General features: G+C 39.6%; 7 protein-coding genes across 13 annotated transcripts; 1 reads left to right on the top strand and 6 right to left on the bottom strand.

Moving 5' to 3' along the window:
* Positions 1-8,629: 8,629 nt before the first annotated feature.
* Positions 8,630-10,619, bottom strand: RB195_000504 (uncharacterized protein; the record flags this gene model as incomplete). The annotated part of the gene is made up of 5 exons (XM_013440658.2): positions 8,630-9,031; positions 9,098-9,199; positions 9,640-9,850; positions 9,928-10,144; positions 10,442-10,619. 5 exons carry the CDS (start codon positions 10,617-10,619, stop codon positions 8,630-8,632), a joined length of 1,110 nt encoding a protein of 369 aa, XP_013296112.2.
* A 21,910-nt stretch (positions 10,620-32,529) lies between these two features.
* Positions 32,530-37,909, bottom strand: RB195_000503 (uncharacterized protein; the record flags this gene model as incomplete). The annotated part of the gene is made up of 6 exons (XM_064196891.1): positions 32,530-32,599; positions 34,521-34,654; positions 34,723-34,797; positions 36,006-36,150; positions 36,230-36,325; positions 37,845-37,909. The coding sequence occupies 6 exons, from the start codon at positions 37,907-37,909 to the stop codon at positions 32,530-32,532; spliced, it is 585 nt and encodes a 194-aa protein (XP_064052772.1).
* Positions 37,910-44,397: 6,488 nt separating this feature from the next.
* Positions 44,398-45,117, bottom strand: RB195_000502 (uncharacterized protein; the record flags this gene model as incomplete). 2 transcript variants are annotated; one of them, XM_064196889.1, is made up of 3 exons in its annotated part: positions 44,398-44,475; positions 44,766-44,896; positions 44,973-45,117. In XM_064196889.1, 3 exons carry the CDS (start codon positions 45,115-45,117, stop codon positions 44,398-44,400), a joined length of 354 nt encoding a protein of 117 aa, XP_064052770.1. The 2 variants fall into 2 exon arrangements, with proteins under 2 accessions (XP_064052770.1, XP_064052771.1); XM_064196890.1 differs by having other exon boundaries at positions 44,973-45,075.
* A 4,483-nt stretch (positions 45,118-49,600) lies between these two features.
* Positions 49,601-55,648, bottom strand: RB195_000501 (uncharacterized protein; the record flags this gene model as incomplete). 2 transcript variants are annotated; one of them, XM_064196888.1, is made up of 15 exons in its annotated part: positions 49,601-49,687; positions 49,749-49,760; positions 49,831-49,883; positions 50,389-50,410; positions 50,864-50,930; positions 51,007-51,164; positions 51,244-51,340; positions 51,396-51,517; positions 51,578-51,718; positions 52,895-52,972; positions 53,027-53,095; positions 53,153-53,267; positions 53,362-53,434; positions 55,359-55,521; positions 55,610-55,648. In XM_064196888.1, the coding sequence occupies 15 exons, from the start codon at positions 55,646-55,648 to the stop codon at positions 49,601-49,603; spliced, it is 1,296 nt and encodes a 431-aa protein (XP_064052768.1). The 2 variants fall into 2 exon arrangements, with proteins under 2 accessions (XP_064052768.1, XP_064052769.1); XM_064196887.1 differs by lacking the exons at positions 49,601-49,687; positions 49,749-49,760; positions 49,831-49,883; positions 50,389-50,410 and having other exon boundaries at positions 50,810-50,930.
* A 551-nt stretch (positions 55,649-56,199) lies between these two features.
* On the top strand, positions 56,200-69,592 carry RB195_000500 (uncharacterized protein; the record flags this gene model as incomplete). 3 transcript variants are annotated; one of them, XM_064196886.1, is made up of 27 exons in its annotated part: positions 56,200-56,367; positions 56,429-56,566; positions 57,850-57,931; positions 58,359-58,469; positions 58,531-58,639; positions 58,850-58,985; positions 59,080-59,256; positions 59,371-59,481; positions 59,543-59,641; positions 59,714-59,800; positions 59,855-59,956; positions 60,157-60,315; positions 61,854-61,973; positions 62,113-62,245; positions 62,358-62,485; positions 63,993-64,024; positions 64,573-64,672; positions 65,729-65,853; positions 65,923-66,074; positions 66,133-66,280; positions 66,992-67,133; positions 67,197-67,378; positions 67,437-67,536; positions 67,594-67,692; positions 67,748-67,827; positions 69,259-69,391; positions 69,452-69,592. In XM_064196886.1, the coding sequence occupies 27 exons, from the start codon at positions 56,200-56,202 to the stop codon at positions 69,590-69,592; spliced, it is 3,294 nt and encodes a 1,097-aa protein (XP_064052765.1). The 3 variants fall into 3 exon arrangements, with proteins under 3 accessions (XP_064052765.1, XP_064052767.1, XP_064052766.1); XM_064196885.1 differs by lacking the exons at positions 64,573-64,672; positions 65,729-65,853; positions 65,923-66,074; ... (6 more) ...; positions 69,259-69,391; positions 69,452-69,592 and having other exon boundaries at positions 63,993-64,028; XM_064196884.1 differs by lacking the exons at positions 56,200-56,367; positions 56,429-56,566; positions 57,850-57,931; ... (11 more) ...; positions 62,358-62,485; positions 63,993-64,024 and having other exon boundaries at positions 64,577-64,672.
* Positions 69,593-71,547: 1,955 nt separating this feature from the next.
* On the bottom strand, positions 71,548-87,734 carry RB195_000499 (uncharacterized protein; the record flags this gene model as incomplete). 2 transcript variants are annotated; one of them, XM_064196882.1, is made up of 14 exons in its annotated part: positions 71,548-71,709; positions 72,359-72,458; positions 73,532-73,687; positions 74,168-74,285; positions 74,340-74,431; positions 75,805-75,930; positions 77,482-77,615; positions 77,700-77,848; positions 78,204-78,297; positions 78,830-78,955; positions 82,488-82,607; positions 84,671-84,768; positions 85,647-85,770; positions 87,600-87,734. In XM_064196882.1, the coding sequence occupies 14 exons, from the start codon at positions 87,732-87,734 to the stop codon at positions 71,548-71,550; spliced, it is 1,734 nt and encodes a 577-aa protein (XP_064052763.1). The 2 variants fall into 2 exon arrangements, with proteins under 2 accessions (XP_064052763.1, XP_064052764.1); XM_064196883.1 differs by lacking the exons at positions 85,647-85,770; positions 87,600-87,734 and adding exons at positions 76,049-76,132; positions 80,156-80,188 and having other exon boundaries at positions 84,671-84,748.
* A 4,433-nt stretch (positions 87,735-92,167) lies between these two features.
* Positions 92,168-106,178, bottom strand: RB195_000498 (uncharacterized protein; the record flags this gene model as incomplete). 2 transcript variants are annotated; one of them, XM_064196881.1, is made up of 18 exons in its annotated part: positions 92,168-92,326; positions 92,461-92,560; positions 92,653-92,808; positions 95,898-96,021; positions 96,081-96,169; positions 96,262-96,393; positions 96,743-96,826; positions 97,340-97,479; positions 97,560-97,708; positions 99,467-99,560; positions 99,722-99,847; positions 103,208-103,246; positions 103,314-103,433; positions 103,489-103,552; positions 104,630-104,743; positions 105,818-105,896; positions 105,959-106,082; positions 106,155-106,178. In XM_064196881.1, the coding sequence occupies 18 exons, from the start codon at positions 106,176-106,178 to the stop codon at positions 92,168-92,170; spliced, it is 1,917 nt and encodes a 638-aa protein (XP_064052761.1). The 2 variants fall into 2 exon arrangements, with proteins under 2 accessions (XP_064052761.1, XP_064052762.1); XM_064196880.1 differs by having other exon boundaries at positions 96,262-96,387.
* Between the last annotated feature and the right edge of the window lie 12,186 nt (positions 106,179-118,364).

Here is a 118,364-nt window from a genome sequence, read left to right as displayed (position 1 = left end):
AGATTTGATTTCAAAAAATATGAAGAGGCGAAGAAAGTGAGCGTATAGGAACAGAATTATGTTTTGTTTAATTCACTGACTTCACCAGCAATAGGCTGTTGGATCTTTGCTCATCTTTTTTCCTCACTTTTGATTTTAAATTCTTATCCTATTTTGTTTCGAGAAAATTCTGGAATGGTTGCAGTGTGTTGAAGAACGTTCTCGACGTTTTTCACGTATGAAACGTTTCCGTAGAAACTCATTTCAACACTCGTGAAATGTTGTTTAAAAGTTTTATGGAATTTAATATTAATGAATTTTTAAATTAGAGCGTAACGTCCTTTTTGATTTCTTCCAATTCTCACCGGTATCGTATTTGAAGCAGCCGTATTTGTGTTTATTATCTGTCTCTCAAAAAGCTTTCTTAGGACCATTTAACTCAAAGTCCCCTCAAAGACATTTCCGCTTATCCAACTTCGACTCTACTGAACTGTTACTTTAATTACCTCCGAGTCAGTGTGTTGTTTACCAATTATTATATTGAAGAATTATAATATGGTATTACAATATGAGATTATAACCTACTCCAGTACACCAATACCATCGTCAGATTTTTCAAACTTTCTCCTTACACCTCGTTTTACTACACGCTGCTCCAATTACAGGAGATGATTTAAGATTTTACGCGAAGATTGTGAGACAGCCATACCGAATCGTATATAACTCTAAGTTAGAAGCAGCGTATCACGAGACTGACGTTTTATGGAAACCCCGAGGAGGACGCAGTTTTCGTCCCACGTGCATTCCTGCGCGCTGCAGATTACGGAAGCGAGCCTTGCTCCACTCATTTTCCTCGAATCGTCGAAGAAACCGAGCGGAAGATGGCGTCTTTCTCTATAAAATCAGCTGCAACGCGCCATTCTTCTTCTTCTTCACGCGTCGCGTCCACAAGCGAGCGGTAGAAAATCAGTGAGGTCTCCTAACCAGCCTATTCAAATAAATCCAATGAATAGGCTACTGAGAAAACCGGAACGTGTACTGTGTGACGCGTTCTAACGCATCTCGTTGGAAATAAAGCGGTTCCCACGCCGTTTTGAGGACAATTATGATTGTCTCTATTGTGCTTTGAATGCATCTACAATAAACATGTCCGCGCTTAGAGATCATCGTTCACCTTTGCCTTCATTCTGAAATTAGATCAGTAGCCACTCCAAGGTAATACACACTCAGTCACCACCATCGAGCAACTAAAAGCCGTATTATTTCGTGCGCATACGCCTACGCGATGTTGCACCATAAATTGGAACATATTGATCTGACTAAGAAAAACAAAGTTCAAAGAGAACATTACAAAAATCGGTTCGCTTCGCAAGAAGAACAGCAAAATAAAATTTTTGTTAGGTTTTTTTCATAGTTATTGATAATTCCCTTTTTTTTGTCCTCAGAAAAAAAACTGTGTAATTTTCAAATCGGATATTAGATGTTTATTATTCTTCTGAAAAAACGAATGAACCCCCAAAAAAATTGTAAATGTTCGTGATGATACATAAAATGTAAGAGTTTACTGTACTGATATCCGATTTTTTCTGAGTTCAAGACGTCTTTTTCAATTTTTTTTCTAGGAGCTTGATGTGTAGAAAATAAAAGCATAATAAAATTGTTTCCTAGATCTGTTAATTTTAATTACAACGTCTAAATATCGTTTCCCAATAACAATTTTTTGGAATTTAATCTGCCTCAGTCAATTTTTTTTCTACGAGTTTAGTGTGTGGAAAATAAGAGCATAATAAAAATTTTTCCAAATTTGTTGATTTTAATTACAGCATGTAAATATCGTTTGACAACAATAAAGATTTAAGCGCAATTGCTGATGGGATAAACATGCCACAAATTTTACTCACATAACTCGACAATTCTGTTTTTTTTTCAAAGTATGCCAGTGCGATGCCACCGTCACTTCGTTTTCGTTGTTTTGTATTCGCCGTGGAATACTTTACCACCTCCTGAAAAACACAGTAAATAGAACAGTACCCTAACTAACAAATCACTACTTGGAGCAAAAAAAACCACAACTCGGCCGCTCATCCTGTTTTTCGTAGCACTGCCGTATCACGAGAGCGCGCGATGCAAGGTATGGCGGTCCTCAGAAGAACACGAACAAAAATCTGTTACGTGCAGAAGGTTATGCCATACTCAAAAATCTTACTCTGTCACATTTATTTTATTTTATTTTTTTTTATTTTCTGAACATGTACATATGTGCACATATTACATAGGAAATATTTTAATGACAAAATATTCAACTTTCCAATTTCTAGAAATTTCATATTACTCATAATTTTTTTATTTTCATTTCATTTTTCGCAATTTCCCTTATTCTTTTAGATTCTATATTTATCATTCATTGATTTCTCTTGCTATTATTTATATTTACTTCATATTTTATCTTCATTTTCTGGTTTGAACAGTCCTGAGAGTAACTTAAACAAGACACATAAAAAAACAAACACAAACAAAATATAAAATAAATATAAAATAGACATGAATAGAGTATTATAGGCGCTGCCATGCGCTACACGAAACATCACAATATGCAGTTTTCAATGTGCTTCATTTTCCGTGAAATTCCCCTGAAATCCTTAAATCCACAGTATCCATTTCATACAAATCTCAACAGTCCGGGTGTCAACGTGATTAACAACGGAGAAAAAAATCTGAGACAAAGATGAATCTTCGAACAAATGACACGTTCTCGGGATAACCTGTCACTCATTTAACATTGCTCAGTAATTCTCGAGTAAAAGGAACGAAAACAAACAAAAACTGTGGTATTTATTTACAACATTTATTACGTATTTAGAAAGTGATGTCTATGAAACATCTGTAACCAACACATCCATTGCCTTCTTGATGAAAAAATTAGGATCGTTACCAGTAATTTTAAGGTGTTTGTGCAAAACATTTTTCCAGTTAAATTATCACAATTTAAATAAAAATGTCGTAAGAATTAGTGATTCTGCATGAAAAATCCCTATATTTTCTAATTTGACTTAAAATTCCAAATTTACATTAATCATTCCGCACCCGATTTTCTTGTCCATCGTTGCGTCCAGTAGGGTTAGATTTAAGAAAAATATGAGCGAGTGTTAAATATCTCTAGGTGGAAAAAACACATAAAAAATAGATAAAAGCAAATAAAAAATAAAAAGCAGTCGGTGAAATAATTTAGTCAATAATAGGTAAAATAATGAAATAATAAATAAATAAATAAATAATTTAGTCAATGATAGCTAATGCAATAAATAAATAAATAATAATTTATTCCGCGATAAAAATAAGTAAATAATAATAAAACACTAAGTAAATAATAGATAAGACAAAAGATCGCTATAGTGCAGCGTATGTTGCGCAGTCGGTAAGCGGTCCCGCTGCGACAACACGATCGATCGATAGTTCGAAACCTCCCTAGGCCCTAAGAAGCTTTTCATTCCTCCGTTGTCGCTAAATTGCTACCAGACATGTCTAGGAGGATAAAAAACACTGACTTGTCACATCAGTTAGCCCCCGCAAGGGATTCTGTAGCCGAGACGCGTGTTCCTAAAACCTCAAACGATTCTGAATTGAAGTGGGATGCGCGTAGGCGCGTAGGCCCAAACGGATTAATTAACGACAGACATTTTTTTTCATATATTTTATATTGACAACGTCATAAGACAAAAATGTTGAAATTTGATGTGTTGCACGTCCTTCTTCATCCGTCCTCACGTTTACATGACAGCTTTTAGCCGAATTGAAAAAACTTGTCCTTGCATTAGCCCTTGAAATATGTACTGGAAACATCTGTACAATGTAGCGACATCTCTCTTTCTGCTGCCTTTTCACATCCATTCAACTCTTCCTTCGTACCTGTTGTTTGCGTACAATTCACAGTCAAACACAAAAACTGTCACCTATCAACATTTTGCGCAGAAAACGACCGTCGCGAACGCGAAACGATCTCTGATCGCCTTCGTTGACATCTGCTAATGTGCAAATAGAGTCGATCGAGAGGCTAATAGGCTACCAATTGACACACCACGGCGACATTTCGCACTCATTGAGGAGGAATCAGCAGCAACTCTCAGTCGCGGCAGAGAGAACTCACATAGTTCTCACCGGTGCTAGTGCTTAATAATTAAAGTATGTCATAAAATCAGAGGCGGGTGTAGCGCAGTCGGTAAGAAGGTCCCGCTGTCTGCACGATCGATCGGAAGTTCGAATCCGCCCTAATGCTCACGATTCCTCCAGAGCCGATAAATTGGTACCAGACTTGTCTGGGAGGATAAAAACACTGACTTGACCCATCGGGTGGCCCCTGCAAGTCATTGTATAGGCCAGTTACACGTTCGTGAACCTCAAACGATTCTGAATTGAAGTGAACGTGGTGGCGGATCCTAAGCGGATTGATTAATCCAGACACTTTAATTGATTAATATTGATTATAAATTATATATTATAGCGGATTGATTAATATCCTTTATATCATAGGAACAAAGATAGAATCGAATGTTGAAAAGGTGGATCGTTTCGAATCTTCCTAGACGATCCACTTTTAGATTAGCCTACTTTGAGGTTCCCTAAGAGGGAGCTCCTCTATGAGTTCACTAATCCGCTCCGTGCTTCATGACTCACATGAGATCTCGTTACAAGATCAGAACCATCATGTACTTTGTGGAGGTTTTGCCAGAAAACATCTGGATACGATTACGCCTGCAAACTGCTGAACAACGAATTGTGTGAGGAAGATGTTGCTGTCTATGTCATGGTAAAAGCTACTGATCCAGATGAAAATTCTAGAAGACGAGTTCTTTGACCAGTCAATGGTGTTAATGCCAATTTTGCCGTGAAGCTTTCCGCTAATCACTTTTCTTTTGTTTGAGCTTAATTTGTTCAGTTTTTCAAGGGACTTGTTAAAATTTCCCTCTCAGGAAAGATCTGTGAAATGAGAAATAGCCAGAAACGGTGGCAGCCAGAAACGGTCTTAAAGGCATCACCCTACAAATCTGAGGTAGTACTGATTTCAGATGGGGTATTCGTTTACGGGATCGCAAATTATGGAGAGAGAGATGATTCCGTCAGTTTGTTCCTAATTGCCGTAAAAAACGGACCGGAAGATACGGCTTCGAGCGTTCCGGTGCGCTATTTTCTACAACGAGTTCGATTGGAGCGCTCCAGCCGCGCCGCATCTTTCGGGCTGTTCTTTACGGCAATTAGGAAGAAATGAACGGAATCACCCCCTCCCCCCTCTCCTTAATCTACGATCCCGTATACGAATACTCCACATGAAATCCGTACCACCTCAGATTCGTGGGGTGATGCCTTTAACTCAGAGATTCCAAAATCAGTGGAAGGTGTATCTATCCCTTAGATACATCTGCCCAAAAAATCTCGTACATTCCGAGATTTAACGCTTATGATAAAATCTTTAGTGTACAGAGTTCCTTCATGAATATAAAACACCGCTGTGTCTGTCCTGTGTCTCAAAATCCATTGCGTCAGAAACCGTCAGAATCTCTCTGCGCGGGCAGAGTAAATCCTCGAAAATATCAATTGAAAGCGAATGAATTGTTAGTTTCCGATATGGTTCTGGATTTCAGAATCGGATTTTTTTTTCGAATATTCAGCATGGAGACGGGAATGTTCGAGCAACCTCTGCTAATTACTTCCACAGCTCCGCTAATTTCCCTCGTATATAACGGGTTGGTACGAAAAGGCACTCTAATTGTCCACGTTTCCCAAAATTCTTAACGTGCCCATAAATCTGAGGCTTGATACGAGCATTAGGATATCCCATTCATCTGTGAATCCGTGTTTTTTTTTACAATTTTCTAGAAACTAACGCCCAATGGAAGTTAACGGAAAAGCATACTTTCTTAGGTGGAGAAAACTTACTTAAGAAACTTCTCAAAAGAAGAATAAGAATCCCTTGTTCTTCATAACAGTTAATTTCACCAGTTTCTAGTTTCAAAGAATTTTTGTTCCACATTTTTTTAAATATATTTTCTCACTTATTATTTTTTATTATTATTTTTATATATCTTTTTAATTTTTGAGGCACTTTCAAAGTATTTTAAAGAATACTTTTTTTCAAGGCTTAACGGACAGCTACTCCAATATTTATTCCAATTTTTAAGCGAGCTGTCAACAACCAACAACAACGACTAATGTTTGAGTCTTCAGACTCGACGCTTTCTTAGAATTCTCCTTCCCTTACAATTCACAGTTCCGGCGTTTACGACGACAATGCATGACAGCCGCCGGTGTTGGTTCTCAGGTGACCGCATTGGAGAAAACTTCAATAGAGATCGATTTCGGCAACTTCCACGGATTTTTACGATTTCTTTCAAAATAATCCGAGCGATATCCCGGATTGAAAAATGACCAGTGTTGTCCAATAGAATTAATCGCTTCATCAAGTACTAAATATATCCTGTTGATGCGATTGGATATATATGCATACACATCTGCAGCATTAGAAATTTGTGAAAAAAAAATCTTCAATTTTAGATACCTTTATCAGAGTAGAAAGTTAGCATTTTTAAAAACAAAATACGAGCGGGATTCTGGAAAGGATTTTCCCTTTATTTTTATCGAGATAGAAACCCTACCTTACACCTTCTCTTGGAGTTCAACACTAACATTTTCGTTCTGGTCCACAAGTTGTCCTGTTTCTCCGTCAGCTCTGCTGTAATTCCGTTGCTGGCGACATAAGTGGACGTAACTAACGTAACCAGAAGACGTGAAAACTGCTCTGTTGTACCGAAACTGTCTAAACGTCTTGTTGGCAGGAAGCGAAGCCGCGCGCAGCACCATTCATAGTCGGCGCCGATTGCGGTCAAACGGTTAACGACGGTGAGTTTCCGAGTGGGGCAACGAAGAGAAAAGGATGTATGTCGCAAAGAAAGAAATGTACACACATCTCGGATGTGGCAAACTCGGTTAAAGGCAGCATGTCACGAAATGTTGGAGTCTTTTTGGGCAAATGTAGATTAGCAGCCCTGAAAAACACCGTGGGAACCGTGCGTTTATTCCTTCCAGACACGTGAGGACGCGCCGCACCCGCAATCGAGCGGTCGGAAATCTATGAATTCGCCTCAGCAGTCTGTTCAAGTGAATAGTCTGCTGAGGAAACAGGAGCGTATACAGTGTGGCGCGGTTTAACGTGCCTCGTCGGAATTAAAGCGGTTCCCAAGCCGTTTTTGAGGACAGTTAGGAGGAAATGTGCGGGGCCAAGCTTATTTTCGTAATCTACACTCTGAACACCATATTTGTCCATAGAGACATTAACATCGTCATTTTCGTGATTCCCATAATTTTCCCGTAATTCCCATAAATTCCCATAATTAATGTTGTCAACGCGTATTTTGCGTGCGGCACATATCTTTGGCATAACAGGTGTACCGTCAACCTTTCTTTATTAACCTCCATTTTTCCACTTAAGTTGTCTGTATCTCACTACTGGAACAGCGCAGTCTTAAAGCATTCCGCTAGGACCGCACGATCGATCGATGGTTCGGAACCCTTCTAGTGCTCGCCAAGCCTTTCGTCCCTCCGAGGTCGATAAATTGGCATCAGACTTGTCAGGGTGGATAAAAACACTGAATTGATACATCGGCTAGCCTCCGCAAGTCATTCTATAGGCCAACACGTATTCCAGAAACCTCAACGATTACGAATTGCTGTGAACGTTAAACGATAAAAACACTGTTGGCGCATCCTGAGCGGATTTATGCTACAGTTTTTAAAGGCATCACTCCACGAATCTGAGGTGGTACGGATTTCAGGTGGAGTATTCGTATAAGGGATAGGAGACTATGAAGAGGGGGGGGGAGGGGGTGATTCCGTTCATTTCTTCCTAATTGCCGTAAAAAACGGCCCGGATAATACGGCTTCAGGCGTTTTGGCGCACTATTTTCTACAAGGATTTCGACTGGAGCGCACCAAGTTTGTGCGGCGCCGCATCTTCCGAGCCGTTTTTTACGGCAATTAGGAAGAAATGGACCGAATCACCCCCCTCTCCATATTCTCCCATCCCGTTCACGAATACTCCACCTGAAATCTGCACCACCTCAGATTCGTGGGGTGATGCCTTTAAGTCTGTAGGCAGACATTTCCTTGCGGTGGAAAAGCGGCTTACCATTTTAATATACTGAACAGTTTTATTAATTTAATTATTTTTAATTATCTCGGACTCATCCTTGCTAATCTGCAGTCGCAGATTATTGTTTTCAAAAGCTGTTTTAGTGGTAAATTTTAAAAAAAATTCGAGCTATATCGATCGCGCTCACGAATCGATCGATGTCCGAGCAGAGAGTGGTAGTATAATCCGTTTAATTTTTCTTTTAAAAAGCATACAAACATTTGTGAGCATCAACAATAACATGCAATCACATACATACAGTAATCAAGTGAGCAGTAAGAAAAAAAAGGCATATTCAATGATTGTGAAAGAAATCAAGGTGTGGTACTATGCGCAAACCCTTCTTCTTAATCAACGCCCGAAATTGGGCCTGTACAAGAAAAAATAAAATCCTCGAAAGACAACTAACTACCTACACATATACATATGAACCCGCAATAAAATATTGAGAATTCCTCCAACCACGAAACGCTAAACGATCTCGACGTATTCGTCGATATTAAAATGTACGAGACGAGGTGAACCTCCGTTTTTCATCGAACTCGATCTATTCGGATCTTCATGGTTGGGACTGGGAATTGGTTTAGGTGTGGATGGCCGAATAGCACCAACCACAGTAGCGGAATTCAACAGCAAATCATCCACCGATTTTCCCAACGTATCAACTTCTGGCTCATTTTGTTTCGTGTCGACTGAGACGACTACTGCTTGACTGTCAGGAGACGTCGTAACATCCGGCTCGTCGACAACAGTCGATTTCCTCGACGGTGAACGTTCCGCAGTTCTCCTTGATCGAAAACTTGAGCGGAACGATCCAGATGAGCGTCGTTTTACATAAAACTGATCGATCACATAGTTCTCCAGAAGTGAGACCTAAATGGAGGATACAGTATCCAAGTGGAGGAATGATCTACTTGGAATTCCATGTAAAAAACTCACTTTATCCACTGATTTTGCGAATTCCACCTCGTCCAGCACCTTATGGTCAAAATTATCTGCATCAGCGAGGACTTCACGGAACAATTGACTTGTTGAGTCATTCTGAAAAAGCAAACTCGGCCAAATATGAATTTTCGGATCAAAAAAGTGAAACTGGGAATTTTCTCTTGGCGAAGGTATGTATTTTTAGAAATTTTCAAATATTACGATGTTTGATGATGATTATGTTCGAATATTATGATCCTAGCAATGACCGTGGGTCTTGATTCGCTTTTTTTGGAGATAAATTATATTTTAGTGGAAAAATACAATAAAATATACAAGATAAATATTATTATTGTTGTTCATATTTATATCATATTATTATCTGCATTGTATTCCAAGTATTTTCGGCAAACCACCTTCCAAACCCAGGAAATTGAACTATTTTCACGAAATTTTGAAAGTTTTTTCTCTGAAATTTCAAGGACCAATGTAAAAGTGCGAGAAATCGTGTGCTGGAAAAAAAAAGAAAAAAGTTTCAAGATGGCGTCAGTTCCTACCTCAACATTCCCGAAACGAACACATAACATCGCCATATCATACAAAACTCGTAGTCGACTCGGATGACTAGGACGACGCCAAATTCGCCTTCCCATAAGAAAAATTTGCGCGTATTCCCTTTTCACTTCCCTCCAAATCCTTCTTTTCTCTTCCGCTTCTACGATAATTGGGGCTAGTCGATAATAACAGGCATATATGGCGGCCTCGTACCTCAAAATCATGGCTAATAAAACGGGGCCCGTATGGCTGAATGAAATCCGTTAGGTAGCCAGAAAAAATTCGCTTACCACGCCAGATAGCAGTACTTCTTTGCGATCCCCTTAAGACGTTCCAGCCAAGCATAACATAGTTCGCGACGTTCCTCAGTGGTACCCTCTTCAGGATCGCTGTATTGAAATCGGAATAGGTCGTTCGCAGTCCAATTATCGCCTTTTCTTCGTAGCCTCTCGATCTCACTGGTTGGTTTTCGTACGAGTTTCGATGCGACACGACGGATTGGTCTATCTGAAGTAGAAATTTGCGTGTGTGTGTGTGTGTGTGGAGTATGTCGAAAGGGTTTAGATGGAATTAGTCGCAACGGCCGCCGCCGCCGACACAATGGCACGAACGTAGCGCTATTTTCGCTGCTGCTGACGTCAACGTCGGGTTACGTCGGGTCGTTGGGGCGAGTTGTAAAACAAACTCATTGCATTCACGTCGTTGAGTTGCTTTCGCCGGATTTCATTTTGCACGTGGCGAAGCACTTCGACCAGCAATTATAGCACATTCATTCACAAGGAAGAAAAAGGAACCTCCTCCTACCTGGAACAGGATGCAGCCTCGCATGACTCTTATTTCGTTGCGTTTCCGACAAATTGTTGTACTTCAGACATTTCTTCAGATTCGACACACATTTCCTATATTTTAGAAGTAGTGCGGATAGAAGATCCGTTTTCACTTTCCGCCAACGCTTGTGAAAAATTGACGTTCTCAACATCATCTCCTTAACATGATTCAGTTATGATTTTTTATACGATTCCTAGAAGCTCCACAAAATATTCAAGCGAAAGCAACATGAACTTATATTAAAGAGAATGAGAGGAATTTCCATTATCCTAATATGTGCTTCTCGGATAATGACATTATGCAAGTTAAATTTCAATTAAATGAAAATGTCATATAAAAGAGAATGGAAAAAACAGAAAATTTTCAAGTTGTAGGAAATTGAAATCTAAAAAATCTATTTTTGGAGTTTTATTTAAGAACGCTTCCAACAGCTGCTGAAAGTTGCTATGAGTGCTATCGCGTTGAACAGACTGTTTATAGATCCCGAAGGATAAATTACCGAAAACAAATCCTAAACCTCAAGTGTAGCAGAAAAGACCGACGTCCTAAGAAAGGAGTGCAATATTTGAACCAAGAAACGTAGAAAGAATTGAACTTTCGTGTGAAAAAATCTCAAAAAAAAAAGATACAATTGATACACGATTTTTTCTTAATAATTCCATTAATTGCAGAGAATATAAAATCACGAGAAACCAGATAAGGAAAGAAAATCTGTAATTTTCGTAGGAAAAAAAGAAATGGGCCATATATCTGAGATATGGAGGTCTTCTAAGGGAAAAATCGTTGGTAGCCAGCTGAAAATAAAATCAAATTAAATTTCAATTTCGATCGGCGCGTCGTATGTCAACAGAAGGTAGTATTTAATAAGGAGGAGACAATCCGAGCTGTAGATCAACGGTGGAAGGATAAAACGGTGACTTTTTCCTTTCCTCCCTTGAAGAGAACATTCATTCTAAGAAGAAAATATGAAAATGAATAAAAATAATGTAAAAAATGCATAATATACGCTATATGTGAAAAATAAAATAAAGATAATAGATAAAATAAAGATAATAAAATAAAATAAAATAAAGGATACGAAAAATAAACAAAAAATAAAATGAATATTAGTAAGCAAGAAAACAAGTAATAAAGGTAAGGCTTCGTTCGTTACAATTCGAACAATTACGAACACATCCAGAAAAATGTTGTTCAAGAAGGCCCCAGCGAAGTTTTGAGAAATAAAAGCACTAAAAATTAATTGAAATAATAAATTGGAGGAATTAAAACAGTGTACGTTACTATGGAATATTCCGGAAAAATGTTCAAGTGTTTAGTTTCAGATTTTCTTTGAGAAGAGGATACAGAGAGTTCAAATTAGGTAGTAGTATTAATTTATAGTAACAGTAAGTTAGTTTAAAAAAGTAATATATAAAAGAAAGTTGTACATAGCAATTTATAGTAGTATTATTTATGCAGTATTAATTAAGTCTACAATGACACAATGCAATGAGTTTTGCCGGAGTTAAACTGAACTGAACAAGAGATTTTTGTTGATATTTGTTGTTATTGTTTGTTTGTTATTGTTGTGGTTTTGTTTTTGTTTTTGTTTTTGGACGGAGACAAGGTAGGATTTGATGTGTATGTGAACCACAAAATATAAAGTAACATAAAATTTCTGAAAGAAGGGGTACCGTATACACGTATGCTACAAATTCATCAATCCCGGAGGATGAAGGGTGTGGTGAACACTAGGGCGGGTTCGAACCTCCGATCGATCGTGCAGGAAGCGGAACTTCTAACCGCTACACCACACCCACTCCATTATACCTACATAAAAAGACAAATACCACAAATAATACAGGTTAGTACTGTAACTCAGAAAATAACCAGGGTGGATTGGTAAAAACATTTTTGTGGATGGACCGACATGAAACAGGAGCGTATGCGAACGAAGAAGAACATCCTGGCAGCACAGGAGAGCATAGCGGATCATAGTCAGCGCCGCGCATGTGATGATTACATCCACGGGAGTTCTCTGCTTGCTGATTTGTGTTAGTGATGGTTGTGATGTGATGTGATGTGTGATATGTGAGAGGAGAGAAGAGAAAAGGGAAGCTGGATGGACGGATGGATGGATGGATGGACGGGCGGACGAGCGGACGAACAACTGCTGCTGTTGGATGGCTGGCCGGCCGGCCGGCTGGTTGAGGTTCGAAGGAGGTGTTTCAGTGGTGGCGAGGGCGGACCGCCTGCTGCTGCTGCTGCTGCTGCTGCTTTTCCTTGCTCCTACATACACACCTCAACAAAACCACTTTTCATTCACACGGCAGCGCACCTCATTCCAATACAAAATGCTACCCTATGGCATATTTATACGTGCTTCAATGCCATTTACCACACCATACTTAAGGATTACTAAAGTATTCCCGAAAAAACGAGCGCTTAAGTGTTTCCAGAAGCTCGAAACTCGGGTTTTATAACAATAACAACAACAACAACAACAACAACAACAATTTGCCCGATGTTGATCTAGAGATCCTCGGAAGAATTGATTTATGGTTATTTCAGTGTGTATGTTTTCAGGAAATCCTCCATGCTATTTATTAATGGATGCCCCCTCTTCTCTTCGCTCACAGTTTATTTATCTTCTTACAGCTGACAATTCACATGTGCAATTGCTTGATTTATGCAAAGCGAAGTAATTACATTGTGTAAGAAATAGGTTTGGAATTTTCCAGAAGCGGTTTAACAATAACTAAGGGAATCCGGAAAGCAAGCGGAAAAGTAAGAGATGCTGAAATGTTCGAACATCCAATCTGTCCACTTTTTTTTCAAATATAATATCGAATCACAAAAGATGTGACTGCTATGGGAGGAAGCGTGACAAATTGCTGTGACCAGTAAAATAGATTAAGCTGTAGATCTGACGACGGAACCAGGAAAAAAGTTGATAATGTTAGATCCAGGCAGCTCATTTCTAGTCAAATCAATTCCTTCTTTTTACTCCTAGTCCTTTTTTTTCTACTCCTTCTTTTTAAATTTTTTCTCTCGGCTTTTTTTCTCCGAAGGAGCCAATCCTTTAGAATGAAATGAAGAAGAACTGAGATAGATACCTCGGTTGCAAAATCCGTTGAATCACCGCATACGAAGAGGAAAATCCTAGGTTTTTTTTAGCGAATTGTGCTAGAACAATAAGAAATGCAACCGTATACAGTTCCCTTCACCGATTAGTGAGCTCAGCTGACTTTATATTGTCATCTGAGTTCAATCATCGGTTAATTAGTTATTACACAGTTAGATACTCCTAAACTAATCCAAATTTCTAATATAAATTTCAAAATCAAATCAAAATTTCTAATCAAATTTCCAAATCCAAATTCTTCCACATAAGAAAGATCGACCTTGCCCTCTACGGCTTCTTTTGAAATTTCAATCAAATAAAAAATTGAAATAAAAAACAACAACAAAATATAAAAATTAAAATTAATTAATTAATTTCAATTATTTAGTTGGTGCATGAGTAAAGGTTTTTTTTTTAGGATTTAAACCTGCTCAGCTAAAGAAAAAGAGTTAAGCATTATGCAACGGGTTGTTTGAAAGGGCATTTCTTTACAAGATAGCGCTTTTGGTTTTTCTTAAATGCTGATTCGAATTTTGTTAATTTTTTGGGTCAATATCCATGGAAACAAGGAGAACTGCTGAGACATAGATTAATGAAGTGGTTGGTGGCGAAACTTCTAGATCTCAGGCTAACGATGTCGTGCTAACTTGTTATTATTCCAGAAACCCTTCGCTCCTTTTTTTTCGCTTCTCTTTTTTTTGTGATCGCCTAGCGTGTTAAACGGGCAGTTATTGTGGCATAAAATTCTTGTTAGACTCGATCGCGCTGAAGTTTTTGGTCTTGTGAGCGTGTGGAGTTGGATTAGGAATCGTGGATCCAAGAAATCTGTCCAAAATCACGGCTAAAGCGTCAATGAATCGAGAAGTGTTTCCTTCTATTGCGTGAGATAAAGGAATTCAATGTGGGAAGTTAGGGGAAGCGAAATTGGGTCACTTGGAATGACGGAAGAGCTCCTCTTCAACCTCTTCAGAACAATGCACTTCAGCCGAAACGCATGAATCGATCAGGAAATTTATGGAGCAAATATGGATATGTATGTAGCACGGAAAAAACTGCTTATAAACTGAACATACATGCCACTGGTGTGAAAATGAACTACGAAATCCTATATATAATTTTGTATTATGAGAAAACATAAATATTTGAATTCTTAGACTGATCCTGAGACCAGGTTGTTATAATCTTTTATTCCTGCCTAAAATTACGGCGAATAAAAGACTATAGCAACCCCGAACTTTTCCAGAAAAGATACCTGAAAGAATAAAATCAATGAACGTGATTTATTCGATCAAACCGCTCTATGCGTCCAGTAGAGGAAATCCTTAGTTTAGTGCTGGATCGCATAGCTACAATTGCAAGTTTAGATCGTATCCTAGGATCGCATTTCTAAAGCGGCTCGATACCTGTGGTGAGGTGACTAGAGCAATCAAATAGCGAAAATAAATAGGGGACGAGTTCTCGCGTAATATAAAGGAATTCTTCTGAGCGATTACACAATATTATAACTACATAAGGATAAAAAGAAAAAGTTTCTGGCATTGATCAATCCGCTTGGGATGCGCCCGCACGTTCACTTCAATTCGGAATCGTTTGAGGTTTACGAACGTGTAATTGGCCTATACAATGACTTGCGGGGGCCAGCCGTTGGGTCAAGTCAGTGTTTTTATCCTCCCAGACAGTCTGGTACCAATTTATCGACCCCGGAGGGATGAAAGGCTTGGTGAGCACTGGGGCAGATTCGAACCTCCAATCGATCGTGCAGGAAGCGGAACCTCTAACCGCTACACCACACCACAAATGGATACAGCACTATATAAAATGTTAGAGAGACATGTTACCATACATATATGTGGATTCCAAGACAGTACTGTAAATCAGAGCACAACCAGCAGGATAGAGGATTGCTGAGGGATGCGAATGATCGCATGCGTACGTGTGCATCGGCGCGCCCTGCTCATCAGGGTAACTGCCCTGTCGCCGCCGCACCGCCATCACCGTAGTAAAGTTCCAAACAATCGCTGACAGCTGATGTTGTTTCCCCCGGTGGATCATCTCGCCCCAACGAGTTCAGGACATATGCTAGCACTTCAGGATGGATGTCATAAGTTCTTGACGATGGGAACGAATACTTTGGACGACCGAATGTTAGAATTCAAAGACGGAATGCAATTTTTTTAAAAATAAATTTGAAAATGTAACATACCAGTAAATTAAATAGTATAATAATATAAATAACATAGTACTGTACAATATATAATACATAGCAAACATAATATAATAGTACATGATGTAATATAACATAATAAAAGTAAAATAATAATATAAATGAAAATGGTGTAATAAGTAATATAAGTGGCAGTAATAATAGTAATGATAATGATAGAAATATAATATTAATGATAGTAAGTCGCGGGCGGATGCGGCGCAGTCGGCTAGAGGTCCGTTGTAGCCACACTGTCGATGGTTCGAAAAGTAATAATAATAGTAGCAATGTGATATAAATAATAATAATAATAATAATAATAATAATAATAATAATAATAATAATAATAATAATAATAATAATAAACAATAATATAAGTGATAATTATAAAATATCAAATGAAGATAGTTTCATTCATATGGTTTTGTGGAGTAAAATATTTTTTCACTCAAATAAAATTCATTTATTAGCAAAAAAAATATTTTACCTCACAAAAATCGACCATACTACATAAGTTTTTGAAGTCAGAAAATTTTTTTCCTGCAGATTTCTTGCGGCTCCATTGGCTCCTCCTGCTACTACTTGTAGATTTTGAAATGAGATCCATAGCGTTAAAGGCATCACCCCACGAATCTGAGGTCGCACGGATTTCAGGTGGAGAGTTCCTATACGGGATCGTAGATTATGGAGAAGAAGGTGATTCCGTTCATTTCTTCCTCATCCTCGTGAAAAACGGCCCAGAAGATGCGACTTCAAGCGTTCTGGGGCGCTTTTATCTACAACGAGCTCGATTAGAGCGCGCCAGCCTTGTGCACACGCCGCATCTTCCGCATCTTCGTTTTTTACGCCGATTAGCAAGAAATGGACGGAATCATCATCCCCCCCCCTCTCCTTGATCTCCCGTATACGAATCCTCCACCTGAAATCCGTACCACCTCAGATTCGTGGGGTGATGCCTTTAAGTCTTCTCGATGCAAAGTCTCACCTCCTCATCCTATGTGGGGCCTCGTGGTCCCGGTGAGTGTCCGCCCAAGTCGTGGCAGCACTTGGTAGCCGTTACGCGAGGAGCCTTACGGAAGCAAAGTGTGAGGAATATGAATGTCCGTATGAATGATCCAACCTTACATTTCAGGTAATTAACGGTACTTTCCACTTCCGGTCTTGCAGCTATTCCAAATCAGTTAGTCTTCTCAAAAAAATCTGGTGCCAGTTCATCAAGTGTGAAGAAATTAAAGGATTGATTAATATTCAAAGTCAAATAGTTCAAATATTCATTAGTCAAATCATTGACCGCGCAGATGCATTGAAGGACCGTCAATCACGCCACAGCTGTTACTTTGTTAACCAGAAAAGAAAAAAAATATTGTTAATTCTCAATTTGCAAAAATTTTTCCTTATCATCGCGTTTGAAACTAAATTGTGATTTTTTTAGGACAATTGCACAGTTAATTTTAGGCAGTACTCGGACAATGAGGAGGAAGCGACGTAAAACGTGTGGGAGACTCCACAACAGTCATGATTTGTGCGGAAAAGATAACGAAAAAATATATAAAATATATATTTAGGTCATTCGTTGGTCCGCATCAATAATAATATCAATAATCAACAATAGGAAACAAAACTTCTGACTCTCTTTAAAAAAGTGCAAACTCTGAAGTGTGAAAACTCAGTAAAGATACATAGAGTTACAGAATTCTGGAATTTACTTCCTTTGTTCAATCAAATTGTTGGATTTGTTTAAATTAATAAATTCGATTTGATTGTTAGTTTTGTAAAAGTTAATTCCATTGTTACTTAGAAAATATTCCTGTCGAGTATATCTTTTTCTACGGGGATATCTTTTTACCGCAGTTGAAATACGTAAATTTGCGTCGGATCCTGAATCCTGGATTTATGTTAGCTCACAACCAATGATCTTCAAGAATCAATGAATCAATTCTTTTGAAAGTCCAGAAATTGGAAAATGAAACTTTGGGAGTTTCCGAAAACATCAGGATATCGGGAAAAAGTCGGAAGTTTCGAGCAGAGCCTTTGTTTTTCTAAAAGAAAAATAATGTGGTGCACTTGTTGCAGTGAATAATGTGCCAGCACCGCTGTGTATGAGATTTTCATTGAATGAACAAGACGTAGGCGCGCGGAACAAAAACGAAAATAAATAGCATAGCAAAATCGAAGAGAAAGATTTAGATTTTTCAGGAAATCATGTTCCTTTAAATCACTGTCTTTGTGAAAAATATGTTCTACAAATAAATAAATAAATACAAATATTTTACGGTAATAATGGTATTTACGGTAAATATTTTATGGTAAATCATTACTTGTTTAAAAAAGAATAAGTAATGAGCAAGTAAGAAAAAAGAGAAAAAGTATGTTAAAAGTATGTTATTTTAAAAGTAGTAAGTATGCTTAAAAAGTATGTTCTACAATTAATATTAATACCTTACGTCAATAACAATGAATGCTAAATATCTACTGGCCGGTCAGATTCGGATTCACTATGACTAATTCCTATAGCTGACCTGGATTTTTTACCAAACGCCCTTCTATGAAGAACTGATTTTCGACGTCGAAACGGTGCCGCAAAACACTCGTGGAAAACAGTTCGATGCGACAACTTTGAAGAAAACGATCAAAAGAAGAGTTTACTCCTTTACTCCCTCCAAATCCAATGAAAAAAATTACTTTGTTTAGTTTATTTTTATTTATTATTTGTTTATTTTTTTAGAGCTCAGATCGAACTTACTTTTTACGATATCTATAATAACGATAATCTTTAATGAAATAATTTTGAATGAGAAAAACTTGCTGGAAAATTCAAATAACGACCGTATCGTTAAAAAAAATGGGAGTATTACAAGTATTTAACTATCCTACATCTCATAATGAGCATCGTTTTTCGTTAACAAAATATTTGTGAGCCCTGAGGGTTGACCACTTTTAATCCAATGGGAAAGTAAGAAGTCTATTTTGCGTTAGAAATTACGTGTACAAGTAATGTGTGGGAGCAAATTTGTTTGGAAATTGAGTCATTAGTGTGTCACTGTGGAGTGAAAGCGTTTTTGGGAGGTGTTTTCATACATCATCGACAAAATGTATTTTCTCTATTTATTTACCAAGATGTGTTTAATTTATTTATATTCTCTTCTATCCTATTTTTTCTTCTATTCTATCCTATTCTATCTCTTACTTTTTCTTTCTATTTATTTTGCGCATTCGCATTGGTTGTATTTCAAAAGAAGTCTTTTGTTTGTCTACATCATGTCCATATTTGATATATTTATAGGATATCATATAAATCTCCTAAAGAACTTCAAGAATTCCGTTGAAATGTAGTTGGGGGAGAGGAGTGAGCACTCAGTGGCGCCCTTATTCCTCTATTTCTTTATTTATTTTATTTTTATTTCTATTTTTGTTTTTATTAAATAATTAAATCGGTGTCCTAGAGCCTAAACATTAGTCTTAGAGGACCTAAGCTAATGTTACGAAGAGAAAAAAGTGAGAAAAAAATGTTGAGGAATAAGGGCGTCATTAAATCCCTCACTCCTTCCTTCCAACCACATTTTCCCCAAAAATTCTCCCATAGTCTGATTTTTCCAGCGGATTTCTTTGAAAGTAGGAAAGAAAACCCAAGAGAAGAGAAATTGTAAGAAGGAGTTCTGGAAGAGAATTCCGTTTACCACATTTCGTGTTCTCGCGATCAAATCTATGTGTATTTGTACTTTAGCAGTTGCCTGCTCACAGCCGGACGTCGATTCATTTTATTGTGGAAGATAACTCTTCACTTTATCATGCATATAATTCATTCTCAAGTCGATGGAAGCAATTTACTTGACTATGTCATAAATTGTATTTTTTTTTCGTTACAATTACATTTTAAGGACATCTGCTCAGAAAAAATGGATGCGCCGAAAATATTCCTTTCTGAAAAAAAAACCGTCTCGAGTTGCGTCGAGGCGTGCGACGGCTAACGTGTAAAACTTCTGTTGGGTCGCCGCTTAGAACATACACTACTTCTAAAAATGTAGAGTAACTAAATAAAATGTAATAATTAATTCAAATGAAAATAACTGAATAAAAAATACATCAATAATAAATAAAAAAACATGAATAAGTAGCTGAATATGCAGCTCGGCAAGAAATGTGATAATATGACACCTTTCGCACGGATTTGATAATGAAAAGTCTTTTTTTTAGGAGAAAATTAAAAATTTCGAGTTGTATTAACGAGAACTAACGATTACACTGTTTCTTTTCGATAAAAAAAGACGCTAGGTACTAATGCATTCCCAACAGACGTGTACAGTTTTTATGTTTGGTTTGTCAGAGAAAAAGTGACAAGTTTCCAGGATTTCTGGATGGGCCACATGTCTAGATTTCTATGCGAAACAAAACTGGCTGAGAAGAGATTTTCACAATTTCGAAGCATGGGGAACTTGCGTTTTTTTTTTTAATTTGAAGGACCTTATGGTGTGAAAAGAAGCATGAACCCAAGAAACTATACATAATCCCAATCTGAATTCTCGGATACAGGTACAGGATGTAAACGTTCATGGAAAAGAACGAACTCGAGAAGATCGGGAATGCACTGAGCACAATTATTATTAGTTAATTTTATTATTTATTATATTATTCAATTTATTATAATTTATTATTTATTATACTTTATAATCCAATAAAGAAAGAAAAGAAAAAGTTCTTCTTATATTGTCATTATTTATTGGAGCTGCTGCTGGTTTTCTGCTGAATCCTTTTGGACTGAAATAACAATGAAATAACAAGCCTATGGGCGGTCAATCGTAATTTCTACTTTTTTTCTTCACAATTTAAAATAGAATGTCGACGGAAACATGACGATAACATCAGGTGCCTCACATCACATAACGCTCGACAAAAATTTCCATGAAATTAGGATCGGCTCTTCGTCAATAATTTTCTTTTTTTACAGCGTGACACAAACGAACGACAAGCTGTAATATGAAGCGAACAATCGAAGAACAACAATAGCAGATGAAGAAAAAAACAACATGGGATCTCTTCAAAAACAAGAAATAATAAACTGAATGCTAGTTGCATACGTTTTTGGAGAGGAAAGGAAGAGCAAAACAGAAAGTGTTCAGAAATTATACGACCAAAAAAAATCTTCAGAAAATATTAGAAATGCAATATAAGGGGGTCTCTGGAAGAAGAAAGGCCACTAAGAGTCAAATACGTTGCTAAAAAAAAAGGAAATTGAAAATCAACTACAATTTTTGCACATTTCCACCCTTAATGACAAATGAGGCAAGTACAAATGGTACTGAAATGCAAATTGACGTATATAGTCGGGGCGCTGAGAGGGGGAAACGGTAAAGAGGGTCCTTACGGATTCTTCGCGAACGCCCCCGAGACATTACGTGTCCAATGGATATCCCGGGGTGTACGCGGACACATCCTGACGAATCCACGCTCCAGTCATTCATGGAGAAGCAGACCTCCCCTCCCCCTTCCCCCCCGTTGTAGATGCTCTTCTGACCGTGGAGACCCAAACAGCTACACACTTTGTAAGGATATATGTAAAGAAGAATGGTGTGAGTTATCGAAATTATCGCATAAATAAAATAATATAAATAAATAATGTCGAAATAAATTAAAGAATAGTGTAGTAAAAAATATCATTTTGTTTGGTGCTCTAATAAAAGAACAAGAACCACTTTTGCCTAGATATTACTTCCAGAAATTATCGGATAAATAAATAAAATAATTTAAATAAAAAAATAAATAATATAAATAAATAAATAAATAATATAAATAAATAAATAAAATAATATAAATAAATGATGTCTAGAAATTCTATCATATGGACTATTTTTCTTCCAAGAGGTCAGAGGTGCATGCTCGAATATCCGCCAAGACCCTACTAACACGCACCTGCTGAACGTGTTCAACCACTCCAACGCGACGCATCTGCCTCAACTCACCCTCTTTGTCTGCCAGACATATTTTCTGCTTCCTTCAACCTTCCCCAATCGAAGATTTACGCTTCTCCTTGTAAATTTCATTTCTTTTCGAATTCGTTGTCAATTCTTTTGTTCATTCCTCCATTTCTTTTCCCAATTGAAGGGGAAAAACTCACGTTAGGAGTAGTTTCAGCAAATTTGATTACTACAAAGAAAAAATAGAATTGAAGTCAATGGTTAGAGTAGAAGTATTTATTCCATTCCTTGAAAATTTGATCATTCAAGGGCTATGTAATGTAAACAATTTTTTTCTACTTTATTTTAATCGGTGGGCTGGTATTATTATCTGAATCGCTATCTGACGTTTGACATACACAGCGCTGACTTAAAAAAAAGGAACGAGAAAAAAGAAAAAGCGAATCGTCCAAGAAGACGTGAAATTATCCACTTTTTCAGCTTTATCCGCTATCTTTGTTCAAATAGTGGACCTTACCATTTCTGTAACTAACAATACATTTGAACGAGGCGAAAAAATAAGAATACCAGGAAAACGGAAGAAAAAAACCTATCTGAAAAAAATAACCAGCACTGTACTGTGATGAACTACCGAAAGGTCAACAAGGAGGCAGGAGGGTCTGGACCCTCCATGGTGCTTTCAACACCATATCTATCCACATGACTCTCTTGGGTGCAATACGTGTCAACATCTCCATAAAAAAAATCAAAATTAAAAAATTATAGTAAAAATTTTAAATAATAACAAACTAAAGTAATGAATTTAAAAAACTGAAAATAATTAAATAATAATAATAAATAATAAATAATAGTTATTAATAATCAAAAATTGATAATCGAACAATAATAAATGAATGAATAAACAATAGTAATGAAAATTGTGGATTAAAAACTATTTATTATGTCTATTACTTAGAATTACTAGTTAAATTATTTATTGCTTACTACTTAGAATTACAAGTTAAATACACGTTGAATGCCACCGCAAAGATTCACTGAAGTGGTTAAGTGAAATATTTGTAGGTTAACCAGCAGACTAATTAGAAAGTTGGGGTCAAATGTAGGTGGGAAGAGGGGTCAGTGGCGCCCTTATTTGTGGAAGTAAATAAGTAAATAAATCAAGGCCTCTGAGCATTAGTGTTAGAGCACCAAAGACATGTAAGCTGAAGCTACTTATAAAAAAAAGTAAGAAAGATCCGGAAATAAAGTGAGTGCTCCTCCCCAACTACATTTTCCTACGTTTTCCCCGAATTCTAGGCAAGAAGCACAAAACTGAGAAAATGTAGAGTCAGATCAAATTAATTAAAGAAAATAATTTATAAAATAATAATAATTTATTAATATTAATAATTTGACTATAGCGATATTGAATGACGGTGCTTCCGGTGCGCGTACAGGTGAGTGTGAACGTACTACTGGAGCACAGCTAGTGACTGGGTCCCAGCCATTGTTGAGTGAATATACTTCTCCTTTATTGTTCCAACGCTATATTTGCTTTCCGTTGCGTTTGTCGTCACTTTTGGGGACGTGAACATGCCTCTTCAATCAACAATCACAGAAGTGCAAATGCTTTCGTTCATTTCTCGCCTGCTACAGTCACGTTAAAACGTCGCATTGATTTATAGTGCAATATCGCGTAAGCGGTTACGTGCCCGGCCACACAGTCTTCACAATCGCTCAACGATGACAGCAGGGATATGACTGTAAGGCAGCTGGTGGATGGCTTGTAACTTGACGTCGGTGACAAGCTGAGGTACTGTACGTATGTTGAAAAGGCGAAAAGGAGTTAGAAAGGCGGTGCTCAAGATTGCTCCAATCGAACTGCATTTAGAGCGCAAAAGTAGTACTTAGAGCGCGGAAATCGTTCCTCGCCATCAAAAGCAAATTGCGGATATGTCATCTCGAGCCATTTTCTTTTTTTTTCGTTAAAAAAGGTGCATAGTCGGGTCAAAAACGTATGAACCACGATATAGTTGCGGAAGCGGTCGCGCTGGAGCAACGCGGTTTTCGATCGCACTCGCGGACGGCACGTGAGCGTTTTGCTTGGCAATTTGCCAACTTTTGTCAGACGACGGTTTGCGAACTATGACCCTTTCCACATTGGAATTTTGGATACATTGGAAAAAATTAGACCGTCATGGACTAATTTTTGCGCTATAAGTGCAGTTCGATTAGAGGGGTCTCAAGTGCCCTCCTCCTCCCGTAATTCTCTTTTCCCCGGGCCCTGTGGAGTGTTGTGAAACCGGCACAAAATCTATAATTTTTATACATTATCTGAAGTATTAGTCAGACATCCAGACATCTCCAGTTCTTTTTCAAATCGGGTTTATAATTGACATACGGTAAAATGCAAACATCGCTAGCGTGGTGATAAAAACAAGGCTCTTATATTAATCATGTAAATAACTTGCTACTAGTTAATCAACAGCGTACATGCTTTTGTTTCACTTCTGAGAACAGGGTATGACTTACGCCGATCGGGCGAAGATACAGAGGAATGGACATGTGCACTCTCTCCTTCCTTCGAACCTCCTCCAGTCGAAAAATCATGCTATTCGACATAAATTGTGCTGATTTAATTTTTCGTAACCAGCAATGCCCTTTGGAGCGAAGCGCAAAGATTCGAGCAGGAGGAGGGGGGGCATTGAAGAGAAAATTTATGCAAAAAAAAACTAAAATAATTAGTAACTAATAATAGAATAATGGTAATAATAATAACTGACTAAAATAAATAATAACTATGATAACTAATAAGTGAAATATTGCCACCAGGTAGAGACAGATCAAGATCTGACAGGAACTATGGCAGCTCTCCATGGTGTCTTCTTACCTTCACGCTCTCATTATTACTATATAGGTTCTAAAAAATTCTATAAATTCAGTCCGGACCTCTGTAAGACAATTTTTATTCACTTTTTATTTTTTTATTGTTGATTTTTATTTATTATCATTTTTATTATTATTTAATATCTTTATTCTTCTTTTTATTGGACAATTTCTTCTTACTTCCTCGTTTTTTTTATTTCTTCACCAACCGTTTTTTTTTCGATTCTTAATGCTCATTTGCTCTTTGACAATTTTGTTCGGAATTATTGCATGACACCAGTCCACCAATAATCCTACCGGTCTGAATTTTCTAGCGCAGGCGCACCAATCCGACGCCACGGGACATTTCCAAGGCGTCTGATTCTATGTCAGTGCAGACGGACTCCAGGACAGATGTACCCCGAAGGAGACGTAATCCCAAAAAAATCGTAAATAATAAAAAAATCGTAAATTTATATTTAAATATGAGCTAACCAGGTTTTTTTTTCAAGTAACGTAGACGTCCTACTAACTTCATTTGAAAAGAGCAGCAACATTGGCATACCCGGGTCAGAACGACATAAAGCTCGGCGCGTAAACGGCTGCGCTCGAAACGTTGCGGTGAAACTAGCAGCATGGATCGAAGTGGGACCATCGCGAACCGCTCCGCTGATTGGCGATAGCAAGGGTCCCCCCTCGATGCTTATCGTCACGCTCCATCGCAGCGCTGCCGTTCATGCACCGAGCTTCATTTCGTCGTTTTGAGCCGAGTATAACAGTGGTAAGTGATTGCTTGACTTTAAATCTTAAATCTAATCTAGTTCAACAAAACGAATCATTTTTACAGAATTGGCACAAATGAATATTGCATATGGATTTGCATACACTTCCCGGTGATCACGTAAGTATCGCCTTTTTGCATTGCGCTGTAAATTTATTGATCTTTCCTTGAATAAGGGCGGTGTGGCGGAATCGGTAAGAGGTTTCGCTGCATAGTGATCGATAGGAGGTTCGACTCTGTCCTAGTGCAAACTAGGAATTTCATTTTTCATTCTGGATACTTAACAAGGTAAAGGGGGGTAAAAAAGGGAAGAGGTTCCACCCCATCATCGAGGATACGAAAAAACTCCTTAGAACTAGTAATTTCATCCCTCCGGGGTCGATAAATTGGTACCAGACTTGTCTGTGAGGGTAAAAACACTGACGTGACTCATCGGCTAGCCCCGGGCAGTCACAATATAGACTAGTTACACGTTCGTAAACCTCAAACGATTCTAAATTGAAGTGAACCTGGGGGCGCATCCTAAGCGGACTGATAAACGCCAGATACTTTTCCTTTATCTTTTATTCTTCCTTTGAACAGCCAGACCCATGGTTACTGGAGGACGCTAGTGCATCTTTTCTGTATTCCCGGAGCAATGTAATACTCATGTAAAGATAAAACAGATGTATAAAAGTTATGTAAAAATTAGTTCATGACGAAGCAAAAGAGACAAATTAACATTTTAGGCAGAGACTTATTTTGATGTGACATTTAATCACCTAGAAGCAACGATAGTTAAAAAAAAATCCAGAAAATTCATAATAAGAATACCAAATAGCATAAATGTCACACTGCACTGAGGGAGAGGAAGCAGGGGCATCTTGAAACCTCATTACGAGGTGCATTTGTAGACATCGACTCAAATAAGGCTCCTTTTAGTGCTTTTTCTGGTGCAATTCCTGTGTTCGACGAAGTGAAAAAAGAAAAGCAGAAAAAAGGGAAGGAGGATCGTGAGCTAGGCAGGAGAGTTTCGAGCGAAAAAAAAAACCACACTGAAAAAGAACCATCTAAGTGCTGGAGGAATAGGATGATGAAACGCTCAAAACTGAGCACGTGCTGTCATGTGCTGAAGTCGAGCAGCTGATGCAGTTTAAACTCGTCACGTTCCTCCTGATCTGTTGTCTTTCTTGTTATTGCATAATTTTCGCATGATAGATCGTTTTCCTTCTATTACAACTTCACACTTAGGTCATCAAAAGAAAAATGAAGAAAAAAATAGAATTTAAAAGAGAATGGATGGGATTTATTTTTCCCAGTAAACGAGTCTCTGGGAAAAATTAGCATCTAAGAATTAATTCTGAAAGGGAGGATGTAGGTTTTCTAAAGTGGTTTTGCAAATCATTTTTACAAACTCGGTAGAAATAAACTGCATGTAGATACATATATTGCATACGTATGCCATGGATTAGATGTAACTAACAGTTTCTGTTCTATTACTAATTCTGGACAAACCTAATAAATATCTGAAGAAAATAACCTAAGAGGACCTTATGTGAGGAAAATCTATTTGGCAAGGTTTTACTGGTCATCACAAAACTATTAATTCAAAAAAAAAATTAAAATCTTCTCTTGCAAGTACAAAATTATGTAGAACTCTCATTAGTCCAAAGAATAATTCAAAGAGGATACTGTAGGACTATGATCTTAATCCGAGATCTTGATCTGAGTCGAGTACACATGAAATATTTTCTGAAAAAAGTTCCATATTCACTTCATATGTACGTGCCTCAAGTTCTCCTCTTCGAGAAAATGAAGAACAGGAATGAGGAACGGGAAGGAGAAACAGAGGGAGTAGTGGGTGTGGTCAGCAAATACGGCTATTTTCAAGTTCGGAACATTTGAACTTGAGGCCCTTTTATATCAAAATCCTCAATCATTCCAAAATGACCCTACAGTGTCAGGTACTCGAAGCTCAATGTCAGTTTCATCCTATTTTCACGACCAACACTTTATGCATATATTTTCCTCATGTTTTTCTAGGAATATTTATTTATTTACGAAAACAATGCAAGTGATCTAATAGTTTGTTACAACTGAGGTCGTTTCTCGTAGAACAGCAAAAGAGAAACAACAACGAATATCATGTGCTCACATCAACACCGAAATAAATGTCTTGCGCTGCAGTTGTAAACAACAGCTTTGCATCACGAGCGCAACAAAAACACACACGGTTTTGATCAAAGTATACTCGAGTCAAAACGACTTGAAGATTGGTGCAAGACACGTAAGCGGCGCGGTAAATTTAGCGTATGGGGATCCACGTGGGACCATTGCGAAATGCAGCGATGAGTGTTGCTAGCAAGCGTTTCCCCGCGATCCTAGCCGCTACGCTTCCCCGCACCGCTTTAAACGCAACCGCTTACGCAACTGCACCGAGCATATCGTTTCGAGCAGTATACGTATACGGGATCATGGATTATGGAGAGGGGGTGATTCCGTCCATTTCTTCCTAATTGCCGTAAAAAACGGCCCGGACGATACGTCTTCGAGTGATTCGGCGCGCTGCTTTCTACAACGAGTTCGATTGGAGCGCGCCAGCCTTACGCACGCGCCGCATCTTCCGGACCGTTTTTTGCAGCAATTAGGATGAAGTGGGCGGAATCACCCTCTCCATAATCTAATACTATCCCGTATAAGAATACTCCACCTGAAACCCGTACCACCTCAGATTCGTGGGGTGATGCCTTTAACTGTAGACATATGACAAATTTGCACGATCAATAGTATTTTTTTCGCATTTGGTGAATATCGTCGTTAAAAGTGATTTCTTCTCTGTTATAACTCGCTGACATTGACACAGTACTGGTGTTAGGTGCTGAGATAATGATGGACAAACTACAAGTGTTCTGTAGAAGCTTGCGGGGACCTAGACCTAAATTTATATGGTCCGACTTTATTGCTTGTGCGGCCCTCAACATCGTTTCCATCAGCACCTTCCGCTTGCAATCGAAACGTTTTCCTTAACCTTGTGGCTCAGTCGTATTTGGCTCAGAGAAGACAGCGATCAGAACCATTGCAAGGGAATTCTATTACAGAAATAACCTTCAGTTGGTGAACACGTGGGCTTTTCTCGTGTCTAGCAACGATGATTTTTCTTCATGAGAAAAAAAAAACATTTTTTAAAAGAGGAACGTGACAGATTTTACTAGGCGAGACGATTGACGTTTCCGTTCCGGTCCCCTGAACCAAACCTTTCAATCCTGTACTTCTCTTCAGTAGCTCTTCCTAATTTAGCGATGAAATCCCTGAAAATTTCGTAAAAGGACTTCTCCTAGCGGTTCACTTTTTCCAACTCCTCATGAAATGCGTGCAATTTGATTCAACTGCTGATACTGGTAGCAACTAGTGATGTGTACGAATTTTTAGCGCACACAGCGACGGAGGAGGATGATAAGACGAGGTGGCAGCATCTTATGAGAGACGAGGTGGACGAAAAATGGATCCAAAACAAATCCAACATCCATATCTCCTGACCGAGTGGTGAGTAAACCGTCATGTAAAATGTCGCACTTCTCCCTTTTTTATCTTGATAAATTCTTACTTATGCGAAGCGAGAACTATTTGGTGTGGAGAGCAAGTGCTTGAGGTAGAAACAGATGGATTTTTTTTTATTTGCTGCAGAAAAGCCAAACTCTGCATCTTCGAGAAAAAAATGTAGGTTGGCTTTTAAGAATACTGCTCTCATGTTGTAAGTACAAAGTCTGAGACCGCCAAAACACATGACGAGTTGTTCTCATGTCGAATTAGTCAGGAATCGAAGCTGTCCTATGTAACATGGGATTATATAGCCTCCCACCGGTCTACATTTCGTCCTACGTCTAAGACGACAGGACCTAATGTGCGAGGTGTATAAGCAGAATGCGTGGTAGACAAGTAAATAGGTTTTCTTTCCGTACTAAAAAAACTCGAAAAGAAGGGTTTATTAAGGTGAAGAGTAACCAAAGAGACCCATCATTACCGGGTGGGGTACACAAGAAGAATTTACAGAGAAGATAATTCAATCTGAACAGAAAACAGATGAGTGGACATCGCCTGGAACTACTAAATTGTCGCTGAATCTGCTGTGCCTGCGCATTCAATGAAGGTTCAAAACCGCTCTGCAAAACCAATTCATTCATCCTTTCCGTTCAAATTGAAGAAATCCGAGGAGAACTCCTGAAAAATGTTGCACTTCTAACACTACAGCAGTGATTGCCTGTAAATGCAATAGGCCTGCCATGGATGCGGTGCGGAAATAGTCTGGTCTCAGGGAAGACATGCTTTGAAGAACTCAATTTTTCGTACATTAACTACTATAGTGCTGAAATGGTTGCATAAAATTTAGCCAGAACATTCTTTCTCTCTTTCTTGCAGAAAATAGTGAAAAGACGATGCTATGAGAGAGTAAGAAAATCAAAGAGCAAGAAAAGCAAAAATAAAGAAGAGAAAAAGATTAAATAAACTGTTTTATGAGGTTGTCTTAAACAATTCGTTGACGTTTTGATGAAATATGAGTGTTTGAATCCTTGAATATTTCCTCAACTATAACCTCAGGCTATGTTGGATTGCAATTACTGCCCTTTGGTGAGCAGTTGGAGTCATTTTAGTTTTTTCTCTACGACTCGAAAGTTCTAGATCTCAAAGAGTAGAATTTAATGAAATATAATTGTTCTGAAATTTCCATTTGCTAACAGCATAGGAGCGACCGAGGGTGGTTGTCACTCATCGTCAATTCTGCAATATTCATGCATAGTACATATTGTACTTTGTTTGCTTAAAGGCATCACCCCACGAATCTGAGGTGGCACGGATTTCAGGTGAAGTATTCGTATACGGGATCGTAGACTAAGGAGAGGTGGGTGATTCCATCCATTCCTTCCTAATTGCCGTAAAAAAACGGCCCGGAAGATACGGCTTCGCGCGTTCCGGAGCGCTATTTTCCACAACGAGTTCGGTTGGAGCGCGCCAGCCGCGTGCACACAACGCATCTTCCGGGCCATTTTTTACGCCAATTAGCAAGAAATGGATAGAAACGTAATCACCCTTCTCTCCACAATCTACGATCCCGTATACGAATGCTCCACCTGAAATCCGTACCACCTCAGATTCGTGGGGTGATGCGGATACCTTTAACTATCAATCATTTGAAATGTTTTGCATTTGCTGAACACAAGGAATCAGGACCAACTTATGAAACATTACGGTACACAAGCTCAAACGGGATCAGTGTAACATATTTGGAGTTTTAAGCTTTAAAGATGGTGAGGCAAAAAGGCAGTAAAAACTTGGAACTTAGGCATAAAACAGAGGGGATATCATTAAAAATAAGTTGTTTTACTCAATTTGGCTCAGTATTATGCAGAAATTTTCATATAAGAGATTAATTCGAATTGCTTAGGACGAGCTTCCCTTTAAGGATTGTGAAACATTGAATGACCTTAGAGATGTATTGAAATAAATACGTTTTTTTTTAGATTTTTGAGTTCTCACAATAAGAAACCTGAGGTTCACCCTAAAACAACTAAAGAAGTAGTTCCAACTGCGTGTAGAGACAACAGAAACTAAAAAAAAATATGAAAACACGAAGAAATTGACTACATAGTTTGACTACGACCGTGAAAGGTAAAATTGTGATTTTAGTTTTTCTTCCACCTATTGGTAGGATACAAGAAACTTACTTAATGTCTGGAATGCTAACTAATTAGGATAATGATGCGTTCATGGGTTTATAGGTGTTGATAAAAAAGGATAAAGTCACTGGCGTATCAATCCACTCAGGATGCGCCAATGCGTTCTACTGGAATTCGTAATCGTTGAGGTTTTGGAACACGTGTTGGCCTATACAATGACTTGCAGGGCCAACCGATAATCAAGTCAGTGTTTTTATCCTCCCAGACAAGCCTGGTGCCAATTTATCGACCCCGGAGGGATGAAAGGCTTGGTGAGCACAAGGGCGGATTCGAACCCTCGATTGTGTGGCTACAACGGACCTCTAACCGACTGCGCCACACTCGCCCTTACAGGTGTTGGTATAATGATAATATGGTGACAGTGCTGAATACTGCTAAATAATTTCTTCTTGGTTGTTTTGTCTGTGCGCGTCACAAAATTACAGAAAGTGAGAGAGGTTTCGGATTGACAGGAGTCGAGTAGGTGCGTGCGTGAGCGCCAGAAAGTGAAGAAACGGGTGGGACAGGTCCCAAGGCGTAGTATTGGCTTCTGTAAGTGGACTCCACTTATGGGATCGGTGCGGTGAGGCCAGAAATTATTCCTTACCAGCATGGCGCAATAATTCCAAACGGTTTTGTTTAAAAAAAAAGTAAATGAGACTTGGTGGACCGTTTTATGAAAGTGCCAACTGCATGCTTTCTATGTATGCCTCCGTATGTCAACACGCTTGCATTTATCCTTACCATGATGGCGTTCACGTCATTTCATGCTTGTAGATCATTCACATTTTCATCTGCATATCAGAAATACGAGGATTTTGTCTAATACTTCGAAATATCTTTTAAAAGTGCTGGAGTATCGAAAGGAATCACCTGTGCTCCCGTTGTTCATCGATTTGTTCAAGCGGGCACCAGTAATACTTCCATTTGTCGCGATCGCGGGCAAGTGTTGCCCAGTGGGATCTCTTCTCGCGAGGGACCCTTCTTCTTCTTCGAAAAATATTACAGATATGAAATCAAGTTTGAATATTCTTCAATTGTAAAAAATTCAGACACAAAAATATATTAAAACCATTCGGAACCTCCGGGCAGAGTCGGACTTCCCTGCTTTCTCTGCTGCTCGCTTCATTCGCCTTTGGCACCAGTTTAACGACTACGGAGCGATGAAAGGCTTGGTTGGCACAAGGGCGGCCTCGAACCATACATCATGCAGTCACAGCCACACCTTTTGCCGACTGCGCTACGCACTCCCTATTTGAAATTTAAGTAATTAGGTATTGCACATCTTGCACGCCTCTCCACAAATGTTTAGTTCCAAATTTCATGTTTCGTGTTTCACTGAAAGTCGAGGTCAAAAAGCTTTTATTTTGCTTGTCCTTAATTAAATTGCATACACTAGAAATACAAACAAATAAGTCATTTAACATAAACAATTTGAAGAGAATCTGTAATTGGTACTCGCAAATCTAAAGATGTAACAACGTTATCATTCTTCTAAAACAAAATATGCAATATTATGCAGGGAGCATAATCAAGGAGTCTCATCCAGTAGTCGTTCGATGTCCGCAGTCATTCCCAGAGGAGAGGTTGTTGGAGCAAATCTGAACAATAACCATAAGCAATACGACGTTCAGTGTAGATGTGTACGAATAAATAGTTCACATAATCATTCAGAACGCGTTGTTTTCGACCACAGCGTAGACTCCCCAAAGAAATTTCGAGAAGGGATCAAAAACCGGTGAGTGGGATAAAAAAACAGGATAGAATTCTTATTTTTTTTAATTGTTCTTAATACCGCTGGTATACCTCTTCTTAATACTTCCGTGCTCACGTCTTCAACACCACCATACTTCCTGCTTCGACCTATGCTTCGGAAATCTGGGCATTTCGCAAGCAGCAAGAAAACGCGGTGAGCGTCATTGAACGCGCAATTGAGAGAGTGATGCTAGGAGTATCCCCTTTCACGCAAGTGAGGAACGGGATTCGAAGTTCTCTCCTACGTCAACGATCGAAGATTAGAGACGCCGCCGCGTTTGCCAAGGAGAGTAAAATAAGGTGGGCCGGACACGTGTTGCGCTTTAATGACAACCGCTAGAGCGGATCAGAGCCGTGAGCGGCTGGGTTCTCCGCGATATTAAGCGCGCTACAGGAAGACCGCCGACCCGATGGTCAGATTTCTTCACGAAGACCTTCAAAGAAAATTATGATGCTCTTCATGTCCCATGCGAAAGTATGAACCACTGATCTACTCTGGCACGCGATCGGGACAAATGGAAGAATTACTGGCGCCCGCTCGACCAGTTCGAAGATCAACGGGAGCCAAGGTGATCAAGGTGAATACCGCTGGTATGAGTACTGTTTCGTCAAGACCTTACCGTTAAGGAATCGTACAGATGAGCATTGATGTGAGACATCAGTGGGATTTATATTTACAATATCTGCAAGTTATGGAAAAATCGCAAAGTAGCCGCTCAACGTGGGTAACATTAGCAGCCTACAATATACTGCTGGAACCATGCTCAGAAATAGAGCGCACACGATTAATAAGATTACGAGTATTATACAATTATTATAATAACAATGTTCGATTAGCCGTCGATAATGGAGGGATCCTTACTCAAAGGTGATCTTCCCAATCAAGTCTTTTTCAATGATCACGGACGACATCTATCGATGATATCTATTACTTCATTTTTACCTTCGTCAGCCATACGTTCTTCCATAAAGGCATAGCGCTGATTTTCTAAAGTAAGTCATATTTTTTAAAAGATTTCTTGGTAATATTCCGCTAACACCGATCGCCTCTTAACGCTTTCTTCATTAACGCAACATTGCCAGGAAACCTTTTTTTTCCAAAATTAAATTGAATCAACTATTTATTTCTATTTCTTAAATTACGTATACATTTTTAGGTTATGCTCTTTTTAGGTTATAGGGTATGCTCTTTTTCCGTAGTTATTGTCTACATTCTCCTTTCCTAAGTTAACGAAAGATAGCTCATCCAAGGTTTTTTTTTTTTTTAAAATGGCAGATTGTTTGACATCTTGATAAAAAGGCGGTTCTTCCGTAATGTAATTCTGCAAGTATGGTTATAGAATTTCTCAAAATTCCTCTCTTCTTCCAATAGTCTCGATTCTACCGCCTAATCTTCTGTATCCTTTCTCAAGGTGACCCGAACTATTCCAAGTCACAGAGTTGTTGTGATATTTGTGTAAAATTCTCTAGCTCAGTGGAAGTTATGATCCAGCTCAAGATGGCGGAAATTTTCGTGTGTATGGTCATTTTCGACAGATAATTTCACCAATTTGTTGAGCACTTATAACTCTCTGACTTCCTGTTCCTTCCAGGATCAAAAAATACAGAGTTGGGACTGATGAAAAGTAGTACTTCTTCATTCAACAAAACGCGATCCACTTCTATATTTTACATATATTTCAAATCTTCTAAATGACTCACTGTTCTAAATAAAGAGGACACAAGCAGTTTTCTTCTGGAAATCGACGATATGGACAAGTCGCTCACCTTTTCACCACATATCCCTTTCGGTTAATGAGGAATTTCGTGAAATTCCACTTTATAGCGTCTATCAACGTTCCACCTTGTTCAGACTTCAAAAATTGCCAGAATGGATCAGCGTTGTCTCCATTTACATCAATCTGGCTAACAGCAAAATCAGTTACGGTACGTTATTACGGTCAAAATCATTGATGCTATCCATCATTACCTTTGAATACATATCTGGTTCGTAACGAAATGTTTCCTTGACAAATCTCTTGATGTCGGCTTCAGGCGAAGGTTCCTAAATACTGCTCGAATGTTTCACGGAAAATGTCGAGTAAAATGGAATGGAAACTCGAAGCTAGCTCGGATGAATAGCCGCATGGTCTCTCGCAAGTCTAGTGAATGGAAGGCTCATGACTCAATTTTTTAAAGAAGAATTTGAAGAAATAGCGCACTTCGAAAAAAGTGAGCTGTGACCCATCTAAATTGGGATTCAGCTTGACCCTCGGAAATATTTGTCGCACCTTAATTATGTAGACTTTATCCCTCAAATCTTCCTCAGTGCTTTCGGTACGGTGCTCTTGCTCACATCCAGGCTGATAGTTTTCAGCTTCCAGTTTTCAGGCCGATTTTTTATGGAGCTATAGAAGTAAAATCTAAGGCTTGCTGCCAAATCCTTGACACCATTTCTTGAATAGGCTGGCGAGAACACCTCATTAGTCGTCAACTGGTCGGTCATGATGCAGCCCGAGCACAGCGGTGGTGGAACTGATTTCGTAGGAAAGAATACCATCTTCCACGCCGTTTTTTTTACAACGATTTGGAAGAACCGAGCTGAACCAATCCGGATCCCGCAATCTAAAACCCCTTCTCTAGGTTTTCTCATCACGTCAGGTTCTTAGTATGCATGTAAGCTTGTTGAAATAGCGCGGTGGGACCCATACCCATTTCTGCAGTTTGATTGAAGCTAGTGACGGTCCCGTTTCAACCACTTAGGCAAATGTACGCAAATGTAGTGTGTCTATGGAAGTTCAATGCATCAATTCAATTTTTTCACAAGTGTTCATGGCATAAATCTTCTAAAATAAATTGTTAATGCATCAATTCAATTTCTTCGCAAATCTCGATTCCCGGTACAATCCCTTTGTGTTTAGTAGGAGATGTTCATGGCATAAATCTTTTAAAATAAATTGTCCTTAATTTAATATTGTCCCTTCCACTTCGGTGAAAAAGTGAAATCTTTCTTTAAATGATTGTTGTACTGATTGATAGTTGCAGTGGGACAGGGAACCGGCACCCTTCCCCGCGGACGTGTGCCCTCAGGTCCCTTGAACAAGCCGAGGACCACTATAGCGCTCTTGCCGACATTCCGAAAGGTGAAAAATTAAAAAAGGGAAAAAGGCGAAATCATATGAAAAGACAACAATGGAGAATTAGGATTTGATAAACAAACACGTGGGAATTGAACGCAAACGCGAACGCAACTGGAGAAACACTCATACTTACTTGCGATCCAAACTGATTGCAGGGGAATGCAGCGATTCGAAGGCCTTGATCGTAGTACTTCTCTTGCAACTGCTTAAGTTCAGTATAGTGGTTGTTCGTATAACCACAGTACGATGCAACATTTACAACGATGACCACCTGACCCCTGAACAGCGAATTATTTGACTAGAATTCTTCATTCATTCTTCAAATGACAGCATCAAATTCAGGATGCTAAAACTCACTTATATTTGCTCATCGACACTTCTTTGCCATTAATATCCTTCACCGTGAAGTCATAAATCGTCTTATGTGCCGACAGAGGATCGTCATCGTCATCGCTGGAATAAGCATCATTTATTGCTAATGAAGGACACACTTTAAGGTGATTACAAAGGTATCGTCGGATCAAAGCGACATAGGGCTCGGAGCAGCTACGTAAGCGTCTGCGTTGGAAGTAGCGCGATGGAGCGTGATAGTTAGTATCGAGGTGGGACCATCACGAACTGCATACATAAATGGTGCTGTCAAATGTCCCACTAGTCTTATCTCGATCCTTCCGGACCCATGTCACATTCATAAACCATATTTTCATAAGTACAACTTTTGCAAATGCCCGATAAACAGTTCTGATGATTTATCGTTACATCGCATATATTTACAGAAGGATAATTAAAAATAAGGTCTTTTTTTTGCGTCTTTTGTCCTATTCACAAATATATTTACCTAGAAAGGATGCGATGTACAGTTCTATTTCTATTTGCATAATAAAAACATAAGAATAAATATGTAGTCGTAGTGGAAAATTCACGCTTCGTTTGATGCAGATGTCTAAATATCCATCTCCTTTTGTGACCTTAATTTTTTACTTCGCCCCGTGAATTTATCCAAGTAGGAGCGGGAGCCTTTTTAATTGCTGAGGAATGGCTCCAACTCTTAGCTTGATATATACCGCTACTGTATGAAAATTGCAAAGTAGGGTCGTACCAAAACGAATTGAAGCTCAGTGCAGCAGCGTAAGCGGGTGGCCACGAAGCGGTGCAGTACAGCTAGCTGTTGTGTGGCCAAGATCCTCCATCGATCCTAACCGCTACACTCCACTGCGCCGCTTCGAGCGCAGCCGCTTATGCAACTGCACCGTGCTTCATATCGTTTTGACCCAACTATTCCAAAATATTGACCCTTCTCGCTGCCATCTAAAATTATGCTCATTTGAACAAAACAAAAAACAATTATGCTCACTTGAACAAATCTTTTGCTATTCACAGTTTCGACAATATCTTTTTCTTTCCGGAAGAGACCTCACCGCTCTCAAAGAGAACTGTTTCACGTTTCCAAGACTAACCCAACAAAATACAAGTGATATTCTTCGCGAATTATTTCTCCCAAAAACGGTTGTCATTTACCTCACGCCTAGAGAATTTTGCCAATTTTTGGTCAAACAACAGATTACCACTTTTACAAAAAAATTTAAATTCAAAGAACATCTGAGAGATTTTCGGATCATCTTCGTGATCCAGTACCAATATAGCATCACCAGTGTAGTAGTAGTGCAGCGTAAAATCTTTGGTATTGATCGGCGTAGAAAAAAAAAGAATGTCAGCGGCAGCGATGAACGCAGTCGTAGGAAAAATATGGAGTTTCAGGACGAACTTCAACAAACACAGAGCTAGATTAGCAACTTAGAGTTCAAGCGTAGCGTCGAAACACAGTAAGAACGAGGAGATCAGATCAATTCAAAATCAAATCAATAGTTAATTAGTAAGAAAAACACTTCATCGTTAGCTTTGAAAAAGTCAGAAGAAAATTTTTTAACAAAAGCAAGAAATAAGGATTAAATGCTTCGAAAAAGTCACTAACCTAGCATTTATACCAGAAATAAGAACGATAGCTGTAAATACGTAGACGGCGAGCTGCAAAAGCATCCTTATCTGCGAGAATCTCTTGGATTGGCCGCTATCGATCGATTACAACGACTACGTTCTCGTTGCGAACCCGTTGTGTGCTTTTTCCAGGTGACATACGCGAAGTTTTCTGTTCTAGTTTGAGTTGAGTTTTTGAGTTTTCACCATAACCTCGTGAATAGTGTAATACTACACAATGCTACTATTTTTAAGTGATTAAAGTTCCTCTATCACAAAAATTGAATGTAGCGGAATGTGGCGAGCAAAATTAAAGGCTACTTGTGGTTCCAAAATCACTTTTAGCTATTGAATGTTGCCGAACACTGCCCTCATCAAAAGAATTTAGGGGCTCCATAATCATACTTCTAAATTCAATTCCATGACTCGTTTCCCCTAAACGTGTGAAATTTCGGAAGAAGCAGGTTAAGCATCAACCTACAATTCTATCAAGAAGTCAAATAATGTGATACACGAATAGAACAACAAAGGAAACAAGAAAGAGGTTAACAATGTCCAGGACCTACACCGGTTCTGCTCAGGATCAGCGGCACAAAGTGGGGTTTTGGATTGCGTTGGGCGCGTGCGGATGGCTGCGTCCGCGTGCGACTGAGGGGCGGGGCCGGAATAATCGTCATTCCGACTATTTCGACAGCTCAAATAGGTTGCGCAATCGAGGATGTCCGAAGACAGAGAAGAATTCGTCCCCAATACTACAGAAGAAATAGTGGAAATTTCACGTCAAGAACTAGGAGAACTGTCTAATCAAACAGGCGCAAGGCTCAACTGTCACAACTGCGGCTGCTTCGGGCATTTCTTGAGCGACTGCAAGGGACCCCTAAAACGGTGAAGGTGAGTTCATAGGTGGTTGTACACACGAGAAATGTCCATTTTGGATGTCCTTACATCACTCTTCTTTCATTCGCGAAGTTCCCTCGAATGGTTATTACTCTGGATTTATTCAAGCTCCCATACTGATACATCTAAGAGAAAATTTCTCTTCAACATATGAGAACGACAAGTTTGTAGATGATGAAATTGAAAGACTGCTGGCATCGGGTGCAATCGTTGAGATAAACGACAACTCAAATATTCTATAAGAGTGAATCCTCTTTCAGTAGCTAAAGGAAAAACGTTACGTTTGATTCTAGATCTCTTATCAGTAATAGAAGCCTGGAAAAGAATAAACTCAAACTCGAGGATATAGCAAAGATTCTTCCTTTGCTACCCAAGGGATGTTTTATGGCCAATTTCGATCTCAAATCAGGTTACCACCACGTAAAAATCCACCCCGAATGGACTAAGTTTCTAGGTTTTAAATAGAGAGGGAGATACTTCACCTTTCTTGCATTGCTTTTCGGTCTATCGACTGCGCCAGTGTTGTTTACAAAACTAATGAGGCCTTAATTAGCTAAATGGCGGTCTCAAGGGATCAGTATTGCCGTCTACCTTGACGATGGCCTGATATGGGTAGATTCAGCGTACGGTGCAAAGAGTACGTTTCGGATCATTAGAGAAGACCTCAATGATGCCGGCTTCCTGGTGACCAAAGAAAAATGTGCCTGGATCCCGCTCCACAAATTGAATTGGTTAAGGTATGTAATAGATTTGAAATCCTTTTCTTATGACCTTTCACAGGAAAGAAGACTTAAATAGCCTCTGGGTTTCTGTCCAAACCGTCAATGTTAGACCGTCAATGTTAGACCGAATGGAATAACAAGAAACATTGGCTTCTATGCATTTTGTTATTCTTTTAGAGAAAAGAAGAGTGTGGAAAGCAGTGGTCACGTATACAAAAAAAGAACAACTAGGAACAGCTTCAGCATATAAATGGGCACTAGACCGTGCAGAAAGAGCTGGAATCCTAGGCTGGTTAAGATTTAATAGAGAATTGCAAAGTATTTCATTAACATCATTGAAACCTACTAGGTTCGATTAAGAGATTCTCCGACGTTTCTGAATCAAGCGTATATTCAGCTTTGCATCTAGACAACTGACAAAATCTCCTCCTCTATTGACCTCCCAGAATAACCAGTAATAACTACTCTTCCAGTACGGCTAGGGAATTTTTTTACCATCTTACCATTGCTAGAAGCGTTTTCTGATTACTTGTTCAGTGAAGAAGTTGTCTGACGCTGTGTCAACCAGGCAGCCATCGCTATGCTAAAGAGATTGAAGTTGATGATAAGAAACGAGACTTTTGAAGAACTGCAAAGAGTATAGGGGAAATGCATAGTAGACATGTTCGCTAGTACAGCTAGTAGAAAATGGGAAAGATTCGTTTCCAGAGTCGAAAATCGCGCAGCCGTGGCTCATGATCCAGGCCAAAATGGAAAATTGTTGGAGAGACTGCAGAGGTTGCGGCTGATGCGGGGATGGACGAATTTGGAAGGATAATTAGTGGTTGCCTCGATAATGAAATACAACCAGGAACTCTCCAGATTTAAAAGAGAGTACGGCGGGACTTAATGATGTTTGCGGAGAAATTCCTGGTTCCCATCAACGTCATCCACAAGTTACGGAACCTGTTTCTTGTCCACCTAATCAATAAAGGGAGGACCAGAACATGAGCCCTGAACAAGTCATCTGCCATAACTGTCAAGGGAGATTTTACTGGCATTCTTAGCGATTCTGAGAGTCAGCAAAGTGATTCAGCTACGTTTTGCTGACCTTAGTCGCAAAGGCAGAGATATATGGTGGATAACAATTAGGAAATCAACGATCACCTTATTTGCCAGAAGAGTTACTTTTCGGCAATAGTTGCGGCAAGCTATGATCAAAGGACTACGCCCCACGACTCATCCAGAAAACCACTTTGGACGCAGGACTTGGAGTGCCGCTCTCTACACTGCACTCCTTCCGAGGAGGTGCTGCGACAAACGCAGTCCGAAAAGGAATCAACCTCGCAAACATCATGCAGGTCGGCCGGCGGAAATCCGTTAAGTCCTTTGAAATCTACACTGGACGTACCCACATTTAGCTCACATTTGTCTGCATCTTTGTTGAATACTGCCTTGAATGCACATAGCGTTAATGTAATTATCACTTATCTCGAACTTCCTCGTTGCTCAATCTTGTCCCAGACTATACCGCTCATATCTATTCATGCTTTTATTCAGGATAGCTTGCCTTGCTATGCTATATTTGCATGTACACAAGTATATATTCGTGATGACGTTTACGTTTACCTTCCAGCATGTCACTCTCCAGTTTTCATAGATGTATTTATGATTAGACGAAGGTATTCCTTGTTTGTTCATTTTCATATATACACGTTATTAGGCTCCGAAAATGAAATACGTCAAACAATTATTGTTGGTTGTTAGACAGTTTTGACATTTATGCTGAGGCTGATTTTTGCTGAGTATTAACGTGGAGTATTGATATTCACTGTTGTACAGACATAATGTTCGTTGTTCTCCATTAGATAATCATTTCAGTTCACTTATGGATCATATAGTTATCTACTTAACAAAATAGGAATTGTAAGCTGTCGAATAAAGCCTTCTTCAATCGCTTGTACTGTGACATTCAAAACGTAGGTTTTGTGAAGGCAAAACCGCTTTCGTGATACGTGATCTCGTTATGTTCGAGAACCTCTTGTAGACCCTATGGTCAGGTCCTACGAGGATTTTCGAGTATCTCCCGGAACACCTGCTCCTCTGCTTACAACAGCAATATTCTTTTCATAAGCCAACACTCCACAAAAGCTGACCGACTACAAGTTGTGAGAAGCAGTTTCCGCTGCAGTAAAAGAGCGTATGGTTTCTGGAAACCAGGAGGAAAGGAACGATGTTATGGTTTCATGACTCATATTTAAGTGGGCACTTTCATGTGGCACACCATTTTTGAGATATAGTAAGGTCAAAATGATATTAAGTTCGGTGCAATTGCAATCATTGCGTACGCGGCTGCTCTCGAAGTGGTGTGGCGAAGTGTAGGAGTTAGGATCGATTGAGGTCCCTTGATAGCACCATTCTTCGCTGCTGTTCGCGACGGTCCCACCTCGATTCCAACCGCTTTCTCCATCGCGCCGCTTTGAATTTGACTGCTTACGTCACTACATTGTGCTTCATTTCGTTTTGACCCGCAATTTTTGTAGTTTGGAAGTTCTTTTTTGCGACTCTCGTATTATATTCAGATTCAACAGAAAGCGAGAAATGTTGCGTAAATTTGAAAAAGGTGGTTCGCAAATGGCACTATTCATCGCACTTTGGTTTACAAAAATAGTGGCGTTGGAATGGAACGACTGAAAAAGAAGGAGCATGTATATTGTCGGTATCAAAATGGACATTAAAGGCAGCGTATCACGAGACTGACGTAATTGGGAAACATGTGGAAAAATACAGAGCGTGGGTATAGATTGCAAATATGGGCGCGGCTCCTCTCATTTTCCGTAATCTTCATGAAAAACGGCTTGAGAAACTGTGATTGTCCCCACAAGATACGTGAAAACGTTCCACCTTTGTGCACGTGTCGCGTCCACGAGCGAGCATTCGAAGACTGCGTGAATGAAGTCTCCTCACAAACGTATTCAAGAAAAATTTCAATAAATAAATTGCTGAGGGGACCGGGGCGTGGACCAGGGGACGCGTTCTAACGTGCGTCGTAGGAAAGCGGTTCTCACGGGTTTTTTCAGGACGGCCAAGGGCAATTGAGTGGGATAGCGCTTATACTCGTAAGCTACACCACAAGTTCCATATTTTCCCACAGGTTTCCCAACTATGTCAGTTTCCTAATACACGTTGACTTTAAGAATTGAGAACAGTTGGCGGAAGTGCTTTGCTTTAAGCATTTACGTTTTCAAACCTTAAGAGATGCAGAAAAATGTGGTGCCAAAAACTACTAGAAGTGGATCTAATATTTAAAAAAAAATCAAACAGCACTAATCAAACACAAACTGTGCTGGAAGATTACAAAAAAAAAGTTTTTGTAACCAGATCTATCCCTGAATGCTGTTTTCCCTTCATGTTTTCTCATTAGGACCGTCTAAATCGACAGCTGTACGTCGCAACCACGCAAAGTGTTCATTACACATTTTCTCAATCATTATTGTCAACAAGGAGCGTTAATAAGGAGTAGCTCAGCTGAATTCCGTGAAGTTTCATTCCCATGATTCCATAAAATGTTCAGAAATAAACACCACTACTGTTTCATATTCATGGCTACGGTAAGATAACAAACCCCTGGAACCAAACCTAAAACAAATTCTTGGGATTCGAAAGCAATTGTGTAAATTCCATGCAAGTTATGAAAATTATCAAAATATTTATCAATATTTGTTACACATTCACTGGGTTATGTGGCATTATGAACAAACATATCATGTTCTCATTGCTTCAAAGGAACAGAGAGATCACATTAAGTACAGGAAATTTACCCAGACGGATAACTACCAATGACAGCTCAACACGGCTTCGTTTCATCGAAAGTGGAATTAAGGTTGATGTGTTGCGTCTCATAAGTGCCTCCAACATAATCACTAGGAATATTTAGTCGAGAACGGACACATGTCTGAAAACACGACGATTTAACGACGAGAGAAGTAACATTCTCACCTTCAAGACATGATTCTTTCCCATTACCGTAGCAAAAAAGGGAACCGCATAATAACACAGTAGTTCTTTTTAGCTTAGATTAGTCGCGAGCGAGAAATATTGGAAATTATTGCAATAATAATTAAAATCGATTGCCTACACCCTCAACCATGAGCATTTAAAAGCAGCATACCAGGAATCTGTGGTGGTACGGATTCCAGGTGGAGTATTCGTATACGGCATAGTAGATTATGGAGAGGGGGAGAGGGGGGGGGTGATTCCGTCCATTTCTTCCTAATTGCCGTAGAAAACGGCCCGGAAGATGTGGAGCGTGCACATGCGCTCCAATCGAACTCCTTGTAGAAGATAGCACACCGGAACGCCTGAAGCCGTATTTTCCGTACAGTTTTTTTACTGCAATTTAGAAGAAGTGGACGGGATCACCCTTCTCTGCATAATCTGCGATACCGTATACGAATACTCCATCTGAAATCCCTACCACCTCAGATTTGTGGGGTAATGCCTTTAATCATTATATTACCTGGGTGGGGCGGGTATAGTAAGAGGTTCTGCTGTCTCTGCACTATCAATCGGACGTTCGAATCCGCTCTTGTGTCAACCTACCTTTTCGTCCCTCAGTGATCAAAGAATTGAGACCAGCTTTGTCCGGAGGAAAAAAAAACACTGAATTGACAACACATCGGCTAGCCTCCGCAAATCATTGTATAGGACAGAAACGCGTTCAAAAAACTCAAACGATTCTGAATTGAAGTGAACGTGGTAGCGCACTCCAAGCGATCAACGCCAGACAATTCATCCTTTATTCTTTATCCTGAGCAGAACCGCCGTGAATTGCGGACAGCGGGAGCTTCTTCCCTTAACTGCCTCTTATCTGGATCCGAAATGAAAGAAGCAAAGATTTCATACATCAGTTTGAGCCCAATATTCACAACTATTACTCAACAATTATAACTATTATTCTATTTCAACTGTCGTCTTCTCTATACGTTGAGCATCGTCTTTTGTGACGGGGATGTTTAGCAACACTGCTTCCTGAATAAGGGATCTACTTTATTGGCAGTGTATATACTGAGGCTACCGATGGCTACTGATGCTCTGCGAGCGTTTGAGCGTTGTTCCGACTATTTTTTTCGTGTGTTATGTCGGTTGTACATGACAAAACTACCGTAGCAAGAACACTAGATAAAATTAATCATATTATTAATTAATATTACTTAATATTTCGAGAAAATCAGAGCTTAACAAGAGCTTAAAGAGCGGCGTTAAAGGGGAATATACATTCCCAATTCTTTCAATTCTCAATTTCAAAGTTCGAGACTCACTCCATTGCATGAATGCTGTAGAATGAGATACGGTGACATTGTGAGCATCTCATCTTCGGTGGCAAATATGGAGATGTTTCGAGGTGGATGTGTTACGTTGAAGTACATCTCTCCAAGCATATCGTCGTTTACTGGAATCAAGGAATCATAATGAGAAAAAGGTGCAGGTGAAGGTGGGATCTATGTAGCTCAGTGGTTCCAACTCACGTATATCCTTATCCCATACTTGGATTTTTAGATCGTCCAGGTAGTCGTCATCCGCACATGTGATCACACCAATCACAATTGTGACATTCTGTAGCTTAGCCATAACGGCCGAAATGATGGCAAAAAATGCGAGTAGCCTGCTCATTTATCGATCGCTAAATCCTGAAGCACTTGTTCTACATTTGGTGAAAAAAAAATTTATTTCGATACGTTTCTCTGGAAATGAACTGCGAAAGAGGAACTGTTCGCATGAGTGATGTCCTTGAACTATTTTTGCCCACAAGACCTCAATAATCATAGTGTATGTAGCTGTAGGAGACCAATTGTGATACGAATAAGAGAAAATGAGTGAAGGAATTGTGATTGCAAATTAGAGTCCCCGTTCCCACAGCAACTCAAACTCAAATCAGCGTTGCCTCGGTGAATTTGAAACAAACAAACAACAGAGAAGTTATTATATATATATTTTTTTTTATTTTTTTTTTTTTTTTTTTTTTTTTTTTTTTTTTTTTTTTAATATATTTTTTTTTTTATTTATATATATAATATATATTTTTTTTATATATATATATTATATAATTAAAAATATATATATATATATATATATATATATATATATATATATATATATATATGTTTTTTCGAGCAAAATTAGAAATTTTTTTACGAGTAAAATTGAACGCCACTAGGACGTTCTTCTGAAAATCTTCTTAGACTTTCTATAGTTCGCTTCAAGTAAGAACTGAAGCGAACTCGGCAAACCATCTGAGGTTTGCCTGTTAGCTGCGTTGAGAGGTTTTTTGCACTGATTTGATACAACTCTTTGGTAATATGTGTTTTTTCACCTGAAGTGCTTAAAATCAGCGGAATTTGGGATCTTTGCGCATTTAGATTACGGTAAATGTAGTGCACACGAGTGGGAGAGAGACCGTGCTCAATTTTCTCTGCAAAGATTGAAGGTGTAATTCCACTTTCTATTCATTTCATTGGATTATGTCTTCAACAAAATGTTTTCTCCATATTGATTGCTTTCGAGGAACTTCCAGTTCGGATATGGAAGCATTAGGGGTGGTGCGATAATTCGAAGGACGTTTGGGGCATAGTTTTCCAAAATTTAAATTTATAGCTTGTAACTTCACTCCTTCCCCTACAAATCCAGAAAAATGTGTGCATTGTAGCCTTGCGTGTTTTCAACAATCTCATCAACAACTCGTTATTACGTTCATAGAGCAGTTATTACGTTCAACGTCGGGAACTGTCCATCCTCACTTAATAGAACTCAAATAAACAGCAGAAGCTGCTCCACTCACGCAGTCGCGAATTCGGTGCAGATTCTCCGATTCTCGTCTTTCATCCGTAACATGATGCTTCGTAGCGAGAAAAGACATCAATTTAAGGAGATATAGTGAATCATCGACATACCGAAGTTTGTCGGCGTATTTGTTCGACGTACATCGAGAAAAGAACCCATAAAAGTACGTAACCAGCGATTTTCTGGATTTTTCCTCGGGAGGATCGAACGTGATTTGTCTCATACTCATTCAGAGACCACAACACCGAAGATCTCATCCGATACGCTGGTTCTAACGTCGGCTCAAAAACCAACCAGACCAAATAACATTGAGGGTTTTATGCTAATATAACATGCCCTGAATGGGGCTTCAAAACGAAAGGATCTTGAATTTTAGATAGTCACTTATACAGGTCGTTGCTGCCATTATATATTAGGTTGATTTGCAAAAAGTGGCTATTTTTCAATTCGAATTTGCGCTAAGAAAAAAAAAGAGTTTAACCCTATGTAACACGTTGTTTGAAAAAACACTACCTTTTCTACAAGATAGTATTCCGTTTTTTTCTGTGCAGCTTTAATTTTCGTCAATTTTTATACATTATATATATATCTTATATTTTATTATTTTTCATACTTCATATTTTATTCTTTTATATTTAATAGCTCTGTAAAAATGCCATGAATACCACATTTAATTATGCAGCTGATTTCACGATTGGACTATCTTATTCGAGGAAGAAGCTGACAACATGACAACATGGAAGAAAAAACCTTTACAAAAAAAAATGAAAGTTATTTAGATGTTCACTGTAAATGTATTGTAAATTACCTCCACGTCAGGACTTGGACTTTTCTTTCAATCACAAATGAACTTCCTGATTTTTAGCGCTCTTTATATCCATGTAATATTTTTTTCTGTGAGGGTTAATGTACGGAGAGTGTTTGGAAGGAATTTGAATGCCCTCTTCTAGTTACCTGTTGTTATTGTTTACGCATACAATGATTTTCCCAAACAAGGGATTTTTATTATCGCTACGCAGATAGAACTTCGGTTATTTTTTTTTGTTCAGTTTGAAAATGGGGAATTAAAAAATACACTAATGCCACGTGATGCTTTGGGAATTTAGACCAGCTAATAGTGGTGCGGCCATGGCTCAAAAAATATCCAGTATGTTTGGTGAAAGAGTGTAAACTGATCGGGCGGTTAGAGATTCGTTTCTCAAATTCCGTTCTGGAGGTGTGAACTTGTAAGACGAAAGAAATGGAAGAAATAAACTATGAAATGAAATCAAAAGTAGAAAAACGACTGTGTCAGTAATAACTATGCGGGGATACTTCTTGAGTAACTTTGGAAAATATGACAATCAACAAGGAACAATGATGTCGCTATGACCACCGAGAGCAGGAAGTTTTTCAGCGTTTTTCTTGCCACAGCGATTACACACGAGACGTGACCATATCATAACCTCTTCCATATCCTTATTTGTTTCATTTACTATTTACCTCATCGAGCCTCATAACTTTGTCGATCACATACTTTCTTGATGTCCCCATTGTTTGTTAATTATTGGTGTACGACAGTGAACTCGTAATTCCTGACTTTCCCTTTCCATATTTACTTGCTAATCTTCATACGCGACCAACTTTCAGCTGAAATATTATTCAAAATGGTTCCGATGAATTGTTACCAGACCTGTCTGGGAGGATTAAAACACCGACTTGATGATCCGCTGGCCCCAAGTCACTGTATAGGGCAACACGTGTCTAAGATCAAAACGATTACGAATTGCAGTGAAACGCGTTCCCGCATCCCAAGTGGATTGATACGCCAGTGAGTTTATTCCTTTTTTTGTTTTCTTAGTGTTAATGGGGCTAGGACACCTGCACTCTGTTCCAACTAAGTTCATACATCTGTCTAACGTGTTATGAGGTGGAATTATGTTACTATTTCACGGTGTTATTCATCAATGCGGACATCCACTAGATTTGGCGTCTAGGGCCTTTCCTAGTAATGTTCGTGCATTCGTTCGTTCGTGAATTTTTGTGGTTTTTTCCAATTTTTTTTGTGGAGATTTGACGTGTTCATTTTTCCTTTGTCCAAGTTTCTGCTCAAAGATGCTGAAAGCTGGACATGAAAACGCTCGCAGTAGTTAGTGAAACGAATATTCCTTAAATGTTAAGGGTCCTTGTCCAAATGTTTTGTTGTCAGCGACTGGAAGCTCAGGCCTCGTAGCATCACAAGTAAACTTCCACTCCACTTCTTTCTTTTTTAGATATTGCATAATTGTAGGCTAAAAAAAATGAAACGTAGACAAAGAGCAAAGGAAGCTCTCCCATGTTCGTTTGAACAACTCAGACCCATTTCCATCGTAATCTCGACAAGTTTTTTTTCTCCATATTTTTCCTTTCAGCGTACTATATCACATGCATAAATAAAGCGAAAAATGGAGAGCAATATTCAAGGGATGTGTCCCCGCTGCAATTACATTACGAACTAAGTAGGTTCGGTCACATATTATCTTCGATATTGGTTTGAAACATCAACACACTCCAACACTCTGGGAATCGATCGATAAACCTTGATATTTCAGCAACTTTAATGCCATTCTATGGATTTAACGGTGGATACGATTGGTTCGAAACGGCCTGAAGCTAACTGCTGTTGCGTAGACGGCTGCGCTCAAAGCGGCGCGATGAAGGTAGCGGTCCCAATCGAGTTGGGACCCTTGCACTCTGTCTGCAGAGATGAGCGATCTCAGCGATAGTCCCAATCCAATCCGAACCGCTAACCTTATCGCGCCGCTTCGAGCGGCCGCCTACGCAATAGCACCAACCATCAGTTTATTTAGTCCTACTGGCAAGTCAATTTAGTTTCGACCCGACTATATGGAGTCAGAAATAATTTGACTTGCACATCCTCTCTCCTCGAACCCTCATCAATCAAATCTCCTCTTTAACATTTCGCGTATAATGTTGCTGGACATAGTCGGAGCAAAACGACCTGGAGCCTGCTGCAGTTGCGTAAGCGGCTGCGCTCGAAACAGAGCGCAGTGGTTAGAATCCAGAGGACCCTTACGCCTTCGGAACTGCAACTGCTTCATGTCGTTTAGACCATACTATGGTAAAGGCAGAACAGCCTTCATAACGTGGAAGACCTATGAATAAATGTTATACTTCTCCTACAACTTCTAGAGTAATATCTTCATCAAAAAAAAAAATCCTCAACATTACCATGAGTCTTTTTCAGTTTTTAAAAAATTCATTTCACAAACCAACTGATGTGCGATTAGCGCCAAAACAACAACAACCATAACTCGCAGTTAAAACCACAAATGATTCACAGCACAAAAACAACAAGATGGATCTCTCCATATAAGCACGGTACAAATAAGAACAAATTACAAAGACCGTAAACACTTGTTTGCTAAAAGTGAAAGGAAACTACAAAATAACATTCACGCTTTTTTTTCTCGAGAAAACCTAACCTGCTGAGGCAGCTTGATGGGGCTGCGTTCATACCCCCTATTCCCGTACACAGCATCGAAATCCAGCGCGACTAAAACCTACCTGGTGCCCTTTCAACGCTTCTGTGAGGGCTACGGCGATCACACAACCCAAAACTGAAATTATGACCCATTCCTGATACGCAGAGACATATGTTTACTGGGCGTGCTAAACAGCCTCAGAAATAGAAGTTCCTAAGACACTACAACGACTACTGGGAACAAAAAAGGCTAACAAAGAGGGAGCAGAGAGGCTGAAGGGGGGAAAATAATGTGGGGTTCTAATTGAAAATTCAGATAATCAATGAATCCCCGATGTAATTTCACCCCTCTGCATCCAAATCTCTATGCTTTACGAACTCCATCTTGAAGCCTAAAAAGATGCATCCGAGAACCCGCTCCGGTTCGCCGTTGACAGAAGCAAATGCTAACAAAGTCGAGTCAAAACGACATGAAACCTGGCAGGTAACCCTTATTCATCTCCGTTAGTAACCATTTGTGGATCACACACATTTCAACGGAAAGAATAGATTAAGAAAAGGAGGAACTTCTCCGAAAAAAAAAAACCTGCAAAATGCTAGGGAAGCTGCCACAAACTAACTAAGGACCCTACTTCACTCACTCTCTACTCCGGATTTTCTGATCTATATTTTTCGAAGACTCCCTTTTGAGTATTTCATATGTTCAGCAGTTCTTCATAGAGCACTTTCAATCTCGAAGTTTTTCGGTCAGTGCTCACCCTGGAAATTTTGGAAATTCGCGACTATTACCACATCTACGCTGAACACTAAAGAGCAGAATTCAGAGTACAAGATATTTAGTATTAAAGAGCATAAAGGCAAAAAGGTCCCCCCTACCATAACTATCAAACACAACAACACTTCTAAACCGTTGGAATTATCAGCAGCTGATGAAAATTCCCAAAGTAGAAATAAGCCGGTCAATATCTTAAAAAAAGACGTATAACAGAGATCAACAAGGAAGGTGATAAAAACACTATATAAAAGTTCTCCTACGCAATATTTTCACAGAACTTCCCAGATTTAATAGGGCTCTCCACTCTTCCGCTCCTTCTTCTTTTCTTTTTTCTCTTTTACTTTCACAGAGTTGTTCTTCCCATCGTCTTTCTTATCTTTCGTTTTCTCTGGTTTTCCACCTTCAGGTCTGAAAAGCATCTTATGTGCTACTGTCACCTATTCATGCAAATGAGTCACGTAAATGAATAATTCGAGAAGCTCACCTCAAATCAACGTTTTTTACAACGATTTTGCCGTCTTCTCCTCCCGTAACCAAAAGACGGTTGTTGTAGGCAGCACTGCGCACAATATCAGTGTGACCTTTCCATTCCATGACTACCTCCGTGTTCTTCCCATCCTTGGAAACTGTTCGAACATATAGCTAAAAAAAAACAGTTGTGCAGGAAGTACAACTCCTCGAAAAGGGGTAGAAAGTATGATTAAGAAGTAGGGACACTAACAGTTCCTTCAGCGTCACATTCAAGAAGCGCTACTGGACGCTCATCAACACCTCCTTTTAGAGCATCCACCAGAAAGCGACCTTCAATTCCGTCTCGCCTAAGCATCTCACATTTAATGATGAACTTCAAAGACAAATACAAAAAGAACCGACTTGAATAGATAATCAATATCATCGGGCGCATTTGGGACGAAGACTGAACACCTATTGTCGTCAGTACAAGCGTATATAAGTCGTTTCGACAAGCAACCAGCGCGATTAATTGAAGACCCAACCTAAACACAAAATTCTATGAAATACACCATTGAATCTGCTTAAGGAGAGAACATGCTCACTGAACAAGTGCTTTGTAGTGCTTGATCTTCCTTCGCATACGAAGCATTGAAAATATTAAGCAATCCGTCCGAACCACCCGAAATCAAATGTTGACCATCTCTCATAAAAGCAAGTGTATTGATGGAGTCTGAGTGCGATTCCTAAGTAAATAATTCTTTGAAATGAGGTTCACGTAGAAATAGCCAACTAAGCTTCTGATTCCTCCAGGTTGGGAAATTGGAACCAGACATGTCTGGGAGACTAAAAACACAAAGTTAACATATCGACTCATCTCGCAAGTCATTCGCATCCACATATGGACAGATCAACACGATGCATTTCGCTTTTTACTTTATGTTCACCGCATTAAAGAAAACGAAACTTTATTTATGATGGAAAGTGTTTCCCTTTTCTCAAAATTACTGAAAATATGCAAAGCTGAAGTAATTATACAATCCGCGCAACCTATCTCTATAAATCTAAGAACTGCTTATGAATGTCTGCTCATGAGAACCTTTTTCTACCTAAATGTTTGTGCTTGGTACTACATATGCGAACCGTTGAAAAATAATTCGCTCATTTTGAATTCAAAAATGTGCAAACAAATAAGAACATCGTTATAGTATTTTATGCTATCTGAAAAAATCTCTTCCTTTAAAATCAAATGCATCATGCCTTTCTAGAATAGTTGATTTTTGCGTTCTACTTTTTCTACTTTAAGTGGAATATCTATTGAATATCTGCTCATGAGAACCTTTTTCTATCTAAATGTTTGTGCTTGGTACTACATATGCGAACCGTTGAAAAAAATATAGTGGACACAACAGAAAAATCCCAATATTATTTCTTTTTTGCATTTAATCTAGAGGTCGAGACCATCGAAACTGATAGTAAGATATGCGCTGTGCGGAGAGGGCATTAACTACAATAAGTATGAAAAAGCTACTGAACAATGGAAGGAATTCGCAAACAACAACGAAGTGGATACTATTTATTATATTGAATGTTTTTATGTTCAAATGAAAGGAAAGAATACTCTTGTATTATTATGCTTCAATCCGTATGTACCATTTTACTAAAAATGGTTTTTTTTTTTGGAAAAAAGATTTCACAGTGAGAAAAACTGTTTGTGCGGGTGATCCCTGCTCATGGTTAGTTTCGCTATTAATGTACTCTCTATGGAATAAGTGCTACAGTTTCAATTTAGTGTACAGAGCACGACATAGACATTAATCGGCACTCATATGAATGAGAGTTTGACGTTTCTTCGAAAACACAAATGAACCGGATAAATGCATAGAATACAGCATGCTCCCGAAAATGCTCTAGATTCATACCTTAATGGTCAAAACAGGATCAGTGCATTTCCTGAGGTCAAACACAGAAATAGCATGATGAATTTGACTCGAATCAACCTGCAACAATCAAAAAAAGTGAATTGAAAAGGAGATTGCATTCAGGCGACATACTTCTGTATCGACTTCCATCTCCTCATCATCATCATCGTCATCTTCATCATCACCACTTGCCTCATTATTCTACAACAGATGAAAACTATGAAAATAGCCCGCTATCACTAAGCTGAAGAAAAGCACCTTGGATTTTTTCTTATCTTCACTATCTAGGAGAAAACTAGAACTTCCCAACGCAATATAATGATCAGAACAGGCCGAACAAACAACCTGATGATTTTCCATTATCGGGTTAACCCTAAATAAACGATTTGAGAGCATTGCCAACCCAGAACCTTAGTAAACAACACTTGAATACGTTTAAAACTGTTATGGTAGAAAAACTTGAAGACCTGGATTTCTTTTTCGATCCTGCTCTGATATCGAACAGATGGATGCCAAAAGAGTCGTCGACAGCACGTAAAACTGGAACATATGCATTTTGCATTGTCAAGATTCAGCAAAGTGGTTTATAATTTAGGCACCCATCTATTCACTCATTCAGTTGGTTTCCTTACATTATCTAATTACTTAAACCATTCGATTCAGCGCGGCTGCACTCAAATGGGTGCGGTATAGCCAGCGATCGAGGTGACATCACCGCTAGCTCTGCAGTACGAGTGAAGTTAGCAATGAACAAACATCGACTACAACCGCTGGCTCCACCGCGTCGATTCGAGTGCAGCCGCTAACGCAGCTGGATTGGGTCTCAGACAAGTCTTTCTAATCCGACTGTAATCGGTAACACTAGGCATGAACAGGTAAAGTGGAGATGTGCAAGTTTGTACTGTACTAAAGTGCTAATGTCTAGAGTGATTCAAATACATCAAAGAATAGGAGTCTTCCTTGCAGAGATGTGTTAGTTCGAATTTGAAAACGAAAGAAACACAGTAAAACTGTCCCCTGCCATGCTCCAATCAATTTCATATCTGTTTTCACTACATCTAACACCTCGCCTATGGTTCAACACCTCTCAACATCAACCAAAGGTGTCATCTTTTCCGAATCAATAAATTTGTAATCTGAGAGAATAACACAGACTTATTACAGCGGTTGACCTATCCAAGTCACTGTATAAGCCGCATACACAACCATAGACCTCTACGATTCTGAATTCAAATTCAGGGCGTCGTTGAATGCAATTTGATATCGAATGTCGAAAAAGAGGAGCACTGTATGACAGCCAGTCATTCACAGAAATCAGCAGCAGCGCCACAGATGTGGTACTCCACAAGGATCATAGGTTAGATTTATAAGTTTTTGGGAAAGCTATGGTGTACTATGCTGGGTATGCAGAAACTTGAGATACTAATTGGGTAAGTGTCGTAGCTTGACGAGCAGTGGGAACATCCTAAACTCATAAAACCATCTTTTCAAATATTTATGTCACGTTAGAATGAAATGACGTGTGACGCAGTTGCGTAAGCGGTTGCGCTCGAAGTGTTGCGGTCGGTAGGTGGCTGCGACCGCAAGAAATGAATGTCTCGCCTCAATCGCAACCACCAGCGCAACCGCTTACGCAACTACACCAGGCTTCAGGTGATTTTGATCCGAGTATACCACGACCTCCGTTCGGACTTCTCAACGACGGGAAAACAAACTCCTATGATACATCCACATCATTCGAAGAACAAACTCGAAAAAGTGGATGAGTCTCAGGATAAAATATTTCAATGCATTTGAATTGGATCGGATACTAAAGAATGGAGTGCAGTCAAAAAAAATGTTACCACTATACTCCGAAAAAGAACACAGAAAAGAGAGTATTGCGGTAAAAATTCTATCCTAGAGTAGACGAACGTTCAACCGCACAAACCATAAAATGGGGAAAGTGAGGACTATAATGGGTTTTTCGGAGACGGTTCGAAAAGTTTCCAAAGAGGTCTCTGGAAACTCTTCTCGAAGATGGACCTTGCAGTAGAAAGGTTAGATGGATAGTAGGAAGGATTAACTACGAGAACCTACATGGAGCAGATATACCGTAATCAGGATAAAGGATAAGGTGCAGGCTCATCAGTCTATATGATGATTCGCTCACGCGTTCGACTTCAATCCAGAATAGTCTGAGTATACGTTTTCTCATGTAACGAAATGTGCAGTTGAAGTGAGATATACGAACGCGTTTGCAGCCTCACGATGACTTGCAGGGGCATGGGTCGGTGTGCCAAGTAGGTTTCCTTTTTTTCGAGACAAATCTGGTACCAATTTATCGACCTCGAAAAGGTGAAAAGCTTGGCTGGGGTTATGGAGGTCTTGAACCATGCAGTTGCCGCGGAACCTCTTACCGGTATCGAGCGCTACATCCGCCCGCCATGGACAGTAATGATAAGGACTACCTACATAAACCCACCAGCGCTTCCGGTAAGATCGAAATGTATTCCAACAACTCTCTTCGCAACATCCAAAGTTTGCTTTGATTTTTTCGCTTCTATGTCTACAAGGTGAATGAAGTCATTGCTGAGCGTTGCTGCTACTGCATCTCTTCCTCCAAATGATAACTGATTCACATATACCTACAACACATTTATGTACAGTTTGTGTTTTGTTAGTTTGTTTTTATGTATTGAATGATTTACTAGTCCGACTTGAAATAAATAATACCTCTGGACGACTTAGTTGGATAACCACTGGCTCGTCCATAGGAAAACCTATCTAACCTGAAGAATAAATAGATTATTCGTGGTGTGAGATCTATGCTTACGGTGGAATTATAGGTTATAAAAGCCAGAAGGAAGTGCAAAAACATAAAATCTGAGTAGATGTGAGCAAGTACCTCACAATCCCTATAGAAAGAGTGCCGCTGTTTCCGGCAGCTCTTCTCTTAAAGGAGTCTGTCTCGTAAAAAGTAAAAAATACGGCAAGTTCACAAGAAATATTGGAAATGGCAGTAAATAGAGGTTCGCTGAAATCTTGGACGCTAAGACCAGCTGAGTGAAGAAATAAGTGAATGAGGATGAGCTACACCATGTATATAGGAATGGAAAGCGGCTGAGTTACTTCCTTCAAATTCCTACCAATATTTCAAACGCGAACTCACCTCCGCTCCGACCAACTATCCAAAACCACATGTTCTCCCGGGCCGAAATTTTTGACGTGGACTTTGTTGCAGTATCCGTAATTGCGAAAAGCGAATTCTACCTTTCATCACACATTTCCAATAGTCTACCCGTTGTTTTTCACTGCCTCTGCTTATGTCAGCGAGCGGAGGCTTATCTAAGGAGGAATTTCTGATATTGCAAGAGCAGCTAATAGCCCTACGAAATAGGAATTATGAGCTGCAAGAAAATCTGCACAAGAAGGACCAAGAGATTGCACAACTTTCCTCTCCGAAGTCGGAAGCATTACAATTTGCAAGCAAGGTGTGTTCGTCTGCCTTTTTCTCGTCTTCCAGTGGTTTATTCATAATTGAGTTACGTTTAGTTAATGAATCGACGTGACAAAGAAAAAGAACTTACTCAAAAGTATGAAGCGGAATTGGATTCTCTTCGCGTGAAGCTTACGACGCAAGAGGAAGAGTTCCATCTACAGCAGGAAACACTAATATCTGAGCTAAATAAGGTTATTGTCTTTTTTCTTAGTTTACTCTTTTGGCTATGAAGGCGCTGGTGCTACATTTATGTTTTTTATCATTATTTGCTTCCACAACCTAAGGGATTTGCATAGGATTTGACACAACTATGTTCTTTGATTAAAAAAAAAAACACTTTTCTTTTAAGACAGTGTTTTGTGGTTTTAATGTAGCTTGAGGGTTTTGCGCAGTTTATGTCCACTCAACGTAAGGGCTGTCTGTCTTGATTAACTATCTAATTTTGTGCACCAGTTTTATTACTAGATAAGCGCCGATTCAGTTTTATGACACTATATAGCGGTATATGGCATAGAAGGCAAGTCTTGTGCAAGCTTGCAAAATCGAAGGACATTTTTCTACAGTTTGGATGATGCCGCCTACATTCTTTTTTTCCAGACTCGGACTCAAAGAATAAATACAGCACTTATAATAATAGTTCTTGGTATTTTGTGAACATTATACATTTTTCTCAAAGCAAAATAGATCAAAGATGCAAGAAGACTATTCTTGCTGCTGACTAATTCACTTTCAAAGTTTGTCCATTTTTACTCTCCATATTCGCATTTCCGCTCATCGGTTGTGAGCGTTTGTTTGCTAGTATCTAAATTTTGGGACCATTAACTCCCACTTTCCTATTTAATTCGTCACAGCTATATTTGCTTTCTTCTCCTTTTTAGTCAACTTCCTGTACTGATCATAGTTACGTTTTTGAAAGCTGCTGTTCATTTACGGCACCCTAAAAGGGATATTCTATCAATCACTAATTGTAAAGAACCACTTTTCCGGTTATTTCTTCCGATGGAAGTTCCACATATTTCGTCATTCTAGAAGTTGTTTGAAGAAAGACTTTGGTTTATTATGAAAAACTTAATTGAAAAAATAAAATAAAATGAAATAAATGAAAATCAAGCTAATCTTGAATACTGCAACAGTTAGGAGATAGTCGTTATTGATTTGGACCCTTCAGAACCTGGCAATCTCGTCCGCCAAATCTAATTTCTTGGTCTTCCAGTTTTAGGTCTCAATTTCCTTAGTAATATTTGAAACCGCAGAGTACTATTGAAGTTTTTTTGTTATTGTAAATGTGTGTGATGTGTTATTATGTGTATGTGTTATTCCAGTATCGTTCTTAGCAGTCGTAGATTTCACGCTAAAACCATGCAAGACAATTAAAAAGAACTTTTCTAAAAGATGGGGGCTTCCGTGAAATGTGTAGGAGGCTATTTGTTCATTTCTTTACAGAAAAACCCACTCTAGGCCTTATTTGATTTAGGTGGTTTCGCAAAATCAGTCTATGCAGAAGGAGTTAGACCAGTTCAGATCATGCGGATCTCTCTACGCTTCTCCTCAAGCAGGTATGGATGTGTATGGCATAGCAGAACAGTTTTCCTAATTAAATATTTCGTTTGTAGAATAAGTTAATGATAGAATGTAGAGTTCATGCTATGTTTAGAGTTGAGGGTAATTCTCTAGAGCTGAAACCCACATTTCGATTATTTTCTCATTAGTGCTGGGAGATGAGTTCGCTATAACAGTTTCAACATTATCACTTTAAATGGCACGTAATAAGATGAATTTCGCGGAATTGCTATAAGCACCGATTTATGAGAGCATTTGAAAAGAAGCAAGCAATTAGTAGATGGTAGTTTCCACATTTGTAAGCTGCTTTTCTCTTTGCACTCTTAATTATTAACCGTATTTTTATTTCCGATGCGACTGAGTTGTGTATTTTTGAGCGGTGCTTTTCTTGTTCGTGTTTCCTTCATCAGAAATTTGTTTCAGGAACTCCTTGTGAACCGCAACCCTTCGTTCCGGTAGACTATATACAACAGAATGTTAACTTGGAAACCACTCCTGTGTCTGCCGACAGTCTTATAGCGAACTGCGAATCTGGTTACATTTCGTTTCCATCTAGCTTCCTCTGAAAATGTTCTTATTCCAATGTTATTTTCAGCACTTCTTTCTGAGAACGAAAATCGACTTAAAGGAATGGAAACGTCTCTTGTTGAAAAGGAGGCCATGGTTTCAGCTTTGGAGGGCAAACTTTTGGAGTACAAAGAAAGGTTGGGTTTGCTGTATTCGTCTCTCCTACGCAAATAATCTGTTTCGTAATGATTTTTTTGTCTAAGGCATTAATGCGAATTACTACCGTTGCATATGCGATATGACAGTTCCAGGGATATAAATTTGTTAACATTTGTACTTACTCATATTGCTGCTTTATTCAACAGTTTTTTTTTTTTGAAATGAATTCTAGCAAGTAAACATTTCAGTTTAACTAAATTAGAAGACACTGTTGCACTGCTCTCGGAAGAAAAAGCTTCTCATAACAAGATAATCGCAGAGAAGGAAGCAAAGATGTGCTCGCTTTTGGAGGAACTTTACTCGTTAAAGAAGACCATCGCCGAGGTATACCTCTCATTATATTTTAAGAAGTGTCACGGATCCTCTCTTAATTGCAGAGGGCTGAGGAAAGAAATCATGACGGATGTGCTTTTTTCAGAAAGAGGAATTCAATTCCTATTTGATATCATCTATGTCATCAATATGGAAGGGTATGAAAGGTGATGAAGTACAGTTTGCCGATGCGGATAGAAACTCCGTTGAACAAGATATATCTGCGCTACTCCATTCAATTTCTTTGAATAAAGAAAAGAACCTACAAACTCAGGCCGAGAAGGTAACGTTTGAGCTGTCATCATTGCTAACTCTGCTTAGTTCACCTGTTTCTCCTTGCTGATTTGTTTCCTATCTGGATTCCTTGCTTGCGACGTATGACAGTCAGAATTTTAAGGACTCTTTACTAAAGGAAGCGTTACTTCTTCGTAACGAAATAGAAGCGGTGAAATCAAAGCTTATCCAAGTAGAAGAGTGTCGAAAAGAAGAGAAGAATGCAGCAGAAAATGCACGTAGTTGTTGTTACTCATAATACCCAGTATGAATATGAATAAAATTGTTTGTTACAGAAAATAAGTTCGTTATCTCATGAAATCTTTTCGGAAAGAGAGAAGCACATGCAAGAATTGAATTCGCGTTTGGCTCTGTCGAACAGTATGTCTGAGGATGTATGTCTGAAGTGTTTTACTACTTTTGTTACCTAGTTACACCTACTTTTGTTTATTTTGTTATATTTTTAGTTAAAGAACAAACTAGCAGCGTTAGAGGAGACATGTGAAAAACAAGTCGAAGACAGAGTTCTCCTACTCGAGACGCGGTATCAGCTTGTGAGTTATAGCTCGATACTACTCCATTGTTGGTGGAAGATGAGCATCTTCCAGGAATTATCCGATCGTGAAAAGAGTTTCGAGAAGGAGAGAGAAGAGTGGAGCAGGAAACTGCACTCAGCTGAAGCTTCTCTCGCAGCCAAAGATGAGGAGAAGGTGTGGTTGTTAATTCTGATACTTCGAAATGGTTCCTTATTAATAATTGATCTGGTTAAAGAAAAGGATATGATTTATAATTATTATTACTATTTAGTTTTCACAATGCCGGAGCATCTCAGCAGTACTCAAAGTTTTTATTCATCGACAGAATTCCTGAACAATTTGTGATTAGTCATCAAAGTTTTGTCTGTGTTCAGGCAATGTCGCTCAAGAAACAGGCGGCACTGGTGAAAGAACTGCAACGAGCACTTCGAGAAGAAAAGAAAAGGGCTGAGTCCATGGAAAGGCAGGGAATTTGTTGTTCGGAAGAACGAGGATGGCACCTGGTGGCCGACTCAGATGCAAAAAGTGGACAGGTATTTTTTTTTCAAGTATCGGTTTTTGACGACACGACCTTGAAATTACTCGTGCCTTTTTTCTAGTCCTAATCACGTACATATTTGTACTCTTAACCAAAATCGATCCAACTTTTGAATGTTTCTTTATTCCGAAAAAAGACCTTCTTCACTCTCTACCAAGCAAATTTAATAGTTCTTGGTGCATAAATGGGGATGTTGTTTTGAAAGATTGAATTTTCTACTGAACAAACTCGTATAATATCCATTACCAAAATTTGAGCACGCCTAGAGTTCATCATCATTCCATCATGAATTTATAAGAATCACTCTAAGCTATGTATTGTACACTCATCTGGCGTGTCCGCTCAACCACTTTGTAGACCCGATTTTCTGCTTTTTCATCATTCATTATTTTCATCATTACTATCGCTCTTTCTTCTTTTTTCATCATTATGCCTATTAATACCGTAGTGGGCTGGTACCTCTCACATTTATGGACATTTAGCCAGCAAGTCGTTTCGCACAGAAATATTAGTTTTTTTTTTTTACTTTTACTACATAGTGTTTGAAGCGAGTTGAAAGGGTTAACTGCATTGATTCCTCATCACTAACTTGCAACGTATCCCCGCAGGGCAAACATTTTGTCGAGACCACTCGTACCCTACACATAATTAACGTATAAGGCAGCCCCAGTGGGTGGCGCATCATCGAGGCTAGAGAGATATGAAAAGGAATAAAGAGTAAACATACATAGATCCACAATAAGATAGAGATAATGTCAGTATTTCTGCCTAAGTAGGCGCGGGTTACTTAAACCAGCTGATTTCGACGAGCTTTTGGAGAAAGTGCATAGAAGTCCTTAGATCTACTAAAATAACAAATAGCTAAATCAGTTATTTTCATGCGGAAAACATCGTAAAATTTGCGATCTGATTCATGTTGTCTGTGTACAAAATTTATCCAAATCGTTCTATCTGCTGAGATTTAAGTCTGGAACGTAACATTGTATTATACGCACCTGCATATGTTCAATTTTATATGTAGGTTTAATGATGTAGAGTCGCTTTTAGTGTTAGAACTGTTTTGATTAGGGGAAAAAAGATGGGGAATATTAGCTTGCTAAAACATTTGGAATGTAGCGAAGCATCAATTTGAATAATTGCTATTTGTTAATTATCTGGGACTTCACTAGGATCCAATTTTTTTAGTTCGAATTAAGAGGTTGTTATCTTTTTCAAGGTGCTCTGATTATTTGCAATGCAGTTTCGTTCGCATCCTTAAAACAGTACAACCAAGTAGGGTAAGAACAAATCTCTGATCAACTTGGATGGTGCTGGCAAGGCTCCCCACGAACCTAACCGCGACGCTCCACCGGACCGCTTTGAGGTTATGCAACAGCACCGCGCTTCATTTCTCTTTGACCCTATTATATATCTCGGAGGACATGCGACAGCATCAATGGCAGATTTCAAATATAACAGCTCCAACTATTTCAACAATACTGTTTTTTTTTCTGTTTTTGAACCATAGCTTCGTTTAGCTGTGTCAGTATTTAGACTTTGGATGGTGCAGACAGTCACAGTATTTCGTCAGCAAGTGCTCTGGAATCGGATAACGCTGAACTTATCCACAGACTAACGTCATTGCAAAGGACACATGCAGATGCTTTGGACAGAGTGGGTTTACTCGTGTTTCGTTGCTTATGGTCGTGTGATTCTTGTTGACAGTTCGTCACTATTATTCGACACATCGAAACCAATCTCGAGCCCTCAATTGATGTTGGTCCTGTTTTTGCATATGCAGGAAGTATTTCAGATCAGTGCACTCGAAAGCGAAAACTTACGTTTAAATAATGAGGTTGAGGAGAAACGAGAGCTGATTGAGCACTGGATAAGAAAGCGCCCTCTTATGCAAGGTTCAGGAACGATGACACCTAGTAAACCAGAAGGTGACTTTGCAAAACTTGTTTTCTAATAATAATTTGTAATAAAAGGGAAAATTGTAGTTCGATCTCGCGTATTCCTATTTTGAAGCGACACTGACTATCCATACATTTCTAGGAAGTCTGCGTAGGTTTCTTACAACAACCTTGACCGGCGACGACGCTATAAATGACGTGAGGGACATGAACAGAAAGTTGCAACGCATGTTGGAGGAAACTTTATCGAAGAATATCATTCTTCAAAGGGTATATTTTCTTTGTTGATCAATTCATTCTTTTTCTTACTCCAAGAACATGTGTTAAAATAGGTGATAATAACAATTTATATGTGCTTATTATAGTCGGGTGACAGCGACCTGAAGCACTATACAGTTGCGCTCGAAGCGACACGGTTAAAGGCAGCATACCACGAATCTGAGGTGGTGCAGATTTAAGGTGGAGTATCCGCATACTGGGTCGTAGTTCCGCTCATCTCTCCTTGCATCAATGCAAACAGCCGCCTCCAGAATGCTGTTTTGTACGATGCCATCTATTGCAACGCTCCACCCCTTGCGCCCCCTTCGCCTTGCTATTGGTCGAAAATCAATTCGGACTGCTCCTATACGCAGTAAGGGAAGCTACGCGTGCAGAGGTGGCGCGGCAATAGAAGGCATAGTAAAAAACAGCATTCAGGGGCCGGCTGCTTGCAGTGATTCAGGGAGAGATGAGCGGAACCACCCCGGTCTCCATAATCTACGACCCTGTATATGGATACTCCACCTGAAATCCGTACCACCCCAGATTCGTCGTATGCCACTATGCAAGCGGTTGGGGTCGAGAAAGAATCTTTTCCAACATTACTCATTGTTGTAGTCCGAGTGAAACTAGCAGCAGCACCGCCTCAATTCCAACTGCTAGCACAACCGCACCACTTTAAGCTTATCCGCTCATGCAACTGGATCGAATTTGAGATCGTTTTGACCCCAATGTGTCAACCTTAATGAAGGGCCTGTGTAGTTACATTATAGTACAGCCGGGTCGGCCACACATTGTGATATGGGAGCTCGGTAGTACCGGTTTCCCCACTTGCAGAAGCGGCGCGTGTACAAAGATACTGTGTTCGACGGGAATTCGATTTCGAAAGCTGTCTCCCACGCCATTTTTCAGGAATATTAAGAGGAATGTTGTGTACAATGTGAGATGCATATTACGAGTGTGAGCAGGATCATGCTATCGCGATCAAACAACTATTCATACCTTTTCGTGGTGAGATTTCAACAGCCTCAGTTCTATGGTGTGCTGCCTTCAACGATGATCGACTTTATGACGTCATATTGCTCTGCAAGTGTAGGGTCAGCTGCGCCAATAATTAATGCGAATTCTTCATGATCGCATTTCGCGATGATTCAACGGACTCATACAGAGAGCGGACGTGCACATAATATTCAACTCTTCTTGATGTTTACGTTTGTGTAGGTACAATCGTCGCTGCGTTAACTTTGGAAGAAACCAAAACAAACAAACAAACCATCCTTTCATCGATGAGTTGGTATTAGATTTTCCTGGTAGGATCAAGACATTGATCCGGACATACTGCTTCCAGGCCTCCAAAGTCCTTGTGCAGGTTGCGCCCATTAACCTCTACGATTTTGAATCGAATTCGAGTAGTGTCGATGGCGCATCTCGAAGGGATTGATTAACACCAACTACTTCATCTTTTATTCTTTTCACTTCTACATGTTTCAAGTGGTTTCCAATCTTCGCACTATTTTAGGATCTTCAAACCCTCTTGGAACGAACAGAAATGTGAGCCGAATGACAATTATTTTTGTTCAGTTCGCAATTCACCAGCCTTGTTTTATTGGATGCTTCACTTGTACAGCTTCGATGAAGTGATCTTTTAAATTTTATTTCATTTTCATCGTGTGTTATCATAGATGTTATTGTACCGATGCTGCTTAGCAACACATTTTATTGATTTGCTCTTTTTCTAGCATTTAACCATTTTCACGAGGTATTTGTAGATTGAGTCGTAATTTGCATTATCCTGATGACATTTCCATGTGCAGACAGCTCTTTCCCCGCAATAGTGTTCATAATATGTAATTAGTGACCCTTAAATACTGATTAGCTTCCATGTAATCATGTAATGAACGTGATGCAAGTGTGAGTAGTGATATTTTTGCTAGTCTCATTTTAGTTCTGTGATGAAACTTCACTTCTTCAAGTACTCTTCAAGTGTTGAGAATGTGAATTCATACACTTTATATTTTTTTAAAATTGATTAGACCAGTGTCAAAGGTTTATGTTTACGTGGTACGAATCTTGCGTTGCCAAAAGTCTGCTAATGTCAGAGAAATGCTGGACACGGATGACACACCAGGAGGTGGTGGCTCTTTAGATTCATCACTTCTTGACCAGAGCCTCAACACTTCCAACGTTCCTGTCAATCAGGTGAGCATACCAAAGAGGAAACAATTTGTGCTATGTTCCATTTACGTCTCTCTATAATAGAAGTGCATTGTTTTTCCGTAATTTTACGTTTAGTTTGGTACCGGAAAAAGTGCAGCATTCACGCCTTAGCCCGTTACGCGTGACTTTTCAGGATTTTTCTTCTTGAAAGGACATTTTATGTAATTACATGACTCGTGCATTGTGTTTTATTTTTTCTCATCTTGTTATCTATACGAAAATCTTTTTTACGAGGTGAAGTGGTAGTGACTATTTTTGGTTCTACGAATTCTTTACACATAGGCGATTATGTGTTATGTTGTTATAGTGAAAATAAAATTCCTTTCGGTTCACTTCGCGCTCCAAAAAAAAATTGAGATCGGTTTTTTAAGCCACTCTTGAACGCTGCAGTCCCGAACTACTCTTGGACTTTTTTTTCTCATGTAACGAAATGTGCAGTTGAAGTGAAACGTGTTGCGTTGTGACGACTCTTGGCGTCCCAGTAACGGCGGAAACGAACGCGACTTGCTCGTCGGATCTATTCTATTTTTGTTTTTCACTCTTTCATAGTTTTCGAATAGAAATACGTATTCTTAGCGATGTTTTTCCTGTTAGTTTCGTCGTTTCTTTTGCAGTTAGAAATCTCCAACACATTGCTTTCTAGGGACTTGGTTTTTTCAGCGTTCCCTCATGTAACTGGCATGATTAGCGTTCTTTTTTCTGTAGTAGTAATAATTGTACTGAAATTGCAAGACTCATCTTAGAATAACGGCAGCTATGCGTATTTACACGGAAAGTGAGTCAGTAATCCAATTCTTACAAACTTTTAAGGTTAAGGAGATTCCCTGGGATCTGAAGAAATTATTAAACATGTTTTGTTGTTGTGTTTTCACGCTATGTCGAACAATTCCTCATTTGGCTGAGCATTCAAGCTGGCCGGTTTTATTTAGATTTGCACTGTGTCACACATGGACAGTGAATATAGACATAGACACATAGTGCATATATGTTAGAGATCTTCTAAAAAGAGATCTATTTCCTTTAAGTGTGAGATTACAGATTGAACTGAGAGAGGACGAGAACTATGAAGTAAGAACAAGTGCGGAATCAGTGTTGGATCGCTTGTCGAAGTTCCCCTATCAAGTGTTTGTGCTATCTGAGTACGGGAGACCCATCTTTGTTTCGTGAGTTCTGTGGTTACCACATAGTAGTTTTTTTTTCATTCAAAGAGGTTGTTTTCAATTTCTAATTAGATGTGGTCACGAAGACCAGCTTTGTTCCCTTTTTGCCCTCATTGGAGTTTTCGTTTCGAGAGTTAAAGTTTGGGGAGATCGTTTGCTGCAATTTTCATCGGGTGACGTTCATGTACACTTCTGCCAACGATCGTCGCTCATTCTTTGTATCGGTAGGTAAAGTGCGGCTTTCTCCAATTTCTCTAATTCCTTTAATTTGGACGATTTTAGTGTCGCGAACATTTGAACAACTGGATGAACAGTTGAATGTTTTATTTGACCAAATCGTTTCCACTCTATCCAGATCGCAACTAGATGTCGTCTACACCAAGAAGGGCGATAATTATGATCTACGGCGTCTGTTAAGGGGTACGGACAAGTAGGTTATTAAGGAATTTATAAAGCTAATCGAGAATACATGAATCTACAATCGGGTCAAAATGGCCGCCAGTTGTACGGTCGAAAAAACTAAGGGCCCTACAAGTAGTCCAACTACGTAGAACGATTAGTCGATCGTTTTGAACCGACTCTTTTGTTTGATGGTATAAAAACCGATAATCCTGCCCCACAACGCAGCGAGTGTGTAAGTTAAGCACTCATAGTCAGAACGTCACTAATGTTTTTGAGTGGTTTCTGTTTATAGAATCTAGCTCTAATGAATAATGAATAAGAGTGAGTCTCTGTAAGACAACCGATGCCTTCACCACGCTGTTTGTCATCGGTGCCTATTTTTGACGTTATCCAAAGCAAGTATAGTAGAGTCAAAACGACACGGAATTCAGTGCAATTGCCTCAGCGGATGCGCTCGAAGCGGTGTGGTATAGTGTAGCGGTTAGGATCGCGGGGGATCCTTGCTAACACCACTCATCGCTGCAGTTCGCGATGGTCCCACCTCGATCCCAACTGCTAGCTCCACCGCACCGCTTCGATCGCAACCGCTTACGCAGTTGCACCGTGCTTCATGTCGTTTTGACTCAAGAATATCTCTTTATTATGAACTGCTGGTGATGTAGATCTAAACCAGCTTTTCACAGGCCTTTTGTGAGAAATTTGCCATTTCATCTTACAAAGTGCAATAAATTAAATTCAGGTATATGGACAGCAGTGTATTAGCATGGCGCACCGATATTTCTCTTCTTCAGTCGGCTATACGTATAATTCCGATGCCGCCATCAGACAGAGATTATTTGTCTTCTACAATGGCCTCATGCTTAACAGCCTCGAAACTTGATGTGTGTGGTAATATATCGGCTAGAGAAACTTATTCTTCACAAGTTCTTTACTTTATCATTTAGGGTGTCCTTTTTGGTTTAATGATCGCCAATCGACATGTGGCTGCTATTGTCCGCTTGAGGCGTTACGCTTTACACCCACGGGATACTCATATTCTTCTTAATTTGATCTCTGGGAATAATTCACTTCGTATGTCGGAGGCTCAGACATGGACACCTATATGTCTCCCTAACTTCAATGACAAGTACTTCCTTTTTGATGTAGTTTTCTTTTTGGGACACAAAATCTCGCATATTATTTAGAGGATTTGTGTACGCTTTCATTTCATTTCCATGGGAAGGAAGTGGTGCGTGTCTGATCCTCCTCTCTATTAAAAAAGATCACTTCGATCCGTTGAATGAGGTTCAGTTTAGCTCATGATGTTTCTTCTCTTATTCCAAGATATTGAAGTACTTTTAGGTTAAAAAGCGCATTGTTGAAAAACTGGAAAACAACGCCAAATTTTTCTCCAGTTTTCAGTCCTGTGTCAACAATCCAGTTGCTTTTAATAGCTCTCAGGTCCCCTTTCATTTTCTATTCTTTTTTGTACAAAAATACATCAAGTCTTTTTTAGATTGGTTCTGGCAGTGATCTTTTGTGGTCCTTCGTCTATAAGAATCGGAATTCTCGACAAGTGTGTATTTCTGGAGCGAAGTTAGTGTTCCTACTACTCCGAGTTCTTTATTAGATATCTTTTGAACTTCCCCTACAAAAATTCAGAGATCTCAAAAGAGAGGAGGATGGAAAAAGTTATCAATAGTCTTGTAATTCAGTTCGTTTGCAGTCTTTTGTCACAAAAATGTTCCGTTATTTCGCCTCCTATGCGTTTTTTTTCACAACTATCTCAGCAAATAAGGCATGCAATGCAAGACGCGGCGCTGGATGTCTGATCACCCCTTATTCACTTTACTGGTCATACTTATTTTATGCAGAATACGTTATGTAGAAAAGATAGGAGTGAAGCGATAAAACAAAGTAGAAAGGATCATTATGTGAGGTTCCAAAAAATTCAGCTACAAACAACCATTTGAATATTTTACATTTACTCCGCATAAACTAACTTTTAGTGGGCGGGTGTGGTGTAGCGGTTAGAGGTTCCGCTTCCTGCACGATCGATCGGAGGTTCGAATCCGCCCTAGTGCTCACCAAGCCTTTCATCCATCCGGGGTCGATAAATTGGTACCAGACTTGTCTGGGAGGATAAAAAGCACTGACTTGACACATCGGCTAGCCACAGCAAGTCATTGTATAGGCCTTCGTAAACCTCAAACGATTCTTAATTGAAGTGAACGTGAGGGCGCATCCCAAGCGGATTGATTAACGCCAGAAACTTTATCCTTTATCCTAAACTAACTTTAATTCATTTATATAACTATTGAGAAAACCATCCATGTTAGTGTTTGCACCCCAGGATGTTTTTGCCCTTATACTTAAATCCTAATAATTTTAAGATATAACAGTAAAGTTTCTAAAGTGAGGACAACGTCACCATAACGCCCTTATCACCTTTTGATGTGAGTTTGGTAGAATAAAAGGTACAGATGAGTAAACCTACGCGGAAGTACACTGGGGCGAAAAATCACACCACAGCCATGAGACAATTTTCTTATATTTTGTAGTTTCAGACAAATTCGTCTGGAACTGTTGCGCATATTGCACACCACTAACTCCACTGCTCCCGCGAGCCAATCCAACATCTCTAAGTGTTTCTGCACTGTGGGGTCTATCTAACAGTTCAAATATACTTAGCCGAAATAAACCCCGCTTTACTGTACAAAGCATTTTCGTGATACATACACTAGCTACATATAGTTGAGTCAAAGCGACATGAAACACGGACAGTTGCGTAAGCGGCTGCACTCGAAGCGGCGCGGTGGAGCGTAGCGGTTGGGGCCGTGCAAGTATTCTTGCTACCGCCACCCATCTCTGCATTTCGCCATGGTCCCACCTTTCGATTTCAACCGCTGTCTCCACCGCACCGCTTTGATCGCAGCCGCTTGCGCACCCTTCCTGTCCGTGCTTCATGTCGTTTTGACCCGACCATAACTAACCCCGTTATTATATAGCATAATATATAACATCTAGGGTCCCTCTGATCTCTCGTGGTGAAAGGAGTGGAACTCGATGTCTATTTGAAAGAATCACACATATCATTCGGGAGGAGCCACACATGCGATGCTTGTTTCTAAGACGCAGTCATGACAATGTTTTAGTATGGGTGAGTCGTTTGATACTAATTGATATTAACTCTTTGTTTTTCTTAATATTAATTTTTCAGGTAACCGATAAGTTCGAACTTCAGTGTGTATTTAGCCCGCTAGTTTCAGCTATAATGGCTACGACATTAGTGGATCGCCTATTAAAATCATTAAAATATCACGAACAACGATACTTTATACTACACATTCCATCTTTTTGAATATGAACAGAGCTCTCACAATAAATTTAATTACTGTATATGTATGACAGCACTGCTTCTTCAATACAATGCATGAACATTGAAAACAAACGGTGAGTATCGATGCGGCACCGTCGGCCACCGTCGCTTACTCTTAACTTGTCATAAAATGGAAATTTCAGAACAGCTTCATATAATTAGATTCCTCTCCTTGAGATCTATTTAAAAACCGGCTTATCATTGAGAAAAGAACAAAAATATCTCAAATACGCGCAAAAAAGCAATATGTGGAACCTAACATAGCCTGAGGTTGTACTTAAATGTTCAGAGAGTCAAGCTTTCACATTTGGTCAGCAAAGTAAGAGATTGTTGGAGGTAAGTACGTGGAATTGTTGATTTATAATTATTTTAAACTCATGTGTGCAATTTTGGGATTGATGATTGAAATGTGTTTTGCCTTTATTTTGAACGTTTGTTGTAAGGAAAAAAAGTTATCAAAACACCCAATAAAATCTCGATTAAGCACATCCACACCTAAATTCTGTGAGATTTGTATTGGACAGTGGACAGACGAGCTTGGTATCATGCGCTAGAGCATCGCAAAGTTTGAAAATCCCACTTTTCGTCCTTTCCTTTTTATTTCATCTCTACTTTGCACTTCCGTTAATCTCCAGAACTGAGTTCAAATTGAAAGAACCTATGCTGAACTCTCAAAATCCATAATGTACGTTAGTTTATAAAGCTTGTTTTTTTTCTGAATAGATTTTCTCATTTTCTTATAACACCGTCTTTTCATAACTTTCCATAGAAAGGAAAAATATGAAACTTTCGGTTAGATTTTATGCAACTATTTCAATACTATACTGCTTAATTTATAGAAAAACTGAGTTCGCCACAGCATTTCGATTTGAATGGTATGGTTTTCAAAGAGATTCGAGATCCTTTACTTTCTATGAGACTAAGCGGTCTGGATATTTTGGCATCTCAGCCTGGTCTGGCTTACTGCACAATCACTGCAGTCACTGCTGCAGCGTTGCAAGGAAACATTATGTGGATGTCTCATCAACATTCTGTTCCCAGAAATTCAGGTATGTGTATGAAATGGAGAAGGAATTGAACACTTCACTATCAGTAAAATGATATAAATTGACTTCACTAGCAATATATCAAAATTCATCCTTCAATATTGGATTTATTACTTACAGCTCTTTTTTTGCGTAAAGTATTCGTAGTTAGGGTCAATTTTGAATAAGAAGAACAATGAATGATAAAAAAAAGAGGTGGTGGTCCCTGTTGGAATTGCATATATTACTCAAAGTACAAAATAGCTTAAAGGCATCACCACCACGAATCTGAAGTGGTACGGATTTCAGGTGTAGTATTCGTATACGAGATGGGAGACTATGGAGAGGAGGGTGACTTCCTAATTGCCGTAAAAAACGGCCCGGAAGATACGACTTCGGGCGTTCTGGCGCACTATTTTCTACAAGGAGTTCGACTGGAGCGCGCCAGCCTTGTGCGGCACCGCATCTTCCGGGCCGTTGTTCTACGGCAATTAGGAAGAAATGGACGGAATCACCCTCCTCTCCATAATCTACTATCCCGTATACGAATGCTCCATCTGATATCCGCGTACCACCTCAGATTCGTGGGGTGATGCCTTCAAATCTCATCGTCTTACCTGACAGCTAAAGTTGGAGGGAGAAATTGAACAATGGTCCCAATATCGTTGGGTTTTTCTCGACGAGGTTTTCTAGGGACACTTTCTTTTTCGACTTTCTTGGGACTTACGATGACTTTATGTTGTCTGTATAATATTGCCGTTCAGCCAATTCAAGAACCACTTATTTTTCTTCTTTTTCGTGAAACGTGTAAGTATTTCCAGTATGCTTAACCGGATTTCCTCAGAGAATTGTATCGGCTCATGTATGATCTCACTGCTTTTTGTTCACATGGTGTTTGTTTTAAGGATATTACTAATCCTCTGTTAATAATTTGTTATCATAGCACATATGGCAGAATTGATCCAGGCTTCTTGAACCACACCTCTGGTTCACCCATATGACCATCGGTGATCCGACAGGTTGTGTACCAAAGCGTTCTGTGTGTCGGAAGCGCATAAGTACATGTAGTCGGATCTGCAATCTACTCTTTAGAATAAACTAAACTTAGAATATGCAAAATAAATTGATGTATGTATAGTAGAGTCAAAACAATATAAAGCTCGGAGCAGTTGCGTAAGCGGTTGCGCTTGAAGCGGTGCGGTGGAGCGTAGCGCTTGAAATCCATAATAGGGTCAAAACGACATGAAGCGCGTACGCAATTGCGTACGCGGCTTTCCTCGAGCGGTTCGGTGGAGCGTAGCGGCTAGAAGCGTGGTGAAACGGCACCACTCATCGCTGCAGTTTGCGATGGTCCCAACTCGGTTCCAACTGCCGCCGTTTCGAGCGCGTACGTAAATCCTCCCACCAACTACACTCGTGATTCATGTCGTTTTAACCCGACTATAGGTGGAATCCTTGCTGCAGTTCCCGATGGTCCCAACTCGGTTCCAACCGCTGTCTCCACCGAACCGCTTCGACTGCATACGCTTACGCACCGTGTTTCATGTCATTTTGACCCGACTATGCTTGCATTTGAATTTTTTTTTCTGCATAAGCTGCTTACATATTCAAAAGTGCACTTTATCGAAATTTGTCCCTCGACTATCCTTGCCTTCTATTGGTGTGAGACCCAAGCTAAATTACCGCGGCATAAAGTGCAAGACTAAGTAGCGTACCAACTCACTTGTTTGACATCCTGCTCCCTCTGGAATGTTTTCACGCCAACTATAATGTCGAAGTACCTCATGCCTATGTCATAAGAAGAGTTTCGGACATGAGTCCAGCTGAAAGAGACAGTGTATGACACAGATTTCTTAAAATATGCTACTGCAATCATGTGTCAGATTTATATTGTTTGCAAAGCAAGCGGATAGTACCTGATCACAGTGTATCATGAAACTGACGTAGTTTGGAAACCTGCGGGAAAATATAGAGTTAGGATTAGTTAGATTAGGAGTTTGAGCATAGCCCCGGTCATTTCCTTCTAGTCGTTCTGAGAAACGGCGAGAAAAAATGCGCGTGTCCCTACGGGGAGCGTCGGAAAACACGCCGCTCCTATGCACGCGCCGCATCCACGAAATAGTGGTCGATCATCGTTGAGGCTTTCTCAGCAGCCTATTCAAGTAAATCCAATGGATAGGCTGCTGGGGGAAGCGAAGCGTGTGTAAGAAGGGGCGTTGTAACGTACTTCGTAGGGACATACGTTCGTTCCCACGCTATTTTTTCTAGGGCGATTAAGAGGATTTGACCGAGCATCAGCTCATATTCGTAATCTACACCTCGAATTCTATATTTTTTTCCACCAGATTTCCACACTACGTCCATTCCGTGATAAGCTGCCTTTAAGTCGAACTGTTCGCGCTAATTCTTTTATGGAAACTTCAACAAGATCGTCTCCGATCACAAGCCGTTAACCTTATTCCTCTATCAGAGCAAGACAAACGCAACAACCTGACTCGATAGGCGATTTAAATCTTTTTTTATGATCCTACAATGGTGACCCTCAAGAAGTTTCTGGAAAATGTGTAAATGTTTTGTATTTTCTAACAGCTCACATTTTTAATGCGATTGTGAGATTACTTGACTAAATTTTGCAAAGAAAAAGTTAATAGGAGAGGTCATTGAGCAACTGCCACACGTAATCGGAGACAACATGAAGTACCACATGAGAAAATTGAAAACTGTAATTATAGCTCGTTTTTTTTTCTAAAGTAGTTCTTTCGGTGTTTAAAATCGTTTCGAACGCATTTGAAATTTGAGAGGAATAGGAGAAACATCCCCATTTTTTCACCTAATTCGAACCCGATTTTAGGATATTTATTAAAGATTTTTATTAAAGATTTTAAGCACTACTAACTCATCTTCGTTCCGGACTCCTTCTTCTACCATCCGATTCAAGGAGAACACGCTGAGTGTATCAAATCTTTGTGTTACGAACGCCTCCTCCATACATTTGTGTTTGAGCGCTTCTTTTTCGACGTAATGAAACAAGTTGTTGAACTCCACTGAATTTCTGAATCCTCAAATTAAGCAGAATTTTTAAATTTGAACGCAAAGTATATACAAGCTACAACTTATGTCTTATTGATTAATAACTCGGGTTTTACCTCTAATTACATATAGTAGGGTCAAAACGACATGAAGCATGGCGCAATTGCGTAAGCGGCTGCGCTCAAAGCGGTGCGGCGGAGCGTAGCGGTTGGGATCGAGTGGGGACCCTTGCCAGCATCACTTTGTGGTTAGGACAAAGGAAGGACTCTTGTTGACACCATTCCTCGCTTTAATACGCAACGGTCCCACCTGGACCCCAACCGTTAAACCACACCGCGCCGCTTCGAGTGCAACCGCGTACGCAACTACACCGTGCTTCATGTCGTTTTGACCCTACTTTATTCTCTAATAATTCACAAGTAAACGCCACAAAAGTAAATAAAAAGCTAACAATGGAAAATAAACAAAAAATAAACATTAAACTTTATAGTTCTTCACAAACCTATCATATTTTTGTGATTCGATATCTTTGTGATCCATACAAATGCAGAGGTGCTGAGGAATGTTCGCCTGCTCACAAGATCGGTACTGATCAATTGTGTGACGAAGTAGTGACATCCCTGCAAAGGTATACAACATGAAAACACACTAGACTGTCCATTTTATGTGCAAACCTCCTCCGCTGTAACCTCGAATATCGATTGAAAAGTTGCTCATCGCTGCTATATCCATCAGAGTACTGCCAATATCTTTTGTGTTTACAAGACTGAAAATGTACAAGAGTCACAGGGAATCGCTGCACGATTTTTCACGATACCATTACGGGAGTATTCAGTCGGATAGCACTTTGTACTTTTTAAAGTATCAAAGATAAACAGAGCTGAATTAAGAAAATTTTGTAAAGAATGGTTGTTAACTGTACAGATATGCACATGAATTGCGAAAGAAAGTGCAGAGCTGCTAATGAAATATCCTTACGTCCTTTTCCTTATGCTGAAGGGAGAATACCACGAAACTGACGTGACATGGATTTCGAATGGAAAGCTTCTACATGGGACCGTAGATTGCGAAAAACCACGTGGTCCCGCTCACTTCTCCGTCGCCGTCGCAAAAAAAAACGGCTTTTACGACGGGTTGCATTGGAACGCGCCGCAGCAAAGAGTGGGCCCACGAGGATTAATAAGGTCTCCTCACCGGCCTATTCAGGTTAAAGGCATCACCCCAGGTTAAAGGAATCAGAAGTGATACGGATTCCAGGTGGAGTATTCGTATACGGGATCGTAGATTATGGAGAGGTGGATGATTCCGTTCATTTCTTCCTAACTGCCGTAAAAAACGGCCCGAAAGATGCGGCGCATGCACAAGGCTGGCGCGCTCCAATCGAACTCCTTGTAGAAAATACTGCGCCGGAACGGTCGAACCCTTATCTTCCGGGCCGTTTTCTACGGCAATTGAGAAGAAATGAACAGAATCACCTTTCTCTCAATGATCTACGATCCCGTATACGAATACTCCACCGGAAACCCGTACCACTCCAGATTCGTGGGGTGATGTCTTTAAACTAATGAACGTACTGCTGACGGGAACTGAATGTGTACATAGAGGCGCGTTCTAACGCAAATCGTAGGAACTAAGGTGATTCCCATACCGTTTCTTACGACGATCGCGGAAAGATGAGCGGAACCACGTGGTTTTCGGCAATCCATGAACCCGTGCAGAAGCCTTCCATGAGAAATCCATGCCACGTCACATTCATGTCATGCTGCCTTGAATCGGTATTCCTAAGACATTATAAAGCGCAGTCGATAAGAGGTTCCGCTGTGGCTGCACTATGACCGGTCGGAGGTTCGATTCCGTGCCAGCGCCAACCATGTTGTTAAACCTCAAACGACTCTGAACTGAAGTGAACTCGGGGGGTACATCCTAACCGGGCTGATTAACGAAAGACACTGTAGCCACATTATATCTTCACATGATGGATAGACGTAACAGCGAAAGCATCACTCTACCTTCAAGTAGATAAGGTAGAAAATTCTAGAAAGTAAATCTAGTAGTAGAAAGTTTGACCTCTTTCGTTTCACTTACACAAACTTTTCTAAGAATAGGATAAAGTTATTTGTTAGATGATTTTACTCTTACCGATCGATATTATAGTCTATGTTATAGTACTCCATAAAGTACTTCTTCCGAAACTTTTCAGGAAACTTTATGGAGAAAAGTGGAGACCGCTCCTCGACTTTAGCTGTGTATAGATTGGTGCTTGGTCTGGAATATACTGCATTTTGCGATTGCTCCAGAAAATTTTGACCACAGTGAACGAGAAAAAAAAACAGAGTGTGGAACAAAACAGAGACGCAAACTCTAGGATTTTGAGATATCTCACACTCGCGGATTTCCGCCACCGCTAAGCAGGACGAAGACAGCTTTATCGAAAAATCCGTTTCCTTTCAATATATCTAATGAGCTTCTGAAAAAAAAATTGGTGCAGTGGAGAATATTTGGAAATATGGGGATGTTGGGTTCTCTCCAGCAGTGAATAAAGTTCTTGACGTAGTTTAGAAGTAGTATCTCAAAAATCCAAAATTTCTACCTAAACCGAAATCGAATGAATTATGATCACCGACACTGAGTAGTTTACCCACTCCTTGGTTATAATTACAATTCATCTTTAGAAGCACCTCTTCGCACTCAGAAGAGGGTATGAAATGAAAGTGTATCAAAAGAATTAAAGGCAGCATACTACGAATCTGGGGTGGCATTGATTTCAGGTGAAGTATCCGTATACAGGGTCGTAGATTATGGAGACCGGGGTGGTTCCGCTCATCTCTCCCTGAATCACTGCAAGCAGTCGGCCCCTGAATGCTGTTTTGTACGATGCCTTCAATTGCAGCGCGCCACCCTTGCACGCGTAGCGTCGCTTACTGCCTATCGTGGCAGTCCGAATTGATTTTTGACAAATTCCAGGGCGGAGGCGGCGCAAGGGGTGGAGCGTTGCAATAGATGGCGTCGTACAAAACAGCATTCTGGAGGCGGCTGTTTTCAGTGATGTAGGGAGAGATGAGCGAAACCACCCCCATCTCCATAATCTACGACCCCGGATACTCCACCTGAAATCCACACCACCTCAGATTCGTGGTATGCTTCCTTTAACAATAAAATGAGCTCGTGTAGCATAATCGGTGAGAAGTTCGGTTGTTACTGCACGATCGATGAATAGAAGTCGTCTTAAGGCGAACCATGCCCGACACATCAGTTCCTGGCATTCTGCAAATGCTTATGAGTTCATAAACCTCAAACCAATTTACGGTGAAATCGAACGTGTAGGTGCATCCCTTTAGGGATTCAACGTCGTAAACTTTATCTTTTACCATTCAGTAACGGACCATAACAAAATAACAAAATTCAATAGATTGCTTCAATAACCGACATAGCCGGTGTCCCTAACCGTACCTGAGATGATATCCAATTTATGGGCACCAGTTCATCATTCACACGAGTTTAAGGAATTTCTTTGAGAGTTAAAGTGTAAAGAGAGATGCTAAACTGATTCCACCTCATGAGTTTGTATAGAAGAAAATTCTATATGCCCTAAGGGCACTGCGTTTATATAATATACAGGAAGCCTATCTTCGGAGAAAATGTGGTATGATCGAGAAAAAAATATAAAGTAAAAGAATTTTACGTTTTACCCCGCTTTTCTTCGCCGCTAATTTTTAAAACTGCGCCAAATCAACTTTATCGACTGCTGGAGTGAACCTAATACCTAATGTTTAAGCGTAGACGTACATAGATATACGCGTAGATATACACACATACCGTAGAACGTTATCAACTACAGTCAGATAATCGCTATTCGTGACCGTTCGAACTACATGCATTGAAAATTGACATACATCCTTCATATTCAAGAGAATTTTCCACCAATTTTCCAGATATTCCAAGGAAGCCACCTTAATTATACAAAAGTAAAATGATGACCGTCTTGTGGGCGACTGTAATTTCTACGTATAGCGTTAGTCTGTCCATGTACTTACTCTGCCATCCTGTGTGCAAAATCCTTTTGTTCGTGAGTGGCTGAATTCATGAAATGGTCGTAGATCATGATCGACATTGATGCTGATGTTGGAAAGGATTGAGGAAGAGCCGCCTAGCTCTTCACTCACAAAAGTTGTGCATCCTCTGTCTAAATCAATGAAGAATGGAAGTGAAAAAAAATAAATATCTAACATTTCAGATAGGATAATTGAAATTAACTGAGTGGATCCCACAGAATAACCATATTAGAACGCTTCGTAGGACCTTTCTGTATACCCGAATATTCAAATTTCCAATTTCTTTCTATCTATTAGAACCAGTTCTAGCCCCTTTTAGTATCCTAAGCCACTTCTCACATTTAGTACCCAGACATTCTCCAAATGTATTTCTAAAATCACCAAAATATATCATTTCCAGACCGTTATAGTCGATCCTTATGTCCACGAGGATAGTCTTATCCTCGTGGCCTAGGGTTTGCACAAGTAGAAATTATCCATCACTACCTTTCATTACATCCCAGAGAAAAATTTGATTATCCGAATTTGATGCACCTCCTCTGAGTATGGAAAGCACATTTGCGTCCGAATCATCCGATTCCTGCAAAAAGTAGCTAGTGCAATATGTGGAAAAAAAAAACAAAGAATAGCCAGTTAATCTGTGGTGAAACGAAAGAAAAAAGATCGTGGTCCAAAAAGGAGAAAAAAATATGTTACATAATTTAATTGTGTTGCGTTAATTATAAATAGTGTATTAAACAGCTGTGTAGTTGGGCCCAAACTTCCCAGGACTAATGCCCACTTCCCCTCCCGAAAAGCTTGGGCATTCTCAGTCAGGCTCTGCGCATAACCGCGATCGCATATGTACATCCGCAATAAGTTCAGAGTCGAAGCTGAAGCTTATGTTTGCGTGTTTTTACGTCAATAAACCAAAATCCCTATTTGATGGAGTTCTTCTGTAGGAGGATCTTTCAACAGATGCAAAAATCTAAATGTGCAAAGCTAGATACGAATGAAACTCATAGATACACTTACCGTACCTGTATTTATAATTTTTCTTCAGTTTTTGATCGCTTTAAGAGACGAAAAGTTGCACATATAATGATAAAAAATACAAAATAGTCGAATGAAACCTGGCCGTATAAATTGAACGTAAGGAAGCCATTGTCAGCTAAAAATTGCGTTGTTTTCGGAAGACTGCGTTTGAAGTGGTTCAGTGACACAGAGTCGAATATGAGCATTGCTAAAGATGGGAAATCCTGAAAAATATCTTGCATTCGAGGCCGATTTTTTTTTTCAAAACCTAGTTCGAAACCGTTTGAGACTTTCACTAATGTAGACGCTTCGGAATATTCAGGAATCTATCGTATTTGCACGACCAGTAACTATTAGTCACTCACTGTGCTATGCTACAAAAATGAGCAATACAGTAACTGTCCCGAAGAAGTATCACATTGTACGACCTCGATGAAAAATGACGAAAGTTGTTGTAATTGGATTTAAGATATTCTTCAAAAATTGTCATTTTTGAAAAATATCTTATTACGAATTAAAAGTGGCAGAAAGTGTGGCCCTTTTCGAACTTAATTAATTAATTGATTTCACTTTCAACTGATTCCAATTGATTTTTGGCTCTACGATTGTGTGGTAATTAGTTCAAGGTCTCTAGAAAATAATTGTAATCTTAACGTGCGCCACATTCTGGACCAGTAAGTGAGGTTGATGGCGACGACATCTTAGCCCCGAAAGTGATCAGTATAGAACGAATCGAAAGAGCGGAGAAGTTCTTGGAATTCGTAGCAAATAAAGTTTTCTTCTAGCATTTGTCGCGAAAACGAGGCGATGATTTGTTTCAACCCAATAAATGCAGGACACACGGTTCTTCCTGGATTTTCTCAAGGAAATTCTTCTTGCTAATTTCAGTGATATTGCTGCGAATTTCTACATCGGAAGTTTTGCTGAAATTAGGGTTTTCTTAGCCCAACAAAAGGTGAAATATGAATTTAGTGCGAACTACTTATGTAAAGTAATCTAATAAGAATATAATGTGATCAAGAGCACGGAAGTTGGCATTCTGGGTATCAGGATGGCTGAGGAGCAATTATGGTGTTCTGGACGACACATTACCTGGATGAGAGATCTTCTTTGTTCTTGCTAAATACTTTCTTTTAGAGATAGTAGTGGAGTTCAAACTCACTCCCATGAAGGAGACTGGAAAACGTAGATGAAAAACGAAAAACTTTGTCAAAATTTTGAGATAAAGTACTGCACGACGTTTTTAGGAAATTGCCGTAATCCTTGAGATCCCAACCGTGATCGTGCAAAAATTTTTCTAGTGAAGATCAGAGAAATGACAACTTCTTGTTTCTCTACATATTTTCCTATTCTGACGCAAAGCATCGAATGTTGATATTGAACAAACAAACAAACAAACAAGGAGAGAACAATTTTGAACTTACTGGGTCACTCCTGACAAATCTCGTTGTTGAGGCCTGAAATGTGTACATACAAGAAATCATTATTTTATCTTTTCTTCCTGAAATTCTGTTATAACATACATTTTCCCTAGAGCAAAAGAAATTTTCGGATAGGTCACATCACTGAGATGCTCCCTAATAACATGGTAATGGTATCGGGAAGGGAAATTTACAGATTCATGAATGGGAAAAGAATCTCCCGTGAGAATTTCTCTTTGATCCATTCTGTAGTAGCAGGAGAATGATCTATCGATCCATCACACAGTTTGCTAAAAAGAGCTTACTTTGCTGTACAAAACTTAGGTGAAGTTCTAGTGAGCTCTGATCTTTCTTGTTTTTGTTTTATTGCATATTCATGGGTGTCTTGGAATAAATAGATAAATAAGTAAATAAATAAATAAAGCAAAAGAAAAGTTTCTGGCGTTAATCAATCCGCTTGGGATGCGCCCTCACGTTCACTTCAATTCAGAATCGTTTGAGGTTTACGAAGGCCTATACAATGACTTGCGGTGGCTAGCCGATGTGTCAAGTCAGTATTTTTATCCTCCCAGACACATCTGGTACTAATTTTTCGACCCCGAAGGGATGAAAGGCTTGGTGAGCACTAAGGCAGATTCGAACCTCCGATCGATCGCGCAGGAAGCGGAACCTCTAACCGCTACCCTACACCCGTCCCCATAAATAAATAAACAAATAAATAAATAAATCTCGGTCCCTCATCACTAATTTCAATCTGTTTTACACAGTCACAAAACGTCTATGTCTCAGACATTCCTAGTCCCTTGAATAAATTCAAGAATTGAGCTACACATGTGGTCCGGTGAGGTGATGTTTGGCTATACTCACTGCCCCTCTGTTGATTGGGACTCCGCAGAGCGTGGGTGACTCTCAAGCACACTGGTCAGCCTACATTTAGAGATTGGAAATCTTCTAGTGCTTTTTTCTTTCTTGTCAACAATTTCATTTCTCGCTTTTTTTCCATTTCAATACGTGTGTTGATTCATTTAGGATTTTGGGGTAGTTTCCGGTTCACGTAATTCAATTAAGAGGTTAGAGCAGTTTTTCTACCCATCAGACACGGTCGTTGCTAATTTTTTCCCGATTCCGAAATGCAAGTTCTAGTCGCGTAAACCGAACTGGAACGGTGTGGAGACGACAGGAATTAAAATCCATGTTTTTACATCTGCATGGGCACGGAACATCCTATCTTTTGAGGATTTTTCAGGGATGTTTTGAACAATGAAACCGGCAATAGGAAAAGTGCATTGGCACTGCTACAGATAGCCAGTCTCCGAAAAAAGGCTCGATCCATGAGCTCTAGCTCTAGTTCTCTTTCTATAACCTCACTAGTTATCGGACACGCCACATGTATAAGATAAATTCGACCCCTTTTTCTCCACCCGAGAGTACTTAAGAATCTCATCTTCTTCTCTTTTTTTTTTGCTGCCCTGAAAATTTCACAGCGTCGTCACATCGTAAAAAAAAGACGTTTGGAAAAGTGCACACAAATTTTCGCTATTATACGAATTGAGGTCACCGCAAGGAAAAGAGGATTGTACTGCTGACTATTTTTTGTGTTACGCATTCCATCACACATCGATGCCTAAAACATGTCATCTCCACAGGTAAAGTTAGCTGAATTAGGGTCCAGAAAAATGCTAGAGAGCTGATGGACCGTAATTAAAATTGGCTAATCTCAATTGCAATATCGAACTCCTTTTATGTAGATGGAGATGGATTAAAGTGGAGCAGTGTTGTATTTAAAAGATCTAACGAGAAAATAAGTATTTTATTCAAGTTTTTTGCACGGATGTACAGGAACGACAAAATCCAGAAAGATTTCATCGTAATGGTTCATGGTGGTAAGCACCTAAAAATTCCCATATTGTTTTTTTTTCCCAATTTCTATGACCGAAATTGATTTAATCACGCACTATTTGATTAACGAGATTGATTTTATCTTTTTATTTGATTGATGTGAGCTTGAGAAAACCAGCAGACAGCTAATTCTTCCACCACAGAGAACGCATGAATAAATAATGAATTTAGTGATTTTTGGTTTCATGAAATGGAAGTAAGACATCTAAGATCCTGAGAAAATAAGGTTTTATAACATCTCTCAATTTTATACTCTCTCAATTGAATGAATTTAATGAATAAATAAACAAATTATAAATTGTAAATTAAATTAAAGGTAAATTTGCCACTTCTCTTCGAATTAGTTAGTTTAATAGTTAATAGTATTTAGTTATTTAATTAATAGTTATTTAAGTTTAATTAGTTAGTGGTTAGTTTAACAATGAACAACGCTTACCGAACTGATGGGGACGTTAACTAACGCTTTGCTGTAGAATATTTCCGGTTGAGGGGAATTTCTTTCACATTTCACTGCGATTTGATCATAGATGATTGCTGTTGGTTGATTGAACTCTATCTGTAAAAGAAAACTACTGAAGATCAATGTAAGGATATGAGATATCGTATCAAAACGCTTATTGTAATATTCTTTTAGCCTATCATCTCAATCTTAACCATTGGTGAAGCCGATTCGAAAAGTGTGAACATTCAAAAGTGGACCTAAAAAAGGTAAACACTCAAGATAAAGACAACTGAGAAGAAATTCTTATATCTTAAGGCATTTTGAAGACGTTTCCAAGTCATTCCAAATTTTTATCACATCTTATCTTCAGATATTGTCTTTATCTTTTTTTTCCTCAAATCAACTTGCATTTGACTTACAAAATTATCCTCCATCTTCGCCTATTTATTTATTTTATAAAAAGATATTTCTAAATTTAGAAAAAAAAAGTTTTTTTATTACGTCTTTGAATCTGTGGTTAACAAAAACTAACAGCAAACTGCTTAGACTCACTTTTTTTTTCTAAAAAATCACTATTTCGAAATTGAGCTGAGTTGTGTATTTACTTATGTGTCTGTTTTTTTTTTGCAAAGTAGCAGTACTTAGATCTGAAGACGTACAGTATTGCAGTAGACGGTCTTCTTTCTATGCCGATCTTCGGAAAAACGCAACTTACCGTGAGTTACGGACGGAGATACACTTTTGCTCCTAACCTCTACACGTCATTTATTCAGTGGTTCATCTTTTTTTCATTTTTCTTTTGTTTCGTATTGCTGCTATACAGCAGAAATTTTAATATAACAAAGCTTGAACACTATAGAAGCAACATGAAAAAAAGATTGTGCTCAAACAAATTTGCGACATCGCTTTTGTATTAGCAAATACACTCGAAATACCATCCCTGTTCTACTAGTACCGTACACGTACCCTATTCGTCCACCTGAACGAGCTGCCGACTTCACCGGCCTCTCGCACTGGTGACACTCTCTTTCGAAAATATGTATTAATGAAAGCCTGGCTTAGATAGGACATCAGACTTCTTGTGGTTCTCCCTCCGTTCGCCTTCTTTGATCAATAGAAATTAGTGAGAATAGTGACATTTTCTGTAAAACCAAATTTGTGTTTTTTCTTCTAACGACATCTTCGTTTTTTTAAGCATTGATGATGGTTGAAATTGAAAAAAAAATTGAATTTATTGGAATGAAACCATGGTTCTATAGTCTTCTTCTTGAATGCGTCAGTACTACATTTGGAAAGTACTTAGAGAACTTGATTTTACATCTATACTCCTTCGATGTGGCCACTATTTGGAAAATTAACACGGAACATGAAATCACATCAAGTGAACCTCATCGCACCGAAAAGGCTAAGGTATTACCTCGGATCACGTAAATTGTTAGCTACTATTCAAGCAGTCGTTCGCATGCGTGTTTCCAATTTTTGAAGAAAGCATTTTACCCATCTGATAAGAAAAACTTGCAGAGGAATAGACATATGGGAAGTGTATAGAGGTGAAACGCAACACAGCAGCTTTCATAGCCATAAAATGTTCGTTCGTTTACTTCTTGACAAATTCACTTGCAGTCATTTCACCCTACTACTGCACTACAGCACCCATCTTAACCATTATAACGATTACTGGCGTCTCCGCACCATTTCGACACCTCGGGACACGTCCCACTCCGTTTTCTGGCGCTTTCTGGAGTGCATGGCATCATTTCGATGCCATGGGACCGGTCGCATCCCGTAATAACGGTTATTGGCGTCGATGAACCATTTCGCTGGGAATTGGTGAAATGGTGGTGGGACCACCACACCCCTATTTTAACAACTTCTGGCACCGGCGCTACAATCTGGCTCCATTGGATTTGTGTTATTGCTTTCTTGAATTTTGTTACAACATAAACACACGAGGCAGAATAAGTCCGTTTTTGTATTCGCATGGTGGCTACACCCTCAATCAAACTCAAAGCTTTACAGTTTTCATTCTTGTTATTCTTAGTAGACACACAACTCCATGGGTTCGAGAAAATCTGCAGAACAGCAAATAAATATAATAAATTTTGGTCGTTTTATTTTTCGGCGTGTTTTACTAAGTGTTGCCTTAATGGCTAGGAATTTTCCTTTCTAAAACATACCGGAAAGATGTTTCCCAGTTCAAAACCGTTGCTGTTCTTCAACAGTGGCTGATAGAAGCATCTGAAAGATGGGCACATACTGTAAACGCTGTTCATTCCTAGTAAAAGAAATGATTTTCATCATATTGTAGGTTTTTTGTCATTATTAGATGTAACTCTCTTTATTATTCCACTTTCGACGTGTAAGTCCTCTCCTATGGTCGGGTATGAAAGCTCCAGAAATCCCTGCTCATCCAAGAGAGCGACGATATTCGCACGTTGCTCGCATTTAATGACCCTAGAATGCACATAATCAGTTTTTTTCTCCAATAAAACTAGAATTCCAATGGATAGTTCATTTCTGAACATTCATTAATGCTCCAGAAATCCTTGCTCATTTATTTTCTATCACATTTATTTATTTATTTATTTATTTTGCAAAATTTCTTGCATTTTCCTCACTTTATTAATTTTTAAAAGAAAAATTTTGAGAATAGAGTTTAAAAAAATTAATTAGACTCAAAAATTAAAAAAAAAACAGAGGGCGAAATGAGACTAATCAAGAAACAACTCCAACGATGAGTATTTTCATAAAACTCCACATGTAGTTCAGAAAAGTTCATAAATAATAAGAAAAAGTGTCTACTTTCAAGTTTCCAAAACGGGTTTTTATTTTGAAACTTGAGTGTGGTAGTTACTTGTGAGCACTTTTGAAGACAAATAAATAAAATAACTTCACGTTTGCTTCGAATAAAACTTTGCACGTTGTTTCCCAGAGTAATTACTTATAAATAATACGCAATCAGTAGCCATGTCATATTTTTTTTCTTTTTCAAAATGAAAACTGAAACCTTATCCTTTTTGAACTGTTCGGAGAAGAATCGCTTGCAGGAAGCAAAGGCCAAGCGCATTCATTTTCCAATACGTTCGTTACAGCTGTGGAGAAAATTTGGAGATCCGAAAACGAAAGAATATTTTGTTGCGCCATTCAACTTACCATTCGGCTGAGTATAGGTGTAGAATTTGTCGAAATTGTCAGCCGTAGTCACGTAGGTTAGAGATTCATGTTTTCTTGTAAGATAAAACGATACTATCAGAATCAGACTGACGATGAGTAATGACTGCAAAAATCATAGAATTTGATAATAAGTAAATGAGGAATTTAAAAAGAAGTAAGTGAGAGGATATGACTTGACCTACCCCTATCTGAGTACTTGCGGACATAATGGTTAGAATGATCGCCACATGTCAAAATACTCCGTGAAGGTTGTTGTTGAGGTCCATCAGAGCTGCGTCCGTGTTAATATGTCAAGAGGTGGAAAGAAGACAACGTACCTCGAGAGAGGAAAAAAAAAACTAGTCCTGTCATTCCACTGCACTTGCTTAGTCCCTAGATGTTTTTCGTGTTAGGGACGTGAATTCTTGTTTCTTCATAGCATACGTGGCAATGTGAAATTCCCATCAATTTTCTTCTTGTTTTGCATTCCAAACGGTTCACGTTCAGATTAATAAAGGATAAAGGATAAAGTTTCTGGCGTTAATCAATCCGCTTGGGATGCGTCTCCACGTCCACTTCAACTCAGAATCGTTTGAGGTTTACGAACGTGTAACTGGTCTATACAATGACTTGCGGTGGCTAGCCGATGTGTCAAGTCGGTGCTTTTATCCTCCCAGATGAGTCTGGTACCATTTTATCGACCCCGGAGGGATGAAAGGCTTGGTGAGCACTAGGGTGGGCTCGAACCTCCGATCGATCGTGCAGGAAGCGGAACCTCTAACCGCTATACCTCACCCTCCCCTTTTGTTCAGATTAATAAATAAACAAATAAACAAGATGAGTAATGGCAAATAAACCGGATAAACAACGCCTCTATTACCTACGCCTCTATTACGTCAGAATAAAAAGGAATAAAGTCACTGGCGCATCAGTCCACTTGGGATGCGCCAACGCATTTTTTCGGAATTCGTAATCGTTGATGTTTTGGAACCCGTCCTGGCCTATACAATGAGGCCTATACAATTCCTTGTTCCTGCGGGGGCCGGCCAAGAATCAAGTCAGTCTTTTTATCCTTCCAGACAAGTCTGGTACTAATTTGTCGACACCGAGAGATGAAGGGCTTGGTGAGCACTAGGTCGGTTTTGAACCATTGACCGTGCGGCTACAGCGCACCTCTAACCGACTGCGCCACACCCCTCAATGTCGGCATGGTCCTATCGTTCATGGAAGTGCAGACAGCTATCTTAGATGTTCTCCATCCTGGCTATAGAGGCAAAGAGAATTACACAGGAACAAGGAAATATTATTAGAAAAATGCATAAATAATTTGAAAATATGGCTATAGAGACAAAGTGAGAGTTGTCGGAGTCATTGAGTCAAATAGACCATCACGGAAGATGCGTAGAAATTACGAGCCTTCGTACAGTAGGTCACCAATTTGAATAAAAAATAAACTCGTATACAAAGTTTAAAAAACGATGAACTCAATAGTAAAAATTTATGCGGTCTTGTGTGGCAGTCCATTGAGAGGGTTACTTGCGAATTTCGTCCAGGTTGTAACATCAAGCTACCAATCAATAAATGATCAGGCAAAATTACAGTACATTCCATCAACATAATGTTATACTTTAGATATTAGCACATTACATTTTTATTCGGATTTTTATTTACAGAAATCCGCGTGCAGTATAAAGGGCACGACGACGTGCGCTCGGGGCTCCTGCTGGCAATACTTGTATTCAAGCCCCCGTTGGCAATGCTATCACTCAAGGCTCTCGTTGGCAATACGTTCAGGCTATGCAATTGCGGTAACTCGCTTGAATCATAGTATTGAATAGTAAGCGTACAATATCTATTCTATCTGTATATATTTTTGAGCGAATGTGGTGTAGCGGTTAGAGGTTCCGCTTCCTGCACGATCGATCGGAGGTTCAACTCCGCTCTAATGCTCACCAAGCCTTTCATTCCTCCGGAGTCGATAAATTGGTGCCAGACTTCTCTGGGAGGGTAAAAACACTGACTTGACACATCGGCCAGCCACCGCAAGTCCATGTATAGGCCAGTTACACGTTCGTAAACCCAAACCATTCTGAATGGAAATGAACGTAGGGGCTCATCCCAAGAGGTTTGATTAACGCCAGAAAATTCATCAAACTTCAACTTCATAAATCATTTATAAAATCATACTCGACCACATATGAAAAATGAAGCAGTGGAAGTGCAGCCTTGATGAAGAGATCATTCCCACGGAAAAATAAAAAAATGTCTACGTCGTTCAAGATTATTTTTTAAAAAAAAAAAAAAAGATTTTTTTCGGTGGGAATGATCTCTTCGACAAGGCTGCACTTCCACTGCTTCATTTTTCAACTTCATATTTTATTTGTTGTCATAATAAAGTATTATTTTAACTATGTATTTGCAGAAAAACAACAATCACCCGCTTGGCCGGTATACAAACCATAGGCGAGCTTTGAACCACCGATACTACACAGGTATTATCCTCATGAAGTTTAGAAGTCTTATCAAATGGACTCTTTTTCTTCAAAGAAGAAGAATTAAGAAGTACAGAATTTCCCTCTCTTAAGCACCTATTTTCCATCCATACGACCAGTTTTTTTATCCCCTTCTTCCATTCCTATTCTTTCATCTGTTTCACAAGTACCAACACCAATCGAAAGTTTCACATAGAAAAACCGTAGGCCGCAAAAAGCTTGGATTAACATGACTTCGATAATCCTTACCTTCATTACTTTTGAAGGCTGCAATGGTCCGTTTTTAACGAAAATTTTCATATACGTAATTTCTTCTTGTTGTCTTTAATTTCTTTTTATTGTAGCGAAATATTCTGGATAAGGTTAGCATTTAGGACTCACATTCAAATATTCTTCTTCCACAATTTATCATGTAGATCTAGGTAGGGAACAGTAATACTTATAACCATAAAATGCCGGAATTAACTAGTTTAACTCGAGATACTTCAATAATATTTCAACAGAAGAAATTCTCATCCACCAATTCCCTTAGCTGTGAGTGCATGTTGGCCTGTGACGAAATGAATCGGCCATGAAACGAATTAAAACGGTGAAGGCAACAGGTCGAGACGATCTGGCGGCAGAACAGTGGGGCACTGTTTTGATCCTGTAGACTAGCTAAAACAGATCCTGAACCGAATCGTGGGAATCAGAAATACCCTCGTGGCAACGATGCACGACAATACCCGTTTGGAACAAGAAGGGATGAATCTGGAGGGGTGCTCGAATTACAGGCTGTTTCGACTGCTGTTTCCAGAATGAAGACCTTCTAAGGAACCATCGACCGCAGAATTTGAGAAATTGCCATCTGCCTTTAGGAAGTGCAGTTTTTTCACTAACTGCAGTATCACCGATACCATACGACACGATACGATACTATACGACATCTGTTCGAGAAATTGAGACTTTTTAGACTTCTTCACATGTTGTGACCATTTGATCAGGAGCAGCATGGTTATATTTTACACCTTACGACAACATGCTGTTTCAGCGGGGAGGAGAATACTCCATCATTGACTTCCGCACTCGGCTGCCATTCGTGTAGATTACGGATGTGAGCTAAATTTCCCCTATTCGTCCTGCGTTTGTTCCTACGATGTATGTGAAAACGCTCCGCACTCGTGCACGCGCCGCGCCTGCGAGCGGGCGAAGATCAGTGAAGTCTCCTCTCCAGCTTATTCAACTGAAACCAATGAATAGACTGCTGAGGGGACCGGAGAGTGTAGAAGGGGGCTGTACTAACTCACCAATAAACTGCGTTTTTTTAGAATAATGAAGGAAATTTGAGCGGCGCCACGCTCATATTCGTCTGATCTGAACCCAAATACCTTGCATTTCTTTTTGTGTGGCTTCCACACTGCTACGTTTCATGATACGCTGCCTTAATGTTCCCGGACAGATCCGTCCAGGGTTCTCAGCATTCTCTCCTTGCCTTGGGCTAACTTGGTTGCCCAACAACTTGTGGATAGATCGACTAACATGAGCGTTCCGTAGTAAGGGGAACAGATCTAAGGAGAGGATTTTTCACTCCCTTAGAAGGGAAATTACTTGTTTATAGGCCAAGAAAAGGACGACGCCAGTCTTCCCTCATTTTCAATGCCAAAAAATAGGTGCACTATCTTGTGTTTTTCGCTTTCATTTTCGGCACAATCATCATAGTTTCGTCGTTTTGCCACAATATAGAGACTCTAGGCCTCTATTTTTTCGTAACTCTATTCATAGTTGTAACGATGGCTCATTTCTGTATCTGGGGCTCTGTAGTGGCTGATCAGTAGCTTTGAACTTTCAACATGTACTTATCAAATGCTTCATCGAAGTTAGCTTTGCCTCTTTTGTTCCGCATAAATAACTGTCCACCATCTTTTACTGCTGTTTTCGTTTTATTCCGATCTTAGTATTCCGTCCTTGTTATCGGTATTCCCGCTGGTAGTGTATTCTCTTTATTATTGTTTTTTTTTTATTATTAATTATTAGGTTGGTGCAAAAGAAATGCAGTTTCTCGTTGGCAAAAGTGCGTTAATTGTAATGGAGATTACTTTAATCAAATAAATTTTGTTAAATCTGAGTTATATTAATTTAGATTTTAGGTAGAAAAACCTGCATTTCTTTTGTACCAACCTAATATATCAACAAACCATGTTTAATTACCCAAAATTGAGATGCACAGGCAAAAAACCCGCGCATGGCTTCGACGAGCGCTGAAGCTCCTTTACGCACGATCAATGATACCAGACATTTTCGTTCTCAAGTTTTTCTCAAGTTTTTTCTCAGGTTCTCTGTTTCTGTATGAACATCCTACCATCTATTTTAGCAGTTTCTAACTGGTAATTTTCATCCGTTAAATAAATGATTAAATAAGTAGATAAATACAGGAACTGTCCTCATTCTGTGCTCTCTCCATGCCACCCTCATTTTAGTTCTGTGTATAAAACATTTTTTTTTGTTCTTTAGTAGCATGAATGGCTCAAGATGGAGTGAAAGTCATGCAAATTTAACAAAACCTTAGTTATGGGGTTAATCAGAGCGCCACGGGCAGCAAATATTGATCTTTTCCTGCAGTTTCTGGACTTTTCTTGAATGGAACAGTCCGCTTTTCTATATTATCGGGTGCATAATTACTTCTCTTAACATCACCAAATTGTTTTTCAAGAAATGGTAGCGTTTTTGGTCAGAGCGATTGCGCTCTATGCTCCTTTTAACATCTTCAAAGTCTTACACGCGCTTTTTAAACATCTTCATAATCTATCTTTCAGTTCAGAATTTGGGACGTAATTTTGACTGCAAGAATTGACCTTTTCCTCTTTTATAACCCTTTCTAGAACCCTTTTATAACTCTGTTCATTTCGATTCATTTTTCTAAACATGTTTGGTAGCTACCAAGGAAAGAAAACATTCTCATGAAGGCACTGACGGACGAATTTGATTTTCAACGCGTTTTTTTTTTTGGATACATGCGACGAAATGACTAAAATTTTATTTTCATTGTTACACAAAAGGGGATTTGTGAGTAGGCGTGAATGAGCGAATGGAGCGACATTCGATTGTTTAAGCGGACTTTGAACATATGCATTAGATTTTACATCACAGGACTTGCAGCTTAAGTTCGACGGGAAAAACGACTTTTATTTGATCTGGTACCTCCTTCATTCCGGTTCATTTCATTGTTTAATTTTTGTATTTCATTTTTTTTTGTTTTGTTCTTCTTTCCGATCATGTGAAGAGGTTATGATGTGACTATTTATTTCTATTTGTATTGTTTTTTTTTCATTGAAATGAAAAAAAAATAGAAGGAAATCCCCAAGGAAGATCTGACTGTTTGCGTAGCAGCCATTTTTTTTTACGAAGTAGCAAGTCGACGAGGAACTTAGATCTGAAGACGTGCAGTGTTGTAGACAGTCTTCCGTATATGGTTTTTTTAAAAATAAAATCTGCAATTTCCTCCGTTTGTTCTTTCTTTTTCAGACCTAGAGTGGTTTATGTTGAGTAAGTAGAGAGGAAAAAATTATTTTGAGAAAAAGTGACGGCTGCTTGTGTAGCTTCTTCTTTTGTTACAAAGTAACAAGTCGACGGCACTTAGATCCTTACTCCTTAGGACACTTAGAACTGAAGATGTACAGTCTTGCAGAATGTGTTCCCTGTACAGTTCTTTGAGTAAAATTTGCTATTTGCGCTGCTTCTTCTTTCTTTTTGAAGACGCAGAGTCATGAATCCTGAGAATAAAAACAACAATAAATAAATAACCTGAACATGTTTCCATGTCTATGGGAGGCGTAGAGTGATGCAACGAAGAGCTGTTGTGATAATATATGATAGAATTTATGACTATGTACAACATTGCAGATAATGCACTTTCGTCAAGCTTAGAGCCATAAATATACACCGTAACCAACTGAGAAAGTACGGTAAGCCTCTGAATTGAGCATGGCAGAGTAAGACATTCGCAGTGAAACCTTAGAACTTCTATACGTCACGACGAACGTCGCAGATTTACTACTCTGTCATGAGTCGATTGTAATAGCACATTTCACAGAATTGTTCGATTCGTTTCGCATAACATTGAATGTTCGCCCATGTTATCACGGGAGTTCCAACTGGTTCGAAACCTGTCATCTGGGTATGTCGGAAACGCATCAGGGCGTTGAGTTTTATCTGCAAGGAACGTGGTGAAATAACAAAAAAAGAACACACGGGCAAACTATTTATCCTCACGGTACAGAACATTTCTGGAAGAATTCCTATACTGTAAGGATACGCCTCAATTGCTTGGTTCAACGTGTACTCACCATTTTTAAGTCAGTACTCCTGTGCACCGCATGAATTTCAACCGTAATCTCCACGTAATTCATTCCCATGTCATGATGAAGCTTCCTCAATTCCCTCCAGCTATAATTACGAATATCCTTCTATTCAATGTCAACATTTTCATTGATGAAGATATTTTGTGTACTTTTCGAAAACCTGCACAAGAAACTCACTCAGCCTCTTTCCGAACGCCGTGCTGAACCATTGGATTCAACGACAATACAGTTAATTGTGGTTGATTTGGGAGCACGACCACTTCTTGCAAACAATCATTCTTGAGCGCTTCGGTCTTCACATACTCGAAAAGTTGATTGAATTCCTTGGAACTACTAAAATATTAAGCATATTCAGGAAGCATAGAAATCTCTAAAATACTGTGTAAAAATCGTGTCCTTCATTTCTAAAACCTTCATTTCTTCGGTGGTTAACTGTGTATAATAAAAGGATAAAGTCACTGGCGTATCAATCCACTTGGGATCCGCCAACGCGTTTTACTGGTATTCGTAATCGTTGAGGTTTTTGGAACGCGTGTTGGCCTATACAATGACTTGCGGGATCCAGCCGATGATCAAGTCAGTGTTTTTATCCTCCCAGACAAGTCTGGTACCAATTTATCGACCCCGGAGGATCAAAAGCTTGGTGAGCACTAGGGCGGATTCGAACCCTCGACCGTGTGGCTACAACGGACCTCTAACCGACTGCGCCGCACCCGCCCACGGCGTATAATAAGCAATCAAAATTCTAAAAATCAAACAAAATCAAAATCAAACATGGCAAATCACATTGCTCAGTCTGATGGGTACCCATCAAAAGTTTCACATTCAGAACGGAGTCATGTAATACAGCGCCGGCATCAGAAAGCAGAAGAGGCGGCAGAGATCCTTTTCTACCTACCTTTTATTTCGGATGCAGTGCGAAAGAGCTTACGACAGTTGAGTCTACAAGACTCGCTCAGAGTATTGGACATACCATCAGCGAATATGAAGAAGCAGCTAGTCTGCAATCGTCCCTAAGGCAGACTGCGAGACACCAAACTGCGTCGTTTGTCCGAATCGAAGGCAAGGCGACTGCGTGGTACTGGGAGTTATCTATCTGATCACCTGACAACTATGTGGGGCTGAGTACATTGGCGAAACAGGAGGAGCACTATGTACTCGGGTCAAAGAGCACCCAGATGAGCTTGTAAAATCAAAATCTTAGGCCCCTTTAGGGTTAGTGTTCATCGCAGACAGTGTCATAAAAACACCCATTTCAACATAGCTGTCATAACTAACGAACGCGACGTTCTGGCGCGGAAAACAATAGAAGCGTTCTACGTAACAGCCAAAAGTCCAACTATGGCTTATAAGGAAGAATGCATCGTTGCGACCATAGAGCAGGCGCAGTATCAAGACCTATGCGGGTTTTGAAACACGGGGTCAGATACAAGAAGGGTCGTTATTAGTTAGTATTAGCGGCGCAACTTAAACAACCAGTGTTCTGTTAACATCGCGGCTTAAAACGGCTATCAAGGTGAGCGCTATTGGTGCCTGCTTCTCTGACCTTGTCTTTCGGCAATCTCTTTGCCCAAAGACACATTTTGTGATGTGGCGAAGCGCTTGAGGGGTAGATTACATGTGTCTTTGATTTTCCAGGCTCTGAAGAAGGCGATAACGGCGAAACGTTAGCCGCAATAAAGGTGAATAATAATTTTGGTTCTGCTCAAACAAAGTAGTGCACAGTCCAACTCTACAATGCCAAGATTCAAAGAAGGCTGAAGTTAGGACTTAATCAAAATTTTATTCTTTTATTAATCTATTTTCTAAAATTTACAAGAACAATCAAAATTCTATATGTTTTGAATAAATAGCAACCAATCTAAGTGTGATCACGGACTAAAACTAGTTCTGTTTAGTAGAGTTGACGTTAGTGTACTCCTTACAAAGATAACTTTCTTTTTTAATCAGATTCTAGAAAAATGAAAATTGCTCACAAGCAGCGACGGATGCACAAATTCTGTGCCACATCTAGCGAAAGATAGAAGAAGACGGGCTCAAATATGTTTAAGGACGACTCATCTAGGCGAAGATGCGGGTAAGCCGTATTAGGCCATAACATCCGCCCGCCGTTCAAATCAAAGTCAAGTCAACCTCATGGAACTTGACCGCTCAGGGTTCAGGAGGCAAAAGGTTGCAAAGATGCGGATGATCACATCAAGCAGTAACATCAACTCAGGAATTGAATGAAAGTAGGGCGATGAAGTGAATGAACTACCTGTATCAGGTTGTTATGGTACGAATTAGGCCCAACTAAAGGGTAAAGGATAAAGCCAATTGGGATGCGTATCAATCCAATTGGGATGCGCCAACGCCTTTTACTGGAATTCGTAATCGATGAGGTTTTGGAACGCGTGCTGGCCTATACAATGACTTGCGGGGGCCAGCCGATGGTCAAGTCAGTGTTTTTATTCTCCCAGACAAGTCTGGTACCAATTTATCGACCTCGGAGAGATGATGGTTTGCACTAGGGCGGTTTCGAACCCTTGACCGTGTGGCTACAAGGGATCTCTAAGCAACTGCGCCACACTCGCCCATTAGGCTCAACTACTATTGTAAATACATGAGCGTGGATGTTCCTGAGCGAATATTTGCTAGCATTTCCCATTTTCATGTGTTTGTTATGGTACAAAAAAAAAATCCTTGATAATATAGCAAATGCAGGACTAGATGAGTGAGAGATGGATATTAGAAGTTTTTTTGAAAGAGCCTGCTGCACACTCTGTTCAGAAAGCACATGAAGCTTTCTGGATATCATCTCCTTCTACAACCTAACATACTCGCGTTGGAGTTAAGGGTAGCGTAGCACGAAAGTGACGTAGTTGGAAAATCCATGGGAAAATATAGAGTTCGGGGCGCAGATTACGAGATTCTTTGGATTAGACTAGAGATTAGGCGCAGATCACGATTTTAGAGCGTGACCACGCTCAATTCCTCCTAATCTTGTGCGTTTGTTCCTACGAGGTGCGTAGAATCGCTCCAGTCGTGTGCATTCGCCGTATCCACGTGCGAGCAGTTCGAGAGTCAATAAGACCTCCTCACCAGCCTATTCAAATGAAACCAGTTAAGACGCTGCTGTGGGTAGCAGAGCGTATGCAAAAGAGTGCGTTCGAACGTAATTCGTATGAACAAACTTCGTTCCCACGTCGATTTTCGTGGCGATTAGGTGAAATTGAGCTGGGTCACGCTCATGCTCGTAATCTACACCCAAAACTCTACATTTTCCATTCATTTCCATTCTTATTTGTTATTTGCACACCAAGTGCTACGTTTCGTGATACGCTGCCTTTGAAATGGAATTGAGGCGGTGGGTCGCTCCACAGTGTCATGTCTTTATCTCTCAAAAAATGTTGAGAACTCAGCGAATATGAGAGACAACAAACCTCGGGTACTCTTTTGATTGAAGGACCTTCTCATCCATGCAAAGACATAAACGTGGAGGAATCCCAGCATCATCGCAAGACCAATGGTATCTGTGGTAATTCCGTAGCAGAGAGATTCCTTTGTCTGAAACAAATTGTCGTGAACTCAAGAAAATCTTTTTTCGTTTTTCCTGTAAAACGTACCGCGTTTAAAGGTATACTCGGATGGGTATATCGAATTTATAGTTGCTATATCCATAAGCGTTAGGCCAACATCTATAGTATTTGTTAGTCTGTAAAGGTAATATAGCGCGACAAGAACGATTTCATTTTCTAGGATCAAATCGCAAAGAGAAAACAAGTAACGGTTCGAATGTTTACGTACCTGTTTGCGTTTGTAGCTATGTTGGACCGCATTGTGTAGTGTTTTTTCAAGAATTTCTCTGGCAGTTTAATCGAGAAAAACGGTGATCGTTCTTCCACTCGAGCCGTGAACAAGCGATCGTTCACTCTTGAACTATATCAAGATTAAAAAAGCCACAAAAAAGTGAATAAAACGGCTTATTTCAAAAACACCGAAATTCTGAGAGTTTTGACATATCTGTTCCATGGATTAATTCTATTTTAACTATTATCTTATTTGTCTAGATAAAATAGATTTTATTTAGATGTTTTGGACAATTTATCTTCCTTAGCATTCTCGTTCAAAAATTTATTTTTTTTTGCGGAACCACTGAATAGTCTTCTCATTAACTTATGTACCATGGAGGATAATGCTTTCCTTCTCATTACCTGTGATAAAGTAAAGAGATTTTTTTCGTTAAAAAAACTCAGAAAATGCCACTTCCGAATTGATTGAGACTTACCCCAGTGAGTTACCGGTGCCGCTTACAAGCACAAAGACAGTGTCTTCAAACAATCCGTTCGCTTTCAACGCTTCCAATGAGCTTCTGAATCAGTAACTTGTGTCACATCTAATATATTCCAGAATAAAGGATTTTTTTTTGGATACATCAAACCTCCCTCTAGCACCCTACATGCCCCCTACAGTACCTCTCGAATCATCAAACACTACGTAGCTAAATGCTTCGTTCAAGGAGATTTTCGCGGCTGCGAAATTTCCACCAATGGGTGGGGCTTGGGACGTTCTGTTTTACATGCACTACGATAGAAATGCTTAGCTCCCTCTACAAAACAAATCACTTGAGATGTCAAGAACGTTAAGAGCCCTCATCAATCAAACGCTCAAAATGAGGACGTGCAAATCATTTTGTGGGCAGTTTTTCCTTTCACGGGTGTCCAGGACTGTTTCGGCTATTTCTACGCTATGATCTTTATCCACTGTCGAAAGACTGCAATCCTGAAAATTTTCGCGAGCAGTGAATCTAAGTCGTACTATTTGCAATGCTGGGCTGAATTCTCCTAGTTAGTGGAACCACGTGAAAAAAAGAGTGATCAATAACCGGAGTTCTCCATCCAACAGCGATAGATGATCTGGATCATCTCTCGTTAAGGTCCTCATATAGTGCACTGAGAAATGGCAGTACTTCTTTGAATTCAGCAGCGCTTTCTTCCAATTTTCCAAATACTCGTATGAGGCAACCTTCAAATAAAAACCACAAAACATCTTAAAAACAATCCCTAACATTAAAAACTACAAAACGTGATACTAGTCATACTTACACGACCATCCTTTGTACAGTGCCCCTCTGTTGTCTCTCGTGAGATCTCATAAAATGGCCGTAAGTCGTGTTCAACATCGAGACTAATATTGCTCAGTATCGAGGTGAAATTTCCAACCTCTTCACTCAGATATGTCATACACTGGCGTTCTGAAATCCATTAGATATTTCGCTAACTTTTACATAATACATATTTTTCCAGCATTTTCCTCATCTCCTCCTCTTCTTATCATCTTAGTTTCAAATCTCAAGTTCAAAAAGATTTCACACTTCCCTAGCGTTAGTCTCTAACGGTGAAGTGATCATGTTTATTAAATACGGGGAATAAAAACACTTTTTTTCAATGTATTCCCGCATTCCCGCAGTTCGCATTTTTCCCAGTCATTCAAATGACCTGAACTTCGGTGCATATGCATCTTAGGTGGCTATTTTCGAAGCTCTGCGGTGAGGCACAGCAACTGGGATCGACGTTTAACTCTCGGCAGCGCCACTCATCGCTACAATCCAAATACATAATGAAACGACGGTCCCATCTCGATTCCAACCAGTTAGCGCCGCATTGAGCGCAGCCGCTTACGCGATCGCGCCGATCTACAGGTCGTGTTCATCCGACTATAACATGACGAAGTGTGAAGACGTGGACATTATATAAAAAGTGAGACAGAAATCAAAATCCTACAAAAAAGATCTTAGAGATAGATAGAGAAATGCGTTATACTGGCACACGAAACAGAAATATCGGCAAGGAAGACGTTGGAGGCGTTTTTGGATTCTTAAAAGAAACCCTTCAATGAATAACAGGAATGAATGCTTGTCGATAACGAATGAGTTCTTGCCACTTGTACTGCTCTGTGATCTATAATCGCTTGATATTCTGTGTGTAGATCTAATCATCTATATCGTAGCTGGTGATCTACACGCAGCAATACTCATTCGCTGGTACACTGAGTGACAAGTGCGTGCTACCAGTGGCGCCACATCCGGTGGAGCAACACGTATGACCATTTTCAATGCAGATGGGTTTCTGTTTTCACTACCCTGAACGATTATCGAAATGCTGACCCAGGGTGGTACTTGACGGGATAAACGTAGGTTTGTTCCAGTCATCCTCTATTTAGGTCTCTGAAGACGGCGGAAAAGCCGAAACGTCAGGCAAATAAAGGTTCCATCTAAAAACCTCGCAGGCACACTAGAACAAAACACAGATCTTAGAGATGTTATAGTCGATCAAAAAAGAGGATAAAAGTGGTTAAAAAGACATGACTAGGACTATGCGGCTCTATTCGTGCACTAATTTGCAGGAAAATTATGAAAAACCCCAAAAAAGCATAAAGAAAAGAATTCCGCAGTTTTCCGCATACTGTAGAGGAACCTCTGCGCACGCCTTCATATCATCGTGTTACAACACGTCTTACGACTACTGTAGACACATTTATTGTAGACAACTGGTAAATGAAATCGTTATTTCGCATCTGTATAATCCGTGAACGTATATTTGGAACTATCTTTTTATCAGTTGTTCCAGTTTTTTGGTATTCTCCTTAGGTCTTTCCTTATATGATTGCACATAAGTTTAGAAAAAAGAACCTCTGATTACTCGGATATATTCGAAATCTAGATCCAGAAGCATTCTCCGAAATTCATTACTACTTAAGCGAGCTCTGAAGAGTCGAGCACGATAAACGTCTTCAGAATGAAAACGACCTATCAGCCAAAATTTGAAAATAACGGTTTTAATTCCAAGCAAAAGCGTGGATCATTTCTAAGAAATGCTTTGGGAAAGATACAATAGTTCATTTCGTTCCCAGAGAAGCAGATAAAGAAAAGCTCTAAAAATCACAATATTTCTTTTTTGTCTGAAATGAACAAAATTATGTCAGTCTTGTCCAACACAATGAACATCCTCGCCTTTCATAGCTTCCCATAAGAAAGTCTGATTTTCCGAAGATTCTTCGCCTCCTCTCAAGATGGTCAGGATATTGTCGTTGGAGTTATCCGTCAACTGAAAGTTGATTCCTTAGTTCCGAGCAAGAGATAAAATTTTATGGACATGGTTTTCAAGTGTTTTTCCAAACGTCACATCTGCAGTTAACACCTTAACCTTTCCAAACAATAACTTTGGTTCACAAAATGTTCATGACCGCTACTTTGGTAGAAAGCTACCTCGTTGTACATGTTCATCGTGATGAAGTCGTTCTCCACAAGGAACTTAGCCGTTCGTGGCAAGCTTCGCTTGAAATGGTTCGAAGAGACCGAGTCAAAAACGAGCAGAGCTAATGACGGATATTCCTGCAAAACGTGAACCATTCAGAATGATTTCTACAACTCAATGACGGAGCGGTGCCCATATATCCTTTGAAGAAGAACCTAACCAGCGTAACTGAAATGCAGATCACTGAAACGCCAGAAGTGGCGCGAATCTGGTTGTAATAATTCTTAACTTGTGCAGTCTAATGTCGCTCTTGACGTACTGTAACTCTGACAAAGGTCTGCCCAATTGTCTGTTGACAGTGATTTGCATTCCAGTTACATTGGTAAGGGAACGACGTTTTGTTCGATTTGACTGGAATGAATCTGATGCGACTCACGGTCTTTGATTTGACCGCATAAAATTGCTCAATGAGCTAGCATTTTTCTACAGAGGCCAACGACATCACCCTTTGGTGCTGCTTTTGTTTTACCCAGTGCAGCAAAATGTTTATGCTGAAACTTTTGGGATCTTAGCTCAAATCGATAACAAGTTATAGATTCAGTTGTAGATTCATTCTCGCAGAAAAGCCGAACACATGCTAACAGCAAAGGCGATGTTATGTTATCAAGGTGAGTTACAGCAGAAGCACTACGCCCATACACTGCCTGGTTGGAGGTGGAACCACGATAAGCGACCATCATCGCTAATCATCCCTTCTTATTGTAAATGCGAATCTTTACACTGTATTCCGGTGTACTTACCCCCAAACCCTAGTTTACCAGCTCGATTAGTGTAATACGCAATCATCTGGCCAGATTTTTAGTCCTTTGCACTCCAGTATAGTCACGCACATAAAAGAAGAAAACCGCAGCAACGACAGAATGTTATTTTTTGACTGAAAGTACTGGAACAAACTAAACAAGCTTATCCGCTACGCGACAGTGGATTTAAAGCACATATTTTCAATGTGGCACGTACGGTGACAACGTCTCTATTCACCATTTCCCTCTACAGTAAGTTATTTCGCTCTGTCCATATCACAGTTCTTCGCTCGCCGATGTGGGGTGGCACTGTGTTAGTGTGGACTTGCACATTTCAGTCGTAAGTTGAATTGCATGAGAACGAATTGTAAAGCAACCTTTTATCTCATGATGGTATGGCGTGCGTGCGTCTCATAGGAAATTATGGAACGCAGTACGTTACTGCGCAGAATCCATTGTCGCTGGGAGCTGTATTCGATTTCACAACCCATGTCGTGCTCGGCACGACTTTCTCAGGTGATACACGGGAAACATTGCCATCGGCAATGCATTACGGTAGCGTTTCCGGGCCACCCGCAGTATATAAGGAGTGGATCTGACCACTTGGAGTCCAGTTTCCCTTTCGCTTCCTTTGTGGTGCCCGTTCTCTTCTCGCGTTCTCCCCAAATCTAACCGCTTTTGACCAAGATCCACCGTCTGCTACCATCATCAACCATTCGCAACCACCTCCAACCACTGTCAACGGCTGCCTGTCGTGAGCTCCGAACCGCATCCATCATCCACTTAGTAGTCGAGAACCGCAACCACGAAGCCACTTGACAGACCCGTATTGATCCACCTTTTTGCTGCCGTGTATTTTGTTATTGCCATGTAATGTCGTCATTTGGATAAACTACACCAGCGGGAGCTCCTCGGGATCCGAGCAGTAGAGGGGTTCGCTCGGGTGGCAACTTACCTTGTAGAAACGAATGCTGTTTCCAACGCCATATTCCAGCACGATTAGATAAAATTGTGCGAGGACTCGCTCATATTCGTAATTTATACTCTGCACTCTATGTTTTATTGAGGGTACAAATAAGTTTTGACGGATGGCGCAACTAGCATTAGATCGTATGGGACCATATTGTAACTATATCTATGCTAAGACGACATCATATCCCTCTAAAAATCAGTATATGTCATTTTGCTGAAATGTAAACAACATAGTTTGTTTGTACTCTAACTATGTCAACCTTTGTTCCAACAAAACACAATTTGCGGAAAGCGATGCTTTTTTGTTTTAATGTGAAGAAAAGTGCTGTTGGTGGACATAGATTGTGGTGTGAAGAATATAGGGTGTTATAATAATATCTGTCAGCAGAGATGTGAGTAGTGATTCCTGGTTTTAAAAGTGGCAACTACACACACTAGCGGCTAGGCACTATTGGATCAAAATTCTTACAAAACTCAAAAGGAGCTCGCTAGGACCCTGGAAGTGACTCAACAAACGATTTCAAGCTGTCTCAAGGCCGTGTATATGGTGCAGAAACATGGAAGTTGGGTTCCGTATGAACTCAAGCCAGGAGACATCGAACACCCTTTTTTCATGTACACCACAGCTGCTCCAAAGGCAAAATCATAAGGGCTTTTTTAGATTGAATCGTGATGAAGTACAAAAAATTGATCCGACCCAAAGCGCAGAAAATCGCGTAGTAAGCTTGGCCATGCTTCACCTTCAATGCCTAAGCTAATGCTGTGGATCAAGTGTGATTGGGTCGCAGTGACCCACTATAGGCTACTCCAACCTAATTCACTGGGGAGCGCTGACAACAAAAATTGATGCAATTGAACATTAAAGCTCAAACGCCACCAATGTGCCAAATTACATGACAGAGTTATCTTTCAGCACGACAACGCTCGCTACATGTAAAAAATCGTCAAGGGAACTTTGGAGGCGCTTCTCTAGCACATCGCACCCCACCAGCTGTATTCATTAAAGGCATCACCCCACGAATCTGAGGTGTTGCAGATTTCAGGTGGAGTATTCGTATACGGGATGGGAGACTACGGAGAGGGGGGTGATTCCGTCCATTTCTTCCTAATTGCCGTAAAAAACGGCCCGGAAGATACGGCTTCAGGCGTTTTGGCGCACTATTTTCTACAAACGGTTCGATTGGAGCGTGTCAGCCTTGTGCGGCGCCGCATCTTCCGGGCCGTTTTTTACGGCAATTAGGAAGAAATGGACGGAATCACCCTCCTCTCCGTAGTCTCCCATCCCGTAAACGAATTGGATCGCCTCAAAAGACGAAGAATTTTTTTCAGCGCTGAATCTGTACGCTGCTGGAAAGATGGACAAAAATCATAGCTAAAGGTGCACACTACTTTGAATAGAATAGATTTTATCATTTTCTCAAAGTTTGATGCTTACAAAAAACGCATCTCAAAACTTATTTGTACCCCCAATAAAAGCAGGTTTTCGTAGTTCGTCAATTTCTTGATTTGCTGCCTTTAAATTCACATTTGTGAGTGCTATATTATAGAAATGGGCGCTCCTGCCATACCAGGATGTATTCCAACACTGAAATGTCAGAATCAGGATGTTATAGAGGAATAAAGTAGAACTGAGACTAATCCGGAATGAAGCACATGAAAAATCAGCAAAGCTAAAGGAGAATCAAGACGGATTCATTGAAATTTTCAACAGTAGGTATAGCCTACCCAACTGCTCTCAGTAAATTTTGTTTCTGCCACTGGGCCCTGAAAAAACGATGATTTTTGTTAACCATCGCCAAAAATGGGAGCGAACAGCTCAAAATGAACCCACCGCAGCTATCGGTACATTGACAAATGCCTTTTTGTAGACCAATTTTTTAGGTTCTGAGTTTTGTCGACACTGCACCACAAACTGATCGTGATGAATCGCAGTGGGACGATTGAATTCAATCTGTTTAGTAGTAAAATATTTTTCAACAGCGCTAATCGTTTAGCAATTCGAGTACCTCAGTTGATGATGCAGGGATAATGTCACCAGTGCTGTTGTTCTGCAGAGCTTGGTATGAACATCTAAAAGGAACGAACCTTTTCTGGTTTGCTTAAAAGCAGCGTATCACGAAAGTGAGAATGTCTAGCCACTAAAGGATAAAGTGTCTGATGTTAATCAGTCCGCTTGGGATGCGCTACCACATTTACTTCATTTCAGAATCGTTTGATTTTTTACGAATGCGTAACTGGCCTACAATGACTTACGAGGCTAGCCGATATGTCAAGTCAGTGTTTTCATCCTCCCAGACAAGTCTGGCAGTAATTTAAAGACCCTGGAGGGATGAAAGGCTTGGTTAGCACTAGGGCGGATTCGAACCTCTGATCAACGTGCAGACAGCGGAGCCTCTTACCGACTGCGCTACACCCGCATAAGAAATGATAGATAAGGAAAAGGGTGTATTTGAGAACAATGAGCGTCATTACGTCCAGTTCTTCCAGATATCCAGAAAAAAAAGGCTTTTGAAATAAACTCGATACCACCAACGATGAGATTTATTACTTTTTAGATTAGCGAGATTTATTACGGGATGGGCGACGACGGAATTGCTTGCATTCTGCACCGTAACGGACAGCAAAAACACGACACTTAACTTGTTTCTCACTCTTTTTTTCCAAACTACTGGACGGAATTGCAAGCGATTAAAGGCATCATCCCACGAATCTGAGGTGGTGCAGATTTCAGGTGGAGTATTCGTATACGGGATGGGAGACTACGGAGAGGGAGGTGATTCCGTCCATTTCTTGCTAATTGCCCGAAAGATGCGGCGCCGCACAAGACTGGCACGCTCCAATCGAACCCCTTGGACAAAATGGTGCGCCAAAACGAATGAAGCCGTATTGTCCGGGCCGTTTTTTACGGCAATTAGGAAGGAATGGACGGAATCACCCCCCTCTCCGTAGTCTCCCATCCTGTATACGAATACTCCACCTGAAATCTGCACCACCTCAGATTCGTGCGGTGATGCCTTTAATTATGAAAAACACCTCTTTCAATATCTGTCCAAGAAGAGATCCAACACTGATCAATTTTGTGAACACTGCTTGAAGCGAGTGGTCGTGAAATTTGATAAAATGATTAACGCACAAAAAGAAACGTACGTTATGCCAGTTTCCACAGACAGATCTCCACCGATTATAGGAGTGCTGACCTCAAGAAATCCAAATTCATCCAGAAACGCAAAAGGATTCATCACAGCATTACATCGAATGTTTCTGAAATCGTCGTCTTCGAGACTTCCATGTGTAACAGTTGATTCCTACATTGGAGAAATTTCGTGGATATTTCAATTTTTTTATACCCCGCTCCATATGAGCTATCCTGTCGGTAAATAAGTCGAATATATTGCATATATTATTGCATTAAGAAAGGAATACGTGCATATCATTGCATATTATATCGTTGTATGTATTGCAAATATTGTGAACAGTAGTGTATTAGCAATCTGTTTGGAAAATTGAGAGCATAACGGTCCGAAAATGAATAGAAAGGAAGACTGCTTAGACGTGACCAACGAGCTGGCTTTGTATCAAGACCTTTGCGGGCTTGATCTACGGGTTTGGGGTCATATGCGGGTCGCATCCTAATTAGTATCAGCGGAGCGATTGCGCCACGCGGATATCCGCTAACATCACGGCAACGCGGCTGCTGAGGTAGGCACAACGATTTGGGTTTTTTTGGTTTTTGTTTCCGGATGTAATATCCTAGGGAATGATGACTTGTTCTGGATGAGGCATTTGAGAGGATATATTGCAAATGTTCTTACTTACCAGGCATTGACGAAGGCGACAACTGCGAAACGTTAGCCGTAATAAAGTTTGTTAACAATCTTGGCTGTTGCTTAAATTCGACTGTCAGCATAACGAAAGCGTATCACGAAACTGACGTGGTACGGAAACCTCAGGACAAACGGAGAGCTCGTGAATCGTGCGAACGAGTGGTCCGATTCCCGTTAGATGTGGCGAAAAAACGGCGCGGGAAACGCTTTAGTTCCTACGACGTACGTTAGAACGAGCACTCTCGTACGCAGTCGCTAGTTCCATCAGTAGCTTATTCATTGGTTTTACTTGAATAGGCTGAGAAGAGACATCAGTAATCTTCGACAGCTCGCTCGTGGGCGCGGCGCGTGCACACGGCTGGCGCGTTGCAACTGATGTCGTAGGAAAGAATGCTGTATTCCACGCCGTTTTTTATGACAACTAGAGGCAGATGAGCGGATTAACGCTCGTTTCCGCTATCTGCAACCTGAACTCTATGCTATCCCTAGGGTTTCCATATAAAAACCTCACCTGAAATGAGCATTGTGGGTTACATCGATCGTTGGCAAAACTGGCCATTTACATTCATTTTCCATTATTGAACTCACAACTAAAGTCTCATATTCCCAGAAAAATGCATATATACATATATAAGTGAGAAAGGAAGCATACCTTGTGCGGGGATTGATAGGTAAAATTGATCGAAACTATCCGCCGTATTCACATATGTTAGATATTTGTGGTTACTGTAGAAGTAAAATGATGCAGCAAGTAAGCCAGCCACCAAAAGCCATGACTGAAAGAAAAGAGGAAAGAAATGAACAAAGAAATGAGTAGGTACAAAAAGGATCCTATCCCATCAACAAACCACTAGTGTTGTGCTTGCAGACATGCTCGCTTTGATGTCTTACGTGGACAGATACATTAGTCCTCCACAATTTAATACCTCAAGATGATGAAGACCTGGAAATGTGTAATGGCTAAACGTTTATGGCTAGCCGTCATAAATAAAACTTTAGCTTGAAAGGACTGAAGGGAAAAGCTATGGACTTTTTTGCTTTGTAAAACTTGCAAAACCGGTCAGCGCAGGTTTATATAACGACCACAATAATTGTTATTTATGCAAGAATCACGATCGCAAACTCCGGCACCGCACTTACTTGCCTAACGACGTAAGGTTTTTTTTTTCAGTTGGAAGAGATAAAGAATAAGAGATAAAGTGTACAATGCGGATGCACGCATGCCTTTGAGCAGCCTTACCATGCCTTGAGGGTAAAATCCTTCGTGTCAAGTCACTCCTTTTTGTCCTCCCAGACAAATTTAGTACCAATTCACCGGAGAGATGAAAGATTTGCTTGGCACCGAGACGATTTCGAACCATCGATGCAGTGCAGTCGCAGACGAACCTTTTACCAACTCTACCACAACCGCCCCTTTTGAAGGAGATAACCGTGCAGAATTCAGGGATTTTTCCATTGTATTGGAGTGAAGTCACAGCTATCTGTATGCTATTTTTTACGCCTAACGCCTTTTTTTACTAGGATTTTCTGAAGCTTTACTGACCATCTACTTCAATTTTTTTTTTGAACATTTACTTCCGTAGAATTATTTATTTATTTATTTATTTATTCAAACACCTGCAGGTGTGCCATAAAACAGAAAAAAGAACAATGTGGAACAGAGTTTACTAGAATTTCGCCTGAATTTTACAGAACAAGGCTGGCCCTTTAAAGCATTACAGGGAAAAATGAGATATTTATGTTAATGCTCTCTTCGTTTGTAGAAAGTTTTTCGATGCTAATTTTAAAAATCTAAAAAGTTCAAAATGGAACATATCAGTGCCAATTGTTTCAACAAGAAACATTTCTCAGATGTTTTCCCTCTATTTTCCAGTGGCAAAAAAAGCGTGGAGTCTCCTGCTGAAGTTTGGGATTAGTTATAAGACCATACCGTCTTTAAAAATCGAAATTTTCGAGAAACATTTTCCATGTTCGAATCTTTCCGCCCGCTTTGGTAGCGGCTGGATTGTTGTTCACAAGTATTACAGCACTAAAATCGCAGAACTTTCCTCACACAGAAGAATTTGAAAGATCACTATTACTCAGATCGATCGATCTCAGACATCGATCCACACGGTGTTGGCGAAAAGGAAGATTTCGAAGAATGATGAATTTAGGGAAATTATATTAGCAAGAAATGTTGTTATTCTAATACGGTTCATGTCATTTGTAAGGGTGCTAAAATCATTTTTTTTCTCGTAAATATTTACGTAGACATCGTGCGAGCCGCTGCGCCTGAGTGTTTTTGATTTCTCGAGTTCTTGGAGAGGTGGCAGAGTTGCTTTCTCATTGTGGAACTTGAGAACAACGCCCCATTAGCCTACTGATAGAGAAATTTCTCAAATGTTTTCCTTTAAAATGTCCCTAAAATCACCAAGATAACTGCAGAGATTCTTGCAGGACCTGCCCAACTCTAAATGAACTTTCAAAAAAAAAATAGCCTTCCTATTTTCCCCCACCTTTTCTTGTTTACGTTACAATCAAAAAGAATTGATTCTGAGCCTAAGGCCCGCCCATCACTAGCAAAGGCTTATCCTCACGATTTTAAGAAATGACTATTTATATCCAATGTGATAAATTAGAAAACGTTAAAATTCCGGTTAAAGATCTTACGATTGCTTTCTCCACTCTCAAAATCTCCGAGTACAAATTTGCAGTTTCTTTTGACGAGTAAAGCAAGATAAAAGAAAAAAATCTCTTAAAACCCGACAGAACTCAACAATACCCTTTTTTGTGATTTTTTAGCAGAATCAAATCTACCATCGAATTTTTTTCCGCTGGAAATCCCCCAGGGGAGAATTTTGGTTCTCTAGTGTTCTAGGATCGCACGCTACGGAGTTGCAAATGCACTGCGGAAGACCCGCAAGCGCACTTCACGACATCATTTCACGAAATACAAAAATAATATACAAGAAAAATAATATTACCACACATATGGCAAAACCCCGTCTAGAAAATCTTTGTTGAACTAAAAAGAAAGTGCATAAAATCTTTAAATGGAGGAAGCTGATAACTCCAATTTTAATTTTGTTTGAAGTGATTTAAACGAATTTAACATCTATTTAAACCCACCATGAAGCGGTTGTTACCGCCGAGAACGCTATTTATTGATTCTCCCTCGTTCTCAAAACATTTCCCTTCGCTATGTAGGTAAGGCTTACCTCAAAAGAATAGCGGAGGAGATGTTTTGGGAATCGTGCGCGAGGAAGTATAAAGAGGCCAGAAATATGAAAAGCGTAACGCCAAGTGGAGACGTACTTGTTTCAATTATCTTTGCGATTATCTGTTTAAGTTCTTAGAATTGAGCGAATTATTTTTATGTTTTTTTATTTTTTTTTTGTTCATATTATGTAATTTCTTACGAATGTTTTTTTGGTATGTATGTCTTTTTTTGTCTTCTTGTTAATATTCATTTTTATTCGTCGACGTTTTTATTGTGCCATTGTTTTTGTAAATCTAACTTTGTAGTAAACATTTAATTACCTAATTTTGTGATTACAAGCTCGTGTGACACAAGACTTGGCGTCAAAGCAGAGATAGCAAACCCTCCTCCTTCTTAGTTGCAATAATAATTATCTATATTTGTTAATGTCCATCTCTGTTTTTGTTAGAAAAGTAGATGCAATCAATGCAGTTAGTTTTACTTATTTTAAGCAGCTAAAACAATCTGTGTGCAAAAAAAAAAATGATTAGTGGAAGTTAGTGCCTATTCGCAATGTATTTATGGGAAAACATGATCAAAATAGGTTCGAAATTGAGCGAGTTTTAGATTTTCCACAAAAAAAACATGGAAAAGAATTCCGCCCAGAATCATTGCATAAATAATATAATCATTGTATAAATAATCACTGTACAAATAGATAAATAAATAAATATAAATAATAAATAAATAAATATAAATAATAATCATTGTATAAATAAATATAATTGGGCTGAGAGACAGGCACAGTGAAGCGCACTGTGGCTTCGAACGCTTGAAATGAACTCTACTCATTATATTCAACGCTGACGATAATAAAGAGGCGCGTCGCGTCCACGATACTCCTCGCTGTTCTGGATGCTTCTTATACGCCTTCGAAGGAATTCTCGAAAGCACAAGACTGTGGTGATACTGCAGCATGCCAGGAAGAACGAGGACAAAGCGTTCTGACGTATTCAGCACTTTTCGAAGCGGTTCCTTCTGTTGCAGCGCAAAATGATGAAACAACGGAAGGTTCTATAACTGAGATTCAAATTAGTACCTTACCCGAAATATTCATGAATCCTTATTCTATCCCGAACGTCTTCGCTTGACCTATGCAATAGATCTCCATAGAAAGATCATATTCCGAACGTAATGCGGTCATGTTTCACGAAAACGACTTGTACCTTCCATTCTAAGCAGCGGGGGACGGGTGGAGCGCAGTCGGTAAGTGGTTCCTCCTGTGACTGCACGATCAATCGATGGTTCGAAAGATTCCCCAATGCTATCCAAATCCTTTATCCCGTCGAGATTGGTAAATTGGTACCAGACTTGTCTGAGAGATAGGATAAAAAAAACACTGACTTGACACATCGGCTAGGTCCCGGATGTCATTGTATAGGCCAGCTACACGTTCGTAAACCTCAAACTATTTTGAATTGAAGCGGATGTGGTGGCGCATCCTTAGCGGATTGATTAACGTCAGACACATCATTCTTTATCCTTTATCCTGAGCAGAATTGCCGTGAGTCGTGGAAAGCGGGAGCTTCTTCCCGAAATTGCCCTTTACCTCGATTCGAAATGGAAGAATTAACGATTTCACACATCAGTTTGAGGCTAATATCCAGAATTTGTTCTTCAAATGTGGTTTACCTACAGCATCGTCTTTAGTGTAGGGATGGTTTAGCAACTCTACGTCGTAGAATGAGGATGTAATTTATTGCTTCCAACATTATAGCAATCATAAAATCATGGACTCGTAACGAATGTAGCAGAGGATAACGACGAACACAATATGCCACTTCTCTATGTTACAAAAAACAATTTTCTTTACTTTGACTACTGAGCGGTCAAATTTGCCGATTAGAATTGGAAACTATAAAAAATTAAATTAAGTTATTAACAATAGAATTATTAGAATCTAAAAAAATAAATTACTAAAATATCACTGAAAATAAAATTATTAGAAATTAAAATTATCTAAACCTGCAATGTTAAAGGCATCACCCCACGAATCTGAGGTGGTACGGATCTCAGGTGGAGTATTCGTATACGGGATCGTAGATTATGGAGAGAAGGGTGATTCCGCCCATTTCTTCCTAATTGCCGTAAAAATGCCCCGGAAGATACGGCTTCGAGTGTTCCGGCGCGCTACGTTCTACAACGAGTTCGATTGGAGCGCGCCAGCCTTGTGCACGTACCGCATCTTCCGGGCCGTTTTTTACAGCAATTAGGAAGAAATGAACGGGATCACCCCCCTCTCCATAGTCTCCCATCCCGTATACGAATACTTCACCCGAGATCCGTACCACCTCAGATTCGTGGGGTGATGTCTTTAATTAGATGGTAGCTCTTTGTGAATAATACCAATGTGATACATATGAAATAACAATAATAAATGATAACAAATAATAATAAATAATAAGCAATAAAAAATTTTAAAAAAATAGATAAATTAAAAAAGGGGAGGGTGTGGCGCAGTCGGTTAGAGGTCCGTTGTAACCGCACGGTCGAAGGTTCGAAACCGCCCTAGTGCAAACCCCTCCGGGGTCGATAAATTGGTACCAGACTTGTCTGGGAGGATAAAAACACTGACTTGACACATTGGCTCGCCCCCGCAAGTCATTCTATAGGCCAACACGCGTTCCAAAAACCTCATCGATTACGAATTCCGGTAAAACGCGTTGGCGCATCCCAAGTGGATTAACACGCCAGTGACCTTATCTTTATCTTTATCTAATAATAAAAAACATTTACAAAAATAGTTCTTAGCGACTATTTTTGCGAAATTTTTTATGACACGTCTAAGAAGCACACCTTGCAGAGCGATGTATACCAGTAAGAATATGGATTAAAAGGAATAAATAGTACATAGTTAAAAGTAAACACGGAACACCAACATCAAAGTTGCAAAAACGAACAAAAGTTTCAAAACTAGAGCATTACAACAAGTGAAATCCAACGTCCGACGGATGTCAACTCTGTATCGATCCGAACTGTCCAGTTGCTATTGATATGGATCGATGCAGGTCAGCGGTTTCAATTACGAGAAGGCGAACATCACGAAAACGGAACAACCAGCCTTGTAACTGGTACACACGTAGCAGAAACGTAACAATCACCGCTGTGAACTGTAAACTTCTACTTTGCAAAAATCCAGACACATGATTGAGGTCAGATTAAGGAGCATTGGAGTAGATCCACAATTTTTCTGACCTAGATACGATTAAAAATGGCAGTGGCTTCTCAAAAATAGAAATCTGCGCTTGGATAGCCAACTAAATGTCGTATTCAACCGGTCGTATCCTGATATGTGCATAATTCAATCAGGACGAAATAAAAATGAACGAAAACGTAACGATTCAAATTTTTCATTGAACGTATTCATCCATCGCATAGAAAAAATCCTCCATTCTTTTTTCTTACTCATTCTATTTTTATCTCTTTCCACTGTGACAGAGAGTTCCGATGCTTTAACGACCTCCCATCGCCTCAAATAAAATATGTGAAAAAGAACGAAAGAAATGAAGAGAGATGTGGTGCAGCACTCAAATGGTTATGGGTCTCCGGTTCAGCTGTTGAACCGGGTGACGAGGACGAATGCTGCACGAGATTTAATTGGAAGATTTTATGGATGGAAACGGAAAACGTCGAGGAGATCAGGCTCAGGCTATGGCCGCTTGAGAACGCCGCAATCGCGGAGGATATTATAGCTTTTTAGATGTTGTACGCGTGGATAGCGCTCCGATTGCCTGGAAATCCAGAAGCATATCGTGAATTCACCTTGCTAGCACACTGCTACTGCGAAGGAAGATTTTACCTGCTGTCTTGTGGTTCACACTACGAATTAAAGGCATCATCCCAAGAATTTTAGGTATCGTAGATTATGGAGAGAAGGGTGATCCCGTCCATTCGGCGGATACGGCTTCGAGCTATCCGGCGCGTTTTTTACAGCCATTAAGAAGAAATGGACGGAATCACTCCCCTCTCCATAATCTACTACGCCGTATACGAATACTCCACCTGAAATCCGTACTACCCCAGATTCGTGAGGGGATGCCTTTAACAGAGGACTTTTACCACTTACTACTTCACTTTTTATACAGTTTTGGGGTTTTTTTTAAGGGAATGAATTTCATAGGAGGGAGTGTATTCGAATCAGTAAGGGTTCCGTTGTGGCTGCACGATTGATCGGAGGTTCGAAATCACCCTAGTGCCAACCAAACCTTTCATCTCTCCGAGGTCGATAAATTGGTACCGAACTTTTTCGGGAGGATAAGAAACACCGACTTAATTCATCGAGTATTCCCGTAAGTCACTGTATAGGCTAGACACTCGTTCGTAAATCTCAGACGATTCTGAATTCAAGTGAACGTGGTGGCACATCCAAAGCGGATTGATCATGGTGCGCTCTTTATCTTTCATCCTTCAATGAATTTTAGTCAATATTTCAATAGTTCAATATTTGAAGTCTGAGGCAGTGCTTAGGGAAGCAGCCACTCAATCTTTCGACAAAAATCATCTACGTCACAAAGAAAGAATGTCGGAAATAGGACACGGTCCAGGTGAAATGCGTAAAACGTCATTAAACGTTTTGTTTGGACGATTTTAGGCCATGATATTTGTATCTGCGAAATGCGATCCAAAACAATGAGGATATGTGTTGGAGACTGCCTAAATTGACAGGTGAATGAACGATGAGGGATGAAGTGTCCAATGTTAATCAATCAGCTTAGGAATCAACGCCATTATATCGTTCACCTCAATTCAAAATCGCTTAAAGCTCACGAACGCCTATCTACCCTATACAATGGCTTGCAGGGCTAGCCGATGTATCAGATCTTTTTATCCTCCTAGACAAGTCTGGCATTAGTTTGTCGATCCTGGAGGGATGAAAGATATGGTTGGTACCAGCGCGGTTTCAAACCATCGAACGAACGCGCAGTCGCAGTGAGATCTTTTACCGACTACTCTATCTCTACCAACTTTTTAGCTGCGTATAGACTCTGTACTTATGTTTGCTTGGATGGCCGTGGTATGGCTTTAATCAAAGGAAGACGGAAGACCAAGGTATATATCTAAATAGGGCCAAAGCGTGCGCGAGAACAGGTACGTCGCGGCACCAAAAACCAACATAATTATCGCGACAAAGTGTGAGCGATGATCCCTCACTCGCCCTCACAGTGCTGTAAACGAAAGTGGCGGAGAAAAAAAAATAGTCATAGCCGTTGACCACTTTTTTGTCCGCGCACTCATTCATTGACACACTTCCGAAATCGTGGACCGTGCCCAGAACCGTAACGATACGCTTTCTCCTGTCGCAGTTAACTAGTAAAGAGAAACAAGCATAGTTAAATTTAGAAATTTGGTTATTCAAATTCAATCAAGCTTAAATTTATTATAATTTGAAAATAAATTCAATAATAATATGATTTTAATATTTTCAATTGTTTTTTTTTTATTTTTTGATTGTTATTTTTACATATTTATTTGTTTGCATCATCTATTTACGAAAAAGTGACGATAGATTTGCTTTCACCGCGAACTGTTGCGAATAAATGTTTCTGCATCATTATCTAACATCATACGCGTATAATATTTCTTCATTGAAATTCCAGAAAAAATGATATGAATGGATAATTCAGTGATGAGTGCTCCTGAATGCGTTTGAGATGAACCAACACTAACTGTTAATGTACTACGTGAAAATTACTTACTTACTTAGATACTTAGATGGCCCGTCTTCACTTGGCGTGCGAGCCCCAGCATCACAAAAGGTAATCATCATCAAAAAAAAATGTAGCATGTCAAAAAAATTCCTTATTGTTGGAATAGGTGCCAACTTATTCTGCCCTAACTTATTTTGTGAGTGTTTTCACTATGATGAGGTTTTCTTATTTCCTCCACAACATAGTACAGTTTTAGGTGGCCGTTCGGTTAAGGAAACACCTGTACAACTCTTCCCCTGATTTGGTTCCTGTTGGCACAGTGAAAGAATTGTATGTTTATCCAGTAAAGCCCTGCAAAGGAATCAGCGTAGGTGTTTCTTGTTCAAGAGAAAAAAGAGATGCTACAAAAAAGTGGGAAAATAATTAGAATTTTAACAACAAGAGAGGAAGGAGAAAGAAAATTTGAAAGTGCCTATTAAACATCACTAAATTAAAAGAATAAATAGATTTCTCAACTCAACGATAACCGCGAGAATGTAATAATTGCAAATGACCGTGACGTCTTCTCGTAAACTTGAACGACTCTTAGTGCGAGCGGACTTATTGAGAAAAGCGCTGTCCCACTTCACAAAACCTTACAGTGCAAAAAAAACCAGATTTTTTTTGGATCGGATATCGGTTGTCTGGTCACCATTTAAAAAAAACAACTCTGAACTATCTCTTCCCGATTACAAGACAAGAAAAAACAAGAAGAAAGTTTTCCGCAGTTACAAGAAAAAATCACGAGCAGATCATGGAGGACTTTTACGACTTTTAACCGGTTTTAAAATTTTAAACATGTTCATCTACCTTCCAATCTTAAATAAAAGTCTCAAAAACTGTTCGTAGACTTTGCTGCTTCGTGTTAATAACATATTAGGTTTTCCTCCGGCAAAGACTCCTCGAGACTCATCAAGCAATCATTCGGTCCTATCATTTTCTCGATTTTGTCACTGGATGACCTCGTAACCCCATATGCGAGTGGCAAAACGATACGGGGCAAAAACGCAGCGTATCACGAAATTGACGTCGTATTGTGGAAGTCTGATGGAAAACGTGGAATTCAAAGTGTAGATTACGGATATGAGCGTGACCCCGCTCAATCCTACCTCATCGTTCTAAAAAAGGGCGTGGGAAATGGCGTTCGTTCCTACGAGGAAAGTAGGAATACACCATCTTTGAGCACTCGCCACGTTCACGAGCGAGCGGACGAGAATCAATGAGGCCATCTCAAGCTGTTCTCGAAATTTCTTACTGTAACGACAACAGATTTCGTTCACAGATAGTCACAGGCGAACCGGGATCAAAGACAACGTATCACGAAACTGACGACGTTGAGGTTTCTGTGGGCAATTGTAGAGTTCGAGCTGGAGATTACGAGTATGAGCTTGGCCGCTCTTAAGTAGCCCTAATCGTACTGAAACACGGCGTGGGAAATATCGTTTGCTCCTACGAGGGACCGTTGTGATCGCGCCGCATGCATATGCGAGCGGTCGAAGATCGATGAAATCTCCTCACCAGCCTATTCAAGTGAAACCAATGAATAGACCATTACGGGAACCGGAGCGTGTAGGAAGGTGGCGCGTTCTAATCCACTTCGTAGGAACAAACGCCGCGCAAGCCATTTTTCAGGACGATTAGGGAACATTAGTTAGAGGAACGCTCATATTGGTAATCTACACCTCGAACTCTATGTTTTCCATCAGTTTTCCAGAATAAACCAATTTCGTGATACGCTGCCTTTCAAACAAGCTGCTCTATTAATCATTAAAAAGAAATACGCTCATCTATCAGTGATTGCCAACTGGGACGAATGTAAATCCTGCGCCTTCGTTCTTCGCTTGCTATAATATCACAATAATCTCCCACCTTAACAAAAAATTTTGGGAAAAATTGGTGCAGGTCTTTTTTTTTTCTTACCTGCTTTTCTCACTCCCTAAGATCGCAAAGCTTATGGAACACTTTTTATCAAAGACTTAACAGAAGTCGGCAAATGCAAACAATATGTGCACATAGTGCTTGTGAATATATTTGGAACTTGAGCCGTTCAAATCTTGGATCTAAATTGGAGATCTGGTTCTAGGATGGTACTCCCTTTCCAGCTGAGTTGATAAGAATAATTCGTAGTCGTGGAGTTCTTCGTGTGAGTGTGAGGAGTTAAAGATTATTGATGGCCCGTAAAGAGAATAAAATTTATTTTCCGTTCACATAAAGTGCTGAATACTCAAAAATGGCAAGTTATTAGAAATGAAGAACTGAACACTGAAGAGGATAGATAGTTATTTGATCCGCTGAGCTCTTTATATCTGAAGAAATGAGAAGATTCCTAAACGTATAACTTGAGATCAGTGAAAGAAGAAAGCAAAACAAAGAAGACAGTGAGTAAGAGCCACACAAATAAATTCGGGATAATGCAGTCTTTGCAGATTTTTCGTATAAGGCTCCAGTAGCATTCTATCCCTAGTTTTTTTTAGTAGTAGTGTAACCAAGAACCTTAACAACTGGGTGATACACGGAATGGATCTGTAAAATTTGACAATACAATGAATATCCACATTTATAGGAGAATTTTTGGAAGCCGATTCAATGTTTACGATTTGAAAAGATTCGGCAAGGGTCAAATATTAGCGGATATGTGATATGTGGAACAGGTCTTTGTACGAGCCACGCGTACACCACGCAATTTTAATAGTCGTTTCCCGGATTCCGCAAAATTCCCGTCGCTGTCGTACAAATTCTTTCCTTTCTCTCTTTGCTCCATTCCTTCTCATTTCAGAAACAAAGGTGTTGGAATGATTTGCACAGCGGTGATGTGTACTGTGTTAACCTCTCGAATCTTACGAACATTTATCCTACAGGGAGGATTGCCAGGAAGTAACCCAAAGGAATTCATAGATTCCTAGACCATCGTACAAAAAGTGCGGTCGGTTCTACGATAAATAAAAGTGATCATCGAAGAAACATCGTCATACCATTAGTACCGGGAATAACTTTTACTTCTGATTCCAGTTATTCTTATTTTTAGTTTTTCATTTATTGTTATTTAGATTTTTAATATTATTTTTATTTATTTATTTCACTTTTGGGCTTTTTGCTCATCTTACTGGGGACACAAATAATTTATAAGTCAATAATTATCACTAACTGGTTGATTGGTGAAAATAAGACGAAATCCGAACAACACAGGTAGGGGAGGAATCATCAGGAGATATGGATAAGTTCATCGTTAAGCTTTGAGACCCAAAAATTGCGTCAGCACGATTTATCCCGTATAAAAAATAGTAAATTCATAACGTTTCTGCTTCATCCTCAATGAGAGTAATTTCTGCGAGTATGTAGGATTCGCAACGCTTTCAAAAAGTTAGGCACTTGCTAGGTTTTCTGCACTTGTAAAAAGGTTTCGGGACGTAATCCGCATGTTTCGCGAACTACCAAAACACGAATATCCTCTTCATGTTCAAAAATAAGATACATTGGACTGTCATCCACAATTATCAGTTTACGTCACTAAGCACATCTTCACACCTGTGCTAGTCATGAAATGAAACGCCAAAAATGGATTAGTGATAAAATTAAAAGTATACGGAAACTGACTCAGTTGGGAAACCTATGAGGAAAATAAGGAATTTGGGGCTTACTCAAGTAAATAATGACTATGAACGTAGCCACACTCAATTCCCTCTAATCGTTCTGAAAAACAGGTTGGGAAACGGCGTTTCATTCTACGAGACACATGAAACCACTCACCTTTTTGCACGCGCCGCATCCACAGGCGAGCGGTCCGGGATCAATGAGGTTTCCTCACCAGCCTATTCAAGTAAAATCAGCGAATAGGCTGCCGAGAGAACCCGCGAGGTGTGCAAAGCTGGCCTGTTCTAAAGTGCCTCGTAGAGACGAAAGATGTTCCCACGAGTTTTTTTTAGAACGATGAGTGAAAGTTGAGCCGGGTCATGCTCATATTTGTAATTTACACTTCGAACTCCATGTTTCTCACCAGGTTTCCACACTACGTCAATTTCGTGATACACTGCCTTCAAGCAAACCTCTACAGCAGTACATTGGTGGAATTTAGTGCTTGCCTTTCATTTGTGGTGCACCTGTTCCATATCATTCTTAATTTTATAGTGGCT

The sequence above is a fragment of the Necator americanus genome, chromosome IV, assembly GCF_031761385.1.
Source record: "Necator americanus strain Aroian chromosome IV, whole genome shotgun sequence".
In the NCBI taxonomy this organism is placed as follows: Eukaryota; Metazoa; Nematoda; class Chromadorea; order Rhabditida; family Ancylostomatidae; genus Necator; species Necator americanus.
The sequence above is the reverse complement of the archived record's forward strand: the minus strand, read 5'-3'. Positions and strand labels throughout refer to the sequence as shown.